Raw genomic sequence first — 120,152 nt, 5'->3', positions numbered from 1 at the left:
CCTCAGCCTCCCAAAGTGCTGGGATTGCAGGCGTGAGCCACCGCGCCTGACGCCCATTTTCTTTATCCATTTATCTTCTGATGGACAATTGAGTTGTTTTTACCTTTTGCAGATTGTGAGTCATGCTTAAAACATTTGTGTACAAGTATGTGTTTGAATCCCTGCTTTTGATTCTATACCTACGAGTAGAATTACTGGGTAGTATATACTGGGTACACTGAGTATTACTGGGTAATGTATACTGGGTAATTCTATACTTAACTTTTTGAGGAACCACCAAACTGTTTTCATAGTGACTGTACATTTTACATTCCCATCATTAATGAATATAAAATGCTCATTTTTAAGATGAAGAACCCATGGGCAATGCCAGTGAGACAGCTCAACCTCAGACACAGGAAGTCAGCTGCAATGCACAGCTGACGTCAGAAACCAGGTATCTTGACTCTCAGTGTAGACACAGCCCTCTTTCCAAGGTTAAATCGATTAAGATTTAAACCAGATGATCAGGCAAATGGCTGGAATGTCTACGCAAAGACTGGGTCGTTACAAATAGATCACTTGATATCTTTAGAAGAAAGAATTTGAGTAAGTTCTAGACTCTTTTCTCCATCACGGAATGTGGTTTTCTTTTACCCTTTTCTTCCTCAGGCCTAGGTTCTAAAAGTAGATTAGATCATATTTGTTTTTAGCCTGGTACCTAATTGTAGGATAGTCATAAAAAGTCTTTTATCATTATTAGAACTACAATTCTAAAATAACAGATTAAAAAAATTCCTTGAAATGCAATACATAGTTATTTCAGAAAAACTGAAAAACTCAGAAAAGTAGGAAGAAAAAAAAAAAAAAGATCACTCAGAGAACGGTCAACCAGAAATATGACTATTAATCTTTACCTTTTTTTCCAGACTTATTTTTTTCTAGGAACAGTATTTTTGTTTGGTATATATTATCAGAATTATAAAATCTTAAAGCTTAAGGCAATTATTACACTTTGGGATGAAGTTTAAAAATCAAATAAGGAAAAATAGATATTAAGTTCTACATTTAGCTAGTACTACATTTAGTTAGTACTTCTTCCTACCAACTTACAGCCCCACAGTCTGGTGATAGTTTTTGGTAGAGTGCTGTTACTTACCCGTCCACGTGGAACTGTCATTTACTTAAATATAACACCTGCAGGGGCATGGCCACACATTATACTATTTTGTTTTTTCTTCCATGCCTCATACAACACTGCACATACAACAGATGCTCAGAAAAAACCTCTGGATGATTTTTACTGATTTCATGCCATCATTAAGGTTAACACCCCTCAGAATCTCCCCATAGGCAGTAGTAGCCCAACCCAGGCCCTGCAGGGCCCAGTCTTGGCGACTTTCACATTCCAAGAAACTTGGTTTAGAAATCAAAGGTGGCTGGGTGCGGTGGTTCACGCCTGTAATCCCAGCACTTTGGGAGGCCGAGGCGGGCGGAACACCTGAGGTTGGGAGTTCAAGACCAGCCTGACCAACATGGAGAAACTCCATCTCTACTAAAAATACAAAATTAGCCGGGCGTGGTGGTGCATGTCTGTAATCCCAGCTACTCGGGAGGCTGAGGCAGGAGAATCGCTTGAACCCGGGAGGCGGAGGTTGCAGTGACCCGAGATCATGCCATTGCACTCTAGCCTGGGCAACGAGAGTGAAACTCTGCCTCAAAAAAAAAAAAAAAAAAAAAAAAAAAAAAGAAATCAAAGGTAATTTAAAAGTTAGTTAGTTACTTGAATCTTTACTTTCATTGCTTGAAGAATATTAAACAGAATTCAACTTGTAACCCATAATGGTAGTCTTAAATCCTCCTTGGCCCCATTCTTCTTTTCTTTCCCCTTTTCTTTTTTCCCTTCATTCCTCTTACTTCAGTATGTTCATGGCTGACTTAAAGCCCCCGTCTCAAAATCCCTACCAAAATTCTCTCTGAACTTGATCCCTTATGATTCTTGATTTTGCTTTTTCTTCCCCCTTCCTTTGGCTTCTATTCCTTCTTCCTTCCTGCCAGGAAATCACAGCCCTTGGCATCATCTTGGTACTCACGCTTGTTTCTTCACTCAGCCCTGCTCTCCTCGGTCACGATTCTGCCCCATGAGCAGTCAGAAGTGGAGCTGGCAAGCTCAGCCTCTCAGCAGGAGACACGGGAGTCAGGGCTGAAGGGAGAAGAGGGGAGAAGATCACAAATGCTCATCATCTAATGTCCTTTCTTTTATTCTCATTACACAGTGAAATTCTAATATATTTACTTATGGGGGTGGGCTACATGAAAGATCTCTGGAAGAAATATGTGGCAATTATAAGGGTAAAATTATAAAATTTTCTTTGAGGAGGGAGAACACTGCCTACCCATCCTCCCCTCTTTTGAGCGTCACCCTGACAACATAATAGTTCTGACCTTTTGATTTTACATGCAAGGACACGGGCCTTCTGACCTTTGAAACTGTCAACACTTACCTCTAGGATTTTGCTGAGGTCTCTCATAGGTATAATGATGGGTGTAATGAGACATCACACAGTACATCCTTTTGTCTCTCATAGAAATAAGAGGTTTTAGGCCAGGCGCGGTGGCTCACGCCTGTAATCCCAGCACTTTGGGAGGCCGAGGTGGGCAGATTATGAGGTCAAGAGATCAAGACCAGCCTGGCCAACATGGTGAAACCCCGTCTCTACTAAAAATACAAAAATTATTTTTTTTATTTAATTAAAATAAAAAGCAGGCATGGTGGCGGGCCTGTAGTCCCAGCTACTCAGGAGGCTGAGGCAGGAGAATTGCTTGAACCTGGGAGGTGGAGTTTGCAGTGAGCCGAGATTGAGCCACTGCACTCCAGCCTGGGCAACAGAGTGAGACTCTGCCTTAAAAAAAAAAAAAAAAAAAAAAAAGGCAAAATGGCAAAGTATACCTGGTATATGACCGCTAGACTGGTAAGGGAAAAATGCCACAAGTGAGCGTGCATACAACTCCAGTAAACACAGTACACATGCGGCCCCTCCCAAATGCCAGTAGGCCACCGCACAGGCAGACAACCCCACAAGGGAAGAATAAAGGGAGAAGTAATGCAGACCCCAAAAGAATGCCAACACGTAAAACTCCAAATCAATGGTCAAACAGTACACTTGATCTCTCAAGTTGCCCGCTTGGCCCTCTTCCAAGTGTACTTTATTCTCTTTCATCCCTGCTCTAAAGCTTTTGAATAAACTTACACTCCTGCTCCAAAACCTGCCTCATTCTCTTACTCTGTCTTACGTCCCTTGGTCAAATTCTTTCTTCAGAGGAGGCAAGAGTTGAGGCTGCTGCAGACCCATACGGATTCACCACTGCTAACACAAGTAATACTCAAAATGCAGTATTCCTGGGTGAGAGTGAACTTAGGGAGCATCCAATAGTGCTTACTTCCCTCTTGACCCATGTAGATACCAACAGATGATCCCTGAAATATTGTATTCAATTTGGCTAACTCTGTACACATTCCTGATGAAGGCTGCTATAAGAGATTCAGAAATGACAGGAGGACAGTAGGACAGAATTCAAAAAGTGTGTGTTAGTATTCCAGGATATGGGATGTGAAGCTACCACTCACCCAGTTGCTTAAGCCACAAACCTAAGAGGCTTAATTCCTCTTTCCCTCAGCCATCATATCCAATTGACTCTACTCTCAATCCACATCCTAAATCCATTCACTTATTCCATTTTCACCACTTCTACCCTAGTTCAAGCTCCCAACAATAGCCTCGTAACTAGTCTGTTTCTACTCTTGTTCCTCCATAGAAGCTGGTGTGATGTTTTTAAAAATATATAAAGCATAAGGTGACTTGCCAACTCTCAGATGGCTTCTCATCACATTTTATTTTGTTGTTCCTGTTGCTTCCATACATCAGATTTAAAATAAAATCTAAATTCCTCATCTGAAAAGGCTCAGATCTCCCCTTGTACCTCTCTGTTCTTATTCACTGAGCTTCAGGCACACTGGCTTTCTTTCTATTCCCCCAACACACCATGCTGGTTGAAATGTACACCATGCTGGTTGAAATGTACTTTCACATGGCTCCTCGTAAGGACTCAGTTTAACTGTTTACCTACTGCAGAGGACTTCCGACTGCTTATTCTGAAGTCGCCATCCAGTTGTTCATCATATTGGTGTGTTTTCTCAGCACCACACTTATTTCTAGTTGTTTCCTGTGGGTGTATATGTGTGTGTGTATTTGTGTGTTCAACTGCTCAATTTTTGTTGAATGAATGGACTGGTAAGCCCTATTCCTCCAATTTTTTAGATGAGCAACAGAAAATATTGAGCAGGGGTTAAGACTCTTAACAACTTTCATCTTTTTTTAACCTTCTCCACAACAGCAATTTTATCTTCTGTCAATTTCTCTGTCATGATTAGCAATGAAACTTTTGCTATGGAAAGTGGTTATGTTCAGAGGCAGCAAAGAGGAATGGCCTGGAGACTTGCAACTCACTCCATATGTAGACTTGAAGAAATAAGAACACCAAAGGATTGGGGTGGAGAGCAGTGGCTTTAAACAGAGAAACAAAATATGCTGAGTTCCTATAGCCTCCTACAGAGAAGAAACAAACAAACAAAAAAATCAAAGTAGGAGCTAATAAATAACATGGGATTTAATTAACACTGGAAAGGGCCATGAGGCTTCCCTACATGCCCCCTACAAAACTTCCGAACTCACATCTCTCCTCTTCCTACTGTCCTCAGAGCACAACATAATCCTGCCTAGAATTGACACTGAAAACTCAATCACAACCTCTCATCTGCCCAAATCCTTCAGATTCTGACACAGCTCTCCCACTCCCTTTCTGAGAAGTCACCCTTACAAACTTCAGTTCACACAGAACTTTCTTTTTCTGATCTCGTTTCAAGAGGAAAATCCAATTGCATCACAGTTCATTGTTCTCTGCTTATTTTTTGTTTTGTTTGTTTGCTTGCTTTTTGAGACAGAGTATCATCAACACTCAGGCTGGAGTACAGTGGCGCGATACTGCTCACTATAGCCTTGACCTCCCAGGCTCAAGTGATCCTCCCACCTCAGCCTCCTGAGTAGCTGGGACCACAGGCACATGCCACCATGCTCAGCTAATTTTTTATTTTTTGTAGAGATGAGATCTCACTATGTTGCCCAGGCTGCTCTCAAACTCCTGGGCTCAAGCAATCCTCTTGACTCAGAATCCCAAAGTGCTGGGATTATAGGCGTCAGCCACCATGCCTGCCCTGTTTGTTTTATCTTTGCTTTCACTTGTTTTATTTTTACTTTTACTCATCTGAATCTAAGAATCCTATTAAGTGTTGAACACAAAATACTCAATAAATTCTTTTTGATTAATTATACAGATTCACACTCAGTTTGCAGTTTCTACTGTAAAGGAGGAAACAAGAAGGCAAAACCTAAAGGTAAGGGAAGAAGAAAGTGCAAGAAAAATAGGGGCTCTACAATACAAGGGAAAGGAAGCAAAGGTACAAGAATGGGGAAGATACCCAGTAAATGAGCTTTCATTGTGAAGACTTAATCACAGTTTATAATATGTTGTCAATCTGCTAAAATGGAAGTTGACAGGAAATTGGCAGAAACAGGGAAATGGACACAGGCCAATTTACTCTCTTTTGTTAAATCTCACCAGTGCCTTGCCTTATTTGCAACTACTTCAGTTTCAAAGCCAGGCAGATTCTGGTTCTTTCCTTATGCAAATATTGATTTATTAACAGACTAATTCATACATAGCTAGAAGATAATTATCTATGCACATTAAGCCAGATGAGCCATCCTCTATCACCTGCTTCTTTTTAAAACTGAATTAAAATTTACTGTGGGATATAAGTAAATCTCACTGAGAAAACATGAAATCTCTGTATCTTTTTACAATCATAACAGAAGCAGCCGTTACCATTCATTTTTAGAAACCAGCTCACATTTTTTTCCTTAACAACATTTTTAAATGTATTGTTCTATTTTTGGGGGTGGGGTGTAATTCTTCTCAATTGTGGTTATAGATACATAAAATGTATCATCTTAGCCATTTTTACATGTACAGCTCAGTAGTATTATGTACATTCAAACTGTGTGTAACCATCGCCCCCCATCCATCTTCATAACTCTTTTTGTCTTGCAAAATTAAATTAAAACTCTGTACCCATTAAACAAAACTCCCCATTCTTCTCTCCCCAGCCTTTGGTAACCACCATTCTATAATATTTTCTGTCTCTACGGGTAGGAACCAACTAACTTGTAAAGGACTCAATGGTGTCTATCATTTTGTGAGGCAGACAGACCTGTGTTACTCTCTGTTGCTTCTAAGCACCTAGCATAGTGCCTTGTACATGTCATGTATTCAATAAATGTTTGCACACTGACTAAGTGAATGAATGATAGTTCCAACTCCTGGTCCGCCCTCAGGTAACCCTAAGTTAAAGACTCAGACATACAGGAAATATAGGTTGGATGCAAAGAGAATATGATTGATGGAGAAGGACACCAGCATTTTGCTGCTCTATTTGTCTCCACCCAAAATTCATTCCACAAATATAAACTGAATGCTTCTATATGATGGAAGTACACTAGAGCCTCAAATACAAAGATGAACACATAGACTGTGCCTCCAATGTGTGCCTTCCCATGATCACTTCATAGCACTGATTACACTCTAGTGTAATCGTGTATGTATCTGCCCTGCCACTATACTGTTAGCTCTGGCCAGGACATTGTCCATCACGTAGTAAGCACTCACTCAATAAATAGTTGGCGAATCATCTAATGGAGACTGTAGCCCACTGTGGGGAAAAAGACACACAATCATACAGAGTCAGGATCCTTAGTTGTACGAAAGAAAAGCTGCTGACTCTTGCCGATATAGCAGAAAAGGATTATATTGAAGATACTGGGTAGCTCTCGGGTGTGTTGGAAGGTGCAGAGATTCAAGACTGGGCCCATGCCTCTAGGAATAATGCATAAAATCACTGCAGAACTAGCCCAGCGAGAAAACTATCACCATTGCAGCTCTCTGTCAATACCACTATTACATCAGAAACTCAATGTTGCAACCACTGAGAAACTAATGTCACTGCTAGTGCTGCCAACAAAGCCAGCCGCCTGGCTATTAGGGCTATTCATACCAGCAAGGAAAGGAGCTCCAAAATGAGCCACTATCCTCTGGTTGCTCATACCTGAATTAAGTTTGATATGGATGAGCCTGACTGGCAAAGCCTAGGTTATATTCTTAAGCCCAGTTGTAATGGAGGCTGGGAATTTGAGCTCTAAATAAAAGAAAGTAGGCTGGGTACAGTCACTCATGCTTGTAATCCCAACACTTTGAGAGGCCAAGGCAGGCAGATCACTTCTGGTCAGGAGTTCAAAGACAGCCTGGCCAACATGGGGAAACCCCATCTCTACTAAAAATACAAAAGTTAGCAAGGCATGGTGGCACATGCCTGTAGTCCTAGCTACTCAGGAGGCTGAGGCATGAGAATCGCATGAACTTGGGAGGCAGAGGTTGCAGTGAGCTGACATCGTGCCCCCACACTCCATCCTGGGTGACAGAGCAAGATTCTGTCTCAAAATAAAAGGAACTGATTCGTATGACATGAATCCAGTAGTAATATGCAATAGGCACTAGGCCTAAATATACATTCACTTTTTCATTGTCATGGAACTTGTACTTTTGTAGGAAAGACAAACAATAAACACATAAATGACCATAATGATGGACAGCACTAGATGCCACAAAGAGAAACAGAGTTGTAAACTAGGGTATTCAAGAAGGACTTTCCTCAGATGAGCAGTCTTGAAGGATGTGAGGAAGCAGCAAGTACAGAGTCTCTGGGATGGAAACTGACTTGACATTTCTAAAGTGCTGCAAAGAGGCTGGAGCTGAGAAGTGAAGGAGAGGGTAGAAAAAGAGGTGGAAAGGGCAGCCATGGACCATGTCATGTAGTCCTTGCAGGCCATGGTTTTGGACTCTGTTAAGTGGCAAGGGAATGGCATAATCTGACATATTTTAAAAGAATCACACTGGCTGCCATGTGGAGAATATTTTACAGAGAACAAGGGTAGAGACCCAGCTGATCAATGTATAAGCAGAGGGATCCAATCACTAAAATCTGCCCAGATGTTTGGGGAGATGGGATATGAAGGAAATCTTGAAACAGGTAGTTTCTACTACCCAAAAGAAAAGGTTAGAGGGAATCATGGGCAAAGGGAAGCAGGAGCAAGAACACAGCGGCATGGAAGGCCCCAGCATATGTGGAAAACTTCGAGAGGTCTGGTGAGGTTACAGAGAGGGATTTAGACATGAGGATGGAAAGGAGGAGAGACCTAAACGGCCAAGGGCTGCCCATGCTGTTCTTTTAACTTTTCACATCACCAAAGTAAAATGTTGGTACAGTGATGGGGGCTGAACCTGAGGCACAACTAGGACTACAACTTCCCTGGGAGGCTAGTCCTCCCAACAGAGTTTCCAAGAGAGCAGGAAGGCCACACAGTTCCTTGCTCTTCCCCCTCTCCTCAGACTAGAAAAAACATGGGCAACCCACAGTACTGAGCTGTCAGTATCAAAGCAAAGCTGGGCACACCCACTCACTGTGGTGTGGCAATCAGATAGCAGAGATCTGAAGGTGTCTCCAACAGGTCAGTCTCCAGGAAAAACTGTCCAAGTAAATATGCTGTTTTCCACACTGTCTTAGTCTGTTTCTGCTGCTATAACACAAATACCTTAAATGGGATACTTTATAAACAAATTTATAAACAATAGAAATCTATTTGCCCCAGTTCTGGAGGCTGGGAAGTTGAGAGAGCAAGGCATCAACAGACTTGGTGTCTGGTGAGGGCCCTTTGCCTCATAGATGGCGTCTTCCTGCTGTGCCCTCACAGGGCAGAAGGGTGAAACAAGTTCCCTCAGGCCTCCTTTATAAGGGCATTAATTCCATTCATTAGCAACCAAATCACCTCCCAAAAGCCTCACATCTTCTTTTTTTTTCTTGAGACAAGTTTCACTCTGTCTCCCAGGCTGGAGCGCAGCAGCGTGATCTCGGCTTACTGCAACCTCCACCTCCCGGGTTCAAGCGATTCTCGTGCCTCAGCCTCCCAAGTAGCTGGGATTATAGGCATGTGCCACCACGCCCAGCTAATCTTTTGTATTTTTAGTAGAGGCGGGGTTTCACCATGTTGGTCAAGCTGGTCTTCAACTCCTCACCTCAAACGATCTACCCTTCTCAGCTTCCCAAAGTGCTGGGATTACAGGCGTGAGCCACTACACCTGCCCACGTCCCACATATTATTATCATTACCTTGAGGATTAGGTTTCAACACTTGAATGTGGTGGGGATATAAACATCCAGACTTCTGATTCCACCCCAGATTCCCAGGCTGTAAGTACACTCAGCCTTAAAGGAAGTATTAGCTGTGGGTTGGTGAAGAGAATAGAGGAAAACATTCCAGAAGGAAAGAACAATGTATGCAAATGCCAGGAACCATTTCTCCATGGGCAACAAAACCAAGGCTGGAAAGACAGGTTGGGCCTAGATTGTGAAATGCTTGGATAATGGGGTAGTTACCGAACGGTTTATTCCTAAACCAGATTCCCCAGTTAAATACAGTAACCAAAACCGAAATGTGCAGTGCTTGCTTTTTGTCCATGATAGATGCTGGGGAAACATTTGCAGGTTTGCTGATTGAATCCACAGATGGAAGTCTGTAAATTTAGGACAGATTGTCTCAGTTAATCTCTATGACCAGTCAGACTTCGGTAATGATGGATTTGCCTGACACGAGAAAGTTCTACTTCTCATAAGTTTTGAGAACTTAACTGCAATGTGGCCTTTATGAGATGAAATCTGGCTCAGGTGCCAAAGATCTGCAACATTAAGACCTTTGCAGGTGGGAATTCCCTGTGATTTTAGGTTCCCTGGATCCTTCAGTCTTCTACTCCAGCTGAGGGTTCCCACCCAAGCCAGGACTCAGCCTTTGTTACTCTCATGCATCAGCCACAGGTCGCTACCTGTCACTTCAGAGTTCTGAGCACAATGAAAATGCAGACTTTACAAGCACTTCAAGTCAAGACAAGTGATTAGCATTGGCGCCAAGGGTTTAAGAGGAACTCAGCCAAAAACTGTTCAAAACTAGCCATTTCATCCGAAGTGGGACACCAGGGCCCAAGGAGAGAAGAAGCTGGTTGGATTAATGCATACCCCCGCTTTCCATGACTCTATTGTATTTCAGTGAGAGTTGCTACCAACTCCTGCGGGCGCCCCCACCCGCCCACTCCACTAATCTCTTGTCTTATCCAGAGATACAAGGAACCCGTGGAGAAGATGAGGTACAACTGGGATAAGGAGATCGTAGGTGTTTTACATTTGAATTTAAGCAACAAATCTGTCGAGCTGTTTTTCTGCACTTCCCCCTTGGGCTGGGTCACGGGAGGGGAAAGCTCCAACCGCCCGGGACTCCTTAGAGTGAATCCCATCCCCTCAAGTTCCTCTCCAGAACCTCCCCCTACTCCCGCCCTTGCCCTGCAACTCCTCCCTCTCACTCTGAGTCGCACGCACCCCTGTCCCCTTCCTGCCCGCAAAACTACTCTTCAAAGACTTCCTTCCGGGCACCGCGAAGCCGGCGTGCTCAGCATTCGGAGAGGCAGCGGCGCTCGCCTTCATCCAGGACAACAAAACTGCCATTTCCGAAGAGAAAGGAAACGGCTCGCGGCTTCTGGGGTTCCCAGGCGCGGGCCTGCGAGGGAGGCCGGGAGCCGAGTCGCCACGCCCAGAACCCCGAGCCCGCCCCCGCGCTAGCCAGCCCGGCCCCGCACGCGACGCCCCCTCCAGGTCCCGCTCCTGCGCCGTATTTGGTCATTCGGGGGGCAAGTGGCGGGAAGGGGAGACGTGAGCGGCCGAAGGGGAAGCGGAGCCGGCGCCGGCTGCACAGAGGAGTCGCTCTCGCCGCCGCCACCTCGGCTGGGAACCCACGAGGCCGCCGCATCCTGCCCTCGGAACAATGGGGCTCGGCGCGCGAGGTGCCTGGGCCGCGCTGCTCCTGGGAACGCTGCAGGTGCTAGCGCTGCTAGGGGCCGCCCATGAAAGCGCACCCATGGCGGGTAAGTGGCCTCGGGGATCGCCAGCCCCGTTCGTGGGACTCAGCGCGCTGCCGAGGCTTGGGTTCCCAAGTTGGGCTCTGGTACAGAAAGTTCCGCGTGTCTCTGGCCGAACGCTCGGGGCGGACCCGGAGGTGACCGGGCGGGGTGGGGGAAACTGAGGCTTGGACCAGTCACCCGCTGGCTCCGGGGCCGCCTGCTGAGGAAATTGCCCGGTGCTTCCCCTCTCGCTTTTTGGAAGCGGCGGCCTCAGGCCGGGACGGGTGCGCATAACCTGTTGAGTTACCACAAGTTGGTTTTTACAGCCTTTACCTGAAGTTAATGTTTGCCGAGGTTAGAGTTTATCTAAGGCTTCCGTTTGTAAACAAGATTAGCTGAGTTGAAAAATATGTCTACCGAGGCCCGCGGAAACGTCTCCCAGTTAGTTGGGGAGCTTTTCAAGCGTCTCCCCGGCATTTCATGGTCTAATATTATGCAGCATTATCCAGATGACTTAAGGTTCCTCTGACGCTCGAAGTTAGACTTCGGAGCTCTTGGAGCTAGCTGGGAGCCTTTGGGGAGCGCGCCCCGCCCTCGCGGCAGTTGAGGCGGCTGCCCCCTTGGCGGGGCGCTCTCCACCCCTCGTGTGCCATAAACACCCGGCCGCGGCGCGCGGCAGCTGCGCAGCGTTAAGGGCACAGCTGCACGGTCGCCGGTGGCCCGCGTCGTCGCTAGTAAGGTCGTAACAGGACGATGTTGACATTGCTTTTCTGTGTAGGGCGGAATTTGTTTCCTTTTAGGCCGTTGGCCCTTTGGAGACTTTAAACAGCCCTTTTTGGATGAAACCAGGAAGTTGGGATTTGCTGTGTAAATACTGTTCTCCTTGGTCAACTGTTACAGAAGTCAGGTCTCTACGTAATGGTCAGTAAACCAGGATAAGTTAACTTTAAGTGAACCAAGGTTTTCATGGTTTTGAATTCTGTCCATCCACTGTATATTTAGCCTTAGGTTCGTTTTATCCAGCAAGAGAAAAAGAAGGCAGTTTGTAAATCTGGAAGGTTCAGGCACAACACTTGCTTTTTCTGGAATGATCTGGGTGAATTCATTTTTCTTCGTTTTGCTGAAGTTTTTTTGTTTGCTTAATTGTGCATGTGACACACTGGCTTCGCAGACCTAATTTTGAGATCATTTAAGAAAAGTGGTAAAATCATGTCCATCGTGTATGTTGGTCCTCATTTTAATCAATTATTTCATGAGGTGAGGTCTCCATTTTAAAAAATTTGTTGCTGTGTTTGTGAAGATAAACCTTACTGTTCCAGTGAATTACCGGTTAGAGTAATTGTGAGTGACCATGCTTTCCTTTCTTTTGTCCTCATAACACAGATTTTTTTTTTGTCCTATTTTAACACTCATTGTTTGTTCTGTTTATTAACTTAATGTCTTTCTAGAGGTTAGTCCCATTTGGAAAACTTAAAATGCTCTGTAGTAGGAGAGCCCTGAATTCATAAACTAGTATAACCAGCCAGAGGTGGAATCTGTTTCTACAGACTATGATGTCACCTTGCAACTAGACTAAAAGGTAACAATAGAAGATTTCTCAAAAAGCTAGTAACTGTTAATCCAAGTCTTCATATATAGTGAAATCTGTATACAGTGTCATTACGGAGTATAGTGATTGTTAGCAATCATACTAAAACTCGTATGGCTGATTTTTACTGGATACATTTTCTTTGCATCCCACACTATACTAATTTAGGTCCGTAAATCATCCCATTGGATCCTCACAGTATTGTCCCCATTTTATAGATAAGTAAGCTAATTTATGGCAAGTAAAACAATTAATACATGTTTGGTTTCAGATCAGAATCCAAATTTTCAATTAACCATTTCACCACTAAGCCACGTTAGTTGATGATGGCTCTTGAAGTAGATAATGCTTGTATTCCACAGTACTACCATTGCCTAGAATAAAGTGGGAGAAGATAAAAACATTATTGAAATTCTGCTTTTAAAATATTCTTAACAGTCTGCTGCATAGCTTTATAAATATCAGTTGGAGGAGGGAGACTATGAGCACGTTTGCAAATCAGTGAACAGGATTTATTGTAGTATTCCAAAGAATGGCATTAACATTAACAGGATGGGAGGGGAGGCTATTAGTCATTACTCTTAGTAGCAAGTGACAGAAACCCACCTTGAACAACCTTTGTGGAAAGAAGGGACTTTTTTGACTTGTAACTGAAAAATGCAAGGATTGAGGTGGCTTGAAAATGGCTGTATTCAAGGGTTCAAATAAGTTGCCAAGAAATTAAGAAATCATCGTGTAAGAATGAAAATAGCGTGGAAACAAAAACAGGTGTTTGTGTTAGCCCAGTCAAAAGATGATGGTGAGTGGCAATGGAGATAAAAGGGTGGATTCTAGATCTGTTGGGGTTTGGGACTAATGACTTGCGGATGGATTGGAGGGTGGGATGAGGAAGAGAGAAGAATCAAAGGATGACCTCTTGCTTTTGGGGTTGAGCAGCTGGTAATGCAACAATTGGGAAGGTTGGGGGAGGAGCAGGTTTCGAGTAGAAAATCAGTAGTTGCATTTTGGCACTCATATCTGCAGGCTTAGGAATCAAACAATCTGGTCCAATTCTAGTCTCTGCCACTTTCTATCTGGGTGGCCTTCTCTGGGCCTCAGTTCTTGTCTGCAAAACAATACTCCTGTCTAAGAATTGTTGAGAGGGTTAGATGAGCTAATGCACATAACCCTGGCTTGTAGTAAGCACCTAATAATGTTGGCAATTATTTGCTATCTGCTGCTAAATACATCTACATAGTCTATTGACCTTGATCTTTTTCAAGTTAATCTTACATTGTATTCTTTTGTGATAAATAGATGATAGTCCCATCAAGAAGAAGAAATTCTCACAAAGAAGAAATTTGCCCAAGAAGTAAAGACAAATCCTTCAAAGTTACTGTTTTTCTTTGTACTTTGAGGATTTTTTTTTAAGTGTGGGAGAGTTCATCTTTGTGAAAAGGACACAATAATACACTTGCTCTCTTCCTATGTGGTGTACATATTTAATCTTCATTAGACAAAAACTCAAAACGAATAAAGCACTCTGAAAAGTTGCTCAATTGGGACATAGAAATCTCTTACATGTTTTCCAAATCTAAAGGTACTAATTTAAAAATTAAAACTGTACTGAGAAGGCTTGCAGTTAAATAAGAAAATCCTATTTTATCCCTCCATTGTATGAAATTAGGGGTGTTGGTGGGGTGGGGCAAGACCTGGAGATGCCTGTGAGTAGAAAGGGCCTCTCCTGAAATGGTCCCCTCCACTCATAAGAGCAGAGCTGTCAGTGGCAGAAATTGGTCCATCTGTCCCCAATTGTGTGGGTGAATGAATTTTGGCAAAGCTATTGCATTCAGTGGCTGGTACATAGTAAGTACTATGTAAGTGTTTGTTACATAAGCTAGATATTTATCTTGAAAAACCTGATAATACAGTCCCTTTTAGTGACAGCTTCAAGATATGTTTCATAACAACAGGGGCAAAAGTAGAACTTCCTGTGGAATAATCTACCCTCCCGACACCACTACCCCCACTCGCCCTAGGCAGAAAACCACACATTGCCAGTATTCTTAGTTATATGTTCTTTCATAACAGGATATTTCTTTATTTTTACAGCATCTGCAAACATAGAGAATTCTGGGCCTCCACACAACTCCAGTGCTAACTCAACAGGTGAGTTTTAAAAGATTAAAAAAACAAATTTTCATTTGTCTAGGGTACATGAAGTAATAACAGCCAGGGAAGTAGGCGTAAGCTGATTCACTGACCTGTTTTAACCCTGAGTTCTCCACCCATGAATCGCTATGACCTGCCCTAGTGCCCTATAGTAGACATCAGTAAGTGATAGTTCGCTGGATTAGTCTTTCTCAGTCTTGTAAAGATGTGAATAAACTCTAAAACAAAAAGTGTATCAGAATTTCATGTTACAAATTTTTGAAGCACATTTTTAGATGTGGGGGTTTTGTAGTTTGCCTGTAGATATGAAATGTCGGTACAGAAGTCTGCAGGTCTTGCTGATGAAACAAATCACTCTAAACTAGTCAGCCGTGGCAGCCTTAATATACCTCTGCTGACTCTAAGGAGACCCTACTTACATTTCACCCATTAGGCAGACTCAACCCAAACACTTGGTGAGGCCCTTACCCTGTGATTTTAGTTTGGGACAAAGCCTTGGGCCTCTGAGTTCACTAGCATGGAAAGATACAAGAACCAGGCTGATGTCATCAATATCAGTAGTAAATCATCAAGGTGTGTTTCTTGTAAACAATTTTTAAGTTATCTTCTCACTACCCTTAATCTTCACAGTTGACTGAGTTGGAAACTAGAAAAAGGTACGCCAATCCTGTCGCTAACTTGTTTACTTTTATTCAGGGAATATTGACTCTAATGAGCTAGCACATTCTAGGTTCTAAGAATACAAAATGGACCAAGCCTTAACTTCTAGGGGTTTTTGCTTTTTGTTTTTTATTTATTGGCAAAATATACATGACATAAAATGTATAACCATTTTTTTCAGTGTAAAGCTCAGTGGCGCTAAGTACATTCATGCTGCTTGCAACTTGCTGGAGTTTTTATTTCTGTGCAGCATCCCAGTGTTTCACTTAGTTTATGTTCTTGGTTTACTGCTGTTCTTTCTTTCATTATCTCTGCCTTTTCAACTGGTGTCTGGTGGTACATACTCAGGACATACTTTTATTCTAGTTTTAGTAATTATACAGGAAACATTTTCATTGAGAGGAAAAAAGTCTAGATGGATTACTCCAAAATGTAGTAGTGGTTATCGTTGGGTAGTTGTGAGAGGGTCTTAGTTAAAAAAAATTTGATTATACTATTAGGTACCTTTTCCTTTTGTCCTTTATTGAATCTAATTCTGCACTAAACTTTTAACCTCGGGTAAACAAAGGAGGTAGAAGAAACATAAAGACAGTAGTATCAGCAATAGACACCATTTATTGAATGCATACAACTTACAAGATACTCCTCATACATTTACTAATCTAACCACGGTGAGGGGGGTGTCCTTTCTGGTTTACACATGGGGAAATTGAAACTCAAGAGTGGTTAGAAAATGCCCAAGATCACGTGACACTAAGTGTCACATTCAGGATTTGAAACCTAGTTGTATTCTAAAACCTATGTCTCTTTATCACACTGTCTGAAATGGGTTATGGCCTTACTTTTAAAAAGTGCTTTTCACTGTGAATGATTATTAAAAATCAACTCAGTACTTTGAGGGCAGCTCCAGAGTCAGTGGGATGATTTCAAATGCCCCTTTTAGCACAGGGAAATTTTTTGAGAAGAAAAGCATTGCCTCAAATTTTTCTAGAAGGAGAACAGGTAATACAACTATTAAAAATGTTTTTTCACAATGTGTTATACTTCTCCTAACTGTTGCATTCCTCTTTGTATCTTGAAAACACTTTTGAAACATGTTAAGTTTGTGTATTTTTACGGGATGGATGCTTATCTGTGTTTAGTTACCTAGACCATTGTTGAAGCTTTGTTTCTTTGAACATACTGTTTACCAATTTATTTGGTGCTATTTATTTAGTGCACTTTCTGTGGCACCATATTTCCTCTCACTAGGAAAATAGCATGTTTGGCAAATTCCATTATGATGTGTATTCCAGGAATGTACTGTCGGAAAAAGCGGAGACTGCCTGCAGTACTACTTAGAATGTTGGATGTCTATCACTTTTATAGGACTTACCACGTTGGAGTTTCAGAGAATCTTTTTTTCTCTTGTTTTGGTCTCCATCTAAGTTCCTTGAGAGTGAAATCTATGATTTATTCGTTCTGACATCTCACTCTATGCCTGGTGCATAGTAGGTATGCAGAATATGTATATTTTTGGTTGGTTGAACTCAATTGTGGAACGAAATACATATTTTGTAATTGCTGACTTGCCTTGTCAAAATACTATTATATACATTTTGCAGATATGTACTGGTTTGTGCTCCAGTCCTACCCATTATTACAGCTGTTCTCTGTTTATACAGTAACATAGGTACTTAAAGTCAAACAACAGGAATGGAGGTTGCTTTCCAGTGTACCACTCAGTTACATATAAAAGTTCTTTTTTATGTCCCCTAATCATTATTTGAAGACAGCTATACTTTTGACATTCTTGTCTGCAGGGACTTGTTTGACACACTTTCATCTTACAGAGAAAATAATTTCCGCTTATTTCATTTGTAGTCAGAGTATTTATATTTTAGATTCTGTGGATGGATGAATTTACACTTTATAGTACAAGGAAGACACATGCCCAGATTATTTTTCATAATGGGTTTGGGCAGGGATGTAAGGAAATGTGGCATGGTCTAGATGGGAGTGCAGATATCATCAGTAACTAGAACAGCAGCTCAGTATCATTCAGGATACAGCTGTCTCCTTGATCACCTAGCATTGATGCTTCCCAACGAAGAGGGATCTGAGAGGATTGGGTTACCATCATCCAATCTGAAGCTCTTTGCTTGGACATAACTTGCACCAACTCCTTTCCAAAGCCGTTTCTCTCTTAATCATGTATGTTCCATCTATTATGATTGCTATTGGTTTGGTTACTCATCCTTGGCATAGTCATTTGGGCCACTCTAGTGGGGTTAGTTTTTTCCATAGCCATAGCAGGGATGGGTAGTTGTGAGAGGGTCTTATTTTAAAAATATTTTATTACACTATTAGGTACCTTTTCCTTTTATCCTTTGTTGAATCTAATTCTGCACTACTGAACTTTTAACCACAATTTTGAGCATTTGGACCTGTCTTGCATTTAGATTTCTACAGAAGAAAGCAGTAGAAATTTGGGAACAGCTTATTCTGTATTCCAATTTTTACCTCTAATTGCAACAATGAAAGTCCTACTGAAGTTGAAAGAATTTATCAGATATATAATCCCGTATGTCACACTACCTTCTTCTATTTATTTTAGATAAAATGTTTTATGTGTGAAAAGAATATTAGATGGAAACTTTCTGTGAGTTTGTAAGTCAATCAAAGATAGGAACCAGTTGGCCTGATGGTGATACTGATGATTGATTGATTGATTGATAAAAATGGTGATAGATACAAATAGTGATAGACAGATACACAGAGAGACATAGAGATATCAATACTGGTTTTTCTCTAGAGATTTGATGTAGGAAAGAATTTTTCTAACTAAAGAATTCATAGTACATTTAAAATAACTGCTTCAACTCCTCAGAGAGTTAATTGTTTTCAACTCATGTTTTTGAGATTGCGTCTGAAAATTGCTGGTAATTTTTTTTTATGCTTTAAGTTCTAGGGTACATGTGCACAACATGCAGATTTGTTACATATGTATACATGTGCCATGTTGGTGTGCTGCACCCTTTAACGCATCATTTGCATTACCTATATCTCCTAATGCTATCCTTCCCCCCTTCCCCCCACCCCACGACAGGCCCAGGTGTGTGATGTTCCCCGCCCTGTGTCCAAGTTTCTTATTGTTCAATTTCCACCTATGAGTGAGAACATGAGGTATTTGGTTTTTCTGTCCTTGGGATAATTTGTTTAGAATGATGGTTTCCAGCTTCAGCCATGTCCCTGCAAAAGACATGAACTCATCCTTTTTTGTAGTTGCATAGTATTCCATGTTGTATATGGGCCACATTTTCTTAATCCAGTCTATCACTGATGGATATTTGGGTTGATTCCAAGTCTTTGCTATTGTGAACGCTGCCACAATGAACATACATGTGCGTGTGTCTTTTTTTATTTTTTATTATACTTTAAGTTCTGTGGTACATGTGCACAACATGCAGGTTTGTTACATATGTATACATGTGCCATGTTGGTGTGCTGCACCCGTTAACTCATCATTTACATTAGGTATATCTCATGCTGTCCTTTCCCCACTCCCACCCCGACAGGCCCCAGTGTGTGATGTTCCCCTTCCTGTGTCCAAGTGTTCTCATTATTCAGTTCCCACCTCTGAGTGAGAACATGCGGTGTTTGATTTTCTGTCCTTGTGATAGTTTGCTCAGAATGATGGATTCCAGCTTCTTCCTTGTCCCTACAAAGGACATGGACTCATCCTTTTTTATGGCTGCATAGTATTCCATGGTGTATATGTGCCACATTTTCTTAATCCAGTCTTATTGATGGACGTTTAGGTTGGTTTCAAGTCTTTGCTATTGTGAATAGTGCCGCAATAAACATACGTGTGCATGTGTCTTTATAGCAGCATGATTTATAATCCTTTGGGTATATGCCTAGGAATAGGATATCTGGGTCAAATGGTATTTCTAGTTCTAGATCCTTGAGGAATCGCCACACTGTCTTCCACAATGGTTGAACTAGTTTATAGTCCCACCAACAATGTAAAAGTGTTCCTATTGCTCCACATCCTCTCCAGCAATTGTTGTTTCCTGACTTTTTAATGATCGCCATTCTAACTGGTGTGAGGTTGTATCTCATTGTGGATTTGATTTGCATTTCTCTGGCCAGTGATGATGAGCATTTTTTCATGTGTCTGTTGGCTGCATAAATGTCTTTTGAGAAGTGTCTGTTCATATCCTTTGCCCACTTTTTGATGGGGTTGTTTGCTTTTTTCCTTGTAAATTTAAGTTCTTGGTAGATTTTGGATATTAGCCCTTTGTCAGATGGGTAGATTGTAAAAATTTTCTCCCATTATGCAGGTTGACTGTTCACTCTGATGATAGTTTCTTTCGCTGTGCAGAATCTCTTTTAGCTTAATTAGATCCCATTTGTCAATTTTGTCTTTTGTTGCAATTGCTTTTGTTATTTTAGTGATGATGTCTTTGCCCGTGCCTATGTCCCAAATGGGATTTCCCAGGTTTTCTTCTAGGGTTTTTATGCTTTTAGGTCTAACATTTAAGTCTTTAATCCATCTTGAATTACTTTTTGTATAAGGTGTAAGGAAGGGATCCAGTTTCAGCTTTCTACCTATGGCTAGCCAGTTTTCCCAGCACCATTTATTAAATAGGGACTCCTTTCCCCATTTCTTGTTTTTGTCAGGTTTGTCAAAGATCAGATGGTTGTAGATGTGTGGTATTATTTCTGAGGACTCTGTTCTGTTCCATTGGTCTATATCTCTGTTTTGGTACCAGTACCATGCTGTTTTGGTTACTGTAGCCTTGTAGTATAGTTTCAGTTCGGGTACCATGATGCCTCCAGCTTTGTTCTTTTGGCTTAGAATTGACTTGGCAATGTGGGCTCTTTTTAGCTTCCATATGAACTTGAAAGTAGTTTTTTCCAATTCTGTGAAGAAACTCATTGGTAGCTTGATGGGGATGGCATTGAATCTATAAATTACCTTGGGCAGTATGGCCATTTTCATGATATTGATCCTTCCTGTCCATGAGCATGGAATGTTTTTCCATTTGTTTGTGTCATTTTTTATTTTGTTGAGCACTGGTTTGTAGTTCTCCTTGAAGAGGTCCTTCACATCCCTTGTAAGTTGGATTCCTAGGTATCTTTTTCTCTTTGAAGCAGTTGTGAATGGGAGTTCAGTCATGATTTGACTCTGTTATTGGTGTATAGGAATGCTTGTGATTTTTGCACATTGATGTTGTATCCTGAGACTTTGCTGAAGTTGCTTATCAGCTTAAGGAGAGTTTGGGCTGAGACGATTGGGTTTTCTAAATATTACAATCGTGTCATCTGCAAACAGGGACAATTTGACTTCCTCTTTATTTCTAATTGAATACCTTTTATTTCTTTCTCCTGCCTGATTGCCCTGACCAGAACTTCCAACACCATGTTGAATAGGAGTGGTGAGAGAGGGGATCCCTGTCTTGTGCCAGTTTTCAAAGGGAATTTTTCCAGTTTTTGCCCATTCAGTAAGATATTGGCTGTGGGTTTGTCATAAATAGCTCTTATTATTTTGAGATCTGTCCTATCAGTATCTAGTCTATTAATAGTTTTTAGCATGAAGCACTGTTAAATTTTGTCAAAGGCCTTTTCTGCATCTGTTGAGATAATCATGTGTTTTTTTGTTGTTGGTTCTGTTTATATGATGTATTATGTTTATTGATTTGCATATGTTGAACCAGCCTTGTATCCCAGAGATGAAGCCAACTTGATCGTGGTGGATACGCTTTTTGATGTGCTGCTGGATTCGGTTTGCCAGTATTTTATTGAGGATTTTTGCATGGATGTTCATCAGGGATATTGGTCTAAAATTCTCTTTTTTTGTTGTGTCTTTGCCAGGCTTTGGTATCAGGATGATGCTGGCCTCATAAAATGAGTTAGGGAGGATTCCCTCTTTTTCTATTGATTGGAATAGTTTCCGAAGGAATGGTACCAGCTCATCCTTGTACCTCTGGTAGAAATCGGCTGTGAATCCATCTGTTCCTGGACTTTTTTTGGTTGGTAGGCTATTATTGCCTCAGTTTCAGAGGCTGATATTGGTCTATTCAGGGATTCAGCTTCTTTGTGGTGTAGTCTTGGGAGGGTGTATGTGTCCAGGAATTTATCCATTTCTTCTAAATTTTCTAGTTTATTTGCAAAGAGGTGTTTATAGTATTCTCTGATGGTAGTTTGTATTTCTGTGGGATCAGTGGTGATATCCCCTTTATCATTTTTTATTGCGTCTATTTATTTCATTCTTCTCTCTTTTCTTCTTTCTTAGTCTTGCTAGCGGTCTATCAGTTTTGTTGATCTTTTCAAAAAACCAGCTCCTGGATTCATTAATTTTTTTTTTAAGGGTTTTTTTGTGTCTCTATCTCCTTCATTTCTGCTCTGATCTTCGTTACTTCTTGCCTTCTGCTAGCTTTTGAATGTGTTTGCTCTTGCTTCTCTAGTTCTTTTAATTGTGATATTAGGGTGTCAATTTTAGATCTTTCCTGCTTTCTCTTGTGGGTATTTAGTGCTATAAATTTCCCTCTACACACTGCTTTAATGTGTCCCAGAGATTCTGGTATGTTGTGTCTTTGTTCTCATTGGTTTCAAACAACATCTTTGTTTCTGCCTTTAGTTCGTTGTGTACCCAGTAGTCATTCAGGAGCAGGTTGTTCAGTTTCCATGTAGTTGAGCGGTTTTGAGTGAGTTTCTTAATCCTGAGTTCTAGTTTGATTGCACTGTGGTCCGAGAGACAGTTTGTTATAATTTCTGTTCTTTTACATTTGCTGAGGAGTGCTTTACTTCCAATTATGTGGTCAATTTTGGAATAAGTGTGATGTGGTGCTGAGCCGAACGTATATTTTGTTTGTTTGGGATGGAGAGTTCTGTAGATGTCTATTAGGTCCGGTTGGTACAGAGCTGAGTTCAAGTCCTGGATATCCTTTTTAACTTTGTGTCTCGTTGATCTGTCTAATGTTGACAGTGGGGTGTTAAAGTCTCCCATTATTATTGTGTGGCAGTCTAAGTCTCTTTGTAGGTCTCTAAGGACTTGCATATGAATCTGGGTGCTCCTGTATTGGGTGCATATATATTCAGGATAGTTAGCTCTTGTTGAATTGAATAGTAATTTACTATTACATAATGGCCTTCTTTGTCTCTTTTGATCTTTGTTGGTTTAAAGTCTGTTGTATCAGAGACTAGGATTGCATTCCCTTCTTTTGTTTTCCATTTGCTTGGTAGATCTTCCTCCATCCCTTTATTTTGAGCCTATGTATGTCTCTGCACATGAGATGGGTCTCCTGAATACAGCACACTGATGGGTGTAGACTCTTTATCCAATTTGCTGACTGTGTCTTTTAATTGGAGCATTTAGCCTGTTTACATTTAAAGGTAATATTGTTAATATGTGAATTTGATCCTGTCATTATGATGTTAGCTGGTTATTTTGCCCGTTAGTTGATGCAGTTTCTTCCTGTCAATGGTGGTCTTTATAATTTGGCATGTTTTTGCAGTGGCTAGTACCAGTTGTTCCTTTCTATGTGTTTAGTGCTTCCTTCAGGAGCTCTTGTAAGGCAGGCCTGGTGGTGACAAAATCTCTCAGCATTTGCTTGTCTGTATAGGATTTTATTTCTCCTTCACTTATGAAGCTTAGTTTGGCTGGATATGAAATTCTGGGTGGAGAAGTCTTTTCTTTAAGAATGTTGAATATTTATCCCCACTTTCTTCTGGCTTGTAGAGTTTCTGCTGAGAGATCCGGTGTTAGTCTGATGGGCTTTGTTTTATGGGTAACCCAACCTTTCTCTCTGGCTGCCTTTAGTACTTTTTCCTTCATTTCAACTTTGGTGAATCTGACAATTACGTGTCTTGGAATTGTTCTTCTCGAGGAGTGTCTTTGTGGCATTCTCTGTATTTCCTAAATTTGAATGTTGGCCTGCCTTGCTAGGTTGGGGAAGTTCTCCTGGATAATATCCCGAAGAGTGTTTTCCAATTTGGTTCCCTGCTCCCCGTCACTTTCAGGTACACAAGATGTAGATTTGGTCTTTTCACAGTGTCATTTCATGGAGGCTTTGTTCGTTTTTCTTTTTACTCTTTTTTCTCTAAACTTCTCATCTTGCTTCATTTCATTCATTGGATCTTCAGTCACTGATACCCTTTCTCCCACTTGATCGAATCAGCTACTGAAGCTTGTGCATGCGTCATGTAGTTCTCGTGTCATGGTTTTCAGCTCCATCAGGTCATTTAAGGTCTTCTCTATGCTGTTTATTCTAGTTAGCCATTCGTCTAATCTTTTTTCATGGTTTTTAGCTTCTTTGCGATGGGTTCGAACATGCTCCTTTAGCTTGGAGAAGTTCGTTATTACCGATCATCTGAAGCCTTCTTCTCTCAACTCGTCAAAGTCATTCTCCATCCAGCTTTGTTCTGTTGCTGGCAAGGAGCTGCGTTCCTTCGGAGAAGAGGCGCTCTGATTTTCAGAATTTTCAGCTTTTCTGCTCTGGTTTCTCACCATCTTTGTGGTTTTATCTACCTTTTGTCTTTGATGATGGTGACATACAGATGGGGTTTTGGTGTGGGTGTCCTTTCTGGTTTTTTTTTTTTGTTTTTTCTTTTCTTTATTTTATTTATTATTGTTATTATACTTTAAGTTCTAGGGTACATGTGCATAACGTGCAGGTTTGTTACATATGTATACTTGTGCCATGTTGCTGTGCTGCACCCATCAACTCGTCAGCACCCATCAACTCGTCATTTACATCAGGTATAACTCCCAATGCAATCCCTCCCCCCTCCCCCCTCCCCATGATAGGCCCCGGTGTGTGATGTTCCCCTTCCCGAGTCCAAGTGATCTCATTGTTCAGTTCCCACCTATGAGTGAGAACATGCGGTGTTTGGTTTTCTGTTCTTGTGATAGTTTGCTAAGAATGATGGTTTCCAGCTGCATCCATGTCCCTACAAAGGACACAAACTCATCCTTTTTGATGGCTGCATAGTATTCCATGGTGTATATGTGCCACATTTTCTTAATCCAGTCTGTCACTGATAGACATTTGCGTTGATTCCAAGTCTTTGCTATTGTGAATAGTGCCGCAATAAACATACGTGTGCATGTGTCTTTATAGTAGCATGATTTATAATCCTTTGGATATATACCCAGTAATGGGATGGCTGGGTCATATGGTACATCTAGTTCTAGATCTTTGAGGAATTGCCACACTGTTTTCCACAATGGTTGAACTAGTTTACAGTCCCACCAACAGTGTAAAAGTGTTCCTATTTCTCCACATCCTCTCCAGCACCTGTTGTTTCCTGACTTTTTAATGATCGCCATTCTAACTGGTGTGAGATGGTATCTCATTGTGGTTTTGATTTGCATTTCTCTGATGGCCAGTGATGATGAGCATTTTTCATGTGTCTGTTGGCTGTATGAATGTCTTCTTTTGAGAAATGTCTGTTCCTATCCTTTGCCCACTTTTTGATGGGGTTGTTTTTTTCTTGTAAATTTGTTTGAGTTCTTTGTAGGTTCTGGATATTAGCCCTTTGTCAGATGAGTAGATTGCAAAAATTTTCTCCCATTCTGTAGGTTGCCTGTTCACTCTGATGGTAGTTTCTTTTGCTGTGCAGAAGCTCTTTAGTTTAATTAGATCCCATTTGTCAATTTTGGCTTTTGCTGCTGTTGCTTTTGGTGTTTTAGACATGAAGTCTTTGCCCATGCCTATGTCCTGAATGGTACTACCTAGGTTTTCTTCTAGGATTTTTATGGTATTAGGTCTAACATTTAAGTCTCTAATCCATCTTGAATTAATTTTCGTATAAGGAGTAAGGAAAGGATCCAGTTTCAGCTTTCTACTTATGGCTAGCCAATTTTCCCAGCACCATTGATTAAATAGGGAATCCTTTCCCCATTTCTTGTTTCTCTCAGGTTTGTCAAAGATCAGTTGGCTGTAGATGTGTGGTATTATTTCTGAGGACTCTGTTCTGTTCCATTGGTCTATATCTCTGTTTTGGTACCAGTACCATGCTGTTTTGGTTACTGTAGCCTTGTAGTAGAGTTTGAAGTCAGGTAGCGTGATGCCTCCAGCTTTGTTCTTTTGACTTAGGATTGTCTTGGAGATGCGGGCTCTTTTTTGGTTCCATATGAACTTTAAAGCAGTTTTTTTCCAATTCTGTGAAGAAACTCATTGGTAGCTTGATGGGGATGGCATTGAATCTATAAATAACCTTGGGCAGTATGGCCATTTTCACGATATTGATTCTTCTTATCCATGAGCATGGTATGTTCTTCCATTTGTTTGTGTCCTCTTTTATTTCACTGAGCAGTGGTTTGTAGTTCTCCTTGAAGAGGTCCTTTACATCCCTTGTAAGTTGGATTCCTAGATATTTTATTCTCTTTGAAGCGATTGTGAATGGAAGTTCATTCCTGATTTGGCTCTCTGTTTGTCTGTTACTGGTGTATAAGAATGCTTGTGATTTTTGCACATTAATTTTGTATCCTGAGACTTTGCTGAAGTTGCTTATCAGCTTAAGGAGATTTTGGGCTGAGACAATGGGGTTTTCTAAATATACAATCATGTCATCTGCAAACAGGGACAATTTGACGACTTCTTTTCCTAACTGAATACCCTTGATTTCTTTCTCTTGCCTGATTGCCCTAGCCAGAACTTCCAACACTATGTTGAATAGGAGTGGTGAGAGAGGGCATCCCTGTCTTGTGCCAGTTTTCAAAGGGAATTTTTCCAGTTTTTGCCCATTCAGTAAGATATTGGCTGTGGGTTTGTCATAAATAGCTCTTATTATTTTGAGGTACGTTCCATCAATACCGAATTTATTGAGCGTTTTTAGCATGAAGGGCTGTTGAATTTTGTCAAAAGCCTTTTCTGCATCTATTGAGATAATCATGTGGTTCTTGTCTTTGGTTCTGTTTATATGCTGGATTATGTTTATTGATTTGCGAATGTTAAACCAGCCTTGCATCCCAGGGATGAAGCCCACTTGATCATGGTGGATAAGCTTTTTGATGTGCTGCTGAGTATTTTATTTGCCAGTATTTTATTGAGGATTTTTGCATCGATGTTCATCAGGAATATTGGTCTAAAATTCTCTTTTTTTTGTTGTGTGTCTGCCAGGCTTTGGTATCAGGATGATGTTGGCCTCATAAAATGAGTTAGGGAGGATTCCCTCTTTTTCTATTGATTGGAATAGTTTCCGAAGGAATGGTACCAGCTCATCCTTGTACCTCTGGTAGAATTCAGCTGTGAATCCATCTGGTCCTGGACTTTTTTTGGTTGGTAGGCTATTAATTATTGCCTCAATTTCAGAGCCTGCTATTGGTCTATTCAGGGATTCAACTTCTTCCTGGTTTAGTCTTGGAAGAGTGTAAGTGTCCAGGAAATTATCCATTTCTTCTAGACTTTCTTGTTTATTTGCAAAGAGGTGTTTATAGTATTCTCTGATGGTAGTTTGTATTTCTGTGGGGTCGGTGGTGATATCCCCTTTATCATTTTTTATTGCGTCTATTTGATTCTTCTCTCTTTTCTTCTTTATTAGTCTTGCTAGCGGTCTATCAGTTTTGTTGATCTTTTCAAAAAACCAGCTCCTGGATTCATTGATTTTTTGGAGGGTTTTCTGTGTCTCTATCTCCTTCAGTTCTGCTCTGATCTTAGTTATTTCTAGCCTTCTGCTAGCTTTCGAATGTGTTTGCTCTTGCTTCTCTAGTTCTTTTAATTGTGATGTTAGAGTGTCAATTTTAGATCTTTCCTGCTTTCTCTTGTGGGCATTTAGTGCTATAAATTTCCCTCCACACACTGCTTTAAATGTGTCCCAGAGATTCTGGTATGTTGTATCTTTGTTCTCATTGGTTTCAAAGAACACCTTTATTTCTACCTTCATTTCGTTATGTACCCAGTAGTCATTCAGGAGCAGGTTGTTCAGTTTCCATGTAGTTGAGGGGTTTTGATTGAGTTTCTTAGTCCTGAGTTCTAGTTTGATTGCACTGTGGTCTGAGAGACAGTTTGTTATAATTTCTGTTCTTTTACATTTGCTGAGGAGTGCTTTACTTCCAATTATGTGGTCAATTTTGGAATAAGTGTGATGTGGTGCTGAGAAGAATGTATATTCTGTTGATTTGGGTTGGAGAGTTCTATAGATGTCTATTAGGTCTGCTTGCTGCAGAGATGAGTTTAATTCCTGGATATCCTTGTTAACTTTCTGTCTCGTTGATCAGTCTAATGTTGACAGTGGAGTGTTGAAGTCTCCCATTATTATTGTATGGGAGTCTAAGTCTCTTTGTAAGTCTCTAAGGACTTGCTTTATGAATCTGGGTGCTCCTGTATTGGGTGCATATATATTTAGGATAGTTAGCTCTTCCTGTTGAATTGATCCCTTTACCATTATGTAATGGCCTTCTTTGTCTCTTTTGATCTTTGATGGTTTAAAGTCTATTTTATCAGAGACTAGTATTGCAACTCCTGCTTTTTTTGTTCTCCATTTGCTTGGTAAATCTTCCTCCATCCCTTTATTTTGAGCCTATGTATGTCTCTGCATGTGAGATAGGTCTCCTGAATACAGCAGACTGATGGGTCTTGACTCTTTATCCAGTTTGCCAGTCTGTGTCTTTTAATTGGAGCATTTAGTCCTTTTACAATTAAGGTTAATATTGTTATGTGTGAAATTGATCCTGCCATTATGATATTAACTGGTTATTTTGCTCGTTAGTTGATGCAGTTTCTTCCTAGCCTCGATGGTCTTTACATTTTGGCTTGTTTTTGTAATGGCTGGTACCGGTTGTTCCTTTCCATATTTAGTGCTTCCTTCAGGGTCTCTTGTAAGGCAGGCCTAGTGGTGACAAAATCTCTAAGCATTTGCTTATCTGTAAAGGATTTTATTTCTCCTTCACTTATGAAACTTAATTTGGCTGGATATGAAATTCTGGGTTTAAAATTCTTTTCTTTAAGAATGTTGAATATTGGCCCCCACTCTCTTCTTGCTTGGAGAGTTTCTGCCGAGAGATCTGCTGTTAGTCTGATGGGCTTCCCTTTGTGGGTAACCCGACCTTTCTCTCTGGCTGCCCTTAAGATTTTTTCCTTCATTTCAACTTTGGTGAATCTGGCAATTATGTGTCTTGGAGTTGCTCTTCTCGAGGAGTATCTTTGTGGCATTCTCTGTATTTCCTGGATTTGAATGTTGGCCTGCCCTACTAGGTTGGGGAAGTTCTCCTGGATGATATCCTGAAGAGTGTTTTCCAACTTGGTTCCATTTTCCCCCTCACTTTCAGGCACCCCAATCAGACGTAGATTTGGTCTTTTTACATAGTCCCATACTTCTTGCTGGCTTTGTTCATTTCTTTTTCTTCTTTTTTCTTTTGGTTTCTCTCCTCGCTTCATTTCATTCATTTGATCCTCAATCGCTGATACTCTTTCTTCCAGTTGATCGAGTCGGTTACTGAAGCTTGTGCATTTGTCACGTATTTCTCGTGTCATGGTTTTCATCTCTTTCATTTCATTTATGACCTTCTCTGCATTAATTACTCTAGCTATCAATTCTTCCACTTTTTTTTCAATATTTTTAGTTTCTTTGCGCTGGGTACATAATTCCTCCTTTAGTTCTGAGAAGTTTGATGGACTGAAGCCTTCTTTTCTCATCTCGTCAAAGTCATTCTTTGTCTAGCTCTGATCCGTTGCTGGCGATGAGCTGCGCTCCTTTGCCGGGGGAGATGCGCTCTTATTTTTTGAATTTCCAGCTTTTCTGCCCTGCTTTTTCCCCATCTTTGTGGTTTTATCTGCCTCTGGTCTTTGAGGATGGTGGCGTACTGATGGGGTTTTGGTGTAGGTGTCCTTCCTGTTTGATAGTTTTCCTTCTAACAGTCAGGACCCTCAGCTGTAGGTCTGTTGGAGATTGCTTGAGGTCCACTCCAGACCCTGTTTGCCTGGGTATCAGCAGCAGAGGCTGCAGAAGATAGAATATTGCTGATCAGCGAGTGTACCTGTCTGATTCTTGCTTTGGAAGCTTCCTCTCAGGGGTGTACTCCACCCTGTGAGGTGTGGGGTGTCAGACTGCCCCTAGTGGGGAATGTGTCCCAGTTAGGCTACTCAGGGGTCAGGGACCCACTTGACCCGGCAGTCTGTCCCTTCTCAGATCTCAACTTCCGTGTTGGGAGATCCACTGCTCTCTTCAAAGCTGTCAGACAGAGTCGTTTGCATCTGCAGAGGTTTCTGCTGCTTTTGCTGTTGTTTAGTTGTGCCCTGTCCCCAGAGGTGGAGTCTACAGAGACAGGCAGGTTTCCTTGAGCTGCTGTGAGCTCCACCCAGTTCGAGCTTCCCAGCGGCTTTGTTTACCTACTTAAGCCTCAGCAATGGCGGGCGCCCCTCCCCCAGCCTCGCTGCTGCCTTGCGGTTAGGTCGCAGACTGCTGTGCTAGCAATGAGGGAGGCTCTGTGGTCGTGGGACCCTCCCGGCCAGGTGTGGGATACAATCTCCTGATGTGCCCGTTTGCTTAAAGCGCAGTATTGGGGTGGGAGTTACCCGATTTTCCAAGTGTTGTGTGTCTCAGTTCCCCTGGCTAGGAAAAGGGATTCCCTTCCCCCTTGGCGCTTCCCAGGTGAGGCGATGCCTCGCCCTGCTTCAGCTCTTGCTGGTCGGGCTGCAGCAGCTGACCAGCACCGATTGTCCAGCACTCCCTAGTGAGATGAACCCAGTACCTCAGTTGAAAATGCAGAAATCACCGGTCTTCTGTGTCGCTCGCGCTGGGAGTTGGAGACCGGAGCTGTTCCTATTCGGCCATCTTGCTCCGCCCCCTTTCTGTTTTTTAGTTTTCCTTCTAACAGTCAGGACCCTCAGTTATTGGTCTGTTGCAGTTTGCTGGAGGTCCACTCCAGACCCTGTTTGCCTGGGTATCACCAGCGGAGGCTGCAGAACAGCAAATGTTGCTGCCTGATCCTTCCTCTGGAAGCTTTGTCTCAGAGGGGCACCTGGCTGTTTGAGGTGTCAGTCGGCCCCACCTGGTAGGTGACTCCCAGTTAGCCTTCTTGGGGGTCAGGGACCCACTTGAGGAGGCAGTCTGTCCGTTCTCACATCTCAAACTGCATGCTGGGAGAACCACTACTCTTTAAAGCTGTCAGACAGGGACGTTTAAGTCTGCAGAAGTTTCTGCTGCCTTTTGTTCAGCTATGCCCTGCCCCAGAGGTGGAATCTACAGAGGCAGGCAGGCCTCGTTTAGCTGTGGTGGGCTCCACCCAGTTCAAGCTTCCTGGCCGCTTTGTTTACCTACTCAAGCCTCAGCACTGGCGAACGCCCCTCCCCCAGCCTCCGTGTCACCTTGCAGTTCAATCTCAGACTGCTGTGCTAGCAGTGAGCGAGGCTCTGTGGGCATGGGACCCTCCGAGCCAGGCATGGGATATAATCTCCTGGTGTGCCGTTTGCTAAGACCGTTGGAAAAGCATGGTATTAGGGTGGAAGTGTCCCGATTTTCCAGGTACCGTCTGTCACGGCTTCCCTTTGCTAGGATGGGGGAATTCCCCAACCCCTTGTGCTTCCCTGGTGAGGTGATGCCCCGCCCTGCTTTGGCTCACACTCCGTGGGCTGCACCCACTGTCTGACAAGCCCTAGTGAGATGAACCTGGTACCTCCGTTGGAAATACAGAAATCTACCCATCTTCTTCATCGCTCATGCTGGGAGCTGTAGACTGGAGCTGTTCCTATTTGGCTATGTTGGAACCCATTGCTGGTAATTTTTAACATCATCTAGTTTCATTTAAAGGAATGAAATGTAGGAAAATCATGCAATATTAAGCTAACTTACTCAGTGAACAGCTATTAGTTTGGACTGCCCACTCTGCTAGTCACTATTTTAGGCACAAGGCATACAGTGGTAAATAAGATGGATAAGTTCCTGCTCTCATGAAGATAATATCCAGGTGGAGAGACATAGACTAAAAGGAAGTAAACAACTAAAGGTGATGATTTTAGATTGTGATTAAAAATAAATAGCTGGGCATGGTGGCTCATGGCTGTAATCCCAGCACTCTGGGAGGCTGAGGTGGGCAGATCAGTTGAGGTCAGGAATGTGAGGCCAGCCTGGCCAACATGGTGAAACCCCGTCTGTACTGAAGATACAAAAATTAGCTGGGTATGGTGGCGTGTGCCTGTAATCCCAGCTACTCAGAAGGCTGAGGCAGGAGAATTGCTTGATCCCGTGAGGCGGAGGTTGCAGTGAGCTGAGATTGTGCCACTGTACTCCAGCCTGGGTGACAGCAAGACTTTGTCTCAAAAAATAATAATAATAAATAAATAAACATGGTAAAACACTTATCTATCTCCATGAATAAAGAGGGCAATGTGGAAAAAAGTGACTAGGAAGGGCTGCAGATTGGTTGGTCAGGGAAGCCCTCTCTAAGGTGGGATCATCTGAGCTGAGACCTCCATGACAGGAAGGAGCCAGCCCTACAAATACTAGGGGGAGGAACATTCCAGGCAGAAGCCCTGAAACAGGACTGAGGAACATATATTTCAGTAAAAGAATTGTATTTTGAGACATCAGAAACAGCAGGCCCAGCACATGAGGCTAGAAATGTAGATTCTGACATCTTAGAATGTAGATTCTTGTTAATGTCTCTGGGTCTTTTTAAATTCTATAGTGATTCTAAACCACTATGTACTCTCATACACCCTGTACTCTAAAGACAGCAGATACAGTAATAAATTGGAACTGCACTAGTGCTTTCTTTCCTGAAGTGTATCTTCATTCTTAAAGTTGTAATTAGGACCCAAATTAAATGCTTCCACTTCAGATTAAGGACTACTGCTGTACTTTATTGCTATGTGAACTATAAAAGGGAACATTTAACATTTTAAACATAAAAAAAAATTTTTTTTTTTTTTTTTTTGAGATAAGAGTCTCATTCTGTCACCCAGGTTGGAATACAGTGGCTGGATCTCAACTCACTGCAACCTCTGCCTCCTGGGTTCAAGCAATTCTCCTGCCTCAGCCTCCCGAGTAGCTGGGATTACTGGTGTGTGCCACCACACCCAGCTAATTTTTGTATTTTGAGGGTTACAGAGATGGGGCTGGGTTGAGTAACCAGCCTATCATGTAAATTCTGGGAAAACCCAGGAAATACTGAATTTGCCTGTGGGATGGTGTGAGTAGGTGGAGGAAGTCATGAATGGGGATTAGAAGAGATAAACAGTGGGGGAAAGTACACAAACTGAAAAAGCATGCAAAAATCCCAAAAACGAAGTGCACAATAGCAACAAAACTAACAGGAAAACAAAACTTGGAGGCATTTTTTAATACTTGTTTTTTTCCTTTTCAAAAGCTGGAAAAACAGAAGATGGTGTAGAAGATAAAACATAGGCCAAAAAAAGTAGACCTAGGTCAGAAAAATCAACTACCAAACTCTGGGTTCCTGTTGTCTTTCCATAATGAAGTTGTCTGGCTCACAGTGGGTTCAGTCTAAATTCTAGTGTGAATAGGAGAATGAACTCAATTGGCATTGAATACTTGGCATTCTTTCTTATTGTCTTTCTTTTGCATTAAATACTCCTTTTTCATAGAGAGCAGGCAGGCTTGCTCTGGATTCCCATGACTTCCTTCTTTCAGACTAAAATTGATGACTTACTCCATCATGTTGAGTAACACAAAGATTTCTCATGAATAATTTTTCCCAGATGTATGTATGCAGTTCTTAGGAATAAACTTTGAGTTAAGCAGTAAGTAGAGTTAAACAATAATTGGTACTGAACATTAACTGCATGGCTCTTCATCTCTGCGTGGCTATATTTTTTAAATACATAATTTTGTTTAAAACCTATTAGTAAAGTAATGCATGCACCAGTCTTCCTGGCTTTGAATTACACTCCTTTATAAGGAGTTAAATTGAGGCTGGGCGCAGTGGCTCATGCCTGTAATCCCAGCACTTTGGGAGGCTGTGGCAGGCAGATCACTTGAGGTCAGGAGTTTGATACCAGCCTGACCAACAGAGCAAAACCTTGTCTCTACTAAAAATGCAAAAATTAGCCAGGTGTGGAGATGCGCACCTGTAGTCCCAGCTACTCGGAAGGCTGAGGCAGGAGAATCACTTGAACCTGGGAGGTGGAAGCTGCAGTGAGCTGAGAGCATGCCACTGCACTCCAGCCTGGGCGGTAGAGGGACTCTCCATCTCAAAAAAATGAAATAAAATAAAAAATAAGGAGTTAAACCAAGAATATTTTCATAATGGCTTTTGGATTCTTTGTTTTGTCTTTTTGTTAAGGAAACTTCATGCATGTTTTCTAAAAAAATCTTCACTGAGATGTAATTCACGTACAATATAATTAAATTTATATAATCACACACCCCATTTCAAGTGTACAGTCCAGTGATTTTTAGTATATTCACAGGTATGGTTAACCATCACCACAATCAATTTTAGAACATTTTCATCACCTCAAAAAGAAACCCCGTGCTCTTTATTTATCACCCCCTTATCCTCCCTGCTTTTGCCCCCACCAGCCCTAAGCAACCACAAATCTACTTTCATTTTCCTGTTCTGGACTTTCATATGAATGGAGTCCTACAGTATGGAGTCATGTAGTATGTAGTCTTTCGTGACTCTTATTTCCATACTTCATTCTCTTTTATGGCCACACAATTCACAGTATGAGTATGTCACATATGGTTTATCCATTCATCTGTTGATGGACATTGGAGTTGGTTCCACCTTTTGGTATTATGAATAATGCTTCTATGAATATTTGTGTAAACGCTTTTGTGTGGATATATATTTTCATTTTTATTGTGAATATAACTAGGAGTAGAATTGCTAGGTCATATGGTAACTTTGTTTAATGAACTGCCAAACTGTTTCCCAAAGTAGCCACACTATTTTACATACACACTAGCAGCGTATAAGGGTTTTATTTTCTTCATATCCTCACCAGTCCTTGTTACGGTACGGTTTTTTGGTTGTATTTATCCTAATGGGCATGATGTGTTTTTGATTTGCAATTCCTTGGTAACTAATGATGTTGAACATTTTTTCATGTGATTATGGGTCATTTGTGTATTTTCTGTGAAGAAACGTTTATCCAAGTCCTTTGCCATTTTTTAAAATTGGGTTGTCTTTTTGTTAGCTTGTCTGTGTCTTTTTGTTATTTTTTCTGATTATGAAGATAATACAGGTTCTTGTGGAAATTTATTATTTATTTATTTTTATAAAGATGGAATCTCGTTTTGTTGCCCAAGCTGTTCTGAAACTCCTGGGCTCAAGCAGTCCTTCTGCCTTGGCCTTCCAATGTGCTGGGATTACAGGTGTGAGCCCCTGTGCCCAGCCTGTTGTAGAAATTCTGGAAATACAGCAAAGTATATATTTTTAAAAAATTATTCAAAGTACTCCCACCACAAAGCTATTGTATATTGTGGTGACTATAGTTCACAATATGTTGTATACTTGAAAATTGTTAAGAGAGTAGATTTTAAGAGTTCCCATCACATACAGATGGCCAGTTGATTTCAGACAAAGGTGCAAGAATACACAATGGAAAAGGACAGTCTATTTAATGAATTATGTTGGGAAAACTGGTTATCCACATGCAGAAGAATGAAATAGCACCCTTATCTCAGACCACATGATTTCCATATGGAAAAATCAACTCAAAATGAGTTAAAGATTTAACATGAATCCTGAAGTTGTAAAACTACTAGAAAAAAATAGGAAAAACTACACAACATTGCTCCAGGTAATGATATTTTAGATTTGGCCCCAAAAGCACAGGCAACAAAAACAAAAATAGACAAGATTACATCAAACTGAAAAGCTGCTTCTTAAAAAGGAAACAACAGAATGAAGAGACATCATACAGATTTGGAGGAAATATTTGCAAGCCATATGTTTGTTAAGGGATTAGCATTAAAATATATAAAGAACTCAACTCTATAGAAAGAAAATAAATAATCCAATTTAACAATGGACAAGGAACCTGAATAGACAGACATTTTTCAAAAGAAGACATACAGATAGCCAACAGTTATACGAGAAATTGCTGAATGTCAAGAATCATTAGGGAAATGCAAATTAAAACCACAATGAGGTGTCATCTCACACCTATGAGAATGGCTGTTCTCAAAAAGACAGAAGATAACAAATGTTGGTGATAATGTGGACAAAGGGGACTCTTGTACACTGTTGGTGAGAATGTAAATTAGTACAGCCATTATGGAAAACAATATGGAAGTTCCTCAAAAAATTAAAAATAGAATTACCATATGATCTAGCAATCCCACTTCTGGGTATTTACACAAAAGACAAAATCAGTATGTCAAAAAGATGCCTGCACTCCCATGTTCATTTCAGCACTATTCACAATAGCCAAGTGTATTCATCTGTTCTTGCTGCTATAAAGAAATACTGGTGACTGGATAATTTATAAAGAAAAGAGGTTTAATTGACTCACAGTTCCACATGGCTGGGGAGGCCTCAGAAAACTTGTAATCATGGCGGAAGGCACCTCTTCACAGGGTGGCACGAGTGAGAATGAGTGCCAGCAGGGGAAATGCCCAACACTTACAAAACCGTCAGATCTCATGAAAAACTGTCACGAGAACAGCATGGGGGAAACCTTACCTCCATGATTCAGTTACCTCCCACCAGCTTGCTGCCATGACACTTGGGGATTATGGGGATTACAATTCAACATGAAATTTAAGTGGGGACACAGCCAAACCATATCATTTCACCACTGGCCCCTCTCAAATCTCATGCCCTCACACTTCATGCCTTCCCAACAGTCTTCCAAAGTCTTAACTCATTCCAGCATTAACCCAAAAGTCCAAAATCTCAACTGAGATGAGGCAAGTTCCTTCCACCTATGAGCCTGTAAAATCAAAAGCAAGTTAGTTACTTTCTAGATAAAATGGGAGTACAGGCATTGGGTAAATACACCTGTTTCAAATGGGATAAATTGGCCAAAACAAAGGAGCTGCAGGCCCCATGCAAGTCTGAAATCCAGTAGGGCAGTCATTAAACCTTAAAGTTCCAAAATGATCTCCTTTAACTCTGTGTCTCATATCCAGATCATGCTGATGCAAGAGGTGGGCTCCCATGGCTTTGGGCAGCTCCACCCTTGTGGTTTTGCAGGGTACAGCCCCTTTCCCAGTGCTGTCACTAGCTGGCGTTGAGTGTCTGTGGCTCTTCCAGACACACAGTGCAGCTGTTGATGGATCTACCATTCTGGGGGTTGGAGGACAGTGGCCCTCTTCTCACAGTTTCACTAGGCAGTGCCCCAGTGGGGACCCTGTATGAGGGCTCCAACCCCACATTTCCCTTCTGCACTGCCCTAGCAGAGTTTCTCCATGAAGACTCCACCCCTGTAGCAAACTTCTGCCTAGACATCCAGGCATTTCCATACATTCTCTGAAATCCAGTCAGAGGTTCCCAAACCTCAATTCTTGACTTCTGTGCGCCCACAGGCTCAACACTGCATGGAAACCACCAAGGCTTGGGGCTTACACCCTCTGAAGCAATGGCCTGAGCTGTACCTTGGCCTGTTTTAGCCATGGCTGGAGCTAAAGCAGCAGGAATGCAGGGCACCATGTCCCCAGGCTGCATAGAGCAGGGGGCCTCTGGGCTTGGCCCAGGAAACCATATTTTCCCTCCTAGGCCTCCAGGCCTGTGATGGGAGGGGCTGCTGTGAAGGTATCTGACATGCCCTGGAGACATTTTCTCCATTGTCTTGGTGGTTAACACTTGGCTCCTTGTTACTTTCACAAATTCCTGCAGCCAGCTTGAATTTCTCCTCAGAGAATGGGTTTTTCTTTTCTGTCACATCATCAGGCTACGAATTTTCCAAACTTTTATGCTCTGCTACCTCTTGAATGCTTTGCTGCTAGAAATTTCTGCCAGATACCCTAAATCATGTCTCTCAAGTTCCAATTCCACAGGTATCTAGGGCAGGGGCAAAGGCCACCAATCTCTTCGCTAAAGCATAGCAAGAGTGACCTTTACTCCAGTTCTCAACAAGTTCCTCATATCTCCATCTGAGACCACCTCAGCCTGGACTTCATTGTCCATATCACTCTCAGCATTTTGGTCAAAGCCATTCAACAGGTCTCTAGGAAGTTCCAAACTTTCCCACATCTTTTTGTCTTCTGAGCCCTCCAAGTCTCTAGGAAGTTCCAAACTTTCCCACATTTCCCTGTCTTCTAAGTTCTCCAAACTGTTTAAACCTCTGCCTGTTACCCAGTTCCAAAGTCGCTTCCACTTTTTCAGGTATCCTTATAGTAGCACCCCACTCCCAGTACCAATTTACTGTATTAATCCGTTCTTATACTGCTATGAAGAAATAACCCAAGACTGGGTAATTTATAAAGAAAAGAGGTTTAATTGACTCAGTTCCACATGGGTAGGAAGGCTTCAGGAAACTCATAATCATGGCAGAAGGCACCTCTTCACAGGCTGGCGGGAGAGAGAATGAGTGCCAGCAGGGAAATGCCAGATGCTTATAAAACCATCAGATCTCCTGAGAACTCACTGTCATGGGAACAGCATGGGGGAAACCACCCCCATGATTGAATTTGCTGAGACTTGCTCGGTCGGGGAGTCCCTAACCCAGTGGTGCTAGAGGAATTTAAAGACACACACACAGAAATACAGAGGTGTGAAGTGAGAAATCAGGGGTCTCACAGCTTTCAGAGCTGAGAGTCCCAAACAGAGATTTACCCATGTGTTTATTAACAGCAAATCAGTCATTAGCATTGTTTCTATAGATATAAATTAACTGAAAGTATCCCTTATGGGAAACGATGGGATGCGATGAATTAAAGGAATAGGTTGGGCTAGTTAACTGCAGCAGGAGCATGTCCTTAAGGTACAGATTGCTCATGCTATTGTTTGTGGCTATTGTTGTGCCTTTAAGTGCTTTTCTGCCCTGGGTGGGCCAGGTGTTCCTTGCCCTCATTCCCATAAAACCACAACCTTCCAGCATGGGCGTTATGGCCATCATGAACATGTCACAGTGCTGCAGAGATTTTGTTTGTGGCCAGTTTTGGGGCCAGTTTATGGACATATTTTGGGGGGGCCTCCTGCCAACACAATTACCTACCACCAGGTCACTGCCATGAACACATGGGGATAACAATTCAAGATGAGATTTGGGTGGGGACATAGCCAGCCCATATCACCAAGTTATGGAATTAACCTGTTACTCAGCAGATGAGTGTATAAAGTACACATGATACATATACACACAGTGGAATACTGTTCAGCTTTAAAAAAGTAAATGTGCAAATTCCATCATTTGCGACAACATGGGTGGAATGGCAGAGAGTAGAATGGTGGTTCCCAGAGGCTGCAGGGTGGGGAAAAAGGGGAGATGATGGTTAAAGGGTACAGAGCCTCAGAGAAGAGGAATACTTTTTTTTTGTTATTCTATTGCACAGCATAGTGAATATAGTTAATAGTGTATGGTACCTTCCAAAATTGCTGAGTAAAATTTCAGTGTTTTCACCACAAAAATGATAAGTATTTGAGGTGATGGATATGTTAATTAGCATGATTTAATTATTCTACATGTATTCATAAATCATAACATCACTTTGTACCTGTAAATTTGTACAGCTGTAATTTGTTAGTTTACAAAGATAAGTATGTGAGGTAATGCATATATTAATTAATTTAGCAATTCCACATTGTGTACATGAAACATCATGTTGTACACCATAAATACATATGGTTTTTTTTTTAAAGTATTCCACCAACTATTTTTAGTTTTCTTTTAACCCAACGACATAAGCACAGTTTCCTAAAATGGGAACTGACCCTCTCCTACAAAACATTTCATTATGGTTTTATCTTTATGACATGAAAACAACTAGTTGAAAAGTGATGATTTTTTTTTTAGTCTATTACCTGAGTGTTCAGTAAGAATTGGTTTGACTACTTTTTTCACCTCACATTGAATTTGGTTCACTAGTTTAGTGGCCCCTCCCCCAAGTCATCCCCACCTGGTATGTGTATTATGTTGTATTTTGGGGAAGATACAAAGAGAAAAATTGCTTTGCTGTTAATTGAATTTGGGCAAGCTACTTAATCTCTGCTTCTCACTTCCTGCTATGACATAGAGCTGATTATAGAAAGATGGCTGTCTCATGGGGCTAAGAGAGTATAGCCATCTCATGGGTTAAATGAGATAACATGTAAAGCACCTGGCACAAAACCAGGACCTAAATAAATGTGTTTTTCCTAGCTTTGTGGCCACACTTACCTTTTTGGTTCCTCCTTTCTCTGACCTCTGTGCCACGAGACCTTTGCATGTTCTGTTCGCACTACCTGAAGAGCTCTTCCTTTCATCTTTCCTTTTTTCTGGCTACCAGTTACCCTTTCAGCCTTTAGATTGCTTAAGCTTGTTTCCTCAGGTACAGTCCTAGACCTCTAGGCTTATAACTGGGGTACCTGCCTTGAGAGGACTTTGTGGTTTACTGGTTTACAGTAATATAATGTGATGCTTCATCTCATTCTGCCTCTCCAACTAGAAAGTCAGCTCCTTCAGGGGGAAGACTGATTTTACTCACCACTACCTCCCTAGCACCCAGTGCTGTTTTTGTTGAAACAATGAAGGATATGCGAATGCTATGGGAGGAGTAAACCAGTTTTTGAGTTTTTTGCTTGCTATCTCAGCCTTAGTTGTGAGATGGAGCCCCTTGGTCAAAACAGATCACCACCTGCACTCTGGTCTTCTCACTTAACAAAACAGGGGAGAGTTGCCACAATTGTCTTCTGTGGTCCTGGGCAACTCTGTTCTTTGCCTCTTTGTTTCCATAAAGATAAAGCCCATCCAGAAAAGGCACTCATGCTGGCTGGGGGAGGTGGCATGGGGAAGGGGATGGACAGAGCAATTCAGAAGATCAGAGAGGCCTCTGCCCCTGCTCAGGGCCATGCTTGTCCTGCTGTGTGGTGCTCCCATCTCACAGGCTGCTTCTGGAGGTGCTCAGGTTGTTCAGGCCCTGTGGCTTTTGGCAAGGTGGGAGCATCTGTGCTCCTCTTCACATAAAAGAGGGTAATAAAAGTAACACAGGAAAGGGGTGTTGTGAGGCTTTAGTGATGGTGGAGCAGTGTTGCTGAAGTCCCTCAGGGAGTCTGGATTTGATTGCAGTGAGTCTGGCTGCATCTGAAGCCTATAATAGTTTACAGTGAAAGATGCTGTGTATAAGATGTCAAACATTTGGTTGGTAGAATGTTATGATTGTCAGGAGTTTACTTTTGCACTGAAAATAGTGGTGTTGGTTTGGTGTAAGTAGAGTCACATTGCAGCACACACACAGGCATTCATGCTTTTATGTTGGCTAATTGTAAGGAAATGTTTTCTCAAGGCAAGAGTCAAAGGTTCACAGAGTGCCAAAGACCACCTCAAAGAGAAAAGTCTAATTTTAGAAACTTCATTTTGTATGCCAAAACTTGCCTTTCATTAGTTTTGTGTAATGTTTCTGCTGCCACAAGTTAAAAAATGTGTTCTGTTGTAAAGGAGGAAAAAAAAACCCAAAGAGAAACCATAAGCATGATTAGAAGAAGAGAAAAGAACAGGAAGAAAGTAGACATCATCCCAGATTTAAATTTCATATTGTTAAAATCATTTGGTTGCGAGCAGTAGGAATTATCTAAAGCTAACTTAGATATGGAAGGACTTGTTGGACACCTGCTGTCCAACATTCACAAAACCTAAAGAAGAAAACTGAACTAGATCTAGTGTGGCTAGGGACTTCAGGGACAGGAATTAACAAATCTCCTAAGGAGGTTGCCATCAAAAGACTCTGCTAACTGTTGTCCATCCTGGTGTATGCTACTCACATTTCAGACTCCTACGAGAGGCTGATTGACCTGATTTGAATCTTATGCCTACCCACTCCTAGACCCTCTAGACCCCAGGGGATGAGAGAAGGGTGGTTGCCTGAAGGAAGAGTGGAACAGGAGCTGGGCAGGGAAAAAATATCCACAACTGGCTATTGCTGTGCAATAGAACAACAACAAAAAAGTATTCCTCTTCTACTGGCCACATAGCCACTGTCAGTGGTAATGATTTTTGCCTGGCCAGAGACAGTGGCCAGTAGTTACTAGTCTCCTTTCTCTTCAGAAACATCTGCTCTTGTCAGAGTTGTAGCCTATTCTTGATGAGCTGCAGCAAAAATGTTGTACCACTATTAAATTGGAGATGGCTCATTTCCCAATGATCTCAGAATATCTTTCTCAGTTAGCTTTATAAAGTAATTGTCCATATGGCCATTTAATTTCTGATATGGGATAAAGTAATCTAGGGGAAAAAACACTTCTTTAAAATGACTTTTTTTTTTTTGGCTGGGCACACTGCCTTACATCTGTAATCCCAGCACTTTGGGAGGCCAAGCTGGGTGGATCACCTGGGGTCAGAAGTTCGAGACCAGCCTGGCCAACATGGCAAAACCCTGTCTTTACTAAAAAAATACAAAAAACTTAGCTGGATGTGGTGGCAGGCAACTGTAATCCCAGCTACTTGGCAGGCTGAGGCAGGGAGAATTTCTTGAACCAGGGAGGTGGAGGTTGCCGTGAGCTGAGATTGCGCCACTGCACTCCAGCCTGGGTGACAGTGAGACTCAATCTCAAAAAACTAAAATAAAATGACTTTTTTTGAATTGTGAAGAATATAGGTTAAGATTATATTACAGTAGTAACATGTAATAATGTATTCAGGATAAAAAATTGAAGTTAGATCTGAAATATCAACATACTAAACTACGAAAAACCTTTTACATTAACGTACTCTTTTTTTTTTTTCTTAGCTAATAGTAAGTAATGATAGACTCACACTCCCAGAAAGGGTGAGGAAGGGACAATTCAGACCTCTCTAGACTCCATGCGTGGCCTGGTTAAATCACATTTTTTTTTTATCAGCATCTCATTTTTTCTCCCACCAAGTTTATATCCTTGTTGAGAAAGTGTGTCTTGCCAGAAAATTATTGTGATAATTTTTATAAGATATGTGTATTCTTTTCTGAATCTCAGAGTAAATATTTTTTGTCTTCCTAAATGAACTGGCAGAATGTTTACATTTGAATTCTATTTCTGTAGAATATTTTTAAATTTTTTTATTGAAACAGAGTCTCACTGTGTTCCCGAGGCTGGAGTGCAGTGGCACAATCTCGGCTCACTGCAACCTCTGCCTCTCGGGTTCCAGCGATTCTCCTGCCTCAGTCTCCCAAGTAGCTGGGACTACAGGTGCGCATCACCACGCCTGGCTAATTTTTGTATTTTTTAGTAGAGACAGGATTTCACCATATTGGCCAGGCCTGGTCTCGAACTCCTGACCTCGTGATCCACCCACCTCAGCCTCCCAAAGTGCTTTGATGACAGGTGTGAGCCACCGCACCCAGCTATTTCCGTAGAATTTATACCCTCAGTGTTGCAGTGAGCCGAGATTGTGCCATTGCACTACAGCCTGGGCGACAGAGCAAGACTCCGTCTCCAAAAAACAAAACAAAACAAAACAAAAAAACGATTTATACCCTCCCTGTTTCTTCTCTCCCACTTCTGCCGTCTCTTCCACTTCTGCCTTCTCCCCCTGTTCCTCATAGTTCCTGGGCATGTACTACTTCAGCAGAGACCTGGGTCCTCTTTTGGGAAATTCAGTCAACAAAAAGCTCAAGGAACAAGTCAAGACTGAAGACTGATTGAGTTCATTGAAGTGTGATAGGATTGCATGGTGCCATTTGATATTAAAAGGCATGTATTGTTTAAGAAACTAAACAAAAGCCAACTATATTTGAACAACAGTGTTTGTCAGTGAACTAGCTAGATAGGGAGGATAAAGATATGTATAGTGCGTTCCAGCCACAGACTAGATTGTGAAAAAGAGAACCAGCAAAAAAGAAAAAAGAAAAAAAAACCCGCAAAACAAAAAACCCTGCAACTTAATCTCAGAGTTCGCTCCTGCAATAGACAGTAATACATTTATAGTTAGAAAACTTCAATTTGGTTTGGCAACATCCCAACTATAGAACATCAAGTAACTGATATATATACCCAGACACAAAACTTTTTATCAACTGAATAGCCAGTTGTGGATTTTGATCAATAAATGGGGGGGAAAACAACTTTAAAACCTTTAAGCCATGAGTTTATTCAATCTGTATCTTTGTATTCTAATAAGTAAATTTGCTTTCATTGTTAAACAGCAGCAACAAAGGGACACCAAAGATCTTTGCATACCTTATTTGGTTGTAAACTTTTTGAAGTCAAAGGTAATTTTTCTGACATCTTTGCAATAGCTAAAACTTACAGAACAGCCTCTTTAAGCAGGGAACATTATTGTAAAGAAATTGCTCTTAGATTACTTTCCACTCAACGGTTTTAAGCTTTTTGTTTTGTTTTTAAAATCTTTTATGATGAACACTTGGTAAGTCTACTATTTAGCTCAAAGCAGTTTTCTTTGAGGACCCACTCCAGGCTGGGAGACAGAGCGAGATCCCATCTCTTAAAAACAAAAGATAATAAATATAGAGGGAAATGAATTGTGATACGGAGGTAAAAGCGGCTCACTTCTATTACTGCTTCCTAAAGTTGTTGTGAGGATTAAATGAGTTAACATAGGTAAAGCATTCAGAACAGTGCCTGGCACATAAGTGCTATGGATGTGTTAACTGTTATTATTGTTAAGAATGATTTAAACACAATGGTCAGGAATGGCAAAGTCAGGAGTTCTGATAGGATACTATGGTTATTTAGACTCAAAAGCAAAGCTGCAAAACTCCAGCTGATCTTCCTTGTGATATTTAGAGAAAATCCTGTTACCTAAGCCTCTGATATTTCATTATAGCCACTCAACAAATGTTCATTTGGTACCTTCTATGTGTTGGGCAGTGTGCAAGGTACTGAGGGAGCTACAGAGACATGACATAAATATCACCATTAGGTGCTTATAATTTAATTGGAAAGTTAATAAGAACAAAAATAACTATAATAAAAGACCAGTATGCTAACTACAGTAATAAAGGTGCAGATAACATAAGTGAGCACTCAGAAGAGGGAGAGCTTACTTTCAATTAGGAAAATCTTGAGGGCCGGGCACAATGGCTTATGCCTGTAATTCCAGCACTTTGGGAGGCAGATTGCTTGACCCCAGGAGTTAAGACTAGCCTGTGCAACATGGGGAACCCCCGTCTCCTCAAAAAATACAAAAATTAGCTAGGTGTGGGGGCGCATGACTGTAGCCTCAGTTTCTTAGTTGGGTGAAGTGGGAGGATCACGTGAGCTTGGGAGGTTGAGTCTACAGTGAGCTGCAGCCATGCCACTGCACTTTTAGCCTGGGCAAGAGAGTGAGACCTTGCCTCAAAAAAAAAAATCTTGGAGGAAATAGTGCTTGAACTAGGTCTGAGTGGATGTGGCATTGATAGATGGACAAATGAAAAACAGACAGTGCTTTTTATCAATATCATTGGAGGACACAACATGAACAGTGGTGAGGGGGAAGGAAATGGGTCTATGCTCAAGAGAAGGTGCAAGCCAACCACCTTTATTATTTGCACACAACCTGTTGTACAGTGATATTGCTGGTGGTCTTAACAGTGGTAACCATCTGTTGAGCATAATGCTGTCGCCAAGCGTTGTTGTTCAGGGTGTTTCGTCCTTGTTATTACATTCCATACAATAACCATATGGGTTAAGTGTTATTTTAGGTATTTTAGAGATGAAGAAAGAGCTATACAGAAGATGACTATGCCACAATTTAATCTCAGACTGGTTGGTGCAAAAGCCTCTGTTTCTTTCTGATATGCCTGGGTGCTGCTTGGAGATCACAAGTATTTGATTGACAGATAGTAGACACATATGCTATCATTTTGAGAATAGCAATGGATACAAATTAGGATATTCTTCATTCTCACTTCTGTATTTTCAGTAAGCAGATTTTCTGCCTCTAGTGTTTCCTGGAAACACCAAATAAAAACACATTTTTGTCTTTGACCAAGAATGTGCTTCTGAAAAACTTGCTCAGTGAGCATGCAATCAGTACAGCATTGGGTGGTCTGGAGGGAACATTCATTCTGGCTGTAGTGGCTTGAGGACCCCTATCTACAAGCTTTGACTATCTCCCTTTTCAGTGTCAGATAAATAGGCTTATCTATATAAATCAAATTTGAACTCTTGGAACGGAACTGAGGGTCTTCTATTCCCTGACTCCCCTCACTTCCCGAGCTTTTTTTTTTTTTTTTTTTTTTTGAGACAGGGTCTTGTTGTGTTGCCCAGGCTGGAGTGCAGTGGTGCGATCTTTGCTCATTGCAGCCTCTGCCTCCTGGGTTCAAGCGATTCTCCCGCCTGAGCATCCCAATTAGCTGGGACTACAGGTGTGCGCCACCAAACCTGGCTAATTTTTATTTTTTTTTTAGTAGAGATGAGGTTTTGCCATGTTGGCCAGGCTGGTCTTGAACCTCCTGGCCTCAAGTGATCCCACCTGCCTCAGCCTCCCAAAGTGTTGGGGTTACAGGCATGTGCCACTGTGCCTGGCCCTGAGTTTATTTTCAAATCTGTAAAATGGCAGTAAGTGTATGTCTATAAAGTATATGGAATACTTGATAAATTATTCACTGCTTTATAAATATATGATAAAGTATTCACTGCTTTATAAATACATGATAAAGTATTCACTGCTTTATTATAAATACTGTTTTTGTAATCATAGTCTTGTGAGACAGTTGCATCCTTAGAGGTTTCTTTATAAATACGTAGAGGTCTTTGTTCCTATACTTGAGTGGCTTCAGATGGCTTATATTAGCTTTTGTCTCCTTTTTGGTGACAGACTCAACTGTTGTGTCTTTGTATTGGCATTATGCCTCCCTCTAATAGCCCACTCCTCCCTCAATTTGCTGCTTTTAATCAGCAGTCATCTAGGAAACCACATAATAGAACTTGTTAGCAATGTGTCTAAAATGAAAGAGTCGTTTTGTTCTTTTCTTTTACAGGAGGTGATTTTTAAAAAAAATCTGAATTGGTTTGAAACTTTTATTTTTTTTTAATCTTGATAGCCTTCTAAAAATTGTAGGAGTTAATAATGCATGCACTTAATGTTTTAAGTAATGCAAAAGTGTACAAAAAATAAGCATTCTCTTCCTCCCTCCCTTTGTCTTCCCAATACCTCCCTAGCAATAATCACTGGTAGCTGGTGTGACTATACAAAAGAGGCATACACATTAATATTGTGCAACTTGCTTTTTTGACTGAACTATGAATTTTTGATTTTTTTGTGTTAGTACATTATTGGTTATCTATTGATACATAGCAGAATCCCAGAACTAAGTGGTTTAAAACTGTGCTTATTATCTCATGGTTCCTATGTGTCAGGAGTTTAGAGGTAGCTTAGCTGGGGTCAGATCTGAGGTTGCAGTCATGAAGGCTTAATTGGGGATAGAGAATTTTCTTCCAGTGTGACTTGCTCACATGGCTGGCTATTGGCAGTCAGTCAGTTCTCCATATGAGGTGCCCCATAGGGCTGCCTGAGTGTCTTCACAGCATCATGCCAGGCTTCCGCAAAAGGGAGTTGACTTTAAAGGGAGCTGGGAGGGAGCCATCCTTATTATGACCTAGCCTCAGAAGTCATATAGCATCATTTCATTCTGCCATGTGCTCAGAAGAGAGTCTGGTTAGGTCCACCCACAAGAGAAGTGGAATGAGCCTTCACTTTTTGAAGGGAGGCTTATCAAAGAATTTATGGACATATTTTAAAACCACCACAGTATGTATAGCTGTGTCTCATTCATTTGCATATTTGCACTGTGTTGCATAGTAGGGATATACCATAATTTTTCCTTAGCCATGCCCCCATTTATGGATATTTTTACTCTTCTAAACAGTGCTGAAGTGAACATACATACACACCTTTAGCAGCTTGAGCTAGGATTTAGCCAGATTATTAGAAGTGGGATTGTTGAGTCAGTAGGTGTTGGGTTCTGAGGGCCAGAGGGGTAGCTCTCCTGTAACTAAAAAACCTGACTGTGTACTAACATGTTTTATCTTTCAGCTCTGTTCTGGGTAGATTGTTCAGAAAGCTTTTGGAGTTAATCATTGCATGAGGCCAGACTCATGGAAACATAAAAACATCTTAAAACATAGCTCTTAGGATAAAAATTTTAAATGCTGTGAGAAATGAATGAAATAGAGCTAAAGATGTCAACATGAATGAAATTCATAAATATAATATTGAGTGCAAAAAGCAAATAAAATACATTTTGCATGATGCTATTTATATAAAATTTAAATGTGTGAAAAGCACAGTATTATGTTGCTTAGAAATAGATTGATGTGAAGTAAAAATAAAGAGAAATGTGTGAGAATGATAAACCCAGAATTCAGGATAGTGGTTATCCTGAAAGGGATGCAGTTGAGGAGGGGCACACTTTTGGGGGATTTCTTAATTGGCAGAATGATGAGAACACAGATGTTTATATTATTCTCTTCACTTTTTTTTCTTTTATTTGGAGATGGAGTGTTGTTCTGTCACCCAGGCTGGAGTGCAGCGGCACGATCTTGGCTCACTGCAATCTCCCCCTGCCAGGTTCAAGCGATTCTCCTGTCTCAGCCTCCCAAGTAACTGGGATTACAGGTGTGTGCCACCACACCTGGCTATTTTTATATTTTTTAGTAGAGACAACGTTTTGCCATGTTGGCCAGGCTGGTCTCAAACTCCTGACCTCAAGTGATCCACCCGCCTCGGCCTCCCACAGTGTTGGGATTACAGGCGAGAGCCACCACACTCGGCCATTCTTTTCACCTTTACCATCAACATTAGTGATGAAGTATGTATGTTGTATTGATTGATGATGATTCCAGTGCAGTGAATATAGTGGTAAAATTAATGCCTAATGAATATGTGCAGTTAATATCAAATATGCCAGACTCTAGAATTCAGGTGGATTTTTGTAGAGAAACAGTAAACTAATGACAGGAGCACCAGGCTCAGAGCAGTTCAAAGACCTAAGTTAAAGTGTCTTCACTACCATCTCCAAAAGCAGCATTTATTTAACCTTCTGGGTCAGTTTTCTCATCTGCAAATTGGGAGGAGCAAACCCATCTCCCATTACCGTTCTACAGATCATGTGAAATTTTTTAAAAATTAAAAATATGAAAAAGCACCTAGCATGGTGACTGCACATAGCAAATGTTCAATATTTTCTTCCTGCTTCCCCAGATTACTGCCATCTTCAGTTTGGTACCATTGCTAACATTAAACAAGTATGTGTTTTTAGTAACTGGCGAAGTTTCCATTTTTCCTTTGTCTTGCAAGAAAACATATTTAGTATTAAATATTAAATTTTCTAGTGCCTTTACACAATGAATTAAAATTATTTACTAGTAGATACTAAACTGTACAGTTGTCATCTCTAGGGATTTCTTTTGTGCTGACATTTGAGCAGACGGTTTTTCTTTGCTGACTGAATATCTCTTTGTTGTGGTGCGTTGAGCTTGTTAATGACCAAATTCTTATGTGGCAGCTGCACATTACACATGCTTATTCCCCGTGTTTAGACCATAAATCTTCTGTAACTGAGTGACAGCACCACCTGCACGGCCTTTCAGGGTTGCAAATATAGCTCTAATAATGTTATTTCAAAATATTTCAGACATGTTTTTTCACACATTTTAGTCCCACTGTGACAATAAAATGATATTTTAGAGTATGAGAAGTTGTTGTTGTTGTTATTTCATGTGGATTTTATAATGGAGACAGACTAATAGTATGTCTTGTATGCAGGTTTATAGAACATGGGATATCAGGAGTATTTGGTACATACCCAGTGGAGGTTTATAAAATACTTGGAGTAATTCTGAGCTTGTTTATGTTGTTATTTTTCTACCTAAAATCTATTTATCCCCTAGTTTTTTGTTGTTACTGTTTTCTTTCAAGACAGAGTCTCACTCTGTCACCCAGGCCAGAGTGCAGTGGCGCCATCTTGACTCACTGTAGCCTCCGCCTCCCGGGTTCAAGCAATTCTTGTGCCTCAGTCTCCAGAGTAACTGGGATTACAGGCACGCACCACCCCGCCTGGGTAATTTTTTGTATTTTTGCAGAGACGGGGTTTCACCATGTTGGCCAGGCTGGTTTTGAACTCCCGACCTCAAGTGACCCACTCGCCTTGGCCTCCCAAAGTGAGCCACCAGGCCCAGCCCCCTGGTTTTATCATTCTTAGCCAGCAGTATGTTAAAGGTTAATGTTGGAACATTGGCACATTCACTCACCTGTCCTAACCAAAGCTTCTTGAGTTTGTGATACTGCTCCTTGTGACTGGCAGCCTAATAGTGATGAAGTGCAGGGACTCCTTAGCCAACCTGAGGAAGTCTAAATCTTGGCTCCTCCCCTTACTAGTTTGTGACCCTAGGCAAGTTACTCAACCTCTCTGTGCCGTAGTTTCATCTGTAAAATGGGGATGACAATAACATCTGCCTCCTAGGGTTATGAAAATTACAAATGTTTATAAAATATTTAGAACAGCATTCGGTGCAGAATGAGCACTGTTGAGGTATTCATTGAATACTGCTGGGACAGACAGATACTTATAGAGCACACAGGGCTCAGCTTTTATGAGCTCATTCCAGGTCAGATCTATGCCTAGACAGTAAAAGACATTTACTGTTCTCTGAGTCAGGTAAGTAATACAAACTGGTAAGAATAGTGAGGAATATAAAACATTAACAATGATGCTTTCCCTTTGGCCAGATCTAACCAGAAGCCTTGAGGGGCAAGGGAGCCTGTTAGTGCAGTCTGTAAGTGTCACCTCTCAGGGCAGAGAGCAGGCTGGATGAGGGTGGGGAGGGGATCTGGAGATGCAAATAGTTTCTAATTAATTCCTATATAATTCATATGTTTGTGCATATTTTTATATAAAAACCATTCTTCCCCATTGCCTTCCAATATACTTTATAAGTTTCTACAGAAAGAAATTTGGCCTCAGCATGTAACGGAAGGGAATATAAAAATTCTGGGTTGCTTACAGTGTATATCCTGGATTAATATTTCAAGGCTTAAAACAAGGGAGAAACAGTTCATTTTTCTACCTAATCCATAAAAGCCATTCCAAGCATGGGGGAAATGTTGAAGAGCTGATGGATAGAATTGATAATGCTGCCTCCCAGCTAGAAATGCAGCTGAAACTACCCACCGCGTCTTAATACTTCTAATCCACACTAATAACTTGTGTTCATAAATGTGTTCTTTATTCAGCCATCTCATTCTTCTTTTAATAGAGACCTATTGAGCTCGCTTTACTGTTTACATCTTCAAGGGTATAATGCTAGTGTGGAATATACTGAATTTTAAAAGTAGTTTAAAAAATGCTTTTAAAAAGCCATTGTCTAACAGACTGGACACACAGTTGCCCTGGGGAGGTTTAGGTAGCTGAGAGCTGATGGAGGAGGAGACTTTCTAATTCTCTTGGTGAATTCTTACTAAAGCACCATTTAAAACTCCTTCTGGAGGTTTGTGAAGGAGCCTTTCTTGCTTCACACCATTGAATTAATTTCATGTACAGGTAGGTGTACAAAGTACATGATTAACCCTGGTTTGACAATTGATGTTGGTAGCTAAAAGTACTTATTCAGGATATGAGGAAACATGAACAAGGATTGAAATTAAATATGGATGGATGAGTGAACTTTTTTGTACAACAGGTACTTTAATTTTTAGAATAGTGAACATGAAAGCTGAAAAGCCATAAACTTGAATGCATGTACTTTTTGTTTTTCTTTCCAACTTTTATTTTAGGTTCGGGGGTACATGTGCAGATTTGTTACATGGGTAAATCGTGTGTGACGGGGGTTTGATGTACAGATTATTTCATCACACAGGTAATGAGCCTAGTACTCAATAGGTAGTTTTTCGATCCTCACCCTCCTCCCTACTCCTACCCTCAGGCAGGTCTTGGTGTCTTATTCTTCCCTTCTAAGTGTCCATTGTGTACTCATTGTTTAGCTCCCACTTATAATTGAGAACATGCAGTATTTGATTTTCTGTTTCTGTGTTAATTTGCTTAGGATAATGGCTTCCAGCTGCATCCGTGTTGCTGCAAAGGATGTGATTTCATTCCTTTTTATGGCTGGGTAGTATTCCATGGTGTATATCATTAATACCAGATTTTCTTTATCCAGTCCACCACCGTTGGACTTCTAGGTTGATTCCGTGTCTTTGCTATTGTGAATAGTGCTGCAATTAACATGTGTGTGCATGTGTCTTTATTATAGAATGATTTATATTTTGGGTATATACCCAGTAATGGGATTGCTAAGTCAAATGGTATTTCTATTGTAAGCTCTTTGTGAAATCTTCAAACTGCTTTCCACAGTGGCTGATCTAATTTACATTCCCACCAGTGGTGTATAAGCATTCCTTTTTCTCCATGGACTTGCCAGTATCTATTATTTTTTTTTTTTACCATTCTGACTGGTGTGAGATGCTCTCTCACTGTGGTTTGATTTGCATTTCTCTAATAATTAGTGATGAGCATTTTTTTTTATATGCTTGTTGGCTGCATGTGTATGTCTTTTGGGAAGTGTGCTCATATCCTTTTAATAAGGGTTGTTTTTTGCCTGTTCGTTAAAGTTTCTTACAGATTCTAGATATTAGACCTTTGTCAGATGCATAGTTTGCAAACATTTTCTCCCATTCTGTAGGTTTTCTGTTTACTTCGTTGATAGTTTCTTTTGCAGTACAGAAGCTCTTTAATTAGGTCGCACTTCTCAACTTTTGTTTTTGTTGCAGTTGCCTTTGGTGTCTCTGTCATGAAAGCTTTAACAGGGCCAATGGCCAGAATGGTGTTTCCTAGGTTTTCTTCTAGGTTTTTTTTTTTTTTTTTTCTGCCTCCCTCCCTTCCTCCCTTCAAGGGTTTTTATAGTTTTAGGTTTTACATTTAAGCCTTTAATCCATCTTGAGTTGATTTTCATATATGGTGAAAGGAAGGGATCCAGTTTTAATCTTCTGCTTATGGCTAGCGAGTTATCCTAGTACCATTTATTGAATAGGGAGTCCCTTCCCCATTGCACATTTTTGTTAACTTTGTCAAAGATCAAATGGCTGTAGTTGTCAGGTTTATTTCTGGGTTATCTAACGTGTTCCATTGTTCCATGTATCAGGTTTTGTACTGATAACATGTTGTTTTGGTTACTGTAGTCTTGTAGTGTAGTTTGAAGTCGGGTAGCATGATTACTCTAGCTTTGTTCTTTTTGCTTAGGGTTGCTTTTGCTAGGTGGGCTCTTCTATAGTTCCATACGAATTTTAGAAGAGCTTTTTCCACTTATGTGAAGAATGTCATTGGTGGTTTGATGTCAATAGCACTGAATCTGTAAATTGCTTTGGGCAGTATGGCCATCTTAATAATATTGATTCTTTCTCTCCATGAGCAAGGATGGTTTTTTATTTGTGTCATTTCTGATTTCTTTGAAAAGTGTTTTATAATTCTCGTTGTAGAGACCTTTCACCTCTCTGGTTAGCTGTATTCCTAGGTGTTTGTATGTGTGTGGTGGGGGAAGGGAGTGCTGCTGTGAATGGGATTGCATTCTTGATTTGGCTCTCGGGCATTATTGGTGTATAGAAATGTTACTGATTTTTGTATGTTGATTTTGCATCTCAAAACTTTGCTGAAGTTGTTAATCAGATCTAGGAGCCCTTGGGCAGAGACTGGGGGGTTTTCTAGTTAGAGAATCATATCATCTGCACAGAGAGAGTTTGACTTTCTTTTGGTTACCTGTTATTTCTTTCTCTTGCCTGACTGCCCTGGCTAGGATTTCCAGTACTATCTTGAATAGGAGTGGTGAGAGTGGGCATTTTTGTGTTGTTCTGGTTCTCAAAGGGAGTGCTTCCAGCTTTTGCCCACTCAGTATGATGTTAGGTGTAGGTTTGTCATAGATGGATCTTATTATTTTGAGGTATCTTTCTTTAATACCTAGATCGTTGAGGGTTTTTAACATAAAGGGATTTTGAATTTTATCGAAAGCCTTTTCTTTACTGAGATGATCATGTGGTTTTTTAAGTTCAGATTATGTGATAAATCACATTTATTGATTTGCGTATGTTTAACCAACCTTGCATCCCAAGAAAAAAACCTACTTGATCATGGTAGATTAGCTTTTTGATGTGCTGCTGGATCAGTTTGCCAGTATTTTCTTGAGGATTTTTGTGTCTGTGTTCATCAGGGATATTGGCCTGAAGTTTTCTTTTTTTGTTGTGTCTCTGCCAGATTTTGGTATCAGAATGATGCTAGACTTATAGAATGAGCTAGGGTAGAATCTCTTCTTAATTTTTTGGAATAATTTTATATTTTATTAATATATGCCTGGTAGAACTTGACTGAATCTGTCTGGTCCAAGGCTTTTCCTGATTGGTATGTCTTTTATTACTGATTCAATGTCAGAACTCATTACTGATCTGTTCAGGGTTTCACTTTCTTCTTGGTTCAGTCTTGGAGGTTGTATGTTTCTGGGAATTTATCCATTTCTTCTTCCAGGCTTTCCAGTTTGTGTACATAGTTGTGTTAATAATAGTCTCTGAGGGTTTTGTTTTTTTTTTTTTTACAGAAATACTCTGAGGTTTTTCTCAGAGGAATTTATCCATTTCTTCTTCCAAGTTTTCCAGTTTATGTGCATAGTGGTGTTCATAATAGTCTCTGAGGGTATTTTTTACAGAAATACTTTGAGGTATTTCTGTAGGGTTGGTGGTAATGTTTCCTTTATCATTTCTGATTGTGTTTATTTGGCTCCTCTCTCTTTTTTTCTTAGTCTAGCTAGAGTCTGTCAATCTTATTTATTCTTTCAAATAACCAACTTTTGGGCTGGGCATGGTACCTCACACCTGTAATCCCAACACTTTGGGAGGCCAAGGTGAGTGGATCACCTGAGGTCAGGAGTTTGACACCAGCCTGGCCAACATGGTAAAACTATCTCTACTAAAAATACAAAACTTAGCTGGGTGTGGTGGCGCATACCTGTAGTCCCAGGTACTTGGGAGGCTGAGGCAGGAGAATCACTGGAACCCAGACGGTGGAGGTTGCAGTGAGCTGAGATTGCACCATTGTACTCCAGCCTGGGCAACAGAGCGAGACTCTATCTCAATAATAATAACAACAACAACCAACTTTTGGTTTCATTGATCTTTTGTATGGTTTTTCACATCTCAATTTCATTGAGTTCAGCTCTGATTTTGATTATTTCTTTTCTTCTGCTAGCACTGGGGTTGGTTTGCTTTTGTTTTTCTAGTTCCCCTAGGTGTAATGTTAGGTTGTTAATTTGAGGTCTAACATTTTCGTGTGGGCATTTAGAGCTGTAAATTTTCCTCTTAACACTGGTTTAGCCATGTCTCACAGATTCTGATATGTCGTAGCTTCAGTTTCAAAGACTTTTTTTTATTTCTGTCTTAATTTCATTGTTTACCCCAAAGTTAGTAATGAGCAGATTGTTTAATTTCCTTTTCATTGTATGGGTTTTAAGAGATCTTCCTGGTATTGATTTCCATTTTTACGCTGTGGTCCGAGAGTGTGGTTGGTATGATTTTGAGAATCATAATTTGATGAGAATTGCTTTATGGCTGAGCATGTGGTATGTGCCATGTGCAATTTTAGAGTATGTGCCTTGTGCAGATGAGGAGAATGTATATTCTGTTGTTAGGTGGAGCGCTCTGTAGATATCTGTTAGGTCCATTTGGTCAAGTGTTGAGTTCAGGTCCCAAATATCTTTGTTAGTTTTCTGCTTCAGTGATCTGTCTAATACTGTCAGTGGGGTTTTGAAGTCTGCCACTATTATTGTGTGGTTATCTTAAGAGTCTATAGGTCTCTAAGAACTTGTTTTATGAATCTGGGTTCTCCAGTATTGGGTGTATATTTATTTAGGATAGTTAAGTTGTCTTGTTGAGGTAACCCTATATCTTATGTAATGCCCTTCTTGGTCCTTTTCGATTGTTGTTGGTTTAAAGTTTGTTTTGTCAGAAATAAGAATAGCAACCTCTGTTCTTTTGTGATTTCCATTTGCCTGATTTTTCTTTATCCCTTTCTTTTGAGCCTATGGGTGTCATTGCAGGTGAGACTGGTCTCTTGAAGACAGCATACGATTGGGTTTTGCTTCTTTATCCAATTTGCCATTCTGTACCTTTTAAGTGGGGCATTTAGTTTGTTTACATTCAAGGCTAACATTGATATGTATGGATTTGACCCTGTTACTGTGTTGTTAATTGGTTACTGTGTAAACTTGGTTGTGTAGTTGCTTTTAGTGTCATTGGTCTGTGTACTTAAGTGTGTTTTTGTGGTGGCTGGTAATAGCCCTTTATTTCCATGTTTAGCCCTCTCTTAAGGACCTCTTGTAAGGCAAGTCTGGTGGTAGTGGATTCCCTTAGTGCTTGCGTGTCTGAAATAAATTTTATTTCTCCTTTGCTTATGAAGCTTAGCTTGACTAGATATGACATTCTTGGTTGAAATTTCTCTTCTTTAAGGATGCCGAATATAGGCCCCCAATCTCTTCTGGCTTGTAGGGTTTCTGCAGAAAGGTCTGCTGTTAGCCTGATGGAGTTCCCTCTAAGTTATCTGCCCCTTCTCTCTGTCTTTAGTATTTTTTCTTTTGTGTTGACCTTGGAGAATCTGATGGCTGTATGTCTTGGGGATGGTTATCTTGTATGGTATCTTGCAAGAGTTTTCTCAGTTTCCTGAATTTGAAAGTTGACCTCTCTAGTGAGTTTGGGGAAATTTTCATGGACAGTATCCTCAAGTATGTTTTCCAGGTTGCTTGTTTTCTCTCCCTCTCCGGGATGCCAGTGAGTTGTAGGTTTTGATCTCTTTACATAATCCCAGGAATCCCATATTTCCAGGAAGTTATCTTCATTTCTTTTCCTTCTTTTTTGTTTCTTTTGTCTGACTGAGTTGATTGAAAGAACTCGTCTCTGAGCTCTGAGAGTCTTTCCTCAGATTGGTCTCTTCTGTTGTTAATACTTGCAGTTATATTATGAAATTCTTGTCGTGAATTTTTCAACTCTATCAGATCAGTTTGGTTCTTTCTTAAAATTGCTATTTTGTGTTTCAGCCCTTGTATCATTTTACTGGATTCCCATGGATTGGGCTTCCAACTTTGTCCTGAATCTTGATCTTTCTTGCCCTCCAGATTCTTAATTCTGTGTCTCATGTTTTAGCCATTTCAGTCTCATTAAGAACCATTGCTGGAGAGGCAGTATGGTTGTTTGGAGGTAAGAAGACACTGCAGCTTTTTGAGTTGCCAGAGTTTTTGCACTGTTTCCTTCTCAGGTGTATAGGCTTTGAAGTTGCTGTCCTTTGAGGCTTTTGCTTTTATATTCTTTGATGCCCTTGATTTGACTATGGCATAAGTTGGGTTCATTTGACTGGCTTCATTTCAGAATGCTTTCAGGGGGCCAAGGCTTAGCTCAGCACTCTGGGGCCGTGTGCTCTAACCCTGGAGGTCTGGGACCAGGCCTACAGCTTTGTTTTCTGGTCCCTCGAAATTAAGCACCTGCCATGCTGGAGGAACTTAGGTGTTCCTGGTCTACTGACAATAACATTCCAATGTGGAGGTGCCAGCAAAAGCGCTTTGTCAGGACGGTGGCAGCAGGGTCCACGTGCATATGCCAGTAGTGATGGGGTGGTGGGGTCTGTGCACATGTACACCAGTGGTGCATGCACTTTTTAAATTAAACTTATCTAGCTAGAGGAACCATCTCGAGATGGTTTCCAACAAAATTTTGACAGCAAATTTTTCCAAGTTCTTTCTCTTGGTATGGACTAACACATACCTTAACAGAAACTTATGAAGTATAAGTCTCACATTTAAGAGGAATGCAGCCTTCAAAAGTTCTCAAATTTCTCTGAAATGGAAACATTTGTATGAGTTGCTGGAAGATGGTGTGCATTTTTTAAGCTTATTCTCACATCAAAAGTTCATTTTACCTTTCTTTCCAATACATGCATTTTTGCTGTAAGTTTCTCTCTCTAAGCATAGCTTGAGTTGCATCCCACAAGTTTTTAGGTCATAGGTTCCTTATCAAAATATTTTTAATTTTTTTTTTTTTACTTTATCAATAATTGGGAAATATTTATTTTCTCATCCTTTGGGAATTAGCATGTGAAGAATTCTGTAGTTTTCAGGTACATTGTTCTATATGTGAAGAAGTCAGATTTGTTAACATTGTTGGGAACCTGTAATTTCCTTATGAATTTCTTGGGGTCTGTTCTTTTGCTTAGAGATGTTGACAAAAGTCCAACTCTATAAAAAGTGTCTACTTTTCTCCATCAGGTCTATCATATTTTGTTTTATGTATTTCTCATCTTGTATATGAAGTATATTTTCCTGTTAGATTGATTGATTTATGAGATGTCTTTTTAAAAAATTTCTAGTGATGCTTTTCACCTTAAAGACTTGCATATGATATTAATAGAGTTTTGTTATCTTTATTTTCTGGCCAGTAGTTGTATTGTAAAATTTCTTTACTTTTACTTTCAATACTTTTTAGCATTTCTATATCTTATATTTAAGTTGTATTACTTATAAACCGTTAAATCCAGCCTCATAATCTCTGTCTTTTAAATGGCCTATTGATGCCATTTGGTGTTTTGTTTTTGAAACCGAGTTTTGCACTGCTGCCCAGGCTGGAGTGCACTGGTGCGATCTCGGCTCATGCAACCCCCGCCTCCCGGGTTCAGGCGATTCTCCTGCCTCAGCTTCCTGAGTAGCTGGGATTACAGGCATGCGCCACCACACCCGGCTAATTTTGTATTTTTAGTAGAGATGGGGTTTCACCATGTTGGTCAGGCTGGTCTTAAACTCCTGACCTCAGATGATTTGCCCGCCTTGGCCTCCCAAAGTGCTGGGATTACAGGCATGAGCCACCGCACCCGGCCTCTATTTGCTTTTAATATACCTTTAATACGATGTGTAGACTGGTTCTTGAACATGAGTAAAATTTCACAGAGCTGAGAATGGGTGGGAAGCAGCCCAGGCACCTGTAGTAACATAACAAACAACAGAAATAAAAATGAACTGCATGCTAGGGGATAGGTAGGTAGATAGATCTTCCTCCTGGGGCAGAAGGGTATAAGCAGCAGAGGGCGACCGGGGCCTTGGCTGTAATGGTGAAGAGTTCAGACACATCTTGGGTGCCCCCCAACTGTATATGCTACAGACTGTGCTAGGCACTTGCACAGGTTGGAGCGTATACTAGAAATTATCATGTTTTCCCAGAACTGTGTCTGACACTTTGATAGAATGAAATGAAAATGTAAGACATAGTTCTTACAATTAATTCAATTGAAAAGATAAACAAGACCTGGGAAAATACCGTTTCTCTATAATCATACAGCACTTCTGACACCAGATGTGTGTTTTTTTTTTCCCACATCAGCCAGTTCTCAGACTTCAGCTGAGTGTTCTACAATCCAATTCAATTCTGACTCTATCTACTACCTATCTGGATTTAGTGTCAGATCCCACCAGTTAAGGTCTCAGCCCACAAGACTGCCCTCAGTTCAGATGCTAATTGCAAGTTTAGCTCTTGTACTCCTAATTAACTATAAATCAGGGTTTCCCATAACCCCCTCCTTAGATAATTTGCTAGAATGGCTCCCAGAACTCAAGGAAACACTTTATTTACATTTATTGGTTTATTATAGAGGATGTAACTCAGGAGCAGCCAAATGGAAGAGATAGTTAGGGTAAGGTATGGGCGTGGAGGAATGATGCACAGAGCTTCAATACGCTCTCTGGGAACACGCCTTCTTAGTACCTCCATGTGTTCACCAGCTCAGAAGCCCCTCAAATCTCAGTCCAGGAGTTTATTTTATAGAGCTTAATTTCTAGCTTTCCCAAAGGTTGATGGATGGGGCTGAAAGTTCCAACCCTCTAATCCCCTGGTATTTCTGGTGAGGAGCCCATCCTGAGGCTATCCATGGGCCCTACCCTGTGGCACTTCATTGGCCAAAAACTCAGGTTTGAGCAAAAGAGGGGTCCTCATGAGTAACCAAAGACGCTCCCATCATTCAGGAAATCCCAAGGGGTTTTAGGAACTCTGTGCCAGGAACCAGGGACAAAGACCAAATATATTTTGTATTATAACACACAAGATACATTCATTTTTAAAGTAATGATATTAAAAGTTCAGAAAAATGAACAATAGGTGTTCAATAAAAAGGAAGATGCCTGAGGAGGAGGTGAAAATCGAACTGGCCCCTGGCATACATATTGTAACTGTGTTGTTTTCTTCTCGTCCTTACTAGACCACCCTCCATGCTGGTAAGGATCACGTCTCTTCTGTGTCTGCAGAGCCTCCTAGTATAGTTCTTGGTACAGAGAAGGTACTAAACAAGGGTATGGAAAGGCATGAGGGAGGAGCCAGCTGCCAGCCTAACAGGAACGTGATAGGGAGGAATAGCAGAGTGAATTCTGCTCCCTGGAGAGTGAGGATGCCAGGATGAGAGGCTTGGGGGAGTTTTGAGCAGCAACAGGGGGAAAATGTCAGTCTAGCCTGATGCGCTTGTGGCTGTGATTCATGCCTCTTTTTTTGTAACTAACAGGGGTTATTAATTGTCTATTGAGTATGTAGAAAAGGAATGGAATGGGCAAGACCTGTGGGAAAAGCATAAAGAAGCCTGGACACTGTCTACAGTGCCCTGTCAACCTTGCCCATCTGTTAGTCTCATGCCCTAGGAAGCCAGGCTGCTTTTCTCACCCTCTCTGCTCAGCTTCTTTGCAGTTCAATTCCAGTTCTGGGAATGAACAGGATCACCTTTCAAGCATGTTTCCTTACACAGACCTGAACTATGTCTCCGTTGTTAGCTCTCATTGTCCTTAATACAGGTCATTATCACTTTAACTGTAAGTGCCTCTTTCATTTATTGCCACAGGAAACAAACATCCTATTTATGTTCATAGATTTTAGTGGAATGAATGATAGTTTGACTAAAATGTGGTAGTAAATTTACTGCAGATATACTGTAACTTATTGGAATCCCTAGTTGTTATTTTTCTGTGATTATATATACACCATTGTTTTTCCCTTTTGAAACTTTTTTAGTTTTTGAGTTTAAAAATTAAGGAATTTATAAAACGTTTTCAGAAAATGTAGTTATTTATCATGATTTTTTTAAAGCTGTTTTAGATTTTTTTTTATTTATTTGAATCTAGATTTATCTAGTATGTTTTCTTTTTTTTTTTTTTTTTTTTTTTTTTTTTTTTTTTTTTTTTTTTTTTGAGACGGAGTCTCGCTGTGTCTCCCAGGCTGGAGTGCAGTGGCGCGATCTCGGCTCACTGCAAGCTCCGCCCCCTGGGTTCACGCCATTCTCCCGACTCAGCCTCCCAAGTAGCTGGGACTACAGGCGCCCGCTACCACGCCCGGCTAATTTTTTTGCATTTTTAGTAGAGACGGGGTTTCACCGTGTTAGCCAGGATAGTCTCGATCTCCTGACCTCGTGATCCACCCGCCTCGGCCTCCCAAAGTGCTGGGATTACAGGCTTGAGCCACCGCGCCCGGCCATATGTTTTCATTTGTTTGTTTTTTTTGTGACAGAGTCTTGCTTTGTCACCCAGGCTGGAGGGTAGTGCCTGCGATCTCGGCTCACTGCAACCTCTGCCTCCCAGGTTCAAGCAATTCTCCTGCCTCAGCCTCCCCAGTAGCTGGGATTACAGGTGCCCGCCACCACGCCTGGCTAATTTTTATATTTTTATTAGAGGCAAGGTTTCACCATGTTGGCCAGGCTGGTCTCGAATTCCTGACCTCAGGTGATCTGCCCGCCTGGGCCTCCCAAAGTGCTGGGATTACAGGTATAAGCCACCATACCCGGCCTGTCTAGGTTTTTTTTAAGATTTTTTTTTTTTTAATGTAGATTCTCAGTTGTATGGATTTTTGATCCCCAGGTAATTTGAATTCAGAAGAATGTTTAGAATGAATCTGTTGACTCTGTAATGAGGAAAGGCCTCTTTGCTTTCTAAACAATGAATGTTTCTGGAATTACACTGATATTTAGTTGATGGGGTAAGGTTGTAAATTCTATAGGAAAGAGATTCTCAAGGTTTTCATGTTTTAAAAAATTCCCAGAACCCCACATAAGAGTAGTTATTCTTAAATTTACTCAAGCTGCAGACCATTCCTAGAATCACAGATCCCCCAAAATAACTATGGCACCAGGAATTTATGGTTTATGTCTTGAATAGCTCAGTATTTTTGACAACTACAATATGAAATGAAAAGCTGCTACTGTCCCATTTAAAAATAACTATGAGATTTTTAAAAATTGGATGTGTATTTTCAACTCCGGTTTAAGTGTATATCTGATGCCCTGATGAAAACAAATTGTCATCCTTAACTTTGAGATATCTAGGTTAAAGGAGAACAATGGCACTTAGATATTTTTGGACTCAAGGTTATAGGAATAAGGTTAAGTTATTTCAACACAGCAGAGATAGTCGGAATGAATCCAAACTTTGATGAGTACTTTTACTTGAAACTAGAAAGATGGACTGCTTCATAGTGTCCTTGGCCTTGTTGCAATATGGTAGCTGTCTGGTATTAACAGAAAAAGGTCTGGGCCTCACTTTTTTCTTTTTGGGTGTTTGCATTGATAAATCAAAAATACCCCAATAGTGTCTTCTTCCGTAAGATGTTATTCAGATGGTAGTTATGGTAACCATGGGAGCTCGGAGATCTCACAGTGCCTATTCCTCAGCCTCCCATCGGGAATTGTACAGTGCAGCTCTGTAGGGGAGTTACATTTAATGAAACTAATGGTTAAAAAGAATTAGTTGAGCACTTCTCAGGCACTGTGCGAAGTGCTCAACACAGATTATATCAGTGAATTCTCCCAAACTCTTGTGATAGCCCTGATTTATAGACAAGAAAGGATAGTGAATCTAAGGTACCCAAGCAAGTAAATCGCTGAGCTCATCCAGAGCTTGAGCTTGTACTCACCATGCCTAGGTAACATTACCAGGCTTGGTGAAAAGAAGAGCTCAGCAAATGGAAGCTCTAATTCTAATCACAGAAAAATTAGGAGTAATAGTTTTACCACCAAACAGGAATGGAGAACTGATTGGGCTGTTGGAATATATTTTTTTACAGCAGTGCCAGACGTCGCTCATAGCCATGTGTGCATTCTTTGTCGTCTTTCACTGTGGGCTGAACACTGCAGCTGCTGGGAAGGAAGGTGCATGGATGCTGTTATTACAGTCTTCACTTCATTTTTCCTGTAATTATGTTAGTTGAAACCAGGAGTTAAAGAGAGAAATTCTTATATCTCTGATTGACATCTATACATGATCTCAGCTTTCATTAAAACAAGTTTTGTGAGTGGTTTGACGAGTATTTACAGACTGACTTTATATCATGGTGACTAGTTTCAAAGATCTGCAAAAGGAATCGGCTCAATACAATCACTAGTGCCAGTTGTACCATTGCATGGAGACATATTTTTTATAAATGAAAAAAAGTTTGAAGCTGAGTGTATTAATTTGCATGGGCTGCAGAAACAAAGGACCGGAAACTGGGTGGCTTAAACAACAGAAATGGATTGTCTCACAGTTCGGGAGGCTGGAGTCGGAGGTGAAGGTGTTTGCAGAGTTGCTTCCTTCTGGGGGCTTTGAGAGAATCTGTTCCATGCCTCTCCTCTGGCTTCTGGCGGTTTGTGGCAATCCATGGCATTCCCTGGCTTATGGAAACATCACCATGATCTCTGTCTTCGTCTTCACAGGGTGTTCTTTCTGTGTGTTTGTGTGTCTGTCTCCAAATTTTCCCTTTTAATAAGGACACTAAGCATAATGGGTTAGTAAGCCTAACCTAACGACTTAATGACCTTTGTAAAGATTCTCTCTCCAAGTAAGGTCACATTCTGAAGTACTGGGGGTTAGGACTTCAACATATGAATTTGGGCAGGGTGGAGAGGGGAACAGTTCAACCCTTAACACTGGGCATGGACAACTGAATGTCACACACATCCTTTCCCTGGTGGCTCTCCCCTCCCAACTGCACTAGCTGAGGTGTTATAGATACAATGTCCAGTTCACTGAATAAGTTCTCTTTAGTAGGGTGCAGCTCCTGTCCAGAATAATGCCAAAATAATAAAACTCTACAGTGATTCAAAATTGAAACTTGTCCCTTCTGCCAGCCCAGGCCTGCTTCAGGCTTAGAAGCCTGCAGTGGGAAAGTTAATGTTGTTGGCTTCCTTCCTTGTTCCACCTCTTCTCCTCAATTCTGCTGTTTGCCACCCTTATGGAATCAGGCCTAGAGAGGCTTAAGGGACAAAAGCTGTTTGGTTGATGGCTGGGCTGTTTTCATTTGGCACAGGTGCCCTCTGGATGGCAGATGTGTGGTTCTCATTGGTAGGTTCCTGGGAGATCCTCCTGCTAAGCCTCCCCCTTCAGCTCTCTTGATGCAGTGGGCCTCTCCTTCAGCTGGCCCATGCTTTTGGTGCTCCACCCCCGCCCCCCCCTCTGTGACCTCCCCCTCTCTAGGCTGTACTCTCTTGGGAAGCTATCTTTTTTTTTTTTTTGAGACGGAGTCTCATTCTGTGGCCCAGGCTGGAATGCAGTGGCACGTTCTCAGCTCACTGCAAGCTCTGCCTCCCAGGTTCACGCCATTCTCCTGCCTCAGCCTCCCAAGTAGCTGGGACTACAGGTGCCCGCCACCACGTCTGGCTAATTTTTTGTATTTTTAGTAGAGATGGGGTTTCACCGTGTTAGCCAGGATGGTCTCGATCTCCTGACCTTGTGATCCACCTGCCTCGGCCTCCCAAAGTGCTGGGATTACAGGCGTGAGCCACCGTGCTCAGCCCCAGGAAGCTGTCTTTTTTAAGGCAATCCATGTCATTTATCTTCCATGAAGTTTGATTTGGTTCATGGGAAACAAGAACCTTTGCTGTTAGTGGAGGTGTGGTCTACTCCTAGTGCAGCCTTTTAAACTTAGCTGATGGGTAGATGGAGCTCAGTCATAGTGTCTTACCTTTGTTCAGGCTTGAATCAAATCGTACTATCTGTGTCCATGTAAGTCTAGTAGATGCTTGTCCAGCTCTTCAGGTAGTGCCCTGGAAGCCTTCCCAGGCTGGTGTGAGGTGAAGGATGGCATTCTCCTCTTTTCCCCCGCTATAGACAGAGGACGGAGTGGACACCCTGCACACCGACACCCTCCAGCAACATATGCGCCTCAGATTCTTCAACCTTAGCTTATCGGAGGCTGGAGGAGACTGAGTGGCCAAGATGGGCAGAGTTAGATAAAGCTTCACCCCTTGCAAGTCCCGCATGGATGGTCCGTTCTACATCTCTGTGCAGGTGTTAACTGTGCCACTCCTAGAGGTGCCAGTCAGCATTTCAACAGTTAAGGGAGAGGAAAGAAGACCGGAGTTGGGATGGTATCATTTGCAGAGGAAAACAAGTGACTGTTTACTTACTACACAAGACTGGGTCATCTGATGTGAATTCTGAGAGCATCCTTGCATTTCGTTTACACTTTTAAGCATCAGGAAACACAGTTTAATGCAAAATTTCCTTTGCCTGTTTTGTCAGTTCATAGAAATTGACAAAATTTTTTGTGTCTTTAGCACATTTGGATTGACTTAGCGGAGAACTAACCTATTATAGCTTCCCGTTTTTGCCCACGTAACTTTGTGCAGTATTTCTGAAGAATGTTTTATTATACCAGAGCCCAGGGGGAAGGGAGTGTGTATGTGTTGAATCCAAAAGCAGTATCATGCTCATTGTTTTATTCCGCAGGATCATTCTGTTCTAAAGATATGATATAAACGTTGGTTCTTTGCTGTATTTAATTTCATTGCAATAGAATCCATTCAGCATTTTAAAATAAAAGGTGATTATTTTAATGTTAAATTCTATTACTTATATCTTTATAGAACATTCAGACTTGAAAAGAAAAGATTAGTTCAAGGTCATTTGAACTTAGTGCATTTGTATTACCTACTTAGATAATTTTTATTTATTCGCCTATGTAGTATAAAAAGCATTAATTCCTTTGGCCTTATTAAGAAAATAGATCATACTCAGTAGAAGAGATCACAGAGACCCAAAGTTGAAGAAAGTAGTAGAAATGTCAGTAGTAAAACCTGATATGCAGGTAAGCGGCACTATTAAAACCAACTTGTTTTGACAGTTAAGTCAAAAATAAGTAATAGTGGGGGCCGGGCATGGTGGCTCAAACTGTAATCCCAGCACTTTGGGAGGCCAAGGCAGGCAGATCACCTGAGGTCAGAAGTTCAAGACCAGCCTGGCCAACGTGGCAAAACCCCGTCTCTACTAAAAATTAGCTGGGCGTGGTGGTGCATGTCTGTGACCCCAGCTACTAGGGAGGCTGAGGCAGGAGAATTGCTTGAACCTGGGAGGCAGAGGTTACAGTGAGCAGAGATCGCAGGCACCACACTCCAGCCTGGGCGACAGAGCAAGACTCTGTCTCAAAAATAGTAATAATAATAATAAATACATATGGGGCCAGGTGCAGTGGCTCACGCCTGCAGTACCAGCACTTTGAGAGGCTCAGGTGGGCGGATCACCTGACTTCAGGAGTTTGAAACCATCCTGGCCAACATGGTGAAGCCCTCTACTAAAAATACAAAAATTAGCCAGGCATGGTGGCACGTGCCTGTAATCCCAGCTACTCGGTAGGCTGAGGCACGAGAATCGCTTGAACCCAGGAGGCGGAGATTGCAGTGAGCTGAGCTCGTGCCACTGCACCCCAGCCTGGGTGACACAGTGACACTTCGTCTCTAAGTAAATAAATAAATACCAATCTATGTATCTTTCAAGAATAAGGCCAAAATAGTTGTGGCAGATAGGATAATATATGAAGTACCACTTTTGGTACTTGGCAGCAGTGGTGGGGCAAGGAACCCTAAGGCATTGGTACTGCTCTCACTGGGGGAAAGGAGAAGGCAGTGATCCCAGCACTTGGGGAAGCCGAGGCGGGCAGATCACTTGAGGTCAGGCATTCAGGACCAGCCTGGCCAACATGGCGAAACCTCATCTCTACTAAAAATACAAAAATTAGCCGGCATGGTGGCAGACGCCCATAATCCCAGGAGGCCAAGGCAGGAGAATCACTTGGACCCGGGAAGTGGAGGTTGCAGTGAGCCGAGATCTTGCCACTGCACTTCAGCCTGGGTGACAGTGAAACTCTATCTCAAAAAAAAAAAAAAAAAAGGAGCATTAACAACATCAGTACCTATTTGTTTTTGTTTACATCATACCCCACAAAAAACAAAAACTCAGTTTCAGGTATGAGCGAAGGTATTGTTTGAGTTGTGTATTTTAAATCACTAATTTTTCTTTTCATATCAAATTGACTTTTGGATTTTTAAAACTTTCACAGATAGTTTTAGAACTGTCCTTCCAGCTATGGGAAATCATTACTACCAGTATGACAGCTAGCCACATTCTGTGATGGTATTTCACTTCCTAATGCATAGGGGGAAGTTGGCTTTACTCTTACAAAGAATAATTCACTTGCACTTCTCATTCTACCAGCAGGGTTAGAAACATGCAGCTACTGAATTTATTGTCCTCAAAGCCCCTTAGAAGGTATAGCAGAGAACTGGAAATTTAAAAACCATTTTTATATTCATTATCCATCCATTCAATAGGTATTTGTTGAAAGCCTACTATGTGATATGAAGTATGTTGAGATGTTCACAGAGATGATTAAGACATGTCCCTGCACTGAGGGAACTCAGTCTTCTGGGGTTTTTGTTCTTCATATTTTCCCCAAAATTTCTAACTTCATATAAATTTAGACTTGGTTTCTGTTGAGTCTTTAACTAGTTTGAGACATTTTATTGCAGTATAGTGCAAAGTATTAATGGGCTAAGTATGTTAAATGCTGCTGTATTTGTAAGATCTCTTGCTTTGTCTGTGACCGTGAAAGTCTCAGTGAAATGGGATCTTATTCCCTAAATCATAGCTCTGGTTTTAATGTTTCTTGATATTATTGCAGAGACTCAACATGTGCCTTCCAACCATACAAATGAAACTTCCAACAGTACTGCGAAACCACCAACTTCAGTTACCTCAGTCTCCAGCAGTATGACAGTCACCACCATGAAACCCACATCAGCATCTAATACAACAATACCAGCGATGGTCTCAACAAATATGACTTCTACCACCTTAAAGTCTACACCCAAAACAACAAGTGCTTCACAGAACACATCTCAGATATCAACATCCACAATGACCGTAACCCACAATAGTTCAGTGACATCTGCTGCTTCATCAGTAACAAGTATGTATTAAAGCTGACCTGTTTTTCCTATGCTGCAAGTAAATGCCACGTTTAAGTCATTATTCTGTCTTTCAAAAATAATATAGAAACTTTATATGCCTAGATTTTCCTTAATTCCTAATTAAATGTTCTTCACACAGAAAATCAGAGAGCTTTAATTACAATGTTAAAAAAAAAAAAAAGCACCTAAAGCCCTTTTTTGTTTTGTTTTGTTTTGTTTTTTTCTAGTCACAACAACTATGCATTCTGAAGCAAAGAAAGGATCAAAATTTGATACTGGGAGCTTTGTTGGTGGTATTGTATTAACGCTGGGAGTTTTATCTATTCTTTACATTGGATGCAAAATGTATTACTCAAGAAGAGGCATTCGGTATAGAACCATGTAAGTTTTGAATGGCCAGGACTTTTTAAAAAAATTGTTGTTGCACATCTTTAATTATGATAAAATATCAAGCCAGTGTTCATCTCAGGGATGAATAATTGATGGATTTATGAGTTACATTCCCATTAACCCTCTTCGCCCAAAGTAAATTATATACAAGCTTGTGATTATAATTATTTGCAAATGAAAATGGATGTATGTACTTACAAAAATGTATTTTACTAGTGTCAAACATACTTTACCAAGAGACCAGAGTTAACCCACCCTGAAATTTTCACTTACTCATACCACTAATCATAAGAAATACCAGTTCTCAGCAGGCGGTTGACTTAGTATGTCTGTGTCTGTTGTGGTACTAAATAGCATCCTTGGTAAAACCATGGCTTTTGCTTTCCATGACAAAGACAAACAAAAGAAATTCCTCTGACACCCTCATTATCCCTGATAATTTAAATGAGTAGTTAGTATAAATAATATATCATTTTATCTATAGCAAAACTCTCTTTATAAATGTGCATTATCAACAAGACCCAATCAACAAACCATGTTTACCCTACATGAAGCTCTATAGGTCTTATGGTTTGAGGACATATCCAAAATTTTGTTGCTCCAATAGTCCTTTTTGTTTATGTTTTTTGAATCTTACATGTTGTCTTAGTTCACGCTGATACAACAAAGTATCATACAGCTGGGTGCCTTAAACAACAGACGTTTATATCTCACACTTCTGGATGCTTGGAAGTCCAAGATTAGGGTACCACCATGGTTGAGTTCTAGTAAAGGCCTTCTTCACATGGCAGAAAGAAGGCTAGCTAGTTCTCTGACCTCTAATTGTAAGGGTATTAATTCTGTTCATGAGGGCTCCACCCTCATGACCTAACTACCTCCCCAAGGCCCCACTTCAGAATATCATCACACTGGGATTAGGGTTTCAACATATTCATACTGGGTGACACAAACATTCATTCCATTGCATATATGCAAGAGCTAATTCACTTTTTTGATTGATAATGTATATAAATACCGTAGAACAGATGACTGTTTTCCAAAATTTGCCTTGTGGGTTAACATTTGACATACATGTGTCCCACACACAGAGTTCCTATATCAAAAAGTTTGGGAAATGTTCAGTTGACTCAAGTAAACTAAAACAGTTTACTATAAGACTTCTCTAAGCCTTTAAAATGTTGATATACATTATGATTTTCCAGGATGGAATACAGTATGAACTGTTTCCCAAGTTTTTAACCAAAATACTTGTTAAATGATTAAATCCCTCCCCCTGCCCCTTTTCAAGGGGAGCTAATACTGTCTATCTCTTGGAACTAGTATTGTGTGGAATACATTTTGGGAAATGTTGGACTAGGCCATTGGAGGGAATCTTCCAGTTTTGACACTACATATGATTCAGTACACATAAAAGCAAATCAAACTTCTTGATATATTTGTAAGAAGTACTAAATAACATGGAAGTTTCCCAAATTTTCAGTTTATTGATATAAGCTCTTAAACATCTCATCATAAATAAAAATTGGATCTAACAGTTACATTACTAATACTTAAACAAAAATGATAATTTAAGAACAGATTTTTTTTTTTTTTTTTTTGAGATGGAGTTTCCCTCTTGTCACCCAGGCTGTGGAGTGCAATGGCACGATCTCATCTCACTGCAGCCTCCACCTCCTGGGTTCAAGCTATTCTCCTGCCTCAGCCTCCCCAGTAGCTGGGATTATAGGTGCCTGCCACCATGCCCAGCTAATTTTTGTGTTTTTTGTAGAGACGGGGTTTCACCATGTTGGCCAGGCTGGTCTCGAACCCCTGACCTTAGGTGATCCTCCCACCTTGGTCTCCTAAAGTGCTGGGATTACAGGCGTGAGCCACCATGCCTGGCCTTAAGAACATATTTTTAAAAGTTATATTTAAATGAAGTTGCATTGCATGTATTTATCCCATCAAACTCACTTTAGCTTCCAGGATCAAATGAGATCAGACACATTCACAATGGTGTGGCTGTAGGCTCAAACTCATTTTAAAAGAATATCAAGGTGATATTTTGTCAGATTAAAGGCATATTCAGAAACGTTCTTTTTTAAGGTCAATACATGAAAGAATACATAAAGGAAACTATGACTAAACAGAGTGCTTTGCAGTGGGCAGGTTTGGGCAAACCTACCCTTAAAAGTCTGAGGAAGCTAAGAGGCCAAAGGAAAAGAGGCTGACATACCCAGTTTCTCAGAAACTTTTTTTGGGGGAAGGGGACATGGTCTGGCTCTTTCAACCAGGCTGGAGTGCAGTGGTACGATCACGGGTCACTGCAACCTCAGCCTCCTGGGCTTAAGGTGATCCTCTTGTGTCAGCCTGCTGAGTAGCTGGGGCTACAGGCATGCAGTACCACACCGGGCTAATTTTTAAATTTTTTGTAGAGATGGTGGTCTCACTGTTTTGCCCAGGCTGGTCTCAAACTCCTGGGCTCAAGTGATCCTCTGTTCTGACCTCCTAGAGTGCTGGGATTATAAACATGAGCCACTGTGCCCAGGTAGAAAGAAATATTTAATAGGGACTTACAAACAGAAGCTATGTCTGTGTCTGTGATCGCAGCAAGACAAGATGGGTGGATCCCCATGCCATAACCCCCATATCTTTAACCACTACGGTATACTGGATACTTAAGGAACTTTACACAGAACAATGACAATTTTGATTGTGCAGCTTGAAATTGTTCTAATGTTACTTAACTAACAAATAGGAACGTAACTAGTCTTGACAGAAATACAAAACAAAGTAATTGTAACTTTTAATATATTACAGAGATGAACATGATGCCATCATTTAAGGAAATCCATGGACCAAGGAAGGAAGACAGATTGATGCCGCCCTATCAATTAATTTTGGTTTATTAATAGTTTAAAACAATATTCTTTTTTTGAAAATAGTATAAACAGGCCATGCATTTAATGTACAGTGTATTACGTAAATATGTAAAGATTCCTCAAGGTAACGGGTTTGGGTTTTGTAATAAACATCTGGAGCTTACAGACAGTGAATATAATGGTTTATATTCACTTTTAGCAAGCTCATAGTAAGACAAACAAGTCCTATCTCTTTTTTTTTTTTTTTTTTAATGGCCGGGGGTTGGGGGGCATTGGTCACATATAACCAGTAATTGAAAGGTGTCATCACTGAAAGTGCCATCTGGGCATACAAATAAGGAGTTTGTCACAGCACTCAGGATTTTGGGTATCTTTTGGAGCTCACAAAAAGAACTTCAGTGCTTTTCAGAGCTGGATGTATCCTGATTACTGATGCCACACAGAAATTATACAATCAAGTAAACCAGATCTGAAGCGTAGTTTAAGAAAAACATCAACCTTTTTTGTGCTTTAAACTGTAGTAGTTGGTCTAGAAACAAAATACTCTGAGAAAAAGAAAATTTTCAAATAAAACCCAAAATAATATCTGTGCTTAACCCTGTTAGGGATCCATTGGAGCATTAAAGAGCGTATATTTTTATTAACTTCTTTTGAGCTTTCAATGTTGATGTAATTTTTGTTCTCTGTGTAATTTAGGTAAACTGCAGTGTTTAACATAATAATGTTTTAAAGACTTAGCTGTCAGTATTAAATAATCCTGGCAATATAGGGAAAAAAACACCTAGAAGTTAGATTATTTGCTACTGTGAGAATATTGTCACCACTGGAAGTTACTTTAGTTCATTTAATTTTAATCTTATATTTCATGAATATTTTAAGAACTGTAGAGCTGCTTTCAATATCTAGAAATTTTTAATTGAGTGTAAACACACCTAACTTTAAGAAAAAGAACCCCTTGTGTGATTTTCGAAGGAACATTTAGAATTCTATAGAGTCAAAACTGTAGCCTAATGCTGTGTTTATTAACCCAGGGATTGTGGGACTTCCCCCAGGCTACTAAACCTGCAGGATGAAAATGCTGTATTTTCTTTCATGCACTGTTGGTATTACTCAGAGATTTGGGGAAATGACATTTTTTATACTAAAACACCAACATATTTTAGAATAAATTCTTAGAAAGTTTTGAGAGGAATTTTTAGCAGGACATTTCCTCCTTCCTGATTTGGATATTCCCTCAGATCCCTCTTACTCCATGCTGAAGGAGAAGTACTTTCAGATGCATTATGTTAATGGACAGAAAAAGCACAGTATTTGTAGACACCCCGGTATTAGCCACAATGTATTTTGGAGTGTTTTCCGTTTCACAGTTTATATTCCAGCACTCAAAACTCAGGGTCAGGCTTTAACAAAAGAGGTATGTAGTCACAGTAAATACTAAGATCGCATTTCTATCTCAGAGGGCCAAAGTAAATCACACCAGTTTCTGAAGGTCCTAAAAATAGCTCAGATGTCCTAATGAACATGCGCCTACATTTAACGGGAATACAATAAAACTACTGTGGTCAGCTTTTGTTTTGCAGAGAATGCTAGATATTAAGAATTTTGAAATGGATCATTTCTGCTTGCTGTGCATTATAACCAATAATCTGATGAACATAGAAAAAAATTATCCAAAATATGGATATGATTGGATGTATGTAACATATAGAGTATGGAGGAAATTTTCTGAAAAATACATTTAGATTAGTTGAAAGAGATGTGGGTTGATGGCTGAGTTGTATGTTACTAACTTGGCCCTGACTGGTTATGCAACCATTGCTTCATTTCTTTGCAAAATGTAGTTAAGATATACTTTATTCTAATGAAGGCCTTTTAAATTTGTCCACTGCATTCTTGGTATTTCACTACTTCAAGTCAGTCAGAACTTTGTGGACTGACCTGAAGTTTCTTTTTGAATACTTGTTTCTTTAGCCCTTTGAAGATAGAAAAACCACTTTTTAAGTACTAAGTCATTTGCCCTGAAAGTTTCCTCTGCATTGGATTTGAAGTAGTTTAGTTATGTCTTTTCTCTGTATATAAGTAGTATAATTTGTTACTTGCAAATACCAGTACTTTCAATGCAGGGTTTTTTTGTTGTTATCTATAAAAATTGAGGGAAATGGTTATGCAAAAAAAAATTTTGCTTTGGATCACATTTCCTAAGCATAAATTTACCTTCCTAATTATGTTTACTTAGGAAAATGCTCAATTTTGCTTGCATTCCTTGAGAATGTATTTATTTGAAGATCAAAACAATCCAAATGTATAAGTACTAGGCAGAAGCCAATTTTAAAATTTTCTTGAATAATCCATGAAAGGAGTAATTCAAATACAGATAAACAGAGTTGGCAGTATATTATAGTGATAATTTTGTATTTTCAGGAAAAAAAGTTAAACTCTTTTCTTTTTATTATAATGACCAGCTTTTGGTATTTCATTGTTACCAAGATCTATTTTTAGAATAAAATTGTTCTCCTTCTAAAATTTTAAGTGTGTGATTTTGCTTTATTTCATGTTTAATGAAATTTCATTTTCAAGATTAATAGAAAACGCTCAAAATAAAAGGGCAGATTGCAAGTGTGGTTGTCTGGGTAAGGAGCAGCAGCACTACCTGGGAACGTGTTAGAAAATGCAAATTCTTTGGCCCCAACCCAATTATGTTGAGTTGGAAATTCTGGGGTAGAGCTCAGCAATCTGACTGTTTTTTTTAGAGATAGGGTCTTGCTCTGTCACCCAGGCTGGAGTGCAGTGGCACAATCATAGCTCACTATAACTTTGAACCCCTCGACTCGGTTCAAGTGATCCTCCAGCCTCAGCCTCCTGAGTAGCTAGGACTGCAGGCATGCACCATCACACCCAGCTATTTTAAAAATATTTTTTGTAGAGACGGGGTCTCGCTGTGTTGCCCAGGCTAGTCTCAAACTTAGAGCATCAAGCGATCCTCATGCCATGGCCTCCCAGAGTGCTGGGATTACAGGACTGAGCCACTGCACCTGGCCAGCAGTCTATTTTAATGAGCCTACCATCTGATTCTGATGTACACCAAAATAATGAGAACCACTAAAAGGATTTTTATTTGCAGCTGCTGCAAATAAAACTCTGGACAGAGTTTTAAAAATTGGTATACTAATGGTAGAAAATTTATTCCCTAGATAAATCAGTTACAAATGCATTAGTGTATGGTATTTTCAACAGTCTTTTTCTTCTTTAAAAGTAGATATAATTTAGGCTGGATGCAGTGGCTCACACCTATAATCCCAGCAATTTGGGAGGACAAGGCGGGCGGATCACCTGAGGTCAGCAGTTCGAGACCAGCCTGGCCAACATGCGAAACCCCATCTCTACCAAAAACAGAAAAATTAGCCGCCCGTGGTGGTGTGTGCTTGTAATCCCAGCTACTGGGGAGGCTAAGGAAGAAGAATCGCTTGAACTCAGGAGGTGGAGGTTGTAGTGAGCCGAGATCACACCACTGCCCTCCAGCCTGGGTGACAGAGCAAGACTATACCTCAAGAAAGAAAAAACGAGATATAATTTGTATCTGAGAATGGATTTAAATATTATAGACAACCAAGGTAAAATGATGCTGTCTTAAGAAAAAAAAAATTTTGGGCCGGGCGCGGTGGCTCAAGCCTGTAATCCCAGCACTTTGGGAGGCCGAGACGGGCGGATCACGAGGTCAGGAGATCGAGACCATCCTGGCTGACATGGTGAAACCCCGTCTCTACTTTAAAAATACAAAAAACTAGCCGGGCGAGGTGGCAGGCGCCTATAGTCCCAGCTACTCGGGAGGCTGAGGCAGGAGAATGGCGTGAACCCGGGAGGCGGAGCTTGCAGTGAGCTGAGATCCGGCCACTGCACTCCAGCCTGGGCGGCAGAGCGAGACTCTGTCTCAACAAAAAAAAAAAAAAAAAAAAAGAAAAAAAAATTTTTTTGAGAATGAGTTTTGCTCTTGTCACCCAGGCTGGAGTGCAATGGCATGACCTTGGCTCACTGCAACCTCCACCTTCCAGGTTCAAGCGATTCTCCTGCTCCAGCCTCTCTAGTTAGGATTACAGGTGCCTGCCACTATGCCCAGCTAATTGTTGTACTTTTAGAAGAGATGAGGTTTCACCATGTTGGCCAAGCTGGTCTTGCACTCCTGACCTCAGGGGATCCACCCACCTCGGCCTCCCAAAGTGCTGAGATTACAGGTGTGAGCCACTGTGCCAGCCAAAAAAAATTTTAAGTATCCTCCTATAGTCAAGCTCTGATGTCAGATTGCTTGGGGTTAAGTGCTTCCTCTACTATATACTAGCTGTATGACCTTGGGTAAGTTACTCCTCTTACCCTCCATGTCATCTGTAAAATGGGGATGGTAACAGTACTTACTGCACAGGGTTATTGCATGAGGATTATATAGGATACTTCATATAAAGTATTTAGGATACTGTCTTGCACAAGTGCTAAAGTCTTACTAATCCCGACAAAGCCAATTTTCTGATACCCAAGGGAAAAAAAAGTACCCTCTCTTTTTTTTTTCCAAAAGATTAAAAGTACCCTCTTTCGATATTTGTTCACAGTTCTGCCTCCCTCCTCACCTTGCCATGGCTTCAAAATGGGCACAGTTTACTCCCCCAACAACTTTAGGTGTGGGTATGTGTCTTGCTTTTAGTCCATAGGTACGAGAGTGAATGTAATAAACATTATGTCTGTTCTGGGGGTAAAAAGACCCTCCTAACTTTCATCTAATCACTTTTTAAAAATTACATTCTACCTACCAAAAAATGCGCAAATCAGAAGTATATAGAAATTTTGGCAAGTGATGTCACCAAAATGGTGGAGTAGGAGATACCAGCCTTCATACCCTGTCAAAAGAAACAAATATACACTGCTATCCACAAACCAAAATAGCCCTGGAGGGCTCAAGGGCAATTGTCTTTTTATATATGTATGTATGTTAGTATGTTTGTATGAATTAATGCATGGCAGGATCTCCCACTCTGTCGCCCAGGCTGGAGTGCAGTGGTGTGATCATAGCACACTGTAGCCTCAAACTCCTGGGCTGAAGTGATCCTCCCACCTCAGACTCTCAAGTAGCTGGGACTCAGGTGCCACCATGCTTGACTAAGTTTTTGGTTGTTTTTGTTTCTCAGTAGAAACAGGGCCTCACTATGTTGCCCGGGCTGGTCTCAAACTCTTGAGCTCAAGCGATCCTCCTGCCTCAGCCTCCCAAACTGCTAGAATTACAGGCATGAGCTACTGCGTCCGGCCTCAAGGGCCCATTAAATAATGTGCAACAACCTAGTGGAGAATTAAAAAAAAAATGCACATAAAGAATTGCTTCTGAGATCAGAATTCCTGAGACACCAGAAGATGGCTAAGAAGAAAGGCAGGGGCTATCAGTATCAGTCATGTGGCCTCCTCTGCAGAGGATACCAGCTTCATTTGCCACAAAGGTAACCAACAGCCATGGCCATAGCAAGCTAGTTTGCACTCCAGAGCCAAGATCTCTCTGCATGTCCACACTCCGAACACCAACTCAGCTGCCATTGAAAGCCCACACTCCAGGCCCTGACTCCAAGGCTGGGCTGTGCACACCTATACTGCAAACAGTAAAGCCACTGCCATAGTAAGGGAGTTTGCACCCTGGGCCCCAGAGCCAAGGTTTCTCTATCTGTTTACACCCTGGCGACCAGCTCAGTCATCATAGAGGGCCAGGCCTTGCCCCAACCCTTAAGCTACTGTAGCTGTGTGCACACTTGTGCTCTTGTCCCTGCCTGTTTCACAAGCTCCCATACTTCACATACCATTATCAACCGTCAGCAGGGTGTCTGTGCCCTGGGCACCAGTGCCATTACCACCCCAGAGCTATAGTCCCTTTACACATGCTGCTCTCTGGGCATCACTCATCAGACACCAGTTTCTTTACCACCTCAAGTGGGCTTGCATGCCAGACCCAGTGTCAAGAAGGATCCCTTTAGCCACAACTTCCCTGGTCGGGGAAAGAGAGATCAAGAGGACCCTACAGTCATCATCACTGAGCACCCCAACAGCCCTTACTACTGCTGCAAACACAGTGTTGGTTGCTGAGGATCCCTGCAGTTTTCAACAGTGGTCTCAGCTGAAACAGCTACAAGGAGACCACACTGCTGCATCCTCACAGCTGCCAGAATCACTGCACCTCACCCAGCCAGTGCTCTCACATCCCCCGCACAGGGAAGTCTTTCCTTAACAAAACCAGCCTGAAAAGTCTGGAAGAGGTGACTGCTGCACCAAATGCACAAACATCAACATAAAGTAAAAAGAAACATGAAAAGCCAAGGAAACATCAATATCAAAAGAACACAATAATTTCCCAGTAGCTAATGCCAGAGAAATGGAGAGCAACAAACTACATAACAAAGAATTCAAAGTAATCATTTTAAGGAAGCTCAGCACACTAAGGAAATACAGAGGAACAAGTCAATGAAATCAGGAACACAAAATTAGAAATTTAATAGATCGAAATTAAAAAAAAGTTCCATAGCTGCAGAGTACAACAAATGAAAAATGCAATAAAGATACCAGGTTCAACATGGCTGACTAGAGTGCAGCTATGATATGCCTCTTCCACAAAGGGGAACCAAAATATTGAGTAAATCACATGAACAGATCTTTTAAGAGAGAACAGGTTGGGAGCGGTGGCTCATACCTGTAATCCCAACACTTTGGGAGGCTGAGGCAGGCAGATCACCTGAGGTCGGGAGTTCGAGACCAGCCTGACCAACATGGAGAAACCCTGTCTGTACTAAAAACACAAAAATTAGACAGGCATGGTGGCACATGCCTGTAATCCCAGCTACTTGGGAGGCTGAGGCAGGAGAATCATTTGAACCCGCAAGGCGGGCTCAAAAAAAAGAGAACACTGAAATTCAAGAGGAGATGGGAGACACTGGTGGAGGAAGGAAGAAATGGGACTGCATGCTTGATATCACCAAGTGCCAAGACTGGCCCCAGACCAGGAAAGGGTGAGTGAAGGAACCCTGGGCACCACATTCCTGCCATAGGCCTCTGAGATCTTAGCTAAAGAAGAGTTCCATGACCCCACAGACCTTCAGACTGGCAGAGGGAGCTAGGGAATTACCTGGTGACCACACACACAGAGGTCACTTGAACTCGCATAGAACCTCAAAGGCTTCCATGTACTGGACAATTTAAACAAAGCGTGACTCTGGGCACCAACCTCCAAGACTCTATGTCCTGTCGTAAGCTGTTGCAGCTGCTGCTGTCTGCCAGACCAGGGAATGAGCAGGGCCCAGGCACTCTCACTCTTATATGCCACAAAGACAGGCTACATCTGAGCATGCCCCATGCCTGCTCATCCCTCCCAAGACTGCCTGCCTTGCCATTCCCATGGCTTGTTGGGGAGGGACGGGACAGGGGGAACCTGACCCCATAGTGTAGCCACCATTGTCCCATCTGAGTGTTTTGTTGGCAGCCTGGGGACAATTTGCTCCTATCACAGCTGGTACTGGAGGCCAAGGGGTCAGTGGACAAGTCTGCTGACTTGGTACTGGTTCCCCAGGACTCAAGCACACCATCCAGGAGCATGGAGATTTATGATCTGATCTCAAGCAGGGTAGAAGCTCCCACTGTCAGAACCGCAGAGAAGAGCATGGTGTGGGTTCGTGCAGTGGCAGAGAAGCATGGTGGCCCTCCCTCCATAAGGCTAAACCAGAAAGGGTATGGCCTAATAACCATGGTTTCTGCCCCTAAGGAGTCACATGGCCTGTGGCTAGGCAATTTGAATGCAGTTGGCTTGGGACTAGCATAACCATTCTGTTCTGCTGCTGACAGCTGAAGGGGTGGCCTACTCCTCCACACCTGTGGGCGTTTCTCGTTAGGTGGAACTAGAGACTTGAGAAAAGAAATGAGACACAGAGACAAAGTACAGAGAAAGAAAAAGTGGGCCCAGGGGACCGGCGCTCAGCATACAGAGGACCCACGCCTGCACCCGGTCTCTGAGTTCCCTAGTATTTATTGATAATTATCTTTACCATCTTAAAGATAAGGGAGTGGCAGGATAATAGGATCATCGTAGGGAGAAAATCAGCAGTAAGACATATGAATAAAGATCTCTGTGACATGAATAAGTTTAAAGGAAAATGCTGTGCCTTGATATGCATATGCAAACATCTCCATAAACCTTTTAGCAGCATTGTGCCAGCAAGTCCCACCTTTGTTTTCTCCTATCCCAGTAAACAGAGCATACAATCGGGTTTTACACTGAGATGTTCCATTGCCCAGGGACGGGCAGGAGACAGATGCTTTTCTCTATCTCAACTGCCAACAACCGCCAAAAGGCCTTCTTTCCTCTTGTACTAGTCCTCCTCAGCACAGACCCTTCACGGGTGTCAGGCTGGGGGACGATCAGGTCTTTCCCTTCCCACGAGGCCATATTTCAGACTATCACATGGGGAGAAACCTTGGACAATACCTAGCTTTCCTAGGCAGAGGTCCCTGGGACCTTTGGCAGTGTACGTGTCCCTGGGTACTTGAGATTAAGAGAATGATGATGACTTTTAACCAGCAAGCTGCCTTCAGGCACTTGTTTAACAAAGGCACATCCTGCACAGCCCAAAATCCATTAAACCTTGAGTCACCACAGCACATGTCTCTTGCAAGGACAAGGTTGGGGGTAGGGTCACAGATTAACAGCATCTCAAATACAGAACAAAATGGAGTCTCTTATGTCTACTTCTTTCTATATAGACACAGTAACAGTCTGATCTTTCTTTTCCCCACAACAGCTAGATACTGGAGACCTTCCAGCTCAGGGGTGTGGGAGCTGGGTGGGTCCCACTGCAACGTGGTACAGTGAAAACCCGGGGCTGTCCCAATTCCCCTGAATGGGCTCTGTAGCACAGGAGAGGCACCTCCCGGTCTCTCTGGAAGATTGCCCCAGTGGCCTGGAAGCTGACCCTAGACCCTTGCCAGCCACCTTGGCAGCGGAGCTGGGATGGGGACCACTGGGAACCCCATGGGCCCACTCATTGCCCAGGAACTCTGATACCTCTCCTGATTAACAAAGGCCAAGTAAAAATTTTACACCATCGCAATACCTGGCGCCTGCAAGCGCCAGCTACTGGCTGGGAGGTCAACCTCCAGGGCCCATCACTTCTACTGACACCATTGGACAGTGCTTGGCCGTCTTTTGCCCGCAAGCTCCACCTACTGGCCGGTAGAGTGAACTGCACAACCCAATGTAATTCCTCCTGACAGAAGTACACAGCTCTGGAGAATGAGATAAGCCTCCCAACACCTCCACCTTCCCATCTCTGTAGGAGACAGTGAGCCATTACTACAACCTAAAACAACCAGCATTTGAGAGAACCACTACATTAAGGCTATTATTAGTACAGAGCTTTGGCCCCCTAAAAACAAAGAGAAGCAGACTATGCACTTACCTTGCAATGCCCTACTTCAGAAATGAAGGAGAGATAAAGACTCTCAGACAAAAGCTATGGGGGTTCATCGCCGCTAAACCTGCCGTATAAGAAATGTTAAGGGAATTCTTCAAACTGAAAGAAAAGGATGCTAATTATTAACAGGAAAACATGAATATGAAACTCACTGGTTAAAAAGTAAGTACATAGTCAACCCTAGAATACTCTAATACCATAATGGTGGTTTATAAATCAACTTATATCATTAGTATGAATGTTAAAAGACACAACTTTAAGCTGGGTGCGGTGGCTCACGACTGTAAGCCCAGCACTTTGGGAGGCCAAGGCAGGCAGATCACCCGAGGTCAAGAGTTCGAGACCAGCCTGGCCAACATGGCGAAACCCCATCTCTACTAAAAATACAAAAATTAGCCACGTGTGGTGGCGGGCGCCTGTAATCCCAGCTACTCAGGAGGCTGAGTCAGGGAGAATCGCTTGAACCCGGGAGGTGAAGGTTGCAGTGAGCTGAGATTGTGCCACTAAACTCCAGCCTGGGTAACAGAGGGAGACTCCATCTCAAGAAAAAAAAAAAAAAAAAAAAAACACACACAACTTGAAAAAATAATAATAGCGATAATAATTTGTTAATGGATATGTGATATAAAAAATATAAATTGTGACATCAAAAACAAAATGGGGAGCATGGAGTAAAAGTATAGTTTTTTTAATGCAATGAAAATTATTAGTCTGAAATATCCGGTTATAAGATGTTTTATATAAGCCTCATGGTAACCACAAACTAAAAGCCAAGAGTAGATGCACAAAAAGTAAACAGTAAGGAATGAAAGCATGCCACTACAGAAAATCATCTAATCACAAAGGAAGACAGCAAGAGAGGAAGAAACAAAGAATCTGCTAAACAACCACAAAACAATTAACAAAATTGCAGTAGTGAGTTCTTCTTTATCAATAATTATCTTGAATGTAAATGGGTTAAATTCTCTGATATGGTTTGTATATTTGTTCCCTCCAAATGTCATGCTGAAATGTGACCTCCATTATTGAAGGTAGGGCCTGGTGGGAGGTGTTTGAGTCATGGAGGTGGATTCCTCATGGATGGCTTAGCATTATCCCCTGGGTGACAAGTGAGTTCGTGTTCTGAGTTCACAAGAGATCTGGTTATTTAAAAGAGTGTGGGACTTCCCCCTTCTCTTGCTTCCTCTCACCATGTGACATGTGACTTCACCTTCTACTACGAGTAAAAGCTCCATGAGGCCCTCACCAGAAGCTGAATAGATGCCAGCACTGTGCTTCCTGTACAGTCTACAGAACTGTGAGCCAATTAAACCTCTTTCCTTTATAAATTACCCAGTCTTAGGTATTCCTTTATAGCAACACAAAATAGATGAACACATTCTCACATGAAAAGATGCAGAGCAGGCCGGGCGCGGTGGCTCACGCCTGTAATCCCAGCACTTTGGGAGGCCGAGGCGGGTGGATCACAAGGTCAGGAGATCGAGACCACGGTGAAACCCCGTCTCTACTAAAAATACAAAAAATTAGCCGGGCGCGGTGGCGGGCGCCTCTAGTCCCAGCTACTCAGGAGGCTGAGGCAGGAGAATGGCGTAAACCCAGGAGGCGGAGCTTGCAGTGAGCCGAGATCGCGCCACTGCACTCCAGCCTGGGCGACAGAGCGAGACTCCGTCTCAAAAAAAAAAAAACAAAAAAAAAAAAACCAAAAAAAAACAAAAACAAAAAAAAAAACAAAAAAAAAAAACAAAAAAAAAAAGAAAAGAAAAGATGCAGAGCAGCTGAATGGATAAAGGAAAAGAAGATCCAACTACATGTTGCCTACAAGGACACACATGGTTTGAAAGAGAACGGATGGAAAAAAAGATATTCCAAGAAAACGGAAACCAAGAGTGCAGAAGACACTATAGTTTTATCAAATAGAATAGATTTTAATTCAAAAACTGCAAAAAGAGACAAGGTAAATATATGACAAAGGGGTGAATTCTGCAAGAGAATGTAACAATTGTAAATATATATGCTTCCAGTGTCAGACCTCCTAAATACAGTCATACCTCAGTATCTTGAGGGACTGGTTCCAGGTCTCTGGCAGATACCAAAAGACACACACATTCAAGTCCCATAATTGGCCCTGCAGAACTCTGCAGATACAGATTTTGCATCCCATGAATACCATATTCTTTATATAGGTTTGGTTGCAGATGTGAAACCTGCTAATACAGGGGGCCAACGGTATTTACTGCCAAAATCTGTATATAAGCAGACCCACGCAGTTCGAACCCATATTGTTCAAGGGTCAAACTGTATGTAAAGAAAGAAAACACAGCGTTCTTTTCTGATCTGAAGGAAGAAATAAAGAGCAACACAGCTGAAGAGGACTTCAATACCCCACTTTCAACAATGGACTTACCATCCAGACAGAAAATCAGTAAGGATATATTTGAACTACATACATTAAACCAAATGGAGCTAAAAGACATATACAGAACATTCGATTTAACAGCAGCAGGATACAAATTCTTCTCAAGCACACACAGAACATACTGCAGGAGAGATCATATATTTGACCACAAAACAAGTCTTTATAAATTTAAGAGACTGAAATAAAATCAAGTGCCTTTCAAATCACAATGTTATGTAACTAGAAATCTAAAAGGAATTCTAGAAAATTCAGAAATATATGGAAATTAAACAGATGCACCTGAATAGCCAATGGGTCAAAGAAATTAAAGGGGATATTTAAAATTTTCTTGAGACAAACAAAAGTGGGAACTCAACATACCAAAATTTACAGTATGCAGCAAAAGCAGATCCAAAAGGAAAGTTTATAGCAATAAATGCCTATGTCAAAAAGAGAAGAAAAATCTGATATAAACAACCTAATCTATTACCTCAGTCAACAGAGTAGAGACAACCTACAGAATGGGAAATAATATATGTAAACCATACATCTGATAAGGGGTTAATATTCAAAAAATATATAAGGATCTGAAGCAATAGTAAGAAAACAAATAACCCTATTAAAAATAGGGGCAAAGGATCTGAATAGACATTTTTCAAAAGAGGACATACAGACAACAGATACATGAAAATATGCAAATCATGAATCATCAGGGAAATGCAAATTAAAATCATGATCTCTCACAACTGTTAAAAATGGCTATCATCAGCTGGGTGTGGTGGCTCACATCTGTAATCCTAGCACTTTGGGAAGCCGAGGTGAGTGGATTGTCTGAGCTCAGGAGTTCGAGACCAGCCTGGGCAACATGGCAAAACCCCGTCTCTACTAAAAAAATACAAAAAAATTAGCTGGGTGTGGTGGTGCACACCTGTAATCCCAGCTACTTGGGAGGCTGAGGCATGAGAATCGCTTGAACCTGGGAGGTAGAGGTTGCAGTTAACCGACATCGTGCCACTGCACGCCAGCCTAAGTGACAGAGCAAGACTCTGTCTCAAAAAAAAAAGGCTGTCATTAAACAGATGAAAGATATCAAGTGTTGGTGCATATGCAGGCAAAAGGGAACCCTGTATGCTATTGGTGAGAATGTAAATTAGTACAGGCATTATGGGAAACTTGTGGTGGTTAAAACAACTCCATATGGGATGCTAATCAGCCATGTTGACTTCTGATTAACCCCAGTTCTGGGAATGCCTCTAAGGTTTCTACTTTCACATACTTTCTGTAAATCCTGTCCTTAGGTCAAAACAATCTTGATGCTCTCATAAACACATACTTACCATAAATCTTGCCCTTAGGCAAATTCCTTATGATAGAAAAGCCCTGGGTCTAGCAGGTAACAGTACAGGGATCCACCATCTCAGAGTCACTGGAGACATGGCTTCTGTTTGTTAAGATCCTATTTTCTTTCTGAGAAACTGGATTTATCAGCCTCTTTCTTTGGCCTCACAGCTCCTCAGCTTTTGGCGGTCAGCTTACATATACCTACTCACTATGAAACAAAACTGTAGTATGGAGATTCCTCAAAACATTACAAATAGAACTACCATATGAACCAGCCGTCCCACTTACAAGTATTTACCTAAAAGATCTGAAATCAGCATGTTGAAGAGACATCTCTACTCTCATGTTCATGAATGTATACAGAAAATGTGGGATACATACACTATGTAATACTATTTAGCCTTAGAAAAGAATGAAACCCTGTCATTTGTGATAACAGGGATGAACCCGGAGGGCATTCTGTTAAGTGAAATAAGCCAGGCACAGAAAGACAAATACTGCATGATCTCACTTATAATATGGGAATCTAAAAAAGTTGAACTCATAGAAGCAGAGAGTATAATGGTGTTTACCAGAGGCTCTGGGGACTGGGAGATGTTGGTCAAAGGATATAAAGTTTCAGTTAGACAGGAAGAATACATCCAATAGATCTACTGAATATCATGCTGACTATAGTTAACAACAATATGTTGTAGACTTGAAAACTGTTGAGAGTAGATTTTAAGTATTCTGACCACAAAAGAAAATGAGGTAATACATATGTTAATTTTCTTCATTTAGCCATTCCACAGGGTATACATATGTCAAAACATATTATACAATATGTAATAAAGTTTTGTCAACTTTAAAAGCTTTTTTTTAAAAAGTACATAGCACAATGAATTATTAAAGTGAACAAACCTATCTAACTCCCACTTACGTCAAAGACTAGAACATTACCAGCACTCCAGAAGTGCCCCTGATATTCCCAACCATTCTTCCCTAGTTGTTAGATAACAACCAACTTTTAACACCATAGATGAGTATTGCCTGATTTAGAACTTTATATAGCAGAATCAAGCTTCTTTTGCATATGGGTTCATTGCATTTAATTTCATAGGAAAACTAAATTTCTGTTCTATGCAAGGCATCAATATATGGTATATACAATCTATATTTTCATTAAATGTTTACAGCCAAAACCAGTTTTCATTATATCCTCTGAAAATGCTTCAAATAAATGTTTATTTTTGATCCTTGCAAATGTTGTGTATGACAGTACAGAGAAACCAACTTCCGAAGAAATAATGCATATTAAAATGAAACATTTGATAAACACAAACCTTTTATACCTACTCTGCTATTGTGTGATCATACAGATTAGTGGGTTTGTAGTAGAGGTTAGAACCCAATTTAATAGACATCTTCGGATGTAAGTAGCTGACAACCTCACAAAAAAGAGGAAAATGAGTTGGAAATCTAAGATTAAGACCTGGAAGATTTCTATTGTGAACAGAAAGAAGTCAGCTTCCTGCTCTTTTCCTGCAGCTATACCCATCCATCTGATACGGAAGGGGGCCAGGGAAGTGCTGGAAAGGGAAGGGCTTGGTCCCTTTAAATGATATGGAAGTGGGGAAGGGAAGTGCTGGGTAGAGGAGGGTGCAGTCTCAGGCTAGGGCTCCAACCCCACAGACCTAGGTGAGAACAGGCATTTTTGTTTTCCTCCCCAAATGTTGCATTTCCCAAGACCACCCTGGCCTGCCATGGCCCCATCCTGTGCCTATAAAAACCCTGAGACCCTAGCAGGCATGGAACAGGAATTAAAAGAAATTAAAGAATGGTTAGCAGAAACTCAGCTGTATGTAAGAAAATCCAGTTCCCCCTGAGAAAGAGAAAGAGCTGGAGTCCTTTAAAAATTAACTGCCTGTTTTTTATGACTAGTGAGCCTTATCTCTCCTCCTTTCTCAGGCATTGTGTAAGACCCTGTTTCTCTAGCTGTGCAGCTGCAAGGTCAACAGACAGATAAACTCAAGTCGTAAAACATGATTTTCCTTGAAAAGTAATAAATGATGTAATGCATGTCTCAATTAATTAAATAACTGTCTTTGTTTCTCGCTTCTGTAATATGCTTCCCCCTGCACAGATCTCCCCCTGCCCCAAGAATTGCTTAAAAGGTAACTTAACTCCTTGTTCAGGGCTCAGTCCTTTGGATGTTAATCCGACTGGGCTGGTGCACCTAAAATAAGGGAAAATATCCTCCTCAACCCCATCGGTCTCTCTGATTCCTTATCAATCCTGCCACAGGCAGACAAACAGCCAGCTGGACGTCGAGAGGGGGCACATGAGCAGAGGAACACAAAAGCGGCTGGACGTCAAGAGGACATTGAGGGGAGCATGCCAGCACACCAGCAGGCCATCAACCAGCGGAATGAGGTGGAGAGTTTGGCTGGGGCAGTCAGAGGAGAGCCCGTGCCACTGAGCGGCCAGACTCCAGGGGAAAAGCATCTCCCTTCTGGCTCCCTCATCTGCTGAGAGTTACTTCCACTCAATAAAAGCTTGCACTCATTCTCCAAGCTCATGTGTGATTCGGTTCTTCCGGTACACTAAGGCAAGAACCCCAGGCCAAGAAAGCCCTCTGTCCTTGAGCTAAGGCAGGGGTCTAACTGAGCTAACACAAGCCGCCCACGGACAACTAAACTAAAAGAGCACCCTGTAACATATGCCCACTGGGGCTTCAGCTGTAAACATTCACCCCTAGACACTGCCGTAGGGTCAGAGCCTCACAGCCTGTCCATTGGTATGCTCCCCTAGAGGTTTGAGCAGTAGGGCACTGAAGAAGCGAGCCACTCCTTCATCACATGCTCTGCGAGGGGGACAAGGGAACTTTTCCTGTTTCACATCCTAACCCTCTTCCTTCTCATCTCAGGAGAAGATGGCCTTTCTGTGCAAAAATATCTAGATTTATCACTTGCCAATTACTCAAAGACTTTTCCCCTTTATATTAAAACATTAATCATAATCACTTAAAAAATTTTTTTAAGAACCAGTTAAAGTGACCTCTTTTACACAGAACTTTTACCACGTGGTCAAGACTGCTCCTTTTCTATTTTTCTTCTATTCCTTGTTCTCTGCTGCTAGTGCTGCTGCTTCAAAAAGTTGAGAGGAAGGCATGTATCAAAAGGTCTCTCAGGACATGTTGTTCTATCCTGTTTCTTTGCTGTGGGATCAGGAATGGAATTTCTGAGAACCTCAAGTTCTCTGCACCCAAGGGTAAAAGGAAAAAAAATCAGCTGAAAAGGAACACTTCCTAACTCATTCTGAGACCAGTATTACACTGATACCAAATCTAGACAAACATACCACAAAAAACTACAAACCAATATCCTTCATAAATACAGATGCAAAAATCTTCAACAAAATACTAACAGTGCTTTATGAATTGGGCTTCAAGCCTAATCAGCTTGCTTCCCAACCCCTTTCATATGGAAATCCAATTCTGCCACTACATTGTTCTTTGTGAGTAACACCTAAAATCATATAACTCCTCTGCTTAAAAACCAACAGCTCTCCTTTACCTAAAGAAAGAAGTCTAGATGGCAAAGCCCGTAATTTGTAGTCCTCTTAAGCCTGGTCCCCATCCTATCTTCCCAACCTTGTTTCCCATTATTCACCTTCACTGACCCTAAAACTACTTTTCACAAAAATGATTCATGCATTTTTGTCTTTCTTCGTTCTTCCCTCTTCCTGGAAAATACTTTCCAACAACTCCATTCTCCAACTTTGCATATTTTAACCCTATTTAATCCTCAATACCCAATTGAGATATTTCATCTAATATTCTTTTTTAAAAAGACCCCATAGCACTTCATCTGAACCTCTCTTATGGCACTTATTTCTTACTTTGGATTAAAATACTTCCGAGCCTCAGTAAAACAAGAGTAATATGTTTTAATTCATAGGACAACTCCCTGTTCTCTGACAATGCTTGCGCTTTTGCACCTCTGTGCCTTTACTGTGCCAAACCTATCACTGATCTCTAGACCTGATCCTGTTTTTTTCACCTCTGTGTAAAATATTCTCCAATATCCTGAATTGTGCTGTACTACGAATTACTCTAGCAACCAAAATAGCCTCAAAATGGATATATTTAAGTAATGAATTGTCTGAAACAGAGGTTGTACATGTACTTGTCAGAAATACTATAAAGTGATTTTATATTATCAAATAGGACAGAGAAAATATCTTAGTGTCCATATAGCTTTGAAGCTGAAATTATGACTTCTATATTTATAGAAAAATAATTGGATATTTGCTTACTATCATGGAAAGATAAAGATCTTCAAGACCTACTACTGAGTGAAAAAGTAACCTTAAGAACATTTCTATAACCATATGTATGTAGGCATGTGTGTATACATATACCCCCACACACTGAATACATATCAAATTTAACAGTGATTACTACCAGGGAGCGGACTGAAAGTAGTAGTGGGGAGAAATTAAAGGGGATTCAAACATGTTACTTTATACACTGATTTTGTTTGAAACTTTTTACAACAAATATATATTCTAAAGTATTTACCTTACCTTAAAACAAAACAAAACAAAAACTGATTGGAACACAATGCTATGACTCAGTCTATCCAGGTCTGATACGAAACAGAACGCTTGCTACTTGGGAATCAGACCTGTGATAGTCTTTAGCATAGCCCACTAATGAAGAATACAGAAGTCAAGTGTAGCTCTACATCAGACCTCACTACAGCCCTGTGAGGAATAAGCAGGGCAGAAATTCACCCTCACAGAAAAACTGAGGACCAGAAAGGGTTGTAAAGGGCTTGCCGAAGACCTCATTAAACTGCAGAATTAGGCTTAGAGGCAAAGTCTTTGGATTTGAAATTCAGGGCTCTTTAACTACCTATTACCCTTCATTATCAGAGCTGCTAAGGCTTACAAGCTCCAAGGACTCCATGGTTAAAGCCTATCTGGACACCATACCAGAAAGATAACAGGACCTAACACAGTGATCAATTATTACCATAGTTTTCATTTCTACTAAGCCATCTAAACCTTCTTCCCCGGAATAATCACGCATATCCCAACAGACCAAGTAGGCAAAAGAATCTATTATGGACTTGTGGGGCTCAATAGATAACATCCCTTTTAAGCAAGTTTAGAACCAATAAAAAGAGACACCATGTAACATTGAAAACATCATGTTTATCACTGATAAAAGATCTGAAGGATGATGCTTTCGTGTAGATTTCCTGATATGAATGCTAGAAGGAAACACACTTTACCAGTCACTGGCAATACTGAACAACTAAGACAGGCCCCTGTGATGCCGACATCACAGAAGGACAGAGCACACTCTCTTCAGACAAGCTGGCTCCCAAAGAGAAAGAAGAAAGATGGGATTGAGCTACCGGGCATACCCATGTTTCTCTCCGAAAAGCACCAAGATGGTAAGTGCAGGGGCAAAAAGAGTTCCTTCTATGTTGAAGAAAACCGCAACAGATAAGACTAAGTGTTATCCTTTAATACGATTCTTCTTAGATTCTTTTTTTTTTTTTTTTTTTTTTGAGACGGAGTCTCGCTCTGTCGCCCAGGCTGGAGTGCAGTGGCCGGATCTCAGCTCACTGCAAGCTCCGCCTCCCGGGTTCACGCCATTCTCCTGCCTCAGCCTCCCAAGTAGCTGGGACTACAGGCGCCCGCCGCCTCGCCCGGCTAGTTTTTTGTATTTTTTAGTAGAGACGGGGTTTCACTGGGTTAGCCAGGATGGTCTCGATCTCCTGACCTCGTGATCCGCCGGTCTCGGCCTCCCAAAGTGCTGGGATTACAGGCTTGAGCCACCGCGCCCGGCCTTTTTTTTTTTTTAAATCAGGCTAATGGTTTTACCATACACCAGTGGTTCTTAAATGCAGGTCTACTGACCACCATTGTGCCTGCAAAATCATTGCAAATGTCAGCACAGTGAAAACAGCAAATAGCATCTTACTTCTGTTTTGTTGTTGTTGTTTTTGAGACAGAATCTCACTGTGTTGCCCAGGATGGAGTGCAGTGGTGAAATCCTGGCTCACTGCAACCTCTGCCTCCCACATTCAAACAATTCTCCTGCTTCAGCCTCTAGAGTAGCTGGGATTACAGGCAACTGCCATCACGCCCAGCTAATTTTTGTATTTTTAGTAGAGATGAGGGTTTCACCATGTTGGCCAGACTGGTCTTGAACTCCTGACATCAAGTGATCAGCCCGCCTCGACCTCCCAAAGGGTTGGGATTACAGGCGTGAGCCACTGTGCCCCGCCAGCATCTTAGTTCTACTTTTATTTTTTTCACAGTACCCAAAAAGGTTGAAAGAACTGTTACTATGTACTGACAGGTTTCTCTTACATATAGTAGGGGATACTCATTGAAATGTTACACCTCTAGAAAAAATTTAGGTGTGTCTTCAAAGCTGACTATCAATTGTCCTTTGACTTATGGAATGGCAGTCAACAAGTAATGGGTCTCTTAGCTCACTAGTGTTGAGAAATGCAGACTGTATTCAGCTCTGGTACCTGAGCTCTTTTAAGAAAAAATGTGGGAAACAAATGAGAAGCATAACTAACAGTCATACAATTCTTCCCATTTAGGTTAAGACAGGGAAGAAAGAGATCCAAACCACAAGAAAGAAAGTACAAAACTAAAGTACGGGCTGCGTGCAGTGGCTCACACCTGTAATCCCAGCACTTCGGGAGGCAGAGGCAGGTGGATCACCTGAGGTCAGGGGTTTGAGACCGGTCTGGCCAACATGGTGAAACCCTGGCTCTACTAAAAATATTAGCCAGTTGTGGTGGCGGGCCCCTATAATCCCAGCTACTTGGGAGGCTGAGGCAGGAGAATCACTTCAACCCAGGAGGCAGAGGTTGCAGTGAAGCGAGATCATATCATTGCACTCCAGCCTGGGCAACAAGAACGAGACTCCATCTCAAAAGCAAACAAACAAATAAAAACTGAAGTACGGTTTAGCAAGAGATTAAAAAATAAAAAGTAAATGTTCTGGAGCCACTTCCACCTGGACTGTATACAATTCACACTCTACCACTTGCTATCTCTAGCAAATTACTTGGTTTCACTGGGCCTAAATTTCCACATTTGTATTATAAAAAGGAGACATGTTTCCTATGGTTTTAAGGATTATGGAAGGCAATAAAAAATCCAAACAAAGCATCTGACATTCATCTGTCTGCTCAACATAATGGGCACCTGCTAGGACACTGATTAACTGATTATCATCATTAAGAGGGCAAAAAAGATAAGAGACTAAAACCCTAATCTCAAACCCAGGTCCATGTGAGAATTTTGCAAGCAGATAAAGTATAAATTACACTATGTTTAGTTATATTTTTTGCATTGTTTTTACGGAATGTGAAAAACACAGAAGTCTTTAAACTGCTAGCTGAATAAAGCCAAATAAGATAACTCTTTTATAAATAGATGGCAAATCGTAAGCTGTTACAGTTATACTGTAAGCATCAGTATGTTATACTATACAGCAGCCCATGTTAATCTTTAAAAATATAAGGATAGCTTATTGGGACAGTTTGTTTAAAAAGCACAAGCTAAGGAGTCAGGCAGATCTGTGTTCAAATCTTACTTTGCAAAATTGCTGAAAGGATCAGCGCCAATGTGCTTTAAAGTATCCATTAAGGGCAGTTTGTATTACTTTGCTAAGGCTGCTATAAAGTACCAATGACTGGGTGGCTTAAACAACAGAAATTTATTTTCTTACCGCTCTGGAAGCTAGAAGGCCAAGATCAAGGTGTTGGTAGGTTTGCTTTCTTCTGAGGCCTCTTTCTCAGGTGTCTTCACATAGTCACCCCTCTGCATCTGTATCCTAATCCCTTCTTAGAACACCAATCATGTTGATTAGCAGTCACCTATATAATCTCATTTTACCTTATTTGCCTCTTTAACGGCCCCATTTCCAAATACAGGTACATTCTGAGGTACTGGCAATTAGGACTTCAACATATAAATTTGCGGGGGATACAACTGAACCTACAGCACATCTCAATTGTTTAAAGCATTTAGCACTGTATCTGGCAAACAGGATCCTCGATAGAGCAGCTATTACAAGCAAGATAAGAAAAAAAGAGAATAGTTTTTAAAAAGATTTAATAGTATCCTGTGACAACAAGGGGGATTGGTTTTACGACTTAGACATATTGGGTTGTTCTAACTAAAGGACTTCTAATTTGATTCCTTGAGGGTGCTAATTATCCCTTCAGCAATCATACGTCCAGGATGAAAAGCAGAGAAAAGTTAACAATGTTTTAACATTGTTCTGAGTCTACTGAATTTGCGGGGGGGAGGGGGAAGAATTCCCTCTTTATATTCCCTCCATAATGGCTGGGAGTTTCTCTCGTGAGGTCTTTAATCTAGGTATATGCATCTGGACTTATATACATGTATCAGCATATCAGGACAGAAACAAAGGCAAGAGAAGAGACTGGGGAATACAGGAATTCTTACTCACTCTTCCCATGTTCTCTAAAGGAATCCAAAAGAGTTGTGAGGTGAGAAGAAAAAGGAAGAGTTTTTAACATTAGACTTCCTTATCCACCTGGCTTCAGAAGTCTGCCACAGAGTGAGATCTAAGAAAGGTCAAATATGGCTGGACCAAGAAAGGAGGTACTAACCATTCATTGCCTGTATGCCACCACCTCACCTCATCAACACCTATGCAACAAAGCAATTACACGATTGTCTGAAAATAATGCCTATTTATCTAATTTAAGAGTTTTTTGAAATTAACGTTGGATTCATTTTTCATCCAACATTGTATCTATAACATACAAAGCAACAAGAGACTGTCATCTAAAGAAATTTCACAGATAACATTATTTTTAAAACAATAATTTCTCATGAATGCAATTTTTTACTTAATAGCTGGCATTTGAGTACAATGAAGACACATGAAAATTACTTTTTAAATCAGGACAGAAAAAATATTCTGGTAACACAATCTTTTTAAAGCACTTTATTGAGATGTTTCTCACAAACTAGGGGGAGAAATAAGAGAAAATAATAAGGATATTTTAAAACACAAGTGAAAAGCACCAAAGACAATTCGGCACCATTAACTCTGATGAACTCCAGAGTTTCTGGTTTCCAGTTCTTTTAATCTACACTGTAATTTAGTATTCAAAGAAAGTATTCTTTCTGAAAGAATACCAAATCCAGTAACTCCTGAAATGATACATAACAAGCAGTGACACTACTCCCTTAGTTCCTCTTAGGTCCACACATACATACCAATATAGTTCACCAAACATAAATCTTCCCTTGTAAATAAACAGATTAAGATTAAATATATGATACCATCTTTTCAGAAACAAGATTATTAGTACCAAAGCAGACTAGAACATGAATGTCACTAATTGAAAAACTAATAATTCCCTTTTTACTTCAGATGGCTTCAAGTGTTCAACAATATTTTAAAGACTTTTTTTTATACATGTTAAAATATAGCCTATTTTTCTTTAAGACAGAAATGTACGAACAGTACCCTTGATTATACCCCTGCAAATAGGGCATTTTCTTAGAGAAGGGGCACATTCCTGGCATACTACCAGATGACCACAAGGAATAAATACAATAGAAACTTCTTTGTCCATACACACTTTACAAGTTCGTTCTTCTTGCAACCTCCTCAATTGTTCTTCCAGTGACAGACCTAATAACAAAAAATTACTTTAGTAAAACTGCTTCCACTTCATTCCCCATTAAAAAAAAAAGAGTAATAATTCATGTTGGTTTTAAATCTTTGTTTTACCTGAAACATCTTCTGTTGGAATATACTTCATATTCTTATCCACTGAGGAAAGAAAACATATAAAAAGCATCACTCTACAAAACTGAGCCACCGTGTCTAGCCAGTCCTAAGAATTTCTAAAATAATTTTCTCAACAAACTCACCAAATAAGTTCTTATACAATGTAGAGTCAATTTCTTTTAGACAGTTTTTGAAGATGTTGGCTGCAGCATTTCCTTTAACCAAAACGGTATCAATCAGTTCTCTCGCTTGTAAAGGTATCTGTGTTTTTTGTTTAATAATATCATGTTCCTGTTTATTAATTACATTGGCCTTTAAAAGATTATCCAAAATAGGAAGCACACACGTCAACTGTTGAAAGAGAGCCATTCTATTCTTCCGAATTAATGACAAATCATCTTCATTAAAAAAAGAAAAAGAAATCCATTAGAATTTAAACTCCTTTAACTATACTCATATAGTCACTAATAACCAACCCTACAAACAATTTAGGCACTAAAGTTCAAAAAAGAACAAAGTAACTTGTTTGCATTTGAAAGTTTGTTGTTTGGTAAACTTCCAGAGGAAGTCTCTGGTTCTGTAATTTTTAAGTCTACATGTTTACATGTCCTAGAACTCTGCTTTTATTTTGTTGCAAGTAAGAGATTTTTAGAAGACAGTAATAATTTCCCCCACCCTATATAATAATACTGAGTTATATTTCCATTATATCACTTTACTTTTGTAAGCACTTTCATAGTAATTTGTCTCATTTGATACAGTGATCCTGTCAATTAAACAAGGGAAGTATCACTGGCTCTCATTTTCACATAGGGAGAAAAAAGACTCAGATAAGAATGAGTGGCCTGTCCAAGATCACAGAAAGAATAAGCTGCAGAACCAGGTATCCTAGACGACTGTTCTTTTCAACACCCCATATTTAAGACGCGGTATTGTAGTATTGTAAGGTTTGAGCTGTGAAGTCAAAACAGACCTACGTTCCAGTTGGCTAGGCTCACTCACTAGCTATGCCTCCTCATCTTTCCCCATACACCTCAGTTTCCTCATCTGTAAAATATACATAATGGTACCTTCCTCAGAGTTGTGAGGATTGAATAATACATGTAAAGCATCTGGCACAATATGTGGTACACAGTTAACTACCATTATTATTTTATAAATATCTATGTTTATAGCAATTTTAAGAAAAACTACGTAAGAATGAAGCCTGACCTTTTTATTAAAAGTCAACGTTTTTCCTTCAATATTGCATCCCATAAAACTCCATAGTTAATTTATATTTATGGAATATGGTAGTTCCTTCTTTTGGTATCTGAATCATTAAAAAATTTAATTGTCTATTTTCAGACTTTCAAAAAAATTTTAAAAGTACATCTCTACAAAGTACCAGTTTAATGAGAAATAAATTATAAAAACAGAAGTCTATCTTCTTTCCCCTTTTACATCTTTCTAGAAGTGAACTGCTCTAATACTCTCAAAACTATAAAATTCCATTCTGTGACCACAACTTTTTCTTCTACTGAAATAATTCCTCTCACTGCTAACAAATTTGTTCTTCACCTTTTCAAGATCTCCACGTCATTCCCAATTCTACCTGCACAAGGCTGTCTCCAGGCTTTGCTTCAAATCTCCTATTCCAATCTAGGTAGCAGTCAGGTGTTTCAATGAGGTTCTCTGTATTAGCACCCTTAACTCATCTTCCATATTCCTTACTTGGCCTTTCCCCTATTAACACTGCCAAATCTGTAATTCAGTACTATCTTCCGACCCACACAAAGTATGAGAAAGTCATAAATCTAAGGTGACAGTAATTTCATATAACCTTAGCTGGATTTCATTACTACTTAACAATCCTTAAATTGACCTTCCTTAGGCCCTTTCTTTCACCAAGTCCCTCCCACTTCCCAAGTCAATCTACCTAATGGATAAAAATATATATATAAATAAAGAAATAAATTGATGTGCTAGGAGCTGTGTTAAAGTGTTTTATTTGCAATATCTCATTTAATTCCAACAGCAACCTTATGGGATTCATACTATTATTATCCCCATTTTACAGATAAGAAAGCAGATGTCTGGTTGAATAAATAGCCAAGCTAGTAACTGATGGAGTTGGAATTTTTTTTTTTTTTTTGAGACAGTCTTGCTCTGTCCCCCAGGCTGGAGTGCAATGGCGCAATCTCGGCTCCCTGCAAGCTCTGCCTCAGCCTCTCGAGTAGCTGGGACTACAGGCGCCTGCCACCACGTCCGGCTAATTTTTTGTATTTTTAGTAGAGACGGGGTTTCACCGTGTTAGCCAGGATGGTTTCGATTTCCTGACCTCGTGATCCGCCCGTCTCGGCCTCCCAAAGTGCTGGGATTACAGGCGTGAGCCACCGTGCCCGGCCTGGAGCTGCAATTTAAACACAAATCTGTTTCAATGTAGAAATCCAGACTTTAAACATTTTGCTACATGGTCGTGCAATAATGTACCCCCTTTTTTTTTTTTTGAGACGGAGTCTCGCTCTGTCGCCCAGGCTGGAGTGCAGTGGCCGGATCTCAGCTCACTGCAAGCTCTGCCTGCCGGGTTCACGCCATTCTCCTGCCTCAGCCTCCCAAGTAGCTGGGACTACAGGGGCCCGCCACCTCGCCCGGCTAGTTTTTTGTATTTTTTAGTAGAGACGGGGTTTCACCGTGTTAGCCACGATGGTCTTGATCTCCTGACCTCGTGATCCACCCGTCTCGGCCTCCCAAAGTGCTGGGATTACAGGCTTGACCCACCGCGCCCGGCCAATAATGTACTCTTAAGTTATTTCCTATCTTTACTTACAAGCTTAAAAAGAAAGCATCTTCCAACCCAATACTCCAATACATATGCAACCTTCGCCTCTCTGCTGGCCCTTTAACCCTGTTTTCTGCACACTAGTCTCGCCAGCTAGCGTATATACTCCTTGAGAGCAACCACCATGATTAGGCACAGTATTTGGCACTGGGGCTCATGGTCAATAAATATTTATTGAAGGAATAAATGATTACTCAAAATACTTGTTTTGGGGGGCCGAAACTTAACACTGTCTGGACGAATACAAAAATTAGTTTTCCTGTTATCCTTGGATTGGGCAGGTGGTTCTCATCAAGCCCCAGAATTTTATTGTAAGTTCTATTTTTTGTATGCGGACCATTTAGCAAGGATTAGGGAGTAAAATATCATATTAAAAATATGATTTGAAGAAACTTAAAAAACAGGTTGAAAAAAGACCTGCATCCAACTTTAATATCTTGCTTTTTCAAAACAATTTAAATTTGTTATGTATGAGAAAGAAATGGAATACAGCTCAAGGAAGAGCTTATTATGCTAAAATTCTCTGATTGGCATAAATCAGGGAACCTCAGCCAAAAATAAATATGTAGAAAAAAGCTGCAGTCAGTGGTTCTCAACTAGAAGCAATAGAGAGGGGTAGAAAAGGAGGGATGGTTTCGAAATTACTGGAGGACTGCTACCAGCACTTAGTGGATGTGAAACAAGCATGTTGTTCTGTAACATGTGAGACAGTCCTAAGAGTTCCATTGAGAAATAATGCAGGTGACTAACATTCCCAAATACCTGATGCCATTTCTTCAGCTTGTCTTTCCTTCTCCTCTTCTCTTTTTTCATCTTCAGCATTAAGAAGTGCTGATACAATATCATTAACTGTTTTGTAGTTCTCTCCAGTTGTCAGGATTTTACTTTGAACTGTTTGTTTTACCAGGTCTCTACTAAAGCCCATTTCCAAGGCAGATTTAACCACAGGTGTATTCATCATGACGGCATCTTCTGAAGAACTTTCTCCGGGTCCAAAATGAATAACTATTTGAAAAGACACATGCTAATATTAAATTCCACAAACATAAACCTATGGAAAAAAGTATCACAGCACAATCTTTATTCATCCTTTACTCTCATATTCTGGTAAAGGAGATGAGCTATATGCATCAATTACCTATAACTCCAATAAAAGTCTGAACTTCATAATGGTCAAATGAGAATACAATTAATATGCTATACTCTTCACAAAACCCACCTCTCTGGCTACATCCTAGACCTACTTAATGAAAGATTATCTAAGGATAAGAATTAGCAATCTGTATCTTTTAAATATTTCCCCAAATGATTCTGATGTATAGTCATTTCTGGAAACCAAAATGCTACACAAACTTAGAAGTGAGAAATAATCTTCTCCAGCCAGGAAAGTGGGGGAAAATCACAAAGACTTCATGGAAAAGTGGCATTAGAGTTTGGACTTGAAGGATGGACAGGGTCTAGACAAGTGGATAGCTGAAGTAGAGAGAATAACAAACAAAAATAGGAAGTATAGCAAAATAGAAGATCAGTTCACCCAGAAGACGTAGTGAAAAAGTATGGCTTAAGAAGTAATTAAAGCAATATGATTTTAGGCAGTGACAGATGCTCTGAAGAAAAAAGTAGTGTAAGGTCATTAAAAGAAACTGGGAAGCAGGAAGACATTTTAGATAGGGTAGTCAGGGAAGCATTTTCTGCTAACAGTCAATGCTAGCCCATATGATACTTTAATGAAAAAAATACAAAAAGACATAATTCTTCAAGATACTACTGCCATCTTCTGTGAAACTGTTATAACAAACATATAAATATACAATGTCAACAATGTGCTCTCTTGTTCAAATATGCGTGGAATCCCTGTTTGGAGAAACGGCACCAGAACAAAGACTTAAATAACAAGGAATGAGCTCTATTTCACTTTTAAGTGCATCCCTTAAGGAAATACTTAATGTTCAAGGTAAGAGACACATGAGAGGATCGTTACAGCAATATTTACAGCAGGAAAAAAAAAAACCCAGAAAACAACATAGCTCTCAATAGGGAATGGATAAATAAAATACAATATATGCTGGACTACTGTAAAAATATTTAAAAATATACAAATGAACTAAACTGGTATAAATCTAGTCCATGTTACTGAGCTCTGGGTGTTAGAAGTTAGAAACAGAACTGTATGTAAGCATCAGAGGGAAATTTGGCATTGCCTACAGCATTTAGTTCTTTTTCTTTCCCTTATGAAGAATGTATACATCTATTACATGTGCAATTATTAATACTCGGGGGGGGAAGGAGTAAGCTATGGAAATATGTCAAAGAAGTCTTCTAAGCAAAGAGAATAGCAAGTGTAAAAGCCTTAAATTAAGTGAAAAGCTTGACATGATCAAGAAACAGAAAGAAGGTGGCAGAAGGTAAAAGAGGACAATGCCCAGATGAGCAGAGCCTTCCTAAGAGTTTATATTTTATTCTAATTTTGGTAGACTATTCCAGGAGTGTTTTAAGCATGCAATTGATAAAACTTGACTTGTGTTTCAGAAGATGACTTCTTAATGCTGAAGATGAAAAAAGAGAAGAGGAGAAGGAAAGACAAGCTGAAGAAATGGCATCAGGTATTTGGGAATGTTAGTCACCTGCATTATTTCTCAATGGAACTCTTAGGACTGTCTCACATGTTACAGAACAACATGCTTGTTTCACATCCACTAAGTGCTGGTAGCAGTCCTCCAGTAATTTCGAAACCAACCCTCCTTTTCTACCCCTCTCAATTGCTTCTAGTTGAGAACCACTGACTGCAGCTTTTTTCTACATATTTATTTTTGGCTGAGGTTCCCTGATTTATGCCAATCAGAGAATTTTAGCATAATAAGCTCTTTCTTGAGCTGTATTCCATTTCTTTCTCATACATAACAAATTTAAATTGTTTTGAAAAAGCAAGATGTTAAAGTTGGATGCAGGTCTTTTTTCAACCTGTTTTTTTTTTAAGTATCTGCAAATCATATTTTTAATAAGGTATCTTCTGTGGAGATGTACTTTAATGGGGTAATCTGGAATCAGGAAGACTTGTTAGGATGTTAGACACAGATGACGGTAGTTTGGATTAGGTTAATAGTGGTGGAGACAGTGAGATGTAGTCAGATTTGGCATATGTTATGAAGACAGAAATGAAAAGACTTTAATAGATTAAATATAAAAACTAAAGGAAGGAGAGGAATCAGGGATGATACCTATCTTGAGCCAACTTTTAATGCTAAGAAATGAGTACCATTAACTGAGATGGGGAAGATCAAAGAAGGAACAAATCTGATGAATGAAGAATGGGGGAGAAAATTTCTGGTTTGGTCCTATTAACTCTACGATGTCTGTTACAGCCAAGTAGAGATTTAAACACTCAGCTGGACATTCCAGCTTGGGGCTCAGGAAATGTAGAAATAAGCTGAGCTTTGAGGGGTACTCCATCATTTTAAAGTTTGAAAAAGGAGCAGCCAACAAAGGAAATTGTTCAGGATCAACCAGGGAAACAGAAAACCAAGGGTATGGGATCTGATTAGTCAAGCAAAAAACGTGTCTTAAGAAAGATGAGGCCAAGTGCAGTGGCTCATGCCTGTAATCCCAGCACTATGGGAGGCCGAGGCAGGCAGATTGCTTAAGTTCAAGAGTTTGAGACTAGCCTGGGCAACATGGTGAAACCCTGCATCTACAAAACACACACACACACACACACACACACAGACACAATTAGCTGAACGTGGTGGTGCATGCCTGTAGTCCCAGCTACTCGGGGGGCTGAGGTGAGAGGATCACCTGAGCCAGGGAAGTTAAGGCTACAGTGAGCCATGATGGCACCACTACACTACAGCCTAGGTGACAAAGTGAGACCTTGTTTCAAAAAAAGAAAAAAGAAAGACAAAGCACCCAATGATTATCAAATGCTGGTTAACAGGTCAAGTGGTGGATTTGCTAACATGGCAGTCCTTGGTTACCATGACAAGAACAGTTCCAACAGAACAAGAGAAAGAATGAAAGGTGAGAAAGTAAAACAGAGTAAGCATAGATAAATCTTCCTAGGTATTTTGTTGTAAAGGGAAGCAGAGTAATAAGATAATAGCTGAATGGGGACATTGGTTCATGGAAGTTTTCCTAGGATTAGCAAAAGTACATTATGTTTATATGCTAACATGAATGATTCAGGAGAGATGGAAAAATTGAAGACTCGAGAGAAAGGGTATGTCACTGCCAAAGTAACCTTCTTAAGTTGGCAGCAGGGGATGGAATACAGAGGACAAGTGGAAGTACTGGCCTTAGAAAAGGGAAAGGACAATTCATCTCTTATGAACGAACAGAAAGAAAAGTACAAGGATAAATTATGTAGCCTTGTGGTTTTGCTGGTGAGGCAATAAAGCAGCTCTCTTTTGGATTCTATTTTCTTAGGGAAGCAAGGTTATAAACTGACAAGGTGGGAAGAGAGTGTTAGAAAATTACCAAGAAAGAAAACAAGAAACAGTCATTTAAAGATTGACAAAGTGATTTTATTAGGAACTATGGTAGAACTTCAGGGGAGCCTACTTGACAGCAGTGGTTAAAAATTTTAAGAACAGCCCACACTGCTATCTATCTTTTCTAGGTCCATTACACAAGAGATAGCTGTCATGTACCCAGGTACTCTCCTTCCTATTTCCCAGTCAAATACTACCAAATCCTTCATCCAGTCCTCCTGAGCCATGGTTTCTAAGATTCATACATCTTGGTCACCTTTCTCTGGTCCAGTTAACAAATCTACCAGTATCTTTCTTGAAATGCTGTGCCACAAACAGAACGGCCCTTGGTACATAAAACAGTGGATTATTACCTTAGCCATTTTAGACACCATAACATATGTATATTACATAAACTGGCAGATGTGGCTAACATTAAGCTCTAATCAAAAGCTATACTATTTCCTGCCCTTGCGTTGAAATACAACATACCTGACTTAAATACCTAACATCTAGTCCAATTCGTAAATCATATGTGAACTGCTTTTCCAAATCATGCTAGCTCACAGCAACCTTTTCTTTTCTGGGGGGCTTATTATTTGCACCGCTTATTTGGCATTGCTTCAAGCTATCTGTTGTTTTTCTTTTGCTTATGTCTCATTTCTCCAGTTGGAATGTCAGCACTAAAAGTGGTAAGTATAGCACTAGAACAAAAACTAGTGTGTAAGCATATATATATAAAATATATATATATAAAATATTTATTAGCTGACTTCCCAGTATTTTTCCCTATGGCTTCAGAAACTCTTTTAAAAAGTACATACTTTCATTCCTACATTTGTTTTTTTGGAGACCGAGTCTCACTCTGTCGCCCAGGCTGAAGTGCAATGGCACAATCTCAGTTCACTGCAACCTCCGCCTCCTGGGTTCAAGCAATTCTCCTGCCTCAGCCTCCCGAGTAGCTGAGACTACAGGCGCATCACGCCCAGCTAATTTTTGTATTTTTAGTAGAGATGGGGTTTACTATGTTGGCCAGGCTGGTCTCGAACTCCTGACCTCAGGTGATCTGCCAACCTCGGCCTCTCAAAGTGTTGGGATTACAGGCATGAGCCACTGCACCTAGCCTATTCCTAAAATTCTTATAAAAATTTACACTCTATACTTAAAATTATTTCATACATACTTGGTGGGTCAGCATTTTCGTCTCCAGTAGTATCCGAAGTTGACAACAGCTATGAAACAAGAGAAAAGTTAATAGGTAAAATCAGATATCCCCAACAATCTGAAAGGAACAACACTAAAGTAAGTTTATGTTAAGTATATGTATATATTCTATTGAGAACTGAGTGATTTATGAGCTTTACTTTGCTTTCTTTCACCCTAATCACATAGATTTCCTTAAATTTCATGTTATCCCAAATTAGAATTCAAGTATTTCTCTAGTTTCAGGAAAGTAGAAAAATGTATCAGTGGTTTCTCATTCCATTAGGAAAATAAGATTTTAACTGGGTTACTCTCAAAGGGTCTCAGAGCCTAACAAGTTATTTTTTGTTTGTTTTTCTGGAAAACAGCAAAGAGACACTAAAGCTCCTTCTCTAATCCCATCACAAATTTGTACAGTGGCAGCATAAATGATTTTTCAAAATAGTAAAAACAAACAACAATCTTTTTAAAAAGCCCTAAACAATCAAGTTGATTACGAAAGTAAAAATCAAAGTTGTCATTAACATCAATGAAAATATGTACCTACAATTAATAAAAGAGAAATAAGTATAACTTCTAATACAGGTTGGTACAAAAGTGGTCACGGTTTTGGCCATGATTTTCAATGGCAAAAACCATGATTACTTTTGCACCAATCTAATAGTATTTTTATTATAAAGCAGAATTCAAAGTTGTTAATTTTAAAAATATATTTACCTGTTCAAGAAGATGAGGATATCTACCTTGAATCTCATCAACAAACTCTTGACCTTTCATTCGTATCAAGAACTCACACCTAAAACATATGAGGAAAATTATTTTTTAAAATTGTTCCATATCAATATAACCTGACCATTCTAGAAAAAATGGCTTTCAAATCTTTCATTGTACCCCACAGTAAAAACATTTTACATCACAACCCAGAACACATACATATCTAACGGGAACAAAATTATCATAAAACAATATACATCTTACTGTGTGTTATATATCATGGTATTTTCTAATTCAATCCATTAACACAACAACAACAAAAAGAAAAGCGTCTGCACCTACAAAGGGGAACAAGTTGACTCCCAAAAAACACTATTATACACAATTTATTTTGTGCTTAAAGTGAACTACTTAACAGTTTCAGATACTATTAACTTAGTATTCCTACAACATGATCTTTCACAATATAACTGCTCATCTTTCTTCAATGTTCACTCTTCCATTACATTTGAGCCACAATCCACTACCTTCCCTCCAAAAAATATGGAATCAAATATTTTTATCTATATATAATGTGACAGTGTTTCTCAAATATTTGTTTTTAAACTGATAGGGCTTCTTGAAGATGTTCCAAGAAGTTCACATACCATCTATATCCATTCTACTCCTTTTGTTTCTTCAACAAATGATACTCTACAACAGGATATACGTATTTAAAAAACAAAAAACTCTGACCTATGCCCATATTATACGCAAAAATAGCAAAAATAAAAGTAAAAATAGATTATATACCTAAATATAAAACCTAAAATAATAAAACTTCTAGGAAAAAGTACAGGAGAAAAATACTTTTGTCTTTACATTAGGTAAAGAATTATTAGACAAAAGACCAAAAACATCTTCTACAAAAGATAAAATTGATAAACTGACATCATCAACATTGAAAATATCTGCTCTTCAAAAGATGTTAAAAAATGAAAAGCCACAACACTCGAAGAAAGTTTGCAAGAGTGACATCAGCAAGACGGCAGACTAGGAGACACCAGCCTTCTTCCACCCACAAACAACAATAAAGAGACAGCTATCCACAAACAAATACAGCTCTGGAAGAACTCAATAGCCCAATCAGCCTACAGCAATACAGTGAGGAGGAAAAAAAAAAAAAAAAAAAAGAGAGAGAATAACCACACAGAAAGGACTGCTGGGAGATCTGCTTAGCAGAGACATCTGGAGACGGCTAAGAACAAGGGGTGAGGGCTATCTGTATCAGTCATGTGGTGAGTGCCATCACAGTCCTCAGTGGCAAAGACTGCTAGGCTCCTCCCCAGAGTAGGTCCCTGGAGACCCCAATAACCCTCAGGATAGCCACAGACTTCCTGCAGGTTTCACAGTGAAGGACCCTATAGTGTTCATTGATGCCAACTGCAGTAGCCTACTCTGCAGAGGACACTGAGAGCTTTCACCATTAAGGTAACCAGCACCCAGCACTGCTGTGAACGCCCTGGAGAGGGAGACACTACCGCACTCCTCACCCTGAAAAAAAGCAGCTCTTGCACTGCCCAGAGACAGTGCAGCCCCTCACCCCCAGACCCCAGAGCCACAGGTGGTCCACGTGTACTTGCATGTAAAATCATACACTTTCCAGATCCCAGCTCTCTGGCTGCTCTGCACACCTGCACTCCACACCCAACTCAAAGGCTGCTCTATGTGCACCCACATCTGAGGCACTAGAAGCACCACTGCTGCAGGCTAGTCAACATCCTGAACCCCAGACCCGCTGTCTTTCTGCAGGCACTTGCACTCCAAACCTTGGCTCTGTAGCTGCCCCACAGGTGTCCATGCCATCAGAGACATCAGTGCTGCCACCAACACCAACACAACAAAGCCCAAAGCCAGAACCTGCGCCAAAAAGAATCCCCTTGGCCACGATGTCTCCCATGGGAGAAAAAGTGATCAAGAGGTCCCCAGCAGCCTCTGCCACCAAAAAAACCTTGCTGCTGGTATGGATACCTGCAGCCTTGGATGTTGAGGACCCCTGCAATCCTCACTGACAATGATCTGGGGTAACAGAGCTACATGGAGTTTACAATGCTGGGCCTTCCACAGAGCCAGAACTACCACACCTACTGGCTGGCACCCTCACACTCACCCACAGGCAAATGTCTTTGCTCAAAAAAAAAAACTAATCTGTAATGTCTGAAAGTAATTATTCCATCAAATACACAGATAACAACAGAAGGCCACAAGAAACAGAAAGAAAAAAAAAAAAGAAACATCACATTACCAAAGAAACACAGTAATTTTCCATAACCACCCCCAAAGAAAGGGAGATCTATCAACTAACAGATAAAGAATTCAAAATAATTGTTTCAAGCAAACTCAGTGAGCTACAAAAGAACACAGATAATGAAATAAAAAAATATATACAAACAAATGAGAAATTCAACAGAGATAGGAATAATAAAAAGAAACACATTCAGGAGCTGAAGAATATAACAACAAAAAAAAATGCAATAGAGAGCATCAACAGCAGACCTGATTAAGCAGAAGAAAGAATCTGTGAACTCAAAGGCAGGTCATCTGAAATGATCTAGTCAGAGGAAAAAAAAAGAAAAAAGAAAAAAGAAAAGTGGAGAAAGCCTATCTGAATTATAGGACACCATCAAGCAAAACAATATTTGCATTTTAAGAATTCAAGGCCAGGAACAATGGCTCACACATGTAATCCTAGCACTTTGGGAGGTCGAGGCGGTGGATCACATGAGGTCAGGGGTTCAAGACCAGCCTGACCAACATGGCAAAACCCTGTCTCTACTAAAAATATAAAAATTAGCAAGGTATGGTGGTGCGCACCTGTAGTCCCAGCTAGGTGGGAGGCTGAGGCAAGAGAATTCCTTGAACCTGGGAGGTGGAGGCTGCAGTGAGCTGAGATCATGCCACCAAGACACCATCTAAAAAAATACCAAGAAAACAAAAAACAAACTCGAGAATTCAAGAAGGAAAAGAGAGAAAGGGCAGAAAGATGATTTTAAAAAAACAATGGCTGAAAACTTCATAAACCTAGGGAAAGATAAGATGTCCAGGTACAGGAAGTTCAAAGGACCTCGTAAAGATTCAACCCAAAAAAGATTTCACTGACACACATTATAATGAAACTGTCAAAAATAGAAGATGAAAGAGAATTTAAAAACTGTAACAGAAAAGAAACTCATTTTCTACAAGGGAATCACTATAAGACCATAAGTGGATTTCTCTGCAAAAACCTTGTAGGCCAGGAGAGAGTTGGATATATTCAAAGTGCTGAAAGAAAAAACTGCCAGACAAGAATATGTATCCCAGCAAAGCTGTCCTTCAGAAATGAAAGAGATGTAAACAGTCCCAGACAAGCAAAAGCTGAGGGAGTTTATCACCACTAGATGCGCCTTACAAGAAATGCTGAAGAGTTCTTCAAACTGAAACGAAAGGACACTAATTAGCAACATGGAAACATATGAAAGTATAAAACTCACTGGTAAGATACATATCTAATCAAATTAAGAATATTCTAAATTTATAATAACCATGTGTAAATTACTTAATTCTAAAATACAGGTTTTTTAAAAAAAAGTATTAAAAACTATAGCTTCAATATTTCTTTCATGAATATACAATATAAAACGATGTAAATAATGACATCAAAAACATAAAATATATGCAGGAAGGTCTGAGTAAGAGTACAGTTTTTTTATGCAATTGAAATTAAATTGTTAGTGCTTGAAATAGACTACTATAACTAACTATAAGATGTTCTATGTAAGCCTCATGATAGCCACAAAGTAGAAACCAATAGTAGATGCACAAAAGATATAAAGGAATCAAAGCATACCACCACAGAAAATCATCTAAACACAAAGGAAGACAGCAAGAGAGGAAGAAACAAAGAATCTGCCAAACAACCAGAAAACAATTACAAAATGACAGTAGTCTTTACCCATCAATAACTACCTTGAATGTAAATGGGTTAAATTCTCCTATCAAAAGATAAAGAGCAGATGAATGGATAAAGAAAACAAGATTCAACTACAGGTTGTCTACAAGAGACTCAATTCACCTTTAAGCACATGCATGTGTATGAGAAAAAAGATATTCCATACAAATGGAAACCAAAATAGAGCAGAGGAAGCTATAGTTCTATCAGATAGGACAGACTTTACATCAAAAACTGTAAAAAGAGTCAGAGAAAGTAATTATATAATGAGAAAGGGGCCAATTCCACAAGAGGATATAATGACTGTAAATATATATATGCACTCAACATCAGACCACCTAAATATATAGAGAAAATATAACAGATCTGAAGACATTAATAGATAGGAACACAATTATAGTAGACGACTTCAAAAACCCTACTTTCAATAATGGATGGGTCATCCAGGCAGAAAATAAGTAAGAAAATATTGGACTTCGACTATACATTGGATCTAATGGACCTAACATACATACAGGTTGAGTATTCCTTATCTAAAATACTTGGGACTAAAAGTGTTTTGAATTTTAGATTTTTTTGGATTTGGGAATATCTGCCTTATGTTTACCAGCTGAGCATCCTAATCGAAAAATGCAAAACCAAAAATGTTTCAAAGAGCATTTCCTTTGAGCATCATGTTGATATTCAAAAAGTTCTAAATTTTGGAACATTTTAGATTTTGGACTAGAGATACTCAACCTTTATACAGAACATTCCATCAAACAGCAGATAATACACATTCTTCTTAAGCACACATGAAAAATTATCCAGGGTAGATCATGTAGCAGGTCGCAAAACCAGACTCAACAAACTGATGAAGACTGAAATCCTATCAAGTATCTTTTCAGACCACAATGGTATGTAACCAGAAATCAGTAACAGAATGAAAGCTGGAAAGCTGACAACTATGTGGAAACTGAACAAAATACTCCTGAATAATCAATGGGTCAAAGAAGAAATCAAAAAGAAAATTTAAAAAATCTGAAGAAGTATTAAAATTGAAACATGACACAGCAAAATGTATAGAACAAATGCAGTTCTAAAAGGCAAGTTTATAGCAATAATTGCCTACATTAAAAAAAATCTTAAAAATAAACAATGTAACTTTACATCTAAAGGAACTACAAAAAGCAGAAGAAAATAAAAATCAGAAAAGAAACGAAGACTACAAAAACAATAGAAAAGATGACTAAAACTAAGAGCTAGATTTTGAAAAGATAAGTAAAATCAACAAAGCTTTAGCTCGACTAGTAAAAAGGAAGACTAAAATAAATAAAATCAAAACCAAGAGACGTTACCATTGATAACACAGAAATGCAAATGATCATAAGAGACTACCATGAACAATTATTCACCAAAAAACTGGATAACCTAGAAGAAATGGATACATTCTTAGAAACCTGTAACTTACCAAGACTAAAATAAGGACGAAATAGAAGATCTGAAAAGACTTACAACTAGTAAGAAGATTGAATCAGTAATCATAAATCTTCTGACAAAGAAAAGCCCAGGGAATAGATGACTTCACAGCACAATTCTACCAAGAAGAAGAAAGAGAGGAGGAGGAGAAGAAAGAAGAGGAGGAGGAGGAGAAAAGAAGGAAGGAAGAAGAAGAAAGGAGGATGAAGAAGAAAGAAAAGGGAGGAGGAGGAGGAAGAAGGAGGAGGAAAAGGGAGGGAAGAGGGAGGAGGAAAAGGGAGGGAAGAGGGAGTAGCGGGGGAGGAGGAGGGGGAATACTTCCAAACTCATTTTACCAAGCCAAGCATTACTCTGACACCAAAGCCATACCAGGACAACAAAAGAAAAGAAAATTACAAGCCAATAGCCCTGATGAGCACAGACGCGAAAATCCTCAACAAATACTAGCAAACTGAATTCAGCAGCATACTAGAAGAATCATATATCAAGATCAAGTGAGATTTATACCTGGGATGCAAGGATGGTATGACACATGCAAATCAATAAATGTGATACCACACATTGACAAAATGAAGGATAAAAATCACATAATCAGCCGGGTGAAGGGGCTCACACCTGTAATTCCAACAGTTTGGGAGGCCAAAGTGGGTGGATCACCTGAGGTCAGGAGTTTGAGACCAGCCCCATCACTACAAAAAATAAAAAAATCAGCTGGGTGTGGTGGCATGCACCTGTAGTCCCACCTACTCGGGAGGCTGAGGCAGGAGAATCACTTGAACCCAGGAGGCAGAGGTTGCAGTGAGCTGAGATTGCACCACTGCACTCCAGCCCGGGCAACACACCAACACTCAATCTCAAAAAACAAACAAACAAACAAAATCATATAATCATCTCAACAGACACAGAAAAAGCATTTGACAAAATTCAATACCCTTTCAGGATAAAAATTCTCACTAATTTAGCTATAGAAGGAATATACTTCAACATAAGGACCACAAGTGCACAGTTAATATCATACTCGGTAATGAAAAATCTGAAAGCTGGCTGGGCGCGGTGGCTCACACCTCTAATCCCAGCACTTTGGGAGGCTGAGGCGGGTGGATCATGAGGTCAGGAGTTAGAGACCAGCCTGGCCAACATGGTGAAACATCGTCTCTACTAAAAGTACAAAAATTAGCCAGGTGCAGTGGCACACACCTGTAATCCCAGCTACTCAGGAGGCTGGGGCAGAAGAGTCACTTGAACCCGGGAGGCGGAGGTTGCAATGAGCTGAGATCACACCACTGCATTCTAGCCTGGGCAACAGAGCAAGACTCCGTCTCAAGAGGAAAAAAAAAAAAAAAAAAAAAAGCTTTCAGCTTTTCCACTAACATGAGGAACAAGACAAGGGTGCTTACTCTTGCCACTTCTATTCAACATAATACTGGAACAGTTAGCCAGAGCAATTAAGCAAGAAAAAGAAAAAGGAATCCAAATCAGACTGGAAGAAGTCAAACTGTCTCTGTCTGCAGATGACATAATCTTATATATAGAAAACCCTAAAGATGCCACCAAAAACATTTAAAACTAATAAACCATCCAGAAGTTGCAGGATACAAAACCAACTTACAAAAGTCAGTACTAACAATGAACTATGTGAAAGAGAACTCAAGAAAGTAATCCCATGTACAATAGCACCAAAATAATAAAACACTTAAGAATAAATTTAACCAAGGAGGTAAAAGAGAAATACAATGAAAAACAAATGACACTGAAAAAGGAAACTGAAAATGACAGAAATAAATTTTTTAAAAATCTTGTGTTCTTGAATTAACAGAATATTGTTAAAATGTACATACTACCTATAACAATCTACAGGTTCAATATAATCCCTATCAAAATTCCAATGACTTTTTTTCACAGAAATGGAAAAACCAATCATAAAATTTGTATGGAACTTAAGGCCCAGAATAGCCTAAGCAATCTTGAGGAAAAACAAAAAAACAAAAAAAACAAAAAAAACGAGGCATCATACTTCCTGATTGCAAGCTATATTACAAAGCTACAGTAATCAAAACAATATGATACTAGCATAAAAACAAAGACATATACCAACAGAACAGAGAGCCCAGAAATAAATCCACATATACAGTCAACTAATCTCTGACAAGGGCACAAAGAACACACCATGTTGAAATGATAGTCTCTTTAACAAACAGTATTGGGAAAGCTGGATATCCACATGTAAAACAATAAAACCAGACCTCTATCTTACACCACCTACAAAAATTAACCAGAAATGGATTAAAGACTAAACATAAATCCAGAAACCATAAAACTCCTTTAAGAAAATGTAGGCTAAAAAGCTCCTTGGCAGTGGTCTTGGCAATGATGTGGATATGACACCAAAAGCATAGGCAACCAAAATAAAAATAAACTGGGACTACATCAAGCTAAAAAGCTTCTGCTCAGCAAAGGAAACAATCAACAAAATAAAAAGGTAACCTAGAGAATGGGAGAAAATATTTGCAAATTATACATTTGATAAGGAGTTAATATCTAAAATATATAAGGAATTTATACAACTCAAAGGCAAAAAAATAACATATAATTCAGGTTAAAAAAATGGGCAAAGGACCTGAATAGAAATTTTCCCAAAGATATACAAATGGCCAACAGGTACATGAAAAGGTGTTCAATATCACTAATCATCAGGGAAATACAAACTAAAACCAAAATGAAACATCACCTCCCACCTGTAATGATGCTTTATTATCAAACAGACAAGAAGTAACAAATGTTGGCAAACATGTGAAGAAAAGGGAACCCCTGACCATTGCTGGCAACTTAGTACAGTCATTATGGAAAACAGCATAGAGGCTGTTCAAAAAACTAAAAATAGAACTAGCATATGATCTAGCAATCCCACTCCTGTGTACATATCTTAAGGAAATGAAATCAGTATCTCAAAAAGATATCTCTACTCTCATGTTCAAGCAGCTATATGGAAACAACTTAAGTGTCTACTGAGGGATGAATGGGGGATGAGCCTGGCCAGGCGTGGTGGTTCATGCCTGTAATCCCATCCACGTCCTCACTTGAGGTCAGGAGTTTGAGACCAGCCTGGCCAACATGGTGAAACCCCATCTCTACAATAATAGAGTAATTAGCCGGGCATGATGGCAGGTGCCTATAATGCCAGCTACTCAAGAGGCAGAGGCAGGAGAATCGCTTGAGGCCAGGAGGTAGAGACCGCAGTGAGCCAAAATGGCGCCACTGCACTCCAGCCTGGGCGACAGAGAGAGCCTCCGTCAAAAAAAAACAAATACATAAAATCCTGCCATCTGCAATATGAATAAACCCAGAAGGCATTATGCCAAGTGAAACAAGCCAGAGAAAGACAAATACAACTGGTCCTTGAACAACACAGGTTTGAACTGCACGTGTCCACTTACACACAGATTTTTCTCAACAAAATGCAGATCGTATCTGCAGATGTGAAACCCACATATTTGGAGGGCTGACTTTTGGATGCACAGGTTCTGCAGAGTCAACTTCAGGACTTCAGTATATGCGAATTTTGGTATACATCCTAGAACCAATCCCCCAAGCATACCAAGGGACAACTATACTATATGGTATCCAAAACCATAGAAACAGAGAGTAGAATGCTGGTGGCCAGGGACAAGGGGGTGGGTGAAATGGGAAGATGCTGGTCAAAGGACACAAACTTTCTGAGGATCTAATGTATAGCACACGGTGACTACAGCTAATAATACTGGACCCTATACCTGAAATTTGCGAAGAGAGCATCTTTTAAAAGTTCTCACCAAAAAAAAAAGAAAGTTACTACATAAGGTGATTGATTTATGGAGATTAAAAATTATTCCCAATTGAAATGTGGGCCAGGCTCAGTGGCTCAGGTCTGTAAGCCCAGCACTTTGGGAGGCCAAAGAGGGCAGATCACTTGAGGTCAGGAGTTTGAGACCAGGCTGGCCAACATAGCGAAACTCCGTCTCTACTAAAAATACAAAAACTACTGAGCATGGTGGTGCGTGCCTATGATTCCAGCTACTTGGGGGGCTGAGGCTTGAACCCAGGAGGAAGAGGTTGCAGTGAACTGCCATCTTGCCACTGCACTCCAGCAGTGATAGGTGATAAAATGAGACTCTGTCTCAAAAAAATTTAAAAAAGGAAAAAAGAATGTGTTGTTTTCAGAGAAGCATTTACAAAATGCACCCCTACATCTTCTCCCTTATTTAATCATTTAAAACAAAACACAAGTTACAAAAATAAAGATTTTAATTTTGTTTCATAAAGTACAAAATGTAGCAGTTCCAACACTGGAATTTGGAAGCTGTTTTTGTCTTTGATACCATAACATGAATTAAATTTCAAATTAAATGTATACAATCCCATAGAGCCCAACATAATTAAGTCATTTAAAAGTCTGATAAAACATGCGTTTTAATTTTAAACGTAATAGTCATTTTTCAAAGTGTAAAAAAGTCAAAATTTATCTTGATATGACTATTAATGATATAACTTTAAAATACAACTTTTAACAATGTAGTGATCCATAATGAAGTATTTACTTCAAGTTTCTTTTTCATCATATATCACACAAAATGACAAAAATATGTTTTTAATTTCCTGAAGGGGTTCAAGAGATTCTTCATTATTGTGAAAGACACTCACAGGTAAAAACATAATCTATATGTATGATTCCACTTATATGTGGTGCCTAGAGTAGTCGAATTCATAGAGACAGAAACAGAATGGTGGAGCAGGGAGCGGTGGCTCACACCTGTAATCCCAGGACTTTCCGAGGCAGAGGTGAGCAGATCGCTTGAGGTCAGGAGTTCAAGATCGGCCTGGCCAACATGGTGAAACTGGGTCTCTACTAAAAACCGTCTCTACTAAAAATACAAAAAAATTAGCCAGGTGTGGTGGCGGGCACCTGTAATCCCAGCAGTTTCCGAGGCAGAGGTGAGCAGATCGCTTGAGGTCAGGAGTTCAAGATCGGCCTGGCCAACATGGTGAAACTGGGTCTCTACTAAAAACCGTCTCTACTAAAAATACAAAAAAATTAGCCAGGTGTGGTGGCGGGCACCTGTAATCCCAGCTACTCAGGAGCCTGAGGCAGGAGAATCGCTTGAACCTGGGAGGTGGAGGTTGCAGTGAGCCAAGATCATGTCACTGCACTCCAGCCTGGATGACAGAGCAAGACTCCACCACAAAAAAACAAACAAAAAAAGAAGTAGAATGGTGGTTGCCAGGATGCTGGGGAAAGGGGAATGGGGAATTAGTACTTGATGGGTAGACAGTTTCAGTTTGGGAAGATGCAAAGATTCTGGAGATGGATAGCGGTGTGATCGCAGAACAGTATGAATGTACTTAATGACACAGAACTCTACACTTAAAAATGGTTAAGATTGTAAATGTTATGTTATGCCTATTTTATCACTATTTAAAAAAAATTATCCAGGCCAACCCCTCCTCATTTTACAAATGATGTCTCAGTTCACACAGCTACTCAATTACAAACACAATTAATCTCTAATTTTATTTCTACTAATAACACTGCCCCTAAATTCTTTCTAGGCTATAATAAAAAAACACTGCTAGAGATAAAGTGGCTAAAAAGAGGTAAATGACAGATTATAAAAAAAGAAAATTGTACAGAAAAAAAAACTTACAATTACAATTAAAATGGGCAGTCAGATATGCTTTTTTTTTTTTTTTTTTTTTTTGAGATGGAGTCTCGCTGTTACCCAGGCTGGAGTGCAGTGGCATGATCCTGGCTCACTGCAGCCTCCACCTCCTGGGCTCAACCGATTCTCCTGCCTCAGCCTCCCGAGAAGCTGGGACTACAGCCGTGTGCCACCATGCCCAGCCAGTTTTTGTATTTTTAGTAGATACAGGGTTTCACCATGTTGGTCAGGCTGGTCTTGAACTCCTGACCTCAGGTGGTCCACCTGTCTTGGCCTCCCAAAGTGCTGGGATTACAGGTGTGAGCCACCGCACCCAGCCAAGATATGCTCTTAATATATGCATTTTTACATTTGCCTTATTCCTGCATCCATTCTATGTCCCTTCTTGTTTTCCCGTTCTTACCTTTTTCTAACTTCTTTTTAATCTATTTTATATGTCTTTGTAATCCTTAAGTACTGTTTAAAAGAAGACGGGCAATAAATAAAATGTATGGCTATACTTGTAACTGACTTACAAAAGTACACAGAAGACTGCATAATATTTTTCAACAAAACAATTAAAGTTAAAATGTGATCTTTTAGAAGGATAATTCCCCAGCGGCACAAAAGAGGCTTTGTTATAATTTAACGGTAAACTAAATCATGTAAGCATGCCTACTTCTTTTAAGCACAGAGTTTTTTGTACAAATACCTTTTTCAAAACAATTACCTTGGAAACCACTTGGCATGTTCTACCCATGGATCATCTCCAGATTCCCAACACCTCAAGCCGCCATCACAACAAAAGCATTTGACATCATCATTGCGACCTTCAAGAAAAAAAAAAAGACTAAATATTGAAAACACATTATGTTCTAATATGTAAATCAAAATAAAATGATAAAATGTAGTTATTTGCTTCTTACCCACATAATAAAAACCAGCACTTGCAAGCTGCTCAGGCTGAACTGGAACACTGGATGGCCAGTACATAAACGTTCTCATTCGAGCTGCATGTGTCTGCATGCTCAGATTTGAAATGCTAAACCTCAGCGTTTCTAGAGAATTTTCCAAAAATGGACAGTTGGGAAAATGCCTCCGGTGTTCTGACATAGCATCATCCTTTGGTTCCCAGTTACTGAGCTTCCCACCACAGGCAAAGCAGGCTACCCTATCTCCAGGTCCTATATAATAAAAACCAGCTCTTGCCAATTCTGATGGTGACAAAAAAGTTAATGGCCACATATGGTAGGTAAGAAATCGGGCTTCTTCAGTACTCATTGCATAACTGTAGGGGTTAGTCCTCGATGGAGAGAAGTCTTCAAGTGCTCTAGAATTAAGAGGGTTTGGTGAAAGGCTAGAGTAAGAACCACTGAACAAGCTACTATGTTCCAAGGTGGGAGATAATGAATGTGCAAAACTGTTTCTCATTGGAGAAGTATTCTTAGAGGTGGATCCCAGAGTAGCTGAAACCAGATTCTGAATAAAGCTACAGCTAGGATATAGTTGTTTATGCTTTTCAATAGGACTGTCTCCTAGTTTCCAGTTATCCAGCATCAGGCCACAACAGAAGCATTTGACCTTGTCATTCACACCAGTATAATAAAAACCAGCACGAGCAAGACTCCTTTCTGAGACAGGAACGCCGGTGGGGAAAGTTGAATATGTAGACATTCTGTAGAGTTCACAGGAAAAGTCATACTTCATTTTTTGTTTGTTGCTGTTTGTCCAATCTGACAAGATCGTGCTATCTTCCATTATACTCTTAATGTTTTGATACGAGGGACCTGGGAAAAGTCTTTGGGAGGCAGTTTTGTGCATGAGTAGGTGACAGTACTGTTTGATAGCTAAAACAGTCACATGAAATTTCTTCACACAAAATAAGATTTTTACCACAAAAAGAAATCAATGATAGACTCTTACGTAGAATTCACTACACTTTCTTTACTGGATTTATCTCAGTTTATATTCAGGTAGGATGAGTCTCTCTCTGAATTACCAAGATACTACTTAGAACACAAGTCTTTGGGGTTGTAGTAACTCTTTTAAGTAATCTAAGTGCTATTTGTTCATAATCTTGAGTAATACTAACCTAAAGCCCTGAAGAGGTGGATGCCCTTTCGAAAATGTTGAAACTCCTTGATTTTTCACAGAGATTTATATTCTCAAAATTCTAAGCAACTACAGAATACCTAAATTATGCCTTTTATTTATATTTGGTTACAAGCTATGAAGCCTGGGTAACAGATCAATTACTGATTATGCCACAAGGTAAAAAATTACATGCAGGCTTCTTTCCCTATAAGCACTTTAATATAATGTCCCCAAAAAATCTCATTTTATTCCAATAAACAAAAGTAATTAAAATCTTCATATGGTCACACTATTTAAAGGCTAAGTTCACACAGCTTATCACCATAGTATTTACATAAGCGGGCTATATTACTTCAGCTGACAACTTTTGGGGAAGTCAACACCCACAAGCTTTGTTGAACCTGTGCCTGTTATAGTGTTTGATGTCAAATGAATTTGGCTTAAAGTTCACAAACTATAAACTCTTCTATCTTTGTTAAATATCATTTGTATTTGTTTCTATTTCCTGCAGCATGTTGACTTTCTTCCTAACTTTGTATACCACTTTATTATTCTTGATCAACTGAAGGTATTTTCTCCATAAACTTAATTAGTTAGCCATAAAATTTCCACAGCACACTTTTCACACTGCATTTAAAAACTAAATAACCTGTTCATCATTTAAGGGCTATTCAGCTATAATTATCAGTCATGCTGTAAACATTAATCAATTTGTCACAAGACACAACTTGTCCTTTCTAGTGTTATCAGAAAGGCCTAACAAAATACTGTATTACCAAAAAAGTACTGCTTAGCATAACGTATCAGTAATCAACTCTACTAGCCTTCTTTCTGAAAACTCTTCAATGTTTTAAAAATATAATTCATACACAAAATTACACTCCATAGAATTCAAACTATATCCCTTTATAAAGCTTCGAGATCTCCAAAATGGGATTTATTACTGCAAGGGGAAAATAGGGAGAGGAGGATTCTTCAGGGCTGTAAATCTGAAAAGAAAAAACAAAAGGTATTTTAGAAAACCGTATTTGCATGCCAAATAGAACTTACATACTCTTCAATTTATTCACTAAAGTCTAAGAATAATTTACATTTTAGATAACACATCTTAATTTCCAGCAATTTGTCACAACTTTCTAACTGAAAAAGCTCTTAATTAAAATAAATAAATGCAACATACTCCCATAGCACTAACTATACGTGTCTTTAAAAAGCACAACTTTAGAGACAGATGGAAATTTTCACACAGGAAAACATTTTGTCCTTGCTCTCCTCCCCTTTTCTGACCTAAAGGTATCTTTGGCACTCTGCTGGAGGCAAAGGAACATTGGTGAAAAAGGCAGAGAGAGCGACAAGGTACTCCACTAAACCCTGTCAACAGCAGTACAGCAGTAATCAGACAGCAACGTTAGTTTGTAATATCAAGTCTCTCCGCGACTAGGAAAACTGCAGTAAAATGTACCACGAGTTCATTAATATAAACCCTTAAACTCTGCCAATCCCTTACAATTTCAAAGCAACGACGGTAGAAAACAACCGAAAACAAAACCTAACACAGCGGCCTGTGAAACAGTGGCCTGACGCCCACTGGCATGATTGCTTTAATTACACGCGATTTTTTATATACTATCTTTAAACGAAAGACTTTTATCTGCGAGCACCGTACTGCAGCATTCTCTTTATGCAAACTGCAGCTGGACAGGGGATAGGATGGAAGGGAAAAGAATAGAAACTATGGGATTTACCCAATAATTACCCAGAGTTGTTTCTCACAATACACAACAGACTACTGGAATGACAGAGCGCAGTGGCAACTATGAAATATGAAATATCACCGCCACCGAAATATCTTCGTTTCAATGTATTACATTAAAAGAACGCCGAGGGCTGTTTAAAACCTTGCAAAAACTGCGAGAAAACATCTTGGTCAAAGTCCAAGGGCCAGAAGAGTGGGCGGCGGCCAGAGGAGGTTTGAAAACAAGTCATATTTTAAAAACGGCTTTGACTGCAAGTCTTGAAGTTTAGGCTTCCGAATCCAATAAAACCTTGGCGAGAGTAGAAAGCAGAGAGCCCCCGGCGACCCTCGACCCTTGGCCGAAGGGCCTCTGGCCCCTTCCTTCCTCGCCCGGCCGCCACATCAGGGAAGTGGGCCCCCGCGGGCCCGCGCGTCCCCACCCTCCCCGCGCCGCCCGAGTCCGGAAGGAGCAGCACTCACCGCAGTGCGGGCGCAGCAAACACGGAAGCTGCGCGGCAGCCTACAGGCCTCCCCAGAGCCGGGAAGCCGCGGTACCGACAAGCAGATACGGCCGCCTCGGCTCGGGTCAGCTCCGGCGCTCCCGAAGCCCGCCGCCCCATCCGGGCTCACGCCGACGCACGATGACGTCAGCGCGCCCGGCCGGAGACTCGCGTTGGCAGCCGCGCGAGGGCGCCCGGGAGGCTGGGGCCGGAAAGCGGAACCGAGCGCACTTGCGGCCGTGGGGCGACTAACCGCCGGGAAAGACGCTGGGAGGCCCAGGGACGCCCGGCGCAACTGGACGCCCATCGGGAGTCGCGGGGTCGGCCCTCAGGGGAACGGGGACTGTCCGTATCAACTCGGTGTTTGTTCGTTTTCTTCACCTTGCAGTTTGTGCCCCCTCCACGTTTCCTCTCTCTCTGTGCCTACCATTCTCCTGGGGGACGTGGCAAACCGTGAGCCGCTGCGTTTGACTCTTGGGAAACCCTGCGGAAACGCCCTGGCGCCGGTGGTTTTGCGCGTCTACCCTGTGTCACCTCAGGGTTATGGTCTGGCCCCTGGCAAGGCTCCCCTAGTGTGATGCCTCCCCCGTCGAGATGACTGCATTTTGAGGATGGAGTCAGTCTGATGGCATTTTTTGCTCAAGTAAACAGTTGTAACCGTTTGTGTAGCATCAGCGTTCAACAGCTGTCTGTGCAAATCGAAAAAAGCGAAGCGTTGGAAAGTAGGAAGCATCTGATGAATAATTTTGACTCGATGAGTTTTACAATCAACTAGGTTATCTTGTTTTTAAACTTTTGGTTTTCTGTTCTGGAGACAAACAGTGCATATGCACTAAAGACAAAAGTGTCATTATTTCAGATGCTCATTGCCAGCAACGGGAACGGTATTGCAAGTCAGGCTTCACTCCCAGTATTTTCTGAATGTTTCAATAAAATGAAATATATACGTCCGCCTGTGTATTGGTGTACATGCACATATAATTGTACATAAACCACAGAGAAGCCCAAGGTTTTTTTTTTTTTTTTTTTTTAACGCTTAGGTAATAGAAAATTTGTAAACAAAAACCCTTGGCTTTTACTAGTGATGGACCTTTTGTATCCCTCCGCCATACTCCCCCAGTAGTGCCATAGACACAGTGGCATGCAGTAAATGTTTGTGCTATGACAGCCAACGAATGACTTTTGAAGTTGACACTCTTTGCCCATTGAATCCAATGCTTGCTTCTCTCTGGGGAACTCCAAGGGGCAAATATTTTAAAAACTTCCAAATAGCGAACCACTTAATTAGGCAGCCGGGGGAATTCCAAGACCCTGAACCATTTCCCATTTCCTGTCCGTGTCATTTCTGCCTGCCAGTCAGTCACAGAACAGGAGGTCTACTGTTCCAATGTTAATAGTCAAAGAAAGTGAGTGTAACAGTTTGTAATACAGAGAAAAGAAATGCCATGGCTCCCAATGACTAAAAACTTCCAAAAATGCACGTGGGGCTTGGTAGTAGTTTAGTATTTAGTTCAAGTCACTATTTCTCGGAAAGTTACAGAACATTCCTAACATGTGG

General features: G+C 40.5%; 2 protein-coding genes across 4 annotated transcripts; one reads left to right on the top strand and one right to left on the bottom strand.

Moving 5' to 3' along the window:
• The first annotated feature begins 10,599 nt into the window (after positions 1–10,599).
• On the top strand, positions 10,600–73,476 carry TMEM123 (transmembrane protein 123). 2 transcript variants are annotated; one of them, XM_050758279.1, is made up of 5 exons: positions 10,600–11,115; positions 14,771–14,827; positions 67,414–67,701; positions 67,930–68,083; positions 70,892–73,476. In XM_050758279.1, the coding sequence occupies exons 1-5, from the start codon at positions 11,016–11,018 to the stop codon at positions 70,914–70,916; spliced, it is 624 nt and encodes a 207-aa protein (XP_050614236.1). In that variant the 5' UTR covers positions 10,600–11,015; the 3' UTR covers positions 70,917–73,476. The 2 variants fall into 2 exon arrangements, with proteins under 2 accessions (XP_050614236.1, XP_050614238.1); XM_050758281.1 differs by lacking the exon at positions 10,600–11,115 and adding an exon at positions 11,846–12,012.
• Positions 73,477–93,154: 19,678 nt separating this feature from the next.
• On the bottom strand, positions 93,155–119,539 carry BIRC2 (baculoviral IAP repeat containing 2). 2 transcript variants are annotated; one of them, XM_050758259.1, is made up of 9 exons: positions 118,575–119,539; positions 115,192–117,348; positions 114,996–115,095; positions 103,172–103,250; positions 102,435–102,483; positions 97,548–97,790; positions 94,108–94,362; positions 93,965–94,006; positions 93,155–93,865 (listed from the first exon to the last, which is right to left on the bottom strand). In XM_050758259.1, exons 2-9 carry the CDS (start codon positions 116,084–116,086, stop codon positions 93,672–93,674), a joined length of 1,857 nt encoding a protein of 618 aa, XP_050614216.1. In that variant the 5' UTR covers positions 116,087–117,348; positions 118,575–119,539; the 3' UTR covers positions 93,155–93,671. The 2 variants fall into 2 exon arrangements, with proteins under 2 accessions (XP_050614216.1, XP_050614217.1); XM_050758260.1 differs by lacking the exon at positions 118,575–119,539 and adding an exon at positions 118,116–118,486.
• Between the last annotated feature and the right edge of the window lie 613 nt (positions 119,540–120,152).

This window comes from Macaca thibetana, chromosome 14 (genome assembly GCF_024542745.1).
Source record: "Macaca thibetana thibetana isolate TM-01 chromosome 14, ASM2454274v1, whole genome shotgun sequence".
In the NCBI taxonomy this organism is placed as follows: domain Eukaryota; kingdom Metazoa; phylum Chordata; class Mammalia; order Primates; family Cercopithecidae; genus Macaca; species Macaca thibetana.
The sequence above is the reverse complement of the archived record's forward strand: the minus strand, read 5'-3'. Positions and strand labels throughout refer to the sequence as shown.

Bases quoted from the DNA above. Each gene is read 5' to 3' on its own strand.
- TMEM123 (XM_050758279.1), top strand. From the start codon at position 11,016: ATGGGGCTCGGCGCGCGAGGTGCCTGGGCCGCGCTGCTCCTGGGAACG. The intron at 11,116-14,770 runs GTAAGTGGCCTC...TTATTTTTACAG, and splicing joins TGAAAGCGCACCCATGGCGG to CATCTGCAAACATAGAGAAT. The intron at 68,084-70,891 runs GTAAGTTTTGAA...AATATATTACAG, and splicing joins GGCATTCGGTATAGAACCAT to AGATGAACATGATGCCATCA.
- BIRC2 (XM_050758259.1), bottom strand. From the start codon at position 116,086: ATGCACAAAACTGCCTCCCAAAGACTTTTCCCAGGTCCCTCGTATCAA. The intron at 103,251-114,995 runs GTAATTGTTTTG...CATATGTTTTAG, and splicing joins CATGCCAAGTGGTTTCCAAG to GTGTGAGTTCTTGATACGAA. The intron at 102,484-103,171 runs GTAAATATATTT...CTTGTTTCATAG, and splicing joins ATCCTCATCTTCTTGAACAG to CTGTTGTCAACTTCGGATAC.